The sequence below is a fragment of the Juglans regia genome, chromosome 8, assembly GCF_001411555.2.
Source record: "Juglans regia cultivar Chandler chromosome 8, Walnut 2.0, whole genome shotgun sequence".
Taxonomy (NCBI): domain Eukaryota; kingdom Viridiplantae; phylum Streptophyta; class Magnoliopsida; order Fagales; family Juglandaceae; genus Juglans; species Juglans regia.
Window position 1 is genome coordinate 6,251,749 of NC_049908.1, and position 118,820 is coordinate 6,370,568.

Below are 118,820 nucleotides of genomic sequence, written 5' to 3' on the forward strand. Positions count from 1 at the left end.
TAGCCAGAGGGGTGGTGACATCTTTGGCACCATCCATTCCTGTTTTATGCAGAAGATCTCACACATATTTGTGTTGTGTAAGAAACAAATCATCTGAGGTAGGAATGACTTCAATCCCCAAGAAAAAGTGAACACGCCCGAGGTCTTTTAGAGAGAATTGTGCACCAAGTTCTTTGATGATGATGGAGATGAAGGTAGGGTCATTTCCTGTGAGGATTAGATCATCAACATAAACAAGGAAATGTGCCACAATGTTGTGATGCTGATAGATAAATAGAGAAGGAACGGAAGCAGACTTCACAAAGCCAATGCCACAAAGGCAATCATGTAGTGCACGATACCAGGCCCTTGGCGCCTGTTTTAGTCCTTAGATGGACTTTTGAAGATGGCAAATATGGTGAGTATAGGAGGCATCAATAAAACCAACTACTTGTGCCATGAACACATCCTCAGTTAGTGTACCGTGAAGGAAGGCGTTATTCACATCCAGTTGACGGAGAGACCAGCATTTCATCATGGTAAGAGATAAAATAACACATATGGTGGTAGGCTTCACAACTGGGGAGAAGGTTTCTGTGAAGTCAAGTCCAGGTCGCTGATGAAACCCCTTGGCAATGAGATGCACTTTATAGCGATCAATGGATCCATTAGGTTTGCATTTAATTCAGAACACCCATTTTGAGCCAACTAAATTTTGCTTTGGTGTGGCAGGAACCAACTTCCAGGTGCCATGTCGAACAAGGGCTGTAAACTCCTCACTCATGCCTTTATGCCAATGGGGATTTTTGAGAGCTTGATGAATACCAGTGGGCTCCAATGTTGGGGGTATTGGATGATTTGTAGCCAAGAAGAGCCGCTTGGGTTTATAGATACTATTCATGGATCGGGTGACCATGCAAGTTGGCTGAGGAGGCATGGTGTCAACAACCTGTTCAGCAACTGAGAGTGTAGGACCCGTGGTTGGGAGTACTACCAGAAGAGGATGTCGCAAGGGAGACACTAGTGCAAGGCTGTGACAGCATCTGTTGGCCAACATTATCGAACAATGGACCCGAGGAAGTTGAACCATTTGATGGTGTCTGGGATAGAGATGGCACAAGAAGAGCAAGTGTCAAGAGTTGAGGAGAGGTGATGACACACTGAGGTGGGGAAGAAGTTGTTGATTTTTTGAGTATGAGGAAAAACATATTCATCAAAGTGAACATGACGTGAAAAGTATATCCGATTGGTGTTGGGATCAAGACACTTGTATGCACTTTGTGAAGTGGAATAGCCAACAAAAAAAATACATGGTTGTGACTTTGGGTCCAGTTTATGTTGGGAATAATGTTTGAGACATGGAAAACATTGACATCCAAAAATCCGAAGTTTGAGATAATTAGGAGGAGACTGAAACAGGATTTCAAAAGGAGATTTAAGAGAATGTAAGGGTGTGGGCATTCTATTAATTAAGTACACCGCAGCCTAAAATGCCAAATTCTAGTAGGAGAATGGAAGTTGTGCTTGATGGAGTAAAGTCATGCCCGTTTCCACGATATGCCGATGATGGCGTTCAACCACTCCATTTTGTTCGGGAGTGTGTGGAGCAGTTGTGAGATGACTAAATCCATGTTGGTTAAGATAGCCTTTAAGAGCAACAAACTCACCTCCATTATCAGAGTAAAGGTGTTTGATTGGCAATGAAAATTATTTTTCAAGTATGGCCTTGAGTGTGGAAAAATTTTAGAGACCTCAGATTTTAATTTCATAGGGATGTACCAACAATATATTGTATAATGATCAATAAATAATACATAGTAATGATAACCCTCAAGAGAAAGGTGAGGGGTAGGACCCCAAATATCAGTGAACAGATACTCAAGAGGTGCTGAACTTGAAATGCTAGAAGCATGAAAGGGAAGTTTATGACTGTTATTAATAGAGCATGAAGAACATAGAGAAGTAAAGATGCGATTATTGCCTAGCAATTGAAAAACTTTTATTAAATGAGTAACAAGTTGCCGAGAGGGATGACCCAAACGGTTATGCCAAATTTTAGAAGAGACACATTCAGTGGTAAAAGCTGCATTTGGATGTCCAACATTGCGTGATGTTGCTGGCAATGTGTAGATGCCTTTGTCACATGGTCCTTGCATTAGTGTCACCCCCAACGTCGGATCTTTCACAAAGAAGTGAAAAGGGTGAAATTCAAGTACAAGCTTATTTGTCTTGGTGAATTCATGAACAAAGATCAAGTTTTTTTGAATTTCAAGTACACAAAGAGTATTGGTTAGAGCAACACTGTGAGTAGGTAACTGAAATTTGACAATGCCAACATGAGAGATTTTCAAACTTGATCCATCACCTATTATAACCTCATCGGTTCCATCATATAATAGAATGGATGGCAAGCTTGGACATATCAAAGGTGATATGGTGTGAGGTGCCAGAGTCAACCACCCAGGATTTTTTTGCAGCAAATCCAGTGGCAACACAATTAGTAGTTGGAGAAGGTGGAGTCAAGAATTTTTTGCATTGATGAGCTGTGTGACCAGGTGCTGAACAGAATTGACAAACCACATTGGATCTATTGGAGGATTGATTTGTATTCTGTGACTGGGAGGACCTCCGTGAGTTATTGTTGGTTCTTTTGGATTTACCTCGATGGGAGGAAGACACATGAGCCTTCTTTTGGTGATAATTAGCAGTAGCAATGATGGTTTGCTACAACGTCTCAAGGCGATGGAGATAGGTTTCATGACTAACAAGCAAGTCGTGGAGCTCTTCAAACGTGAGAGGATTTTCACGAGTGTGAATAGAGCTTGCAATATCACGAAATTCTAATCTCAAGCCATTGAGAATGTAAAGCGTGAGATCATCATTGGTGGGGGGTGAATCAACTAGTGCCAATTCATCGGCAGTGGATTTCACTTGCTGGAGGTAATCTGTGATGCTCTTGGAGCCACGACGCAAGGAAGTGAGTGTGTCCTTGAGTTGCATGACCCTCGTTCGAGAACGATTTGCATAAAGATGGGTCAATTTGAGCCAAGCTTCTCTTGAAGTGCTTGAGGTAGCAATTAAAGGCATGATACTTTCAGAAACGGAAGCAAAAATGCCATTGAGAAGAAGTTTGTCTTGGCGAATCCAGCGGTTGTGGCAGCAATGGCCACAGCAGTGGGGTTACTCCCGAGCATAGGACACAGGTTGGAACCATTGATGAAACCCTGGAGATCATACCCAATGACAAGACTATCAAGTCGAGCACACCATGCAGGGAAATTAGGGGAGGTCAGCTTGTAGGGAAGCTGAGCATTTGCACTGATGGAGATGATATTGGGTTCGGAAGGATGAACGAAACTTGTGGACCAAAACTTCATATAACCAAATTTGAACTCTCCAAGATTCCTACCCGCAATTCTATATATATAACCAAGCTAGCTGAAGACTCAAGTAAGCAGGCGTGTAATCCTGATCGATCAGTTTCGATCAATTCCCAATGCCTACTGATCAGTAGGCCAGAGACCTAAACATACAATGCAATATTGCATGCATGGTAATCCAACCCCTCGATTTTTTTTTTTGAATTTGTGTTATTTTATTTATTCAGTAGATTTTTCTAACTCTTTTATGTAATTTACACCCCCGTAGACATGGAAAGATTAATTATATAGAAAGAATGGAATTAGATGAAAAGGAGAAAAAAGATCGGGGATAAATATTATTATTTGTAATAGAGTAGCTAGCTAGAATGATTTTGAAGAAAATTAGAATATCATTTAAAGTATTCTTTTAAGTAGTGATTCTACGTAAATAAATATTTTAATCAACCATAAGTGAATTATACAAAATAACGTAGTTTGATCATGTGGTATGTCAGATTATAAAATTACTAAATTTATCTTGAAGTATATCTAACAAATCATACAAAGTTATTATGTCAATTTGTGAGTAATTTACAGCTTGCATATTGTGTAATCTCTTTGTTTTTGTAACATTATTCATAAGAGAAAAAATGGGAGATTGCTCACGACTTGAAGAAACATGCAATTCATGAAGAATGGGATCAATGTTGGTGATCAAAACTAATTAAATTAGAATCGAACAGTTGTATGCTTTGGCTCAAGTAGAATTGGGAAATGATCATGTGTTATTTGTGATCATGTGAATGTCGAACGGCATGCATGCATGGGATGTTGTACATGCAGTTCACGTAAAGCGGCCAACCCGCGTATTAATTAAGTGATCTGTAGTATTATCACATATATATATGTATGTATGTATGTATGTATGTTCGTATATATACACTATAAGAAATAAGGTTTTTTGCGGCGATTTTATGTCTATTGGAAATAAAATTGCCGCAATAACCTTTAATTGCAGCGATTTTTTACATCGTTACTATTTTTTTACATCAAGTTGGAAAATGGTCTTTTGCGGCGATTTTTATACTTTTTACAACAAATAAATTTGCAGCGAATACTAAATTGGTCTTTTGCAGCGAATTGTCAATTTTTGCGACGAAAAATTAGCCAGAAAAGGTAATATTATTTTTTATGACGGTTAGTTAATCGCTGCAATTACGAAAGTGGTTAGTTGCAGCGATTTTTGGTGTGCAAGAAATCGCCAAAAAAAGAGTATTTCCAGCAATTTTAGAATCGCCGCAAAAGTAATCCTTGCAACACTACTTATTTGCAACGAATTTAAATTTCGCCGCTGAATTCATTTGAAACTGTCAATCGAATTCACTGTAAGTGTTTTTCCAGCGACTTTTATTCGCCGCAAAAGAGTATTTGGAGTGATATTGTTTTTCGTTGATAATGAATTTTTCCCGTTGAGGTTTCGGGTATTTGCGGCGAGATTAAGACGCTGCAAAGAGGTAATAAAATTAAATTGCCCGCTCGTTCTCCATTAATTTCCCTCCAGCCGTTCCCCCGCCCCCCTTCCCTCCCCTTTTCTCTCCCCAACTCATCCTTTCTCGAGCACAACCCACGCCGGAAAGCACAGTCCGGTGCCAGCAACCCCACCACGCCACCACCACCTCAGCTCGACGACGACCTCCTCCTTCTCCCCCAGCCCCCCGCCGATCTCTTTCCTCCCTGAATCTGGCCTCACCTCTCTCTCTCTCTCTCTCTCTCTCTCGAATTTCTCTATATCACCACCACTAGGGGCGCCGTTCGCCACCACCACACGTCGACGCCGTCGCCAGTCCAGCAGCTGGAGGCCCTCCCTCTCTCCCTTGCTCTGTTCGCAACCCAAGAGTTTGGTATGCATTTTGTAGATTTGCTTAATCTAGATTAGGATTTTGATTTCAGGGATGATTTTAAGGTTTTGATTTTCTATTTTTAATGGGTCCTCTGATTTTTGTAAACATGTATGAGCAAGAGGGTGGTATCAACTTTGTCCTATAGTTTTGCTTAATCTAGATTAAGGTTTGATTTCAGGGATGATTTTAGGGATGCTCATATGAATTTTGATTTACTATTTTTTTCAAATCAACAATAATTTTATTGTTGAGATTCAGATTGATCATTGATTGGATTATTTTTTTTAGAGCTGTAAATAATATCTTTGTTGTGAATTATTGTATTGTTCTTGCTTTTAAGGTGGCTGTAAAAAAATATGAATTATATGTATTGTTCTTAATAGTATTATTTAAATGAATGCTTGGGATACAAATGAATGTTTGTTCTAATGATTTTTGCTTCAACTTTGTGTTTTGCTTCAACTTAATCTAGGTGAATCTAGGGTTTGGACTTGTTGTTTTCATGCTTTATTTTATTTATTTATTTTTTCCTCCTTTAATTTGCTGATAATTGGATGGATCCTATTTACTTTTTTTTCTAAACCTTCTATTTCTCAGATTTAGGGATTATTTTTAATTGGCTGTTGTAATTTGCTATTTGTAATTGGTGAACTTGCTTGGAGTTTAATTGATAGTTTTAATTGGCTTGGACTTGCTGTGTTGCTATTTTTAATTGGCTGTTTGGATGGATCCTTTGTTAGAATTTTCTGGAGTAGCATTGGGTCCTTGATTTTAATGGGTTCTCTATTTTAGCCAAGATTTTGTTGCTATTTTTAATTTGTTGTTTGGAAGTTGTTTGGCTATTTTTAATTGGCTTAGACTTGCTGTGTTGCTAATGGAGTTGGTGATTGCTGGAGGAATTGCCGGTGGAGTTGCTGGTTGCTGCTTGGTTGCTGGTTGCTAGACGATGAAGGAGTTGTTGATTGCATGATAATGGTTTCTCAAGTAGATGATGGAGTTGCTTAGGATATGTATAAATCTTGTGAAGTATATGTATCTGGGCACAATAACTGGGGTTGAAGATAAATCTCCTCATTGGGCAGGTTCAAGATGGCGATCACTAAAAGTAATTTCTTTAATCCCTTCGTCCTCATTGTTTCAAACTAATATGGTGATCAAATTTCATTCCCTCTTTTTCTAGGTTCAATGGGATGAACCTGCAAAATCTTGGTATTGAATTAACACTTGGGTATAGAGTAAATGAAATGATTGTTCTTCTCGAAAGAATATCATCTCCATTAACTATTGAGAAATGGTTTATTGTTTTCTTACTATTAAATTTTTGAGAGTGACTTCCTTAAAAATCTTCAAATATTTATTTCCTTAATAAAATTTGGAACATCATGATGTTAGCTAATAAAACGGAGTTTTACACCGAGCTATACATCAACTTGTTAATATTTCAGTTATTGAGTTAGGCTAGGATCATATTGTGGAGATTAACATACGTGGAAAACAGAGCTTTTGTTAGGATAACTAGGATATTCATTACTAAATCTACTAAGTAAATTTTATGTAACTGCTGATGGGTGAACTCATTTTGCCTTCAAGGTGAACAAAATCTATGCTGATTATGGTTTTGTTTATGTGTTTCCTTCATTAAGTGAATATATATCAAGTTACTAATCACATGAGAATTTCGTGCAAATTTGATTAGTTATACATATAGAATTTCTCATACTTACATTCCAACTTCAACTTTATAATCCTCGCATTGTCAGTCTAAATTCTGAAGTAGTTGGCATTCCTTATTGATTCTATTAATTTTGATCTCTCCACGTCTGAATTTATTGTGTTGCTTTTTTGGTAGTCTGCCCCTTTTCTTCATCTTCATATTCTTCCTATTATATATATATTTTTTCAGATGTATGCCAAATTACTACAAGGGATCCAGTAAACAAAACAAGACTAAAGGAATATTTAATCCAGTTGTTGGGTGTAAGAACCAAAGAAGTCATGGCTATACTTTATGCATTCATTTTTTGTGTAGAGGGTGAGTTGCCTTCTCTCCCAGGCTATTCAACTCCACACTCTTCAAAGCCGAACAATGATCCATTTCCTGACCCTATCGAGAAAGTGAAGAAAGATGACACTGCTTTTTTTATTTATTCTGTTTTGTGACATTTTATTCGATTTTCATTCTCAAGCTTGGTTTATTTACTATTTTTTGGTTTTAATTTTTTTATTTTTAAGCATATATTATAGTCCTTTCATTTGAGTTAAGGAGATCATAATATATATGGTCATATTAGGGGCAGGGATCTTTCCAGAGAATGTCAAAAGAATTTTACCTTACAGATTTGTAAAGTAAAATTTTGCCGGCGTGCATTTTTTTTTTTAATTTTCTGAAACACCATTTCCGACAAGTACAGTTCACCGCAAATAAATTTTTTTTTATCAAAGAAGACTATTTGCGGCGACTAAATATCACCGCAAATAGCCTTTTTATTTAGTCGCCGCAAATAGCCTTTTTCAGCAACAATTACTCGCTGCAAAAGAGTCAATCTTATTTGAGGCGACTTTAACCGCTGCAAAAAATATTATTCAAGGCGATTTTTGAACACGCTGCAAATAATATGAAGATATTTGCGGCGATTTTTTGTGTATTAGCGACGATATAAAACGCTGCAAATACTTTTTTGCAGCGATAAAGAGCTAAAATATGAACGTTATTTGCAGCGTAATTTACAATATTAGCAACAAAAAAAATCGCTGCAAATAAACATTTTTCGCAACGATTTTTGTGTTTTGTTGGTTTAACTTTTAAAAGAGTCAACAATTGCGACGAATGTCTAGCACAGCATAAATTGCTGCTAATGGTTATTTGCAGCAATTTTGAGGGTTATTTGCGGCGATTTTTGGTGCCGCAAAAGGCCCTATTTCTTGTAGTGATATACATGACATGTCACCCAAACAAATGCATGCATGTCTCCTGTTTGCTCTTAATTATGATCATTTGGAAGCTACAAACAACTCGGCCTCCCTTTTCCCAGCACTAATCATGCGCACGTTTTTAATATGATCGGATCTGTGCTTCTTGAGGTAGGCATTTCTTAGGAAATGAATTTCTTTTCTTTCATTTTTAAAATTAAGGATAAATGAATTAATTATTTCCCAGCAACAATCGAGTTAAAAATGAGAAAAGTGGTTTGTCAACCTGCACTTGATCATCTGAAAGTTTCAAGCTCTACCTATTTTCTTATCTCCATGCAATATTCCCGGATTATAAGTTTCTGAGTTATCTACCTATAACATGACTATATCCATGGTTAATTTTGTAATTCATTAATGCATGAATTGCATCATCTTTGCGGATAACAGAAAAGACAAGGGATCAAATGATAAATAGCAGAGAATTAAGATTTAAGATCAATTAAAGTAGTAGCAACATCTTGCAATATTATTTAATAGTTAACAAATAGAAAAACATTAACAAACACGTACAGATCTAGGAAACAACTGCATGAAACTCTTGAAAGCTACAAACAATTCCTCCCTTTCCAATCGTTCGTACATTTTTAATGATCTCTGTGTATTCTTTAGGCATTTCTTAGCTAGGAAAGGAATTTCTTTCCATTTTCAAGTGGACAAATGAATTTCCTAGCAATGTCGAGCTAAAATGAGAGAAGGGGTTGGTCAGCCTGTCATAAAATGATGTGTTATATGCTATTGAGGGTATAACAAGTTACGGGGTCAAACCTAGCACCGTTTAAACATTTCCAATTTCCTCTCCACCGTACCCAACAAGAGCTACCACACACTGTCGTCAACGCCACCTTCAACCACCAATCTCAAACCCGCAATAGGTATGTCATATAGCCTTCTATTTGATGTTATTTTACATGTAAATAGGTTAATATTTCTGTATAAATGGGGTTGAAAATAGGTTTTGATTTTTTTTTCGAAACAACGTTTGGCCACCGTAGGTGGATGGGAAAACAAGGTCAGGATGCCTTTATGCTTATCCCGGCCTTGTATTGTTCTGGTTTGTGGAAGAACGAAAGGAATCCATCGATTCCTTTTGGTTTTAGCAATGGTTGCTGAGCTCGACCCGGTTACTGTTCGAACATATGTAAGTGAATTATTCGATCTGATTACTTTATCGTTCGAACCAAAATGTGTACATAGTTTGAATGGTAAATTTTAATTTCGAAGGGATAGCAATATTCGTTTGAACGTGTACTGACACGTTTGAGCAGTACACGTTCGAATGGTACACAATATATTTTAATTTTTTCCATAGAGGAAAATAGATAATGTAATATATAGTGTTTTAGTGAGATAAAATTATTTTATCTAAATTTCATTTATTATATTTTATAATCAATGTTGTTAATTTTATTTTTTAAATTTTAGCGCCATTACAATGGCTTCTCCGGGAAGGAGGGGCAAGTCAAGGCAACCCTCTAGTGAAGAAGTTCGAGAGATGACTATTTTGTTGGAGCATTATGTAAATATCGAGGACTTTAGGGATCTTCTATGGGAGATTCATTCTCTGGTATCTGTCTTTCTTGATCGTGGTTGCATACCGATCATTGACCAAAAGGACGAAGGGAGGGACATGATCATTGCCCACATCGACATCATATCTAAGTTCTATAGAGAACTAGGTGGTGCCGTCCAGGATGATGACACATACACCTTCTCCATTAGGGGCGTATCAGTTAGATTCTCAATGGATGAAGGTCGTCAATTTTCTTCGTATCCCTCAACTGCCCACTGTATATCTAAGCGTGGTGCCTAGGGAGTCTACACCTAGAAGCGATTAGGAGACTACTGAGGAAGAGGTTACTGATATAGTAGATGAGTTCGATGGCCTCGCTGATCATGAGGTTCGTTTATTGGTTGTAGGTCCAGAAGCTCCTCCCTATGATGGGACCAAGAGCATCAAATAGGTTGACGTATCCAGTTTTTTCAAGATCATGAACATAATAATAGCCAACAACATTGATCCGCAACTGCGCAAGACTGAGGTTAGCATGGATCAGGCACGATTTATGATATGAGTCGCTCGTGGGGTGCCTATCGACCTAGCGAGATATATCTTCGCTAAGATTTGATCAGAGACCACCTATATTACGACAGATATATTGACATTTGGGATTATGCTTAGTGATTTCTTTTAACGACGAGGCTCCAGCGAGATGCAGATGAGCGTGTTCGGGAGCCGATTGGACCGATCAACTCCTCGACCTTGTCACGCAGCACGGGAAACTCGAGATTTCGTATTCATGCACCCACTACAAAGGTGGTCGATATTCAAGGAGATACACACCCGAGAGATCATGGCATATTGGGTGAGGCATCTAAACGGGGTGCATCACGCACTGCTATTTGTGAGGAGATTGCAGATATCGTGATTGCAGAGATCCGCGCACAGACAACAGAGTTGATTGATGCAATGTGTATGGAAGTCTGGATTGCCATCGCAGAGATTGAGTTGAAGATCATCTCTCGATTAACAAATATGGAGACGCACCTTGGTGGAGTCGAGACAATGCTACAAGATTTGGGCCTGGTTTTATTTATGGAGACTAGCTCTTTGTGTTTTGTATGATTAATTTAAAAATGAATCTTCTTTTCATTTACTAAATTAGTTATTGAGTTTCTTTATGTATTTATATTATTTAAATGCTATATTTATTATATAAACTAAATATTTACCTATAACTAATTAATAAGGTATTTTTTTACAATTAAAATTTGTAACAATTCTGCCACTATTCGAACGTATTGTAGAAGCCTTCGAAAGTATTTTCTACTTCTGTCAAATATTTATTCATCTAACCCACCATAATTTCCTTTCAGACCATTCAATGGTCGTTCGAGCGTTAACTTTATTTGTTCGAATGGTAACTCCTTCGTGTTCAAACATCTAAATACACTGTTTGAACAATTACTCAAATTTTTGCTAAATTTGATAACTTAATCCACCAATTTAACATTCAACGGTTCCAAATAACCTTTTGAAGGTTTATTAAATTTAAGATCAAACGGTTAGGTTTACGTTTGAATGAAATTTTTATTAGGGACAAATTTTTTCGTCCCAATATATTTTGTTCAAACACAAAATTTTATGTTTGAACGGATACCGACATCAGTCAATTTTTTAGAACAAATTTTGAATTTCATCTTTAAAAATATATTTTGAGATGATTTTCATTTCGTCCCAAAACAAAAATTTGTTGTAGCGAATCCTGATCGATCAGTTTCAATTTCCAACGCGTGTACTGCATGTTAAATTTATTTCTTTATATCATGATCAGTAGGCCAGACACCTGAACAATGTAATGCATGCATGCATTGTAATCCAAGCCCTTGTTTTTTTTTTTTTTTTTTGAGTTTATGTTATTTTATTTATTCATTAGATTTTTCTTGCTCACTTATGTAATTTACACCTTGGTAGCCATGGAAAGATTAATTATATAGAAAGAATAGATTAATTAGATGAAAAAGAGGAAAAAAAGGCCAGGGATAAATATTATAATTTGTAATATTAGAGTAGCTAGAATGATTTTGAAGAAAATGAGAATATCATTTAAAGATCAGTAGAATGATTTGTAGTAGTAATTGTTTGAAGAGAAATACTTTAATTAGCTACGAATGGATTGCATAAACTAAATCCACAAAATAATGTGCCTCGATCATGTCTTACGTTAGATTGTAACATTATTAATTTTATCGTAAAGTATATTTAACAAATTATATGAAATTATGTCAATTTATAAATTTACAGTTTATATAATTTTTTTGTATCTGTAATACTTTTTTTTTAAAAAAAATGAGAGATTGCTCGCAACTTGAACAAAACATTTCATGAAAAATGAGATCATGAAGGCCGTGATAAACAGTACTAACTAGAATCGAACGTACGCTTTTATGCTTAATTTGGAACGAGTAGAATTTGGAAATGATGTGTTATTTCATGTGGATCATGCGAATGTCAAACGGCATGCATGATATATGCATGGCTGCTGTACATGCAGTTCACGTAAACCGGCCGGCCCTATTAATAAGTCTGTAGTATCAATATATATCATATATAGTATTATATACGACATGTCACCCGAACAAATGCATGTCTCCTGTTTGCAGTGACGGCACCAGCAGCTTTTATGATGGGGTAACTTTTCTATTGTGTGACACGTTTATATAAAATAAAATAATATTAAAAAAATCAAAAAATGTTGTACTGTACAAGAGACGAAGATGGTATGAAATATTTCTAAGTTTTTTGTGCACCGTATAAGAGACGAAGATGGATTGGGGAGAGAAGGGGAGAGCGGCTGGAGGGAAATAAAAAAGGACAAAATGCGGGTGAATTAAATTTTGGCATTTTTTGTGGCGCGTTATTGTCGCCGCAAAATATGTGAGACTCGTTCGACAATTTAGAAAATGTTGCAAATTCTCATTTGCGGCGACTAAACTTTGCTAGAAATAGTATAATAAATTTGGTAACATGCATTTTACGGTGACTTTTCCCCGCAAAAAAAAGGTATTGCAGCACTTTTTATTTCGACGAAGATAAAATTGCTGCTACAGTTAAAAATAGTTTATTGCGACAAAAAAAGTCGCCGCAAATAAATAAAAGTGATTTCAGTATCAGATTGTCTCATGAATTGCGTTGGAATTTAGTAGCGAATTAAAAATCGCCGCAAATGATGACTAGTTGCGACGATCTAAAAATCGCTGGAAAAAATCAAATTTGTTGTAGTGATAATTTGTTATATATACAATGTATATATATATGTTTCAAATTTCTAACAATAATATTTCATGTAATAATATTAATGATCCATTATTAATTAGTTTTGTAATGAAATATTTAGAATTTATTTTCTTCATAGAAATTATCAAGTGATCTTTCAGAAGGTCATCTTTCATTTTAGTATGTAAGCTAGCTAGTTCATCAAATTTCATGTAAAATCTAAATATTTTCGTGTCACATTAAGCATATAATGCTATAATTGATACCTTAAATAAACATTCTTTTACTCAATGAAGTCTAGAGGATAAAATCTCTCAACTATTTTTCTTGTAAATCATCGACCATAAATGATTTTTCTTGTATTTTTACTTTAGAATCTATATTAAGAAGTCTAATATTGTATAACAAAAAAAATTTGAGATCCGTATTAATAAATTTATTATTTTTCCTAGACCTAGTTTTATTTTAATCTTGGTGAAGTCACATCCTTGAAAAGAAATAATATATAGAAATTATACAAAATTTCGGAACTATAGGAACAAAATTGGAGAAAGACATTTCTAGGTATATTGAAATTTTAGAAGATTTTAGAGAACATATATATGGGGCATTTGCTATATGTATATAATTATAAATAAAATATAGGGTATATTGTGATTGATGTTTTAAAAATTTTGGATTCGGCCGCCCTTTTCCCTGCAGTACTAATCATGCGCACGTTTTTAATATGATCGATCTGTGCTTCTTTAGTCAGGCATTTCTTATGAAATGTATTTCTTTCCGGCCATTTTTAAAAGGACAAATGAGTTAATTTCCTAGCAACGAGTTCAAATGAGATCGAAGCAGTTTGTCAGGCTGCACTTCATCTAAAAGTCTCAAGCTGATCTACCTATATATTCTCTTATCACCATGCAATGTTCCCGGATTAGATTCTGAGTTATGATCTACCTAACATGAGTATATAACATGGTTAATTTTGTTCATTAATGCATGCAATCTCATCATATAATTTGCGGATAACAAAAAGGACAAGGGAAATCATGATAAATAGCTAGAGAATTAAGATTCAAAAATTAAACACATGATGAAGTAGCAGCAGTAGTAGCTTGCAGTATTATTTAATAGTTAACAAACACAGAGTAAACAGCCGGGCGCATGCAACTTTTGAAAGTGCGTCGACACGGATATAAGACTTATAATTAAGTTCACAGTACTGCTTGCATGCAGCATGCAGTAGCACGACCGTTTTATGAAACTTGAAGCTGATCAAGACAGACCATGACTTGAGTACTAAAGCATGCTTGATACGCCCACATCAACAGTTGAAGTAGCAGAAGCAAGCAAATTCTGGGAAGTCGGCATAACAAGCCCCAAACACTGCACGCTAGCTCCACGTTAATGCACTGATCCTTGCAGTGATCGGAATTTCCACAAACTCCGAACCAAGTTAATTCGCTGCGCCTCTTACACAGTTTTGCTTCCATCATAGCCATCTCTACATTTAGGAAGAGACGAATGCATGAATCAAATTATTATAAGATGATGATCAGGAGCTAACATGCAATACTTGAACACGCGTACAAATTTTTTATCAAGAGTTGCGTTAATATATACGAAAGATCGGTACCGAAGAATGTATTATGAAAAAGTAGATGATGATGATGATCCATATACCAGTGGAGAAAATTGTAAGGAAAATGAAGAGGAAGATCAGGAGGGCATATGAGAGTTGACGGAGTAATTGCTTAGCCATCTGATCCGTTTGTACGGTCGACGTGTTCTTCCGGAGGATTGAAGGTACGTTGCAGTTCTTTTATATACATATATATATATATATATGTATATATATGTATCTTGGGCATATATGCAAGTGGTTTCTGTTATTTATAGCGGGAATGATGCTAATTATAATATCGAACTTTATTCCGTTCTATGTTTTAAGCGATCGATGCATTTCATGATTAATGCGGGAAAAGTTGGCAGCAAGTACCATGTATCTATCTCCGCGTATTTTGGTTTTGTTGAATTGGCGGGTGGTGTTTCAACTTTCATTGTCCAATAAGTTACGACGCGGCCATCCAAATAATTCCATCTTTCAACGATAAATCACATCAACATGCAGCATTGTGTCCGGCCAGGCGGAAAAAAAGAAGAAGCATGTCGTTAATTTTTTTAAAGGGACATCATGACGGGGTGGCAACGTGTTTACGGGTGGTATTAGTGTCACGTCAAGCCAAATATCTGATATTTGATTATATAAGTCAATTCAAACTTGATCTGTTAAGTTAAATTTGTCAAATTTTCAAACCTTAATTCAACACATTTAAGTAATGGGTCATATAACTCGTTTTGATCTGTTTAATAATTAATTATTAGAATTATGTCAACACGGCACAACTCATTTCATGTAAATGAGTTGAACTAACACACATAACTCATTTGACCTGACTAACATAATTTCACATAAAAGTTAAAATCTATATTTATTGATAATCACAATAGCTAAAAATAATAATAAGACTACCTACTAACAAACAATATCAATATTTTCCAAATTTTAACCTATAATAAAACCAATATTACAAATCCTACGGTAACAAATATGAACATAGGTCTATAATACAATTTTCAACAATAAAAAAATGACAATATTGAGAAATACCAATATTACTACTCAATAATAATAAAATTGTAATTTTGAAATAAATTTAAACAGGTTATTACGGGGTGCTCTCGGGTTAGGGAGGCTAACTTGTTATTGACCCGTTTATTAATCGTGTCCTAAAAGTTTAACCCGTTTTTACCCAAACTCATTTATATCAAACTCAAACTCGCAAATTTCGCATCATGTTTGTATTGGATTCACGAATCATGGCACATATTGTCACCCATACATGATGAGATACGGTTTTTTTTCTTTTTTAAATTTTCCTTGACAAACGATTATTTTTTTGTTGGAAAAATATAATAACTAATGCAGAGAAAACTATATCAAGAGGGATTGGGGGACCTCAACAAATACTCTGAAATAAAAAATAGAGTAAAAAAAATCATAGTAACAAATCAGGAAATGAACCTAAATATATAAATGCTTCTGTCCCATAAATGGCCATTGTAAGGGGATTTTTTCCCAACTAAGCCCAAGAAGCATGTGGATGAAAGAGAAGTAAGACCAAAGGCCCAACCCAGGGCAAATAGTCCTCAACCCAGCCCACGAGAAAAGTTTTTTGGACGCAACTTGCAGGAGGGATGGTGCTACAGGGGATGAGACTCGTCAATCTGAAGGCCCCTCGAGTAGTGTCCAACCCTCAAGTGCCCCGCCAGCATAACAGGCGTAATATGCGGAGAGTCTTTGATCTACTAATTAACAGGAAAGATATGACCGGACCATCAAGAAAACAGTCTGAGAGAAGGAGGTCGGAAAACTACGTCGCATTAATAGCTCCACTATCTAGGCAACACGCCACATGATAAGTGACATCTTCACAAAGCCATGCAGCATTTAAAGATTCTGGCACAGAGAACAGTATGAAGGATGTAGACTTCTTGGGGGCATGCACTATCTATCCCCCAGACTTATAATATAAATAGCAGATCTCAGGTACAAGGATAACTCTATCTGCTTCTTAGACTCCTTTACTTATTTACAAACTTCTAAAAATATTTACTAACTTTAGCATCGGAGGTTACCCGACCACAAGGCCGCCCTCTCCAAGCTACACTACTCCCCGTTTTTTGTAGGCTCCTTCCCAAAGACCTAAGTTGCCGGAGCCTGGCGCAAAAGTGTGCAAAACACGACTTTAACAGTGGTACCGTCTGTGGGATCGTAATAGATTTTGCGTGTCTTTCTCATGCCTGCGACAACCCGTTCCGAGCAACTCAGAAGAAACATGGGAGACGCCATGGAAGTAAGGTTGAAAACTATGGAGGAATGGGTAACAAAGTTAACTGGCGAAGTGCAAACACTTCACAAAGAAAACGAGAAACTCAGAAAACCTCAGCAGGAGCAAGAAGACAGAGCAGGATCCGGTGACAATGAACATGTGGGGTCCAGGAACACGCAAGTTGGACCAAATAAATAAGAGGAGCAAAAGAACATGCAAGACGAGCTTTACAACCTTAAAGGAAAATATAAGGAGATAGCGAGGAAGGTGGGTACATCGTCAACGGTGGACAAGTTGCTCACAAGCACTGGTTTACCCTATACAGAAGAGGTGATGGCTGTTCCTTTACTACCAAAGTTTAGGGTCCCTAATATGGAGATATATGATGAAGGAAGGTACCATCTTGAGCACTTGGGAAACTTTCAGGGCTCACATGACTTTGCATGGCTTCCCAAGGGAAGTAGCATGTGTATGGTTTGGGTCACTGGCACTTGGATCGGTGGACGGATTTGGCGAGCTAGTCAGACTGTTCCTGACCCAGTTCATGTTCAGTTGAAGGAGGCGGCGTCCGCCAGCATACCTCCTCACCATCAAACAAATAGAGGATGAAAGCCTGAAGTCCTACTTACTTCGGTTCAATAAGGAGCGCATGACCACCGACGACCTAGATGAGAGGATAACTTTGGCGGTGCTTCTAGGAGAAGTTTGGCCACGATCCTAGTTTATGACCGAGCTGGCCAGAAGGACTCCCGTGACGTTGCGAGAGTTTATGGGCCAGACTGACAACTTTATCAATGCAGAAGACACTCTTCGAGCATTGACAGAGCCATGAATGAAGGAATTGGAGTGGGCAGAGAAAAGGACGAAGGTCCCCAACCAAGGCTAAGCCCCACGAGAAACCAGAGAAGAGCTCCAGAGAAAAGAGACTGGAGGACGTCTCAGCAAGGGGATCGGGACCCATGGTACGACTGGCCCACGTCGCACAAAGGGAAGACGACTGGGGAGCAGCGCGCCGCTACTACACATACCATAGGTCCACCTCACACGAGGACTGCTTCTCCTAGCAAGGGAGGAGGGAGTATGCGGATCAGGAGAGGCGACGTCGCTCCCCGGCCCAGAGATTGGAACAGGATAGAAGGGAAAGGTCGAGAGAGAAAAGTCAGAATCGAGGCAACCAGCACAGGCGGGCAAACAATCCTCAGTGCCAGCTGTCGGTATGGGAACTGCAGCCAGATCATCCTCGTTCTTCGTCGAGGCAGGAGCCCCTACTCGGGAAAATTCGAACCATAACAAGAGGATTCACGAGCGGGTGTGTTACCTCCTCAAGCAGGAAAGCACACGCCAGGCAAGCCCAGTATCACGAGGTGTACTCGGCTGAGTATCATCGCACCAAACATCGAATGGGTGACCCTACCCCTGCCATCTCTTTCACAGAGGCCGACAATGAGGGGGTTATGTACCCCTTCGACGACGCACTAGTGGTCACTATGCTTGTTGCCAACTTCATCTCATGTAGAATCCTCATCCATAACGGGAGTTTCGTGGACATCCTATTATGGGGAGCCTTCACCAGAATGGGCATAGATGCCGCTCTGCTGCGACTGGCCCCTAAGACTCTGTTGTCATACAACCCCATTATTGGGAAGCCCACCCTCAACAACTTGTTAGCCATCACATCAACCTATCACCTCAAAATGAAGTTCCCAACTCTCCAAGGAGTGGGGGAGATCCAAGGCAAACAGGTCTTAACAAGAGAATGTTACGTCCAAGAGCTAAAGCAGAAGGATGGTGGGGCCGCCTTGGACAACACTACCATGAAAGATTAGGCCGGACACTGCAGAAAGAGCCATGGCAGGCCTCTACTGAGACTTGCCCTGTCAGGCTCGAGGGGGAGCATGGGGCGGTGCACGAACCAAGATGGAAGAATGGGCAACAACCTCCCCGGCAGAAAACTCAGTCTCATGTGGTCTTGTAATATCTCTTTATCCAGCATGTAATTTCTTTATACTTAATGAGAAAGTGATTTTACAGGACAATACAAAACGTCTACTTCAAACTTTCATATTACCAGCAAAGCACCAACAAGACAATCTGCAACTAATAAAATTTGAGACAACAAGGTCATCGACAACTTAATTATTACCTCCCCGCTAGGCACCATAGGGAAAGGTAGGCCTAAAGGTTGCCTTATCCCTCCTGCGGCGGAGTGAGGGTCAACCTTCGGGCAGGCCGAAGATGAAGGCTTACCTTCCTTACCGATGTTAATAGGCGAGTGCGGGTCTAGTCACAAACGACCCGAATAACATACCTTTATGCGGGATACCACGGGAAAAGGTAGGCCTAAGGGTTGCCTTATTTCTCCCTCAAACGAGAGTGGGATCAGCCTCATGGCTCCTCGAATGAATTACCCCAGCCTCCGGCCTAACCCAACACTTTCCTTCCCTATGATACCCATGAGCGGGAGCTGGTCCAGTCTCAAACTGCCATAACAATGTACCTCTCGCGGGACCAAAGGGGTGAGCTAGGCTGAAGGCAGCTCTAACCCTCTCACGATGGAGAGTGGGCCATGCCCCCCGGTGACCCGTATAGCTTACGCTGACTCTTATCGTGGCGAAGAGCGGCCATCTATATTGCTACCCTAATTTACCTCCTCGCGGGATACCACAGGGAAATGTAGGCCTTAAGCTGGTTGCCTTGTCCCTCCCATGGTGGAGTGCGGGTTAGTCATCAGCTACCTGAAGTCAGAAACTTTACCTTCCTCATAAGCATCAACAGGTGGGAGCGGGTTCAGTAACAGATTACCAGAAAAACTTACCTCCTTGTGGAATACTGTAGGGAAAGGTAGGTCTAAGGGTTGCCTTATCCCTCCCACTGAGAAGAGCGGGTTTAGCCCTTGTGGTACTCGAATACTTACCCCAACCTCCGTACATTTCCCTATGATTTCAACGAGTGGGAGCGGGTTCAATAACAAACTGCCCAAATAACTTAACTCACCGTGGATACTATAGAGAAAGGTAGGCCTAAGGGTTGTCTTGTCCCTCCAGCGGAGGAGAGTGGGTTTAGCCCTCGGGGCGGTCCGAATATTTACTCCGACTCCAATCACAGCAAAAGAGCGGATTGGCCCCGCTGCCATCTTAAGAAGTTACCTTCTTTCTTGGGGAACCAAAAGGGGCGGGCTGACTTGAGGCATCCCGACCTCTCCCAATGGAGTATGGGCTTATACGGGCTTAGTGTTTCGGCTACCCGAAGTAAAAAGAATCTCCAAAAAGGAAACGACATCACATAGAAAGCTACATAATGTCAACAAGCAGAAGTAGGTTGAGTTTGTGAACCTCCCAAAAACCAAAACAAAAGCCACAAGCATTAACTATAAGGACAATAGTGGCACAACAAGAAAAGTAGTGAGCATGACGTGATGCAGTCTGAAAAAAAAAAAAAAAAAAAAAGACTTTGCAATATTGACTACTGTCCTCAAAAGAGTAATGATAGCTCCCTATTTGACGAGCAGGAGATATATGAAAAGCCAAACAAAGAAGGGCGGATATGACTCCAGACTGACCAGGCAACTCCCCATCAATGCAGAAGAAGGAGGCTGATCTAGCCCAAGATTGTCTTGCCTCCTGGCGGTAGGTCAAGGGACTAGCCCCACTGGAAGATTATACAATGAAGGAATGTTGAAGCGAAAGAATAAAACAGCACGGAGGGGTAAAACACGACTGAAAGACTAAGGAAGGAAACCAGCGCAAAGAGAATCTAGAGAACTTAGGCTTCACAAGATGGAGTCATCAGGGCCCCAGGAGATTGGCCATGTAACAAAGGCCGGCGAAAATAGCATGAACAAGAGAGCTATCGGCTAGCGGGGTCGACAGGTTTAAATCAGGTGCTAGCGGGGTGGGTCACAAAGTCCTCAAACCTAGCCCCAAGTTACGGCCACATGAGAAGAAAAAAGGAAATGACGGAAAAGCCATGGTCGGGTATGGTCATCAAAACAATAAAATGCAGTCGACTAAATAACAAGTAGTTTGGGGTCCAAGTATATCTAAACTGGGAAGGCATAGACAGAAAAACCCAAGAGCCATGTCCCAAGGACGACTGTCTAGTAAAGACAAACAAACGCAGCAAGGGCAAAAGAACGGCCAGCTAGCAGGATGGGTAAGAGCCCTACGGATTCATACTTCAAATTTTCCCCAAGCCGGTCACCAAAACAAATAAAGGAGATGCTCGGAAAAGAAAAGGCATATAAAATAAGGTATTTTTACTAATTAATATATACAAGTCGCTGGACGAAAAATTGCAGGTACATGTGTACAGTCAAAAGAAAAAGAAAAAGGAAGAACAAAGCAATGAAATAGTCAAGTCTCAGCCCTGGAAACACCAGCCTCAATAGCAGCAGCAGGATTATCCGGCTCTACAACGACCGGTGCGAGAACAACTGGATCCGGGAAAGCGTTGGGCATCTTCTTCCTTCCCAGGTCGAGGTTGGCTTTAAGGGCCGTTGTGCTGGTTGGAATTTTGGCAAGCGCAAGTCCCTACAGGTAATTTGTGAAATACCACGAACGTAGCTCCGGACTCTCTAGGAGGATTGCCTACATCAACCTATGGCCCTCAACGACCCGAGTCCTCACGCTTCATCACGGATTCCCGAGAACAACTTCAGTTGTCTCTTTAAGGAGAGGGCGACATCCCGCACTTGGGATAAGTTGTCCCGAAGACTTTGGTTAAGCCACTCTAATTGTTCCTTCTCCTTCTTCGCCTTCCTCTTGTGCTTCTTCCTGTGGCACTGCAGCCTCCTCATCCTCTTGTGCTCGTCTGCCAGGTCAAGCCGCGTCCTCTCCAGCTCACGCACCAACAACTCCCTCTCTTCCCTTTTGCTGCGAGCACAGTCATGGGAAGTTATAGTCATCGAGCGAAGGCCTAGGTTCTCTTGCACAATGGCCTCTTGACTGTCCATGATAAAAGCTGCCAGTTGAGAAGTACTTTGGCAACAAACAAAAAAATCAACATCCAACGATCAGTAAGGGGAGACTCCAAGGCTAGAAGAAAGGAAAAGATAGGAAAGAAACTGTTGAACCTCGTGGAAGAAGCAAGACAAGCACTTAACTACCTGACTAATGGCTTGCTCATTACTCCCCTTCGTTGCCAGTTGGGACAAATGAGGGAGAACTTCTACAGAGCCCTCGGCTGCTTGAGGAGAACCAGTCTGACCTTTGCACAAACCCTCCTGGCCGAGGCCAATGGTAACATTCAGGAGGGGTTCGTCCTCTACTGGGCACTCGACCTGGAAGGACGATTTGTCATGCGGACCCTCGTCGGCTATAACGTCCAGAGGGGAATTGCCCCCCCCTTTGGGTGCTCTGCCTGGACAAGCAAGTCAGTGACCGGACTCCTCGAACCCTCGTGTACTATAACATCCATAAGGGATTTATCTCTCAAACAATCCATTATCTCCACACGGTTACTGGAAGTAATGGTCGCTGCCCCTTCGTTAGTGGCCTCGAGGGAGTGACTACCAACAGTAGAACGAGAAGAAGATTGAGGAGAGATACATGAAGAATAGTGCTACCCCTCTTCAGGAATAGTGGCTGTAAAAAGACTCTGGAGTAAGGCATCCATCTCAACCTCATCCACAGACGCCTCAGCAGTAGCAGCCGATAATGACGTTATGGGAGGATCACCGGCCGGTCCGCTTACCAGCACCTTCTTCAGAGTCACTGTGGCAACAGAGCGGCTGGCAGCCGGGATAGCCTACTTCTAGTGGAGGATATAGGGCTCCAAAAGAGGGTATGCTGTTAATCCGAGCACCCTCTTAATGAGGTTTCTTCCCTTTGTCCGACGAGAGAAGGTCTGAGGAGCACTTTCGAGCAAGAATAGCTTGAATTCGAGCCGCAGTCGCCCTATCATTGGAAGGAAGGTGACCAAGGGGAGGCAGAACTTCTTAAACTCTCCTCAGAAAGAAGGACTTCGGAGAAGACGCATTCGGGGTTAATCTGCACCCATTCTTGGAAAGCCGCAATACGCCGCACTTCATAAGAAGTAGCTGACGGACGCACAGCCTTGTCCTCCGAGACCTTTCCCCAGTTCCTTTGTATTGGGAACTCGCGGCAGTTCACTTGGCCTACCGAGAACTCATATCCACGATCAAAAGAAGAACTTGGGAAACCAATCTTTCACCTTGCAGTACCTTAACTCCAAGGTGACTAGGGCGTGTGTCGCCTTGAAACTGCAGACATTCCACTTTTGCCATAGCACCTAATGGGTAAGAAAGAACTCATGTCCAATAAGATCCGCATCAGCCGGATACGATTCCAGCAGAGCACACCGCTAGATAATGCTGCAGCATATCAATAGTCTCCAAGCATTCGGGTGCAGTTGGGAAGGGCCAGATTAATGGCAGTCCAAAAGGTTGTGAACAGAGTGAGGGAAAGGCAGCTCAGGCCGCATGTAAACATGGAAGGAACTAGGGTCACCTTTGTGGAATGACCCTCTGCATCGACGACACCCTCGTTGGGGCTAGGAACTTCAAAAAATACTGACTCTAGTACTTGGTAAGTGAGGGCCAAGGAAGCCAACATTGACTTTGTGGCACTTGAGCGCCATCTGTTGCCCCCAAACAACGACCCAGTATCACCAGAACCTCCACCATAAACATTGGGTTGAATAGATTTTTCGGAAACCATCACCACCAATGTTTCAGATAGTGGAGAAGATTGGACAGAGGAAAGGAAAGGAAAAAAAAAACTAAAAAAGCAAGACGGTTACTATGCAATAGATGGAAACCACACCCCACTCTAACTTTATATAAGGGGGAGATGACGGTTAGTCTCTCACACACCGAGGTAGAAGGGGAAATACGTGCCGCTTTGAATTTTGGGAGTGTGGTCTGTGAAGCGACGCGAACTCAAAGAGCTGCCTGACACCCCCACATTAATGAACTTGGAAAGACGTCATCAAAAGGTGAGCCAATCAAGGATGATGGGAAATGTTGCCAGGATTACCAACAGACAGGAGCCTCCCCATACTTCAGAGCAGTGCGTACATCAATAAAGGGATCCTGGCCTTAGTGACAAGGCGAGTTCAGATAATGATGAAATTTCCATCGTACTCATCCAGTGGGAATTAGCGGGGTAACTGTAAGGGAATTTCCCCCAAGCCTAAGAAGCCTGTGGATGGAAGAGAAGTAAGACCAAAGGCCTAGCTCAGGGCAAATAGTCCTAAACCCAGCCCACGGGAAAAGTCCTCTGGACGCAACCTGCATGACGGATGGTGCTGCAGGGGATGAGACTCATCGATCTGAAGGCCCCTCGAATAGTGTCCAACCCTCAAATGCCCAGCTCGCATAGCAGGCGTAATATTCGAAGATCCTTTGATCTGCTAACAGGAAAGATAACAACGAACCATCAAGAAGACAATCTGAGAGAAGGAGGTCGGAGAACCACGCCGTATTAATGGCTCCACTACCCGGGCAACACGCCACATTAATGACGCTGCATAGAGGCACACCGCATTTAAAGATTCTAATACAGGAACCAATATGAAGGACGCAGACTTCCTGGGGGCAGGCACGATCTGTCCCCCCAGACTTATAGTATAAATAGCAGATTTCAGGTACGAGGATAACTCTCTCAGATCCCTAGACTTCTTTACTTATTTACAAACTTCTAAGAATATTTACTAACTTTAGCATCGGTGGTTACTTGGCCGCAAGCCGCCCTCTCCATGTTGCACTACTCTCCGTGTTTTGCAGGCTCGTTCCCGAAGACTTGAGCTCCCGAAAACTTGAGTTGCCGGAGCCTGACCCAAAGGTGTGTGAAACACGACTTTAATAGCCATGATCACTAAGGTAAAATATTGTTGGAGCAATTCATTAGTTATATTGCTTTAAAACATCTATTGGAACATATGCGTTGAATTTAATTGCATTAGGGTGATGGTTGAAAATCTCCATCGAACTATTAATGCATAAATTCGTACAACAGGCCAGGATAGAGAAAATAATTACCTTCGACCCACAATGATGATTCAGGTGTCAATACGATATTCTTTGCATTCATCCATAAAATAAATAATAAATAAGAAAATATAAAATAAATAGAGAGACACATAGATTTGGCCTTTGTCTTCTTGGCATCTGTCAGAAATGCAGAATAATGATGATGAAGACATTCTTTATTATTTCACCCAAATAAGCAAAAATATTTCGCAGTCCATTAGCAACTGCCGAGTCAGACACATTGAAGAAGTGAAAGAATTGAACAAAATCATCAAAGATCTTAAACAGAACGGACCTGCTTCATCAACCTTTCGTTCAATTGTTAAGTATTGTTTCCCTCCAGATACTCAAAGTCTGCCTAGAATGGATTAGGATAGAGAAAGTCGCCCTGATGTACCTGCAAATGGAACAATGTTAACAAAAGTCACGATTTGAATAAAGGAAAGGAAGTTCACTGGGTTTGTCTTTTGCCTAGAGGTGTTTGTTCGAGTCCAGCTTGTGGCAAGGCTCGGGTCATATAATTAATAGAATGTCTCGACGCCTCTATTTTCTCGTTTCCAGATGATTGTCCCATTCCATTGTTGGCAAATAGGGAGTGAGACCCAACTGAACTTCTTTGTCCATTTCTGGAACTAATAAAGATGGATGGAACATGTGGAGAAAACATTTCTCAACCAGTCGATTGAACTGATAGAGCAATTGAGTGCGAAAAGTAAACTATAAGATTGCACTTGACGTCAATAGTCCTAGTTAGTAGGTATGGGCTCACTTTCGAGTGCAGCCAAGCAGGCTTGAGCGTTCCATATCGAACCCTAGGTAAGACAGATCTAGTAGTCAGCTAGGGCGCTTTGGTCATTCCTTCAATCATATTTGACGTGGTTCAGCATAAAAGCCTACGTCCATGGATTGTTTGGGGGCAAAATCTATATTAGGCGATTTTACAATATCTCATAGCCTCACATACCTTTCAATACAATAGAGGAATTTAGGATTTCGAGAGATTGAATATGATGCCTCCCTTGAGAGAGATCCTTTGGAGTCACTATGCGTGGCAGAGTCTATGCCTAGAGAAGTCGTAGAGAATCCCCATATTTACAGAGATCTCCCATTATATAGAGATCTATTTCCTTCATTGGAGTGATTGAGTCTTACTTACCTTATGAAACATTTTCCTTTTATGAGTCTGAGTTAACTTGTCTTATCACGAGAGAGAGCACTGAAGCAGCTAGCAGACATCGATCCAAAAAAGAATGGAAGAAAAACAATACAAGATAGAGAGCTGCAACCAAAGCAGTGAATTTCAAATCTCCACGAATCTTCTTTTACCATAAAACATACAACTTTCGCAGCTTTTCTTTATCCCTTTTGTTTTTTTTTAAACAATCATGTGTTGCTTCTTGTATCCTAAAGGACCTCAACCCCAGTTCTGAGATCCTTACACTAGGACTCACGGCCATGGAGCTCGATCTTGAAAACCCATTGACTAATTTCCACGAACCCAACTCCGACACAATCGCTTATCTCTTCCTTCTTGAATGTGATCACATGCCACTGGAAAACTACTTTCAGAGTCTCCAAACCAACGGTTTTTATATTTCTGTTCAACATGAAATCATTGCTGAAATTTCAAAGGTGTTCATTCTTTTGCTGAAATTTCAAAACGTATGATGAAGGATTCGTGGAGACCAGATCTGAGTGGAGAAGTGAAGGGGTTGCTCTAAGTTGAGATGATGAAGGGGGCTTCGATGGTGGCTTCTTGGAGACCAGGTCTAGAGTGGGGAAGACGAAGGGAATGGGTTGGCTTCGTGGAGAAGACGTGCATTTTGAGAATTCAAATGAAACAATGCGTTTCTTCACCACATGGGCACCAGTTCCCCATCGATTACCCAAGGGCGATTGCACACAGCATTTTATATATATATATAGAGAGAGAGAGAGAGAGAGAGATCCCATGCACTCTATTTTTCCACATTTAAGGTATATACGCACAATAAGACCTAAGTACTTTTATATATTCGTCCCCCCAAATGACTGGGGAAACAATATTAATGTATGTGTCACCAAATTAAATTAATTAAAGAGAAGTGTTTGGCTTACATATAAATCTTAGCTAAAAAGAAAATTAAATATTAGCATAATTTAATATGATCCATAAAATTATAAAAGTTTTATATTGTAAAATAAATCTTACCTCTTAATTAAATACCAATTTATTGATCTTGATATATTGTTTTTTGAACAATTTTTCTTCTCCATCCATTATACCCTACATGGGGGACATTAACTTTGCGAATGCGAAGAGTGAGTCTGCGATGGCTTGGTTGGGAATGTTATATATATATATATGCTGCACGTTTGCCACATCTGCCTAATTGAAAGAAAAAATAAAGTGTAATTCCAAATATTAAAAATAGTCTAATGCATAAGAGTAAAATTACTGTTCATTCATGTTCATCATTTATTATGGGATTTAAATTATGTTGAAAATTCAAATTAATTAGATAGTGTTATTCTCTTAAAAATGTTCAGCAAAATTTCATCATTTATTTAATGATGAAAAATTAGTATTTTATAAATTAAAGTTGATTTTAAGTGTATGATATAATATTTATATTTTAATTATCTATTTTATGTCAGTTTAAATCAATGTTTAAACCTCCACCGTTAGGTTAAATATGTGGATTCAAGATGAAGGGTTGAGATTTAAAACCCTAAACCTAACATTTTCCCCCTCACTTTCCCTTTCTCCCTCTCTCTCCTTCCCCTTCAGCCGTATGTCTTCCCTCTCTCTCACCCAATCTCCTCCCTCAAGCAACCCAACGTTGTCATGCGCCACCCTGTGGTGTAACCAACCATCTCACCGGCTTCCCCTCACGCCGGCAAGCAAACCCTACCGTCGAAGCCCCTTGGCAGATCCTCCCTCAGCCACATACGAGCAACCCGAAATGGGTCTCGACGTACGGGTTCTCCACCCTTGCGCCACCGCGGCTCAACCCCAGCTCCACCAAGCACCACCACCGAGGTTCCCCTCACGCCGTGGAGCACTTCCATCTAATCCACCACCTGTAGCTCCTCCCTAGCCCCACGCATGCAACCCCTCTACATGCATGGGTTTCTCCTCTTAGCGCCGTCATTAGCCACCCCTACAGCACTGCACCACCACCAGTAGTCTCATCCTTCGCCGACTATCCCTCCACTTCCTCATTTCCTCCAGCCGACGACCCCTGATTTGTGATTTGTGTGGTGATTTTGTGATTTGTGTGAAAACTTGTGCGGTGATTTTGTGATTTGTGTGGTGATTTTGCTGTGAGGATGTAGAGATAGATGTAAGGAGAAGAAAAAAAAGAATAAAACAAGTTTACTATTCATTACTGTTCATTCATGTTCATTGGGCTATAGGCTCTTTTAAGTATAAGGAGATATATATATATATATATATATATTAAATCTTCAGTTTTCTTTTTTTGTTGATCATTGGCAATTGGAAAGGACTACCAAATACTAAAGTTGGACCGCTAACCCAATCATACATGTGATCAGCTACAAAATAATTAAATTCTACTTACAAATTAACATAGGAAACATATATTCAACATAGTTGACATAATATAATTTGATTTATAAATAAAATAAAATATGATACAGATCAGAATATGTCATATCTCTAATATGAAAATGTGTTTTTCACATCAATTGGCAAACACACCCAGGGGTGACAAATCGTGTTATCGGGTTGTGTTCGTGTCATGTTCTGTCGAAGTATGAATATTATACTATATGGGTCAACATGAACACGACCTGTTAAACTTAACGTGTCAAGATCTCAAACCCTAATACGACCCAAACTTAACGTGTCAAGATCTCAAACCTTAACACGACCCGTTAACATAACAGGTTGACACGACATGATCCGTTATGACCCATTATTAATTAATAAAAAATAAGTCAATACGACATGACCCATTTCAACCCATTATATGTTAATGGGTTGAACTAACTTGTTTGAACCCGTTTTATTTTAACCTAATTCACATAATTTCACATTAAAATTAAAATCACAATATCATCTAAAAACATAAAACTAACTACTAATAAAAAATCATTACTATTATTCATATGTTAACATCTAATAAAGTTAAAACCAATATGACAATCAAATATCCTTCACAAAGAAAAGGCCAACTGCAAGTAAAACAAGCCCTATTCCATTGAATACGATTCCTATTAACAAAGACACAATACATTGAATACAACCAACCAATATCACAAAGACACAATCCAGTCAAGTTCCAGCCAATATGAAAAAGTCCAAACTTAAGTCCCAACAATACCAAATAAAGAAACAATACAACCAACCAATATAACAAAGTCTAAACTTAAGTCCCAACAATACCAAATACCAAAAATAAAATTCCAACAATACCAAATTATCGTTCTCACCTGCTGCCTTTGACATCTGACATAACAAAACAAAATTGAACATGAAAAATCAGCATGATTTTACAAGTGTATAACAATAAAATCAGCATTCCAGAACACTACCACAATCCATAACAAACAAGCATGGTTTACAAGTTTCAAATTGACTCCAGGAAGTTTTACTAACAAGTCGTCATAATGCACCCATTCATGCATATTCATGATCACTGTAAGCTAGGAGTGCATCTCCTATTTAGATACATAGATTTCAAAGATTAAGCTAATTAAGCTCACATGCATGAATGTTATGACAAGTAGTTTTCATCTACAGTAAAAACTCACATGCTAATTAAGCTCACATTTACTTCAATTTATATATATACCACATTGGACCCGCGAATTCAAATCAGAAATAGAAAATTATAATTCATTTTGCCAAAAGCTTAATGAGCAAAAAGAATAAAATAAGCCAAATTAAGCAAAATGAATGGTCACAGGACATATCTTCATAATTAAAATTAGCTAGCACGACTTAATGTTCATGAATGATCCCAGGCCATATAATTTTGTTAAAAAAGAAAGAAGGTGCCGACATCTTGAGTATGCTAAAATATTATATACAATGGTCAATGGGGCCCTACGTTTCTTTGAGTTTGTGCTTGAAATCTGGAAGATTTTGGACCTTTTTGAAATTGAGTAAGAATTTTATTTTTAAAGATGAAGAAACTTGATCGAAGTAGACGCTTCATAAAGTTATCTTGTATAACGGTAAGAAAAAAAAAAGGTATCAGCATTCGTTCGGTAGGAAATCCAAGAAATGGTAGGAAAAGAAAAACAAGAAAGACGTTAGATGGAGAGATATGAGATCAAAGAAACGGCAAGAGAACCAGGAAAAATGTTGGATCACCACAGTAGGAAATCTAAGAAATGGTAGGAGAACTAAGAAAGATTCTTTCTTTGGGTTGGCGATCATAGGAGAACCAAGAAAGGGTCACCACAGTCGGAGATCCAAGACGTTGTTTGCCTCCAAGAAAAGGGAGAGCCGAAACTGTGGAAATCTTTAGAGAGGGAGCTTGAAGAATAAAGAATGATGGGAAATCTCAAATCATCATCATCCACCAAATCAAATCAAATCAAAGTAATATGCCAATATTAGAGATCAAGATTCAAGTGCTAGGATTTGAGATGTTAACTTACCTTGTTGCTGGAGATCTGGAGAGAAGCTGGCGATTGAGGCTTGAGTGGCGAGACAGGGTTGAAAAGAAGGGGGAGGCCTTTTGCGAGTGAAGAATGAAGATGAATGTGAGGGAGTGAGTCGAGTGATTGAGAGTACGGCAGGAGTCTTTAGTCTTAGGATTTTTTTTTAGTTTTTAGGTATAAGGGTATTAATGTAATTTTAAATTTCTTAACGGGTTAACCCGTTATCGACCCATTAAGCAATCGTGTCTTAACGGACATTTTGACCCAAACCCGTTAAAGCTAAACCCAAATCCGCTATTATCATGTCATGTTCATGTTGGATTAACGGGTCGTGTCACGTATTGTCATATCTCAGTTACATACTGATGAGATCTAGATAGTTGATTTTCTTTAGGTTATGTGCATCCTCGAAAAAACTTAAATGAAGGCACAAGAAGGTTTTATGTTAGGAAAATGCTACTTAGTCCCCTCAAGTATACCGGTCAAAGTTACCGCTTGTGTATCTTGTTTTTGTTTTTGTTTTTAAATGTTTGCAAAAGTTACTATTAATGAATTTATGTGGTTTTCTAATTGTTTAAAAAAAGAAGAAGAATGAACTAGCTAGCGGTCACGTGCGCCCAACGGTAAGAAATGGGTGGCCGACTAGCAAACCCTGTATGTTAAACCCAAGATTTCATTCTCCCACAATAAAAAGTTCCACACGTTTATCAGAGTGTTTATGTGTGTGTATATATAAAGAAATGATATTTGCGGTTATAAAGTGTGTAAGAGCCACAAACTCATTTTGAAAAAAAAAATAAGTAAATATGAGACTCACATGAAAAAAATTAACTTTTTAATAGTAGACCCCACTCTTTTTCAAAAAGAGTATACGTCGCTTGCAGAACTCATAACTATATCTAACATTACTCCTTATCTAAATTGATTTGTACAATATTCATCTTCCAGTATCGCGGAAATCATTCAACCCCTGCATGCATGCCTTACATATACACACACATATATACAAGTCTTATTAACGTATGTAGTTAGAAAAGTCCTGACATGCATGATCTAGAGATGATACATAAGTTCTTAAATTAACGTCTTTCTTAGGTTTGAACTGAAACATCCTCAGTGATTCTCATCAATTGCACCGGACAGCCACTTTTTAATCTCGAGAAAAGCCCCCACTTCTCAGTGCTCGTGTCGGGGTCCATCACCTTCCACCTGATCAACAAATTTCCAATTCAAACAACCTTAATTATTATTAATACAGTATCATAGCTAGCTTTGTTTCTGATGATCATGAACTGATCTCAATATATAAACATTGAGGTTGATTTCGATCTAAAGTACTGTACGTATGCTGAAGCAATGCTCTTATATATTATGTTCTTTGAGATATATTCACTGGCCTGTATGTGGTGATCAGACGGTGGAGAAACACAAGCATCATGGCTTTGGCCATGTTCATCCCAAGGCAAGTCCTCCCTCCCATTCCGAATGCCAAGAAGCTGTATGGCTTTGTTTCTCCCTATATCAATGGGAGAGGGAAAATCACCTTATCAAATTATACTTCGAGGAATGAATTTCAACTTCTTTTTCCTTCCCGGAAAATAAGAACAAATAATTGAGATTTCCCGGAAGAGATAAGACTTACAGCAAATCTTGTTGGATTGAACTCTCTTGGATCCTTGTACACCATAGCATCCAGGTGTATTGATTTAGCATCAATATTAACGTTCCAACCTCTTTTGATCTTAAATCCTATAGCAGCAATTAATACATGACCTTAAATCAGATGAAATGTATACTTCCTTAAGCAGAGTATTTACTTTTTGAAGCCTTTAAGACAACAAACCTTCAATCTCACAGTCTTTGAGTGCTTGTCTTGGGAACCATGGTACTACTGATGCCATCCGTAGGGATTCTTTTACAACCTGTTTGTGACAACTATTTATCAACTTTTCGAATACATCCACAAAAAAGATGATCATACTGCAATAAGTACTACCTTAGAAGCATAAGGCATCTCAGTAAGATCTTCAACCGAAAGATATGGCTTCAGTGAAGTCTTTTTTGCCATGTGCTGTTGTTCATTCTGCTCCCATAGGCAAATTAGCATATAAGAAGAGTTAAGAAATTAATATACCATAATCTAATGGAAATCATCAACAAATGCACGATCCTGTGTGTTGTTGCCTGTTGGGCGTATATACTTGGTTTCACTTACCCTAAGTGTCTCAAGGACATCTTGGTTCTCATCCAAGAATTTAACCATCCATGTGATTGCACTTGCTGTTGTATCCTGACCTGCATTATCTTCCAAGATGTAAGTAAGAGTTTAGGAATATTATGCACTTTTGCAAAATTTTCAAGAATCAATCCCCACAAAATGATTTCAAAAACAAAATGAGATAGATCTGCTAATATACATTCGGGGTATTTCTTTAGCAATCTTTTGCTAACCTGCAATAATCATAGTTAAGATGTTGTCTTTAATCTCTGCATCTGTCAGCCTTGGAGCTTCATCATGAGTACTAGATGATTTTTCATCCTCCATCAACATCTGTTGCAGAAAATCTCCTTGATAAGCTTGTTTTATGCCTCCTCTTCTTTCACTAATCGCCTTGTCCAGTATGTTCATTATTCTTTTTCTGCCCTGAATTGTCATTAAACAAAGAAAAAACATGATCAAATGTGGCTAATTATAAACTTTTTAGGCGTTCTGATTATATTTACCTGGAGGCCTTTATGGAATCTTGTCCAAGGTAACCTCAAAGGGAATGCGAGCATTGCTTCACAAACTTGGGCGACTTCCTGCTGCAACATCTCTAGTTCTTCCCCGCTGTCTAGACTTATCAGCATTTTGCACATTGCTTTGCAAGTTATCTGCACCCGATCCAGTCGCCAACATCAGTACTCTATAGTAACTCTCGACCACTGTTAAAACGACAACAACGACAACAAAAAAAGAAAATGCTGGCTTTCTCAGCCAACTATGATGATAATTCAGTCAGTGTGATAAGAAGTGTTGCCACTTTTCTGATACTATTGTGAACTCGACATGTCTAGGACTGTTGATCTTCGACTTGGGTTTTCGAAGGGATTATAGTAGCTCTGGAGTTCGGCTCATTAGAGTCGGCTCTAGCTCATTTGTGAGATTCGTATTGGATGATAGAGCAGGTGACAGAAAGAAAGGATCCAATTGCTTGCAGGACTGAGGCCTCTGAGTCTGTGACTCGAGCCAGAGGTTCCGTTTTATGGTCGCTTAGTTTCCTTCTCATCCATTGATGGGCTCCATTTAGAAGGCCTTTAATTGGGCCAGAGACTGAAGCAAGCATGAGTCTAACAATTCAGATTTGGACCAGATTTTCCACTTGTGGGTCCCCATCTTTGTGATTAGCAACTATTTTATCAAGAGTTTTACCACTCTCACAAAATTCTTATATAAAAAAAAGTTACACGTTACTAAGGCCTAGTTTGGCTTTAGTTTCGACTAGCTCACTTTTATTTATTTTATTATTATTATTTTGTACATAATTTTTATTATTATTTAATATTCTATCATTAATTTTTTATTATTTTTTACAAAATACCTGAGAATACCTTACCATCTAAACGCAAGCTTAATATAGTACCATAAATTTACTTTAATTGGACCAATCATTTCTGTGTATTACACAATATTACCCTTTTATTTTAGATTTTTTTTTTTTTTTTTATCTGGAATCATACTTATTATTGATGTGTCACATTTAAAGAGAGGACCACTTAGAATATGATTTCAATATTTACCACTTAAATAAACAATTAATTAAAATATGTTTGCCTCAACAATCTGGGATTACAAAATATGATATCTTTTTATCTGTTTTTCTTATGGATTTTTCGGTCAAATGTACCTTGAGTGCCTCTTGGAGTACGACCACAGTGCTGCCATCATCCCAGCAGTTGAATGTTTCCACGATTGATTCATCAAACTGTTTGACAAGAACTGATATAGAAGTAGCTGAGAACAAATTGGAGAGACGGGTACGGATCAGTTTGTGGTGTTGGTCAGAAGCACAGAGAAGGCTTTGATCACCAACAAGCTCTGCGATCGACCTTATGTATCTTTTGGTGAATTTTCCCGAGTCATTGTTCAGGATTGCCTTGGCTGACTCTGTGCTCGAAACAAAGACATGCGTCTCCCCAAAGATGTTTGTCCTGAAGCAGTTCCCGTACCTGTTCCACTAATTCAGGATCCTTTTGTTTCGAAGAACAAAAATCTCATAACAAGGAGGAAAAAAAAAAAAGCATGTACTTTTAAATCCACATGAAGTTTTGGATAAAACCAGTTTTCATAATCTATGAAAACTTCTTTTTCCTGGGAGTACTAGAAACTGGTTTGGAGAGAAGCAGATGGCATTCATGTATAAAGAGCGTCGGAAAATTTATGAAAGAGATGTTACGTACCGGAGATGGCGAACCCGGACAAAGTGATAGAAGCCTTTGCCACTGTAGATGGAAGCCATGAACTGCAAGGTCTCTCCAATCAGCGGTAATCCTGGACTCCCTGGAGGAATCCCGGCGGTTGGTTCTTGAAAACGGCATCGAAACATCTTCGGTACTATTTGAGACATCAAAAACAGAGAGGCACTCAAAACAACAAGAGCGTAACAACAAATGCGAGGTTGCAGGAGATGAAGCAATAGCGGAAGCATTTTTCGATCTGCTATGCTGCTGGGTGGGCTGCTATATTCATTCTTTTGCTGCATAATCATATATATACATATATATGAATTCAAAACGGTTATCAGGGGAAAGAGCCACGCGTACGGTAGAGAAAATGATGTTGGAGTTTTGGCCGACAGTGGCTTTCCCTTTCAAAAATCAGGTTTCCACTCGAAAACCAGAGTGACAGTGGTGGGGATGTGAATGGAGGACGCACGTAGGCTCTCTTTTGAGATGGTTAGCTTCCATTTTTACGTTAGTTGAATTGTTCTGATTTAAAAAAGTAAAGATGAAAAATGAGTTTAAATGTATTTATAAGAAGTTGAAAAAATTATATCTCACATAAAAAAAATATTAAATTAAAAAAAAATTGAATCTCAGGTTTCAAAAAATTTTAAATTGTGATAAGTTTAATAAATTGAGAATTTAAATATTAAACTAAAAATGAAAATTAGATTAAAGTGAATTGTTGAGACTTCAGAGTCTTTGAACTTGAGTTGAGTGGCGAAAATATTTTCGTTGTGGTCGGATGACAGTACCTCTAAAGATGCTCCATTTTCGAGCTACAGAACAGAGAATCACCCAGTACTGATGTTATTTTGTACGTTTGTTTCTGACTTTTGCTCATTTCCCATTCGTGTTATAGATATCGAGACAGCGACAAATACGGTAGGGACAGGAATATTATTAAGCAAATACGATACACCTCAATCTATTCTCCAAGTGCAATCACAGATCAATAGATAAAGCATTACGCCAACAATCTCTTTGACCGTCCTGAGAATGGAGAATACTTTCCGGGGTGTTCTTGAACGGTTCTCTCAAATTTGGGGCCGTGGATAGAGGTGCCGTGCGGACTGTACTAATTTTGTGATTGGTGAAGCATTTGAAGATGCACTCGAGTCCTTCATTAGGTCAGAGAATGGCTTTGCGCAGAAAGAATATCCTCCGGCTTGTTCTTGAAATAATTTATAAAGTCAAGAGTACGGACCTACAGGATCGGGTTATTGAGGGAACAGAAGGCTTGATAAGTTTGACATAATAGAAGAAGCGATTCAAGCATGCTATGACATCATTTCTGGGTGGTCTTGTCCAGTAAGCAGAGAACTAAGTGGAGAGGGAGTATCACACATTGATACATACCTCTTTGCATTCCATTCCTCTGGTTGGAAGCTTGAAGATTGCAGAGGATTTTTTTATGATTGCAACTGCAAAAGAGACTGTAGTCTGATTATTGGTTTTGGACAAAAGTGAAGATGGGGGATTCAGTATTTTTTTATTTAATAAATTACATCTAGGGAGGGGATACAACCAAGGTTTTGATTACAAGGTACACAGCTATCTACATATTTCATTTGAATTTTGATATGCATGGTTGCCATTGATTTACCTTTTAGGATTTCTATACTTTATTATCAACGCTTTATCATCTTGACATTTGGAAAGCACATATTTTTTTCCCCAGGAAAAGTGGGATTGTGTAGATAATTCATATTATTGCCAAAAGTTTGGAATTACATAGTAAAACTTTTAGATAAAGGCAAATTGTTACTAATAATTAAGTAACTGACTAATTTTCCAGATTAAAAGTTGAATTTTGCTGCTGCAAGGTGTCGATTGTTATGCTTTGAGTTGCAATTTCTTAGGCATCTTTCATTGACCTAGATTTGAGACCCTTTGAAGAAAATGGAAGACTTATTACGAGTTACACAAGAAGATTGGGAGCTGTTACACTCGCATGGTGGAAGCCGATGAAGCCACAAGCATGAAGGCTAATTCTACTTACAGAGATTCAACACAATGCCTTGGATGATAATTATCTGACCGAAGATTATCACTGCTCATCTTTACTAATGTTTCATCACGTTGTTGAGGTAATTAGATTTGCCTTATAATATATTCTTTGTTTTCTTTTTTTTTTTTTTGGTGTTTCTTGGTAATTCAAACTAACTACTAGTAGCATTTTTTTGTGTTCTCTTTACTCTTCACTACCAGTCTTTTTTTTTTTTTTTTTTGGATTAGATTTCAGACCACGAGTCCATACTCTGGATTTGATGTTTGCAGATGGAGTTACTGTGTTAATTGTATCATTCCTACCAAATTTGTGATTTGCAAAGAAATGCTGTACCTGTAGAACTTCCAATATACATGTGTACTTCTGTTTCGTATTGCCAAAAAGGAGCTTACAACGTTGATCTAGCATAATCTTCAATAACAATCAAAGGCATTGAGTTCTGGACTTCATGATGCTGGGGATCTGTAAACAATGCTTGCCACTGGTTCTTAATCAGGAGGCATGCAATTGCATTCGGAAGATTGGTTTTGCACGTCACATCTACATGCATTGCCTACATTATGCAACTCTATTGACATACATGTGCATGCTGCTATGTACCTCATATGCATTGCGATTTCACATGGTATTTTCATTTTCTTCTCATTATATTTATGGGATTTTAATGAGAGAACAGGAGAAAGTGACAGATCACTTGTTTTTTGCGCTCAGTGGAGAAATTGATGCATCAACCACTTCAATGCCGTTTCATCCATGCCCACATGTGCTATAACTTCATACAGCTAGATATCATATTTACTATGGTGTCCAGAAACTTAGGACTTACTTACTGTTCCAGGTAGACTTCCCTTTGAAGCGTAATTACTAAACACAACTCTGCAAGCCGGACAATTAATATCAAAATTACTCAAATTAATTATGCTGTGTAAAATTAGTTTGGAGGACGAACTGCTTATTCATATCATATCTTGATGCTCATACAAGTGTTCTCAGATCCTAGCAAAACTGCTCATATTAACTAGGATGCCCTTGAATTTGACACATCGATGTTGCCACTATATATGCTGTTGTATAATGGAGCTTTGCCGCCATTCGAGCTATTGATCTCTCCTAAACAATCCCATCCCCCCCCCAAAAAATGGAGTGCAGTTTAGGATTTCTGTGGAGGTCTCAACTCTAATCATAATGCATCTTGAACATATAGTATTTCGTTTTAATCCTTTGTTTCAAATTGATCGAAGTTGGTTTAGTTTTTTAATACTCTTAAAACCAGATTTTGAGTCTCGGATTGGACATATGATATAGAAAATCCATGTTTCTAACTGCATTTTCAACTGCAGGCCGGCAGCCTTCCACAGAGCACATTGTACTGAAGAATCAGTTTGCCGACACTATAGAGCCTATTCTCGTAGCAGGGCCCAAAGTAAATATGGAAAAACAAAATTTTCAAACTCAGCCTGAGCAGTTTTGGTATCTTAATCAGCTTAGTGGAATGATTGTGCAGTCCAATTATGTTGGCTGCATCCGGGTGAGCAGTGAAAAGGTCTCTCTCTCTCTCTCTCTCACACACACACACACACACACAAAACAGTGTGTATTTAATTAAAACACATAGTTGAAGTTCTGAATACGACCAAAAAATGTGTTAAATAGACCGTATAAGTGGGCCAAGTTGTGCCCCCATTCAGCTGACTTGAGAAACTAAAGGGTGTTAAATGCCTTGTGCCCTACCCAGTTAAGACAAAAGGGTAATGTCATGTCACTATTAAACATCCTAGATTAACGCAGTGGATTATGTCTAGATAAGATCGTGGTTCCTTGAGAAAAGGATCAAGTTTTCACTTGGATGGTGTATCATGTAAGTAGCAAGTAGCCGCATTCATTTGGTTTTTCTGCATTCAGCCGTCCACTTATGCACTTGTTATCCAGGGGTGTGAAATTAGAAAAGAAACTGTCTAACCTCTCCCAAATAGTGAGGGAATTTTATTTGGATCAAGGGCAAACAGTGTATTCCAGAAAAGAAGGTTTTTGTTCAAGAGTTTCTGGACATTCTGCATTAAAAGCATATCTGATTAGATCAACAGCCTTCTGACTGGCATTTACTTCCAGTCACCAACTAACAGTGTCACTCTTATTATTCAGTACTGGACCACACTTATATCCAAGAACACAGAGAAAGGATATCCCAGCACCTTTAAAAAAACAAAACCTAATGAAACTGAGAGAGAGAGGGAGAGAGGGAGAGGGAGGGAGAGAATGATTTTTATATAGCAACTCTGGATCCATCCGTATTTTCTGTAGCATCTGTTTCAGTCCTCCTTTGCTTTGCTTATTGATATCCAATGATTTCAAAGGTTCCATTCAGTCTGTCCTCAGGCTTGCATACTTTCAAATGCAGCATGTTTACATGATGTTCTTTTTGCTTGTTTAATTTATCTGTGACCATTCTTTCTCCTTTCACTGACACTGCAGTATATGGCAGCCATATCATCCCCCCCCCCCCCCTTTCCCCGCCCTCTCTCTCTCTCTCTCTCTGTGCAGTTCTCAGTGGTACGTTCTGACCAAATTCTGTGTGTTGCAGAAAACTGTAGTGTCAGTGGAACTGCTCTGTTCAAAGTGCAGGCAGAAGGTGATGAAGTTAATTGCAACAATCGATGGGATAACTTCTATAGTCCTTGACCCCTCAAAGAATACGGTGACAGTAATCGGGGAAGCCGATCCAGTGAGGATCATCAAGAAGGTCCGAAAATTCAGAAAAACTGCCACTGTGGTCAGTGTAGGTCCCTCCAAAGACGAGAAAAAGGATGAGAAGAAAGATTCAGTTGTTCTTAATATTCCAAAGACATGTCAGAAATGTGATTTATGGTATGTGATTGGTGATGATTATTACAATCGTTGTAGCATTATGTAACTAAGCAACTCACATTTCAAGAACCCTTTCATTATCATTTCATGCTGCAAGATCTGGCTAGCTTTTTTATTATGGGGCCAAAATAATAAAACCATCTCTAATGGTTCGTCCCCCCCAAACAAAAGAAAAACAAGAAGCGTGAAGTTGTCGTGTAAATTTTAAACAATTTACTGAAATATTCATTGAAATCGACATTATTCTCGACTACATTGTCCAACATGAATAGAGGAAGGCGTGATTTAGGTGTTGTGGACGTTGGCATGCCGCTCTTGAAAGGTACGTACCAACCAGAGACAGAGAGAGAGACAGAGAAGGAGAGATTCTATGGTCATTTGAATGTCTATCTTTCTCGTATGAACCAACAGCAACTTCTCTGTTATCCATCTGTTCTTGTCATCGTAATTTAATCATTTTTAGAAATATAATTATACGAGATACCAATCAAAAGGATTAAATCCCTGGTCGAGAGCATTTGAACAACATAATGATCTCAATCAATCCCATTAAATAGTTGGTAATAGATTATATTTGGATAGTTAGTTGAGATGAAAATTAAAAATTAAATAAAATATTATTAGAATATTTATTTTTTAATATTATTATTATTTAAAAATTTAAAAAAATTAAATTATTTATTATATTTTATAGAAAAATTTATAATAATAAAATAAGATAAATTAAAATATTTCTCGATACAAACCCGGTCTTATACTGATCTAGGAATCATCGTCGATGGTTGGTGTAGCCATAAATCTATCCTACATTCATTGAGTACTGATGTCAGGCACTATTATATCGTGTGTTGCTATTCAGTCCTGTCCTGGCAAGTTGTCTCTCAAATATTTTAATTTTTTTAAATATTAAAAAATATATATAAATTCACTAGCAGGTATTTTGTTAAGGATAATATTATTCTTACCATTCTATTCTATCACTTTATTTTACTGTTTTGATTTTTTTAATCACTTTATTTTACTGTTTTGATTTTTTTAATTTTTTTTACTTAATGATTAAATAAGTATTTTTTAATAATATTATGATTTTTTAATTTTTTTAAAAATAATTAAAAGTTTTAAAAATTACATGTATGAAAAAGTAAAAAAAAAAAAATTCTTATAACTAACGATAGCTCTCAGCTACCGCTGGGAGCAATGACTATAGCATAGTCCCTTTTTTAAATATTTAAAAAAAAAATTAAAATGCAGGTACACTTGAGGTGATAACCTAATATTTTCTTACGAGTAATACTATGTATAGTCATGAAATCATAAGTGTAGTGAAGTCGTTTTAAAAAAGAGAGATACATTATTAAAAAATTAATTTTTTTCATGTGAGTTTCATATTTATTCACTTTTTTAAAAATAATTACGTGGTACTTATATACTCACGACTACAACTATCATTTTCATTTTCCTATTACCAATAAAAGGAACTTTTCTTAGATCTCGTTGTAGTCAGAAAATTATATATCAATGGAACAACAGAAATTGTTTACATTTCTATATTTCTCTATAGGATATGCTATAAATATTTGTTTATTTATTTATTTTTGGGCAACCTTCTCATCAACTGATCATCCTCATTGGTTTGGTTAAATTCATTTTCAAAATTTAGTAAACATCAAACTTTTTTACATTTACCTATTCTATTTAAATTCAATCATCAAATTAGATTATCCATTCACTATCTATAAAATAGTAAAATATTATTAATTTAATAATTTTTTATCACATTTTGTAGCTCTACCAATTAAATGTTAATAATAATTATAATCTAATTAAATTAATATTAAAAAATCATATTTTCAAAATTCATTTAATGCTAATAACAAAAAAATTTGATTAAACTCATCTAAATTTCTATGTAAATTTCTGAATTACAAACCAAATAGTATTTTTGCTTTGAGTGAAAAACTAATATTTTAATATTTATTTGGAGTGAGAAATTAATATTTTAATGTTTGCTGAATCAATTATAGTTCTCCATCTTTGGCCAACCACTGTAATAAAAATCTAAATTATTTTAGATTTGTCCAATTCAATGTGAGATGTTTTTTACATCAATTATGTAAATTTTAGCCAACCTTCTTATTTGACCAAGCCAATGAGGATGCTTTAAAAGATTCCCCGGATGCGAGCAACCTGCCTTGGAGAGAGGGTTCTCGTATATAAAAATTAAACAAAATTTTGTGATTATTGAAAAATAAAATAAAAAAGAATCATTTATATATATATATAGATTTTAAAAAAGTATATGGGGATTATAAATTTTTTTGAGAGCCATTTTCTATTTATATAAAATTAAAAAAAAAAAGCCTAGGAAATATGAATTAAAAAAATTGGGGGGATGGCTACCTAGCTCCCTTAAGCTATGTTTGGATATCAATATCAACTTAATCCATCTCAAATTAATAATTGATGAGACTTGTTACTTTTTCAAATTTTCATAAAAATTTAAACTCATATTAATCTATTTCATATATTTAAATACATCTTAACTTATTTACATTTAAATTTATAAAATATTACTATTTACAAATTAACTCAAATTATCTAAAATCATTTCAGCATTCAAACATGGTGTTAATGTAATTACACCGTGATTGATAGCCCGCTCCACCCACCACCCACTTTGGATAGATCCATTTAGAGTCTTGTTGCAGCCATCGAAAAAGTAGTCCGAATGAGTTTATCGAATAATGCATTTTATTTTTTATTTTTATATATTTATTTAATCATCATAAATACTTTAAAAAAAATAAAAAATTATAATATTATTAAAAAATACTTTATTAATTATTAAATAAAAAAATCATATATTATTTAAGAGCACTGCTACATCTCCCGAGAGATGTAGCCCGAAAGTGTCCCGAATAGGTAAAAAAAATTTTTTATTTTTTTATTTTTTATTTCATATATTTTTTTAATCATCATAAATATTTTTAAAAAAATTAAAAAATTCATAATATTATTAAAAATATTTTTTTAATCATTCTATAAAAATAAAAAAATAAAAAAATAAAAAAAAAGTCCCATTCGGGACATGTTTTGGGTCCCGAATTCGGGACCCAAAGCATTTCTCATTATTTAATCCCAATTCGAGACTCAAAGAATTTCTCATCCATTTACTTGACTGATGTGTACGGAGCTCCTAAGTAGCTGCTTAACTGCCTTTGTGTCCTGTCTTTCTTCCAGTTCCGTGCTCCTCTACCCAACAACGTGAGGTTGGTGTTCAATGGTAATCACATAAAACGAGATCTGACGGAGTGACGTGTCATAATTCTGACCGTTAGATTTAAAATTCAAAGTGTTATTTGACAGTTGGTGGTAGTGTCAAATTTTGATATTTAAAGATATAAATAAATAAATAAATAAGTTTATTTACAATCGATCCGGGAAACTGCCGGGACATTACATTCCACGTGGCCAAATTAAAGTATATTTATTATCTTTTCGTCTACTCCTTCAATTCCTCACAGAACTATTGAGAAAATAATGAAATTCTTTTCACTTTCTCACAAAGAACTTTCTGTGAGTTTTGTGAAAGTGAATTTCTTTTCAATTGTTTTAGAAAATAAAAGTCATCTTGAAAGATGGAAAAAAAAACTCATCGCACCTATATATAGGATTACTGATTCGGTGGATCTTCTTTGTTCTTTATTGTACGTGATGATAAAAAGTGATAAAGTTATCTAAGTTCATAGAGGTTATACTTGTGGAGAACAATGAATTCAAGAATTTTAAAACTTTGTTCTCATTCTATTCCAGCCATCTACCTCTTTATTTTTCCTACTTGTTTTACATTTATTTTTTATATGTCTTGTTTGGTTGTCGAGAAAATGGAAGAAAAGTATTTCGGAATTGGCATTTTATCTTTTTATTTTTTATTTTTCTGGGATAATGAAAAACTCTACTAAATTAGATCCATTGGTGAAAAATAAAACTTTGGTTAAAAAACTTTCATTTTCCTTAACGAAATAGCTTTCTTCACCTTGAAGGCTTAGAGCATTGGTAGTGGTTTATACATCTTCATATACAAAATTATCATTTTTAAAGAATGATTTTGCATATGAAAAAAAACTCCCACATTGGTTTATGCATCTTTGAACCAAATAATAATAAAATATTATTATTTTTTAATTTTTTATTTATTTCCTAAAATTATTTTTTTATATATATTTTACAATTAACATCCACTTTGTATTATCAACTTAATACAAATTTTATGTATCAAAATTATCTTAATATAAATTCTACAAAGTTGATTTTAAGGGTAGGAGAAAGAAAAAAATAGTAAACTAATGTTTCAAGAATGAATAGTGCTTCTTCAAGCACTATTTATAGCTATGCAAAAATTTAGAGATGCATAAGCCAATGTAGATAAATTTAAAGACATATTCTTTAAATTTGAAGATAAAGATGAAGATAGAGAAGCCACTACCAATGCCCTTAGACGTTTTTTCTCTTATTTTTTGTGTGCTTGCTCTTTTTTTTTTTTTAATATATTGGTTGACACATCAGCAGATTACCCAGCGGTTTCCCACCGCCGATTGTATGTTATAGAGCTGAAAAAGTATCTCTTACTATGGAGTACTTCTACTTGCAAAACTACGTCGTATAAATGCTACAACTTATCGTACTAGGACGACAACATTCGTAAAAGAAATTTCAAATTAAAAATATATTTTTTCTCACAGTTGACGTGACAAAGTAAGTTATCCATAGTGTGTGCTAACAAAAACAAGTTTGTAAATACAACATTTTAATTAATTGATACAACTTATAATGGTAGAAATTAACCCATTATAAGTTAAATTTTAAAATGATAATGATAGCAATAAAATGGCTGGGCCATGGTATTTAAATAGCAATATATATAATGACGTGACATGAGATATAAAGGCAACGTAATCTAAATCTTGACAACTTGTTGTGGACCAGTGGGACGTTATTTTTCCGGATTCCATGATCTTCTAATGTATAAACTTGGAGGGAGGGGGGATGTGTGCAGATTTCCGACAAGTGAGTAGTCACAATTTGGACATTTTGACCTATTAATAATGTATAGTCCATCTTAATCGATGAATCAATGTGATATCAACATGAAAAAAAACTTATTATGTCCGACGAAAGAGACTTTAAAAAAGAGATTCCGAATTAAAGCGATGGTCACACGTCAGAGTTAGTGCGATCATTTTTTTGGACAGCTATATAATACCTGTTTTTATTAAATAACACATCTCTTTCATATTTTTGGTGGGCCCTTCAACTAGTCTTAGGCCCAATAAGATCGCGAGCACAGGCCACACGAAGAGAGTTCTATCTTCATTGCCCACAGCCCAATTCCCTCTTTCTGGCCATAAGAAAAAACCCTTTCAAAACCCTCAAAGTTCTCTACCCCTAAAATAGCCAATGGAGCCCTCGTCCCAAACCGAAATGTTGCTGATAAACATTATATGATCCTATCAGTAGCTGCTGCCTCAAGGACCGGCAACCTTTTTTGACACAATGCAACCTACCTGGATGCGAACAAGGCTCTGATCGATGATACTGGATAGGTTTATGAGGAAACAATATATAGTAATGCAGGTAAGGCTTGGAAACGTGAATATTTGTTGCATGGACGGACCACCCGGCACGGGAAAGTCCAGCTTAGTGGTGAATTATCTCAAGCTATTTAAACAATGCTACTCTTCATCTCAAATTTTATCATCTTCAATCATACTAGTTAACACAACATGTGAGGGGAGTAGTCCCCAAGGCTAGGCCGGGATGAACAGGCCCAACCCACAAGGCCCGAGCAATTCTAAGCCCGAGGACAATAAGTGGGCCGGGTCAAGAAGGCCCAGGAGGCCAGGGAGGAGAAGCAGTCGGGACAATCTCTTTCCCAAGGATCACCCCCAACCAAGTATAAATACCCCCTCCCTTAGTAAGGGGAGGAGTTCAGACATTTTGACACTTCAATACTTGGATTTCATAATCCTCATAAGGAGATCACGTACTAACTTTGGTATTGGAGTTGTCCCCCACCACCTCGAAACTCTCATCTCTTCGTAGTTCTAGGTAGACGAACTGGGCCTCCATGGAGTCGCTCGGGCTGTGAAACACAACAGCAACACAACACACTTAGTTTAAGTGGCTATTAAGTCAGCCACTTAAATGAAAAATGTACTTAACATGAGATACAATAGTCGGTGGGATTGGGGACGACAAAACTCATGTTGAAAAACAGTAATTTTCTATTTGTATTATAAACAGTCTACATTACATACAGAGCACATAAGTTGAACAGATGAAAAAAGAAAAATCTCAAAGAGAATACAAAATAATAGCTTGGAATATATTAATTCATTTAAAAATCGCTCTGGTTCTGGAAGACCCAACTCTCGTTCAAATTATACAAAGCGCGTGAATGAAGTGGAGCTAACATACCACCACAGACTTCCCCCTGTACAGGAGCCTCCTTTTCACCAGCAAGACTTCTTCTGAGGGGCGCAGATATAAACGCAATCTTCAGAAAGCAGAAGAGGTATGGGGAAAAAAAATTATAGGGTACACAATTTAAAATCTTAAGCTTACCCTAAACTTGGCTTCTTCCTGTCTGTCTATGTATGCTAGAAGTTCTTCCTGCCTCATTAAAGCTTCATGCAAAGCCTAATCAGGAAGAAGCATATGAGATCCCAAGTAAAAATAACAAGTGACTGAAAAAGGCAAGCAATAAGATCAACCACGCGTTGAGGAACATTTTGCAGGAAGTCCCTGAAATGTACTCATTCCTAGGCTAATGCCAAACATTATCAATGCCATAAGCCATTTACACCAAAAAAACAACAAAAAAAAAACTTTAAAGAATTGGCTAGGAGATCCAAGAATGTTGAGCAACTATCAGCAGATAGGCAGCTTTAAAAGTTTTAACTGTTTAACCCAACTGGCAATCTACCACATGAAAGTACTTGTCACTATATGCAATTGCTGCAGAAATAAAAGCTTCAATCCAAACTAATTTAGACAGTCAACCGTTTAACCCAACTGGCAATCTACCACATGAAAGTACATGTCACTATATGCAATTGCTGCAGAAATAAACGCTTCAATCCAAACTAATTTAGACAGTCAACCATATATAGGAGTTATATTGTCATAGGGGTTGGAGGGGACTTATATACAGACTCAGGTCAAAACCAACTGATATCTTGCTTTACCTAAGGCTCACGAGAGCAGACCACAGGTCTTAAAAGACATGAACAAACATACAATATTATGCAGATGCGTGCCCACAGATACATAAATCAACTTACAAGATTTGGTACAGAGCTAGTTTTTTACAGTAAAGAGATGAAAACCACACTACTGTCATTTGGGTTGTGCCTTGAGATTATCAAACAAGGGAGGATATAGTCACCTTTTTTGTTGCAATAAGCTCAGCCTCCAATGCATCAACACGACAAACAGCAGAATTCAGCAACTCCTCTTTCTCATAAGGCATCTCAAATGGTTTTGCCTGCAGCCTATCTACTTTCTCCTCAAGCTTGCCCAGCCTTTCCAAAGCAGATGAGAGCAGGTCCGCTGCATCTGCAAAACCCGGAGCAGGAGAAGGGGGATGACACTTCTCCTACAGTAATTCAACTGTCAGGTCACGAATGTTGAGATAGAATCAGACACAGTTTTCTGAAGTTTCTTAGTCACCTGGAACACCACTGAGCGTAATAGGATAATGAGGGTAAGGAAGAAGGCCACCAGTGAAGCCCAGATCTGAGTAAAGATTCCTTCTGGAGCTTTTTTCATACTTGGAAAAGAAGGTGTCCCTGCAATTCATTTCCTAAGGTATAAAGACCCCTCTTTCGGACTCGATTTCAAGCATTTTTTTCCCAACAGTGTATGCAACATCCTTGCCTGCTAGAATCAGTGATCTTTGTATCTAAAAAATTCTAAGGAAGTAAAGCCTAAAGAAAGTTTGAAAACTGTGTCCAAATTATCTAAACAATCTAGCACCCTTTCACATTAGGAGGCATCAACAGGCAAAGACAAGAATGTATCTCTATAAAGTTTTCCAGTAGTATGATATATTATGCAACAGATACTACTGTTGCAATAGATACTACTGTTGTATCTGTTGCAACAGATGTGGAATCAACAATGATAACATATGAAGACCAGGCTACACAAGAAATAGTTCAATAAATGTGCAATTAAACTATCTAACCTCCAAACGCACGTGACTCTAGAAGTGATACTTGTTTCTTCCATCCCACATCCACAGCCTTGTCAATCATGGGAACGTGTTCATCATATTCCCAAATGCCACCACCACTGCTCCCCTTAACAGCAATTCTTGCCTGAATAAACACCAGAGCATACCAAATACGAGTTGAAGTTTCACCATCCAATACTAGCATTTCAATAAATTTCCCTCCTAATGATGTCATGCAAGTTAAAGCAAAATTTTACAGTAGCAACACAGTTTTCTCCCCTTCGTTTTTGTTTATTTTTGTTTAATTAAATAGACTGAAGTGCCCAACAATACTAAGAGGCCAAGCTGTCATTAATCTCTTCAAGATCGAGTTAGGCAGCATCGGCCTTTTAATGCAATTCAGCTAATAAAACCTATGTAAGCATGATATATTTTCAGACTTAGTCATGTATATCAATATTGTAATCACTCGTATATAGTTATCAACTTATTTCATCAGCAACACTTTATAAAACCAGATTAAGTGAGATATATATATATATATATATGTAATCATACATCGAATGACCTTTACAACGCACATTTTTCCAATTCATTCTGGTAGTATTCCTTGATTGTCACCATAAAGGTACAATTTCATAACCTATATTAACTCTAAATCAAATTAAAACAATATATGGAAAGGGCCATTTATATGCAGGGTACAATCAAACATCAGGACCCAATACTAAATACTTATAATAAGAAAAAGGAAAAAAAATGATAAATGAGTAAAATATGCCTAAGAAATGGACAAGGGAATGTAATAGGATGATAAATATGAAGTTTATTAAAGAGAAGGCTTGAATAGAAAATTCTTCGTTATCCTGATGTTAGGCTCTTACAACCTAAAGTGAATGATAACCAACTCTACAATTTGAGCCATACTCACTAGAACCTTTTATTTAAAAAAAAAAATGAGCCACTAGAAGCTTTTTAATTAAGAAACATATAAAAAAATTAAGAAAAGTTGAATAGAGGTATATAAATGTGATTTTCAAGTAAAGCAAGAATAATTGACTGTTTATATTATTCAGTTTTAAATACATCAAACTATCATCTCAAAAAAGATTAAAAAATAAGTGTTTATCCCCATAACAAACTGATCCAGATGTGCCTCCTTCCAATCATTCTTGACAAACACATTTTACAAACACTTACTTCTTCACGGACAGGAGTCAAGCTTGGTTGTGAATAGCTCCTACTTGCTTTAGGTGAAGTAATTTCTTCCATTTCAGATCCTGACTCTGCAGTAGATGCATCACTACTTCTTATCTGAGTTCCCAACATGATAAAACTAGGATTAGAGAACAAAGACTGAACTCTAATTGTATATACAAAACTCAACGTCGAGGGAGTAGACCATACCATGTTATAATGTGGCTTATCAGATGAAACTATCTTCCCCTCACAGTTTGTAACAGTTACTATTTGTCTAGAACATCGTGCTTCGCCGCGAAGAACCATCTACACATGCAATTACTTTTCTAAGCCATATATGAAGCACAGTTGCCACTAAGATAACTAGCAGATCTACTGAAACAAAAGCTAGCAACAGAACAGTTCAACAATATAGAGTGAGCACTAAACCTTCAATATGTTTGGATCATTCCACGGCCCTTTGTCTGACCTCATACATCCTCCTTGGTCGGCACATGTACAGCTACCACCCAGAAATTCTGGCAACTCACTATACAAGTCCCAAAATAAAAACTTTTTTATTTGTGATCATAAAACTGAAAAAGAAAATGCACCATATCCAAAACCAATAAATCTAATCACCTTGCCTCAATTATTTCAAGTAATTTGCTTTGGTACTTGTTGCCAAGAACCTGTGAGAAAATTCCACTCAGGTAATTTCTGATAATTCTAATAATGGTAAACAGTAAATACTTTAAGGGATATTAAAAAGGTACAAATTTAAATCCTTGAACGTACATGAATCTTTGTGGTTGTTCTGGGATCAAGAAAACTTTTCACAGTGCTCCAGAGCAGCTTAAAACCAGGGCCGGCATTAATTATAAACATTCGAAAAAGCGTCTGTCGAGATGTGGTTTACATGTTAAAAGAAAATGCAAGCCTGTCATAATTCATATCCTGTAAGTACCGGAAAGTATTTTAAATATATTGACAAATGAAACCACATACTTCAGGGTAGTTGTCATTGTCAATCTTCTGCAGCCGTGTGATGAGTTCTCTTGCAGACTTGGTTAGGTTTTTAAAACCCTGCAGTGAAAATAAATTAAACAAGAAACACAGGATTGCAACTACAATACTATAACACAAGGAAAAAAATGGTCCTAGGAAAACTTCAGATATTAATATAAATTAACAAACATACCACTCCTTGAACATCTAAAATTGTTGTACTTGAATCTATGTGTCTCTTTGCAGCAATGGAGCAGGCTGGAAACTTAAATGCAAAACTCCGTTCAAACCCCTGTACATGGTATCTCACATACCGATCCAAAGTTGTCACTTGCATAAGCTTGTTGGGATCAATTTTTCCTAGTCTCTCAATGTATATAGGTCTTCCTTCCTTGTCTACGCCATGATAACCCTGAGGGTAGTATTGTAGAACTTCATTCAACTCAGAAAACTCAAAATCCTGAAAAGATAAATTAAGTGAATAAAGCATCGTGTCAAACTTTTGTAGAAAGAACTATCTCAGTACTTGCCTCAAAATCCACAGTACGGGTCAGAAACATAGCCTTGAACTGAAGGAAAAACATTTACCTCCAAAATTGTGTCTGTACCAAAGTCTTTCCTCCAGTGAATCATGTTGGCCCACATGTGCTTTGCCTTCTCAATATCAAACTTTCTTGCTTTCAAGAATCTGCAACAATAAAGCTGGACAATCAATACCATACCGATGTACATTATAAGCTGGACCTGCAATATCTTATCTTCCATGAGGCAAAAAATATACAAATTGATAAAACACCAACATGCACAGACCCCCCCTTCCCCTTCTCTGGGTGAGTGACACCAAAGCATACTAGTTGAAGTCAAGTAGTATGAGTTATATGTAACAACATGAAGCATCTTTCATTCAATAAATCAATGTCTTCACATCTAAGATATTGAATTATAAGAGAATTAGAGAACAGGACATGATTACACACTAATTTATAGTGGTTGAAACCTGCATTCAGGAACTTTCGGCCAAAAGCCCACATCTAGGTAATACAGCCAGACTGAGAAATTAAAAACAGAGATCTTCAAAGTTTGAAGGCCGCCGTCATGTTTTGGAAACAAATCAACTAGCTTAAACTGGGGACATTGATACCACCTAGATTTATTCAGGTTCCAGTAGGATAAATAGATGGAAACTAAGGCCAAATTTTCAAATAGATCAGTCCATAGAGAAGCTTAAAGCAGACACAAACACTATTAAAACCCAAATCTGAACCAGGAGACAGCAGAACTTATACAAGAAAAGATCTTTCATTACGCATAACGCGAAACAAAGGGACGTCACCTCAACAACAGGTGGTAATCATCGTGTCTCGGAGGAAGCAATTCGTCCAAGATAAGTGCCTGCAGAAATGAATCTACGACCTGAAGCTCCTCAAGATCCCGCACATCCTCAATTGAAACAGAATTAGTTCGACTAGCACTCTTCTTCCGGCTCTTCCTCCTAAGAGAATGTCTGAATTTGCTTGACGCATTGATTGCTTTCTTCTTTAGACTACCGATTCTCGTCCGCTTGTCATCCTCCGAGTTTTCGAAGTCTGATTTCCGTTCTTTTCTTTCGTCGTGGCCAGAGAACCCTTCAAAGCCTGAAGGAACATCAATAAAGTCAAAACTCAGGTCCTATTCAATTTCAAATAGACTTGCTATATAAATTCATTACTCGTTCAAGATAAACCCTAATTTCTACTTTTTCGATTTCTTCATGCGATCACAAGGTCAAGCAGGCCAAGACCGACAACTGTAAGCCACAAAACTAGCCAATTTAAGTATTACAGGAGATTCAGATTTCAAGAGACAGATGGAAATCCCGGTAGATTTAGCCGAAACAAAGACAAGAATTTGGGAAAGAAACATCGGGAGAAAGTATATCGACTCACAAGGCCTCGCAAAGCGATCTAGCGGACCCGACATGTCAACGAAATGGGGTCAGGAATTCGAATTCTAAGTCGAAGCAGAAACAGAACAGAGCATGAAGAACAAGAATCCGATGAGACAAAACCCGGGATAGATGAGACCGAATCGTTATATTAATCGGTCAGAGCGAGGAAGGTCAAAGAACGGTGCCGATCTTTGAGGAATACTATTATTCAAAGAATTTTTAGGTCATCGATCTGCAGAAAATTCTCATCAGCCTAAAATGAGTCAGAGTAACACACGGTGACGCCGTAGGGCAATACATGCTATACAGACGTACGCGGGTAAATCTTCCTCAAGCGGTTTTTATACGTTAAGAAACTTTCCACGTGTCAATAAAGTGCGTCGGTCCACTTCAGCGGAAAAATTGTTGAGTGGAGAGTGGATATCCGCTCTATTTTTATCTTTTGATCGTAAATAACGTAAAAAAAACTACAAATAGAATTATTATTCTTAAATAATTTAGTTTTAAATATATCTTATAAAATTAAATTCACAAATTAATATAATTTTATGCGATACATTAAATTGTAAAATTATTTTTATTATAAAATAAATCTAATATATTATATAAAATTATATTAATTTATAAATTTATTTTTATAAAATCTTTTTATGAGCTTAGAACTATTTTTTTTTTATTAGTACTGAAATTTTGGAATAAAGGGTGAAAATGAAAAATGTCAAAATGCAAAATCCCAAATTCAGGATGTTCGATTTATACGTAAAAGATCACATTAAAATCGAGTTGAAATCATAATTAAAATACGGCATATTTTCGCTAATATTTAAATTAAAATGGTTAAAATATCTTCTAGTAACAACTAGATTAAACAATCCATCCAATCTATCCTCAAATTATAGGATCTCCTTGTAAAAATGTTGGATCCGAATCCCATAACCACGTCTTTGATTTGGAATAAAATTAATTGAGTTTTTTTACTCACCAATTCTACGTCACACAGCTGCTGACATGGATTTTTATTTGTTATCTTTTGATTTATATTTTTCCCTCAACAAGTGTATGGTATAAAGCTAGAGTTTTGAATATCATACTGATACAGGTTGTACGGACCGATATGTATCGTACCAGATAGTAATTGATATGGATGAGATGAGAGTTTCGTACCGGGTCAAATACTGGCCATTCGATGTGTTTTGGTCAATATCGACTGATTTTCAGTGTATCGGCTGAAATTTTATATTTTTAATGTATTTTTATAATTTTTACTCTAATTCTCACATCTAAATATCATTTTCTTAACTTTTTTTAATTCCCTTTTCTTGAGAACTAAAAATCAAATCTCTATTCTCATTTTCGTGATGAAGATGATTAATTATTTCTTTTTAATAGTTGGATTGAAAACTTATAAATATTATTGAGTTTTATAAATATGTATTTTAATTTTTTAAGACTTACATTGATATTATTTTAAAATATAATTTATACATATATAATTAATTTATCTATATATAGACTATTTCGATAAGCTACCGATATCGATATATCTTAACCAAAACGATATTCAAAACTTACAATAAATCAATTAAATAGAATTTTTAAAATTAATAATATCTATTCACTGTAAAATTTAATTATTTCAATCAGTGTTTCTAAAGGTTTATAAGTAAAATTATAGAAATCTTCAATATTTTTCACTTTAAATTGTTACCCAACTGCACCTCTCATTCCTCCAGTATAATCTTCATTGTTTTTACTTCCCCAAGTTTCTATCTCCTCTCTTCTCTCTATAAATATGCACGAACAATCAAACCAACAGAAGGTAAAAAAAGAAAAGAAATAATGTAAACGAAATGATTCATCAAATCAATGAACAATGTACAGCTAAACATCCCATACAAGCTGCTTTTGCTCAACATCAAAGCACAGCCCAGCAATACGCTGGTGACAAGAAACTGTGCATCCTCATAACAGCTCCATTAGCTTCGAAACCACCAGAAGAAATAATAAGCAGAGTCAACGAGTCCCACATGTTCAACAAGTACTACATTTGCATTTCAAGTTTGTATTTACATATATATATATTCACAAGCTTCCTGTAGACAGAAGGGATGAGAGGTATCATTTTCGTGTTGAGGACCTCAACAACTTTGGAGAACAATGCTTTTATGTGCAGATTATACAGTCCAAGAGCTGAAAAAAATAGGTAATGACTTGTCAGTTCAACATCGTAGTTGCAACGATACGGCAATCAGCAAGTAATTTTCCAACTGAAGTGATGTAATGGCGAGCTACATACCTGTTGTTTAAGTTCCTTTTAGCCCGAAATTGACTGAGTTTGTCGCGCCACTGAGCTGTAAATAAGAGTATAAAAAACATGAGAATTTGAATCCTCTTAACACTAATAAGGAAGTTCAACAGTTTTCTTCTGTGGGAAAAGGGAGGGGGGAATGAATATGGGGATTCTATCATTTCATTATAATTCACAAATGATGCTCGAGAAATTTTGAAAGACCAAACCGCCAGACTGCCCATGGCTGGGATCAGGGTAAGTATAGCATCATTCTTACCTGACAAAGAACATCTTACTAGGATTAAATTTTCCACGATGATTCAGTCCTTGAACTGCCCTAGAAGCAATTCACTATCTTCTGTTTGATAAAATTAATATATTGTTTAATTGAAAATTACTGTACACAATATGACCGGTTACCTTCCAAATGATGGCACCTAATTGTCACAGATTAAAGTTCTTAAAAATAAGACCCACAACTTGATCCCCCTCACTAGCATAGAGCACAATGTTGTATTTAATATCACAGGCTATGATTCAAAACCTGCTGTGAGTTTGAGCGCATGACTTCAATTAAACACGATAAATAAGTTTTTTTTTTTTATCTAAAAGAGTTAATCAATTCGCATTTCTCAAGTCGACACCATCCACATCACTTAAATGGTAAGATTTGATTTGTAAGATTCGAGTTTTAAATTTATCTTCCAAATCAAATTATGTTATGTAAGTATTTTACTAAGTGTAATCTACACACCGGCTTGATAATATAATTTTTCTATTTAAAAAGGGACCAAACTCCAAGCAGAGGAAAAAAATACCAGCATCTCTATAGCGTTCTTCAACAACAGCAATCAGCATGTTGCGCACAAGATCAAACTCCTTTGTTTCAATGCATGGTTGACCACTTGCCCTGAAACCATATCATCTTCGATTCTCATTTATCAACTTTCAGAATTTATGACAAAAGAGTGGATCAATGTAAAAAATCATCTTATAGATAACGGCCGTCAGGTTAGATAAAAGAAAACTCACCCAAATCCACAAAAAGAAAAACACATTTTAACAGTATAGCTAGAACCGTCCAAACAAAACACCCAGAACACAACTTGTCTAGACATCCAGCACATCAATTCACTCCCAATCAAAGAAAATAAGGAAAAAGCCTTAGTAATCATAAGATTACCGATCCATTTCAGTAAATAATAAACCATCTGAGGCTAGGGTTTGCATTAACAGCTTGCCAGATTCAATGACTTTCATTCCGTCACTATATGCCAAGTACTTGTTAACCTGAATTGGCACCTGCACATGAAAAGCAAAAAGGTAGCCAATCATCAATCCATTACTAGGCATTTAGACCCTTCATATCTCAACATGGCCATTCTAAAGCTTGCAGAAGTACACCTCAGAAAATCATGAAGCCACAATGACCTGCATCAGCAATAGGCCTCTAACCACAATTTCAATATTTACTTATAAAAGATATTGTGACATCAAAATGAGTTCTCATACTAGGAGGTCAATCAGGCATTATAAAATAATGTATTAGGCCCAAGCCACCAGATATATAGGTAAATACACAAACATCCAAGTAATGAACCATCTAAATCTTGGCTTATCATATATCAGGACTTCACAAACTTTTGGGGTCCAAAAATCTCTCACACAGCACATTTGAGGGCAAAACACTATCCACACAAGAACATATGCCCTATCCAGCAATCCTCAGTATGAAGCAGTTTGTGAGCTAAGTGCTAAAACTCGCCACAAATTCCAAAATTATAACTCATATCTCCAGATTCATGCATATAACGCACTGTATTGCACCATCATGTTATTATATTAGCCAGATTTTAATGCAGAAGCAGACAGTCACAGGCACACTTGGTTGAACTGTTGCATTCTTATGTTCCTAGGACTAATTAAATTGACCATCCTTATCATCCCTCTTCCTGGCTCTTGCCACGTTGGAAAATGAAAATTCGTAATTCAGAGCAGCAACTTGCGGTAAATGAAACTTTCCCTGCCGTAACAAACCTTCACTTATGTACATTCTAATTTCTGTTGACGTATTGTTCATAATGTTTCAAGAAGCACTTTATGCAATTGTAAATCACTTACTAAAATAATACTAAGTTCCAATACTGACAAAACCATACAGAGAAAAAAGTTAATGAATAACAAAATGCGAGTACCTTGCATCTGACTGCAATGTTGATGGCATCTGAAGGCCGAAGGTCAAAACTCACACACTCTGTTCCATCATCTACCTGTTACAACATTGAATGGTGTAACCAGACATTTTCTAAAAATCAATGGTTGTATAATTTAGCACATCCTCCCTCCCCCTATTTTTTCTCCAAATGAAGAGAATAAGAAAAGGGCAACCGGAGTACAAGGGTATAGTTGACATTGCCTTGGTAAGATATAACTGAGCAAAATATGCCTCATGCACTCTTCGAGTAACTCTAACAAGTCTGACCTGCAGAAATCAATACATATACACTCTCTTAGTAAATAAGAATATTAAGAAAGTACGTTTGAAATGGTATAATCTGATTGAAAGAGGAGTATAAACAAACACACACGTACTTCATAGCCCATCTTATCAATCATCTCCTTAACCACTTGATACAGTGTGGGTCTAGCCTGACAAACATAACCACATGTTAGACACAAAACCAAAAGATTCTGCTTAATTCAGTATTTGACAGTTCAACACATCAGGGAATGAAAAACAAATAGGTAAGAAAGTATAAGTGAGGGGGTTTGAATTGAAACATACTACTGGAACATTGCGTACGGCTGCCATGAGTAACACACTAGGCATCTCCACTGCAATTAAAGGCAAATCAAACTTTCAAAATGAAAAACTAAGGGAGCATCTGATATAATTTAAGTGAAAAAAATTATTCTAGAACGAATCAGAAGTACGATGAACATACAAACAATTATCGGAAGAAGAAGACCGGTCCCATCTTCCATTTTCAACACAATTGCAGGATGTGGAGCATAATCTGGCAGATGCCCACCCTGAGGGTTGTTGTGGACACATCTTAGATGCCTTCCATCCCTCATTTTGATCATGAAACCATCTGCTCCACTCTTCACCTCAACTGTATAGAACACCCAAAAACCGATACTAAAAAAATGGAGCATTAACCATCAAATGATAGGAAAATCCTTGTGATACTCTATTATTTATTACCAGTTCTGACGCAGATAGTTGTTTTCCAACAACAGAATTTAGAAACAAAATCGTATCTTTTTAATTTTTTTTTTCATAAAAAAAAACCCAACATATACCAGCAATAAGAAACAAATTGAGTTCTGAAAATCCATAAGCGTTAAAGACATGAACTAACCACTGGCTCAGCTTACCAGCTTCAATCACGCTAGAGTTTATGTAGTCTTCGTCGTTTTCATTGAAGTTCTCCGAGGTGCTTCCATTCCCATTGGAGGATGAACCGTAACAACAATGCACCGTCTTGCCCTTTTGCACGTGTAATTGGTGAGAAAGATTCCCCAATTTAGTCTTTCTACAACTGATCCCTTTGAATCCCCAGAATTCACTCCTAAACAGCCTAGCCTTCGCGAAAGGACCAATCATTGGCAGAGCGTAAGACCCAACTTGCTTTGCTCGAACAGTGGGGCAAACAATTGGTCCTTGCAGAGACCCCATATTCCCTCCTTTGGCCTACTAAAATGAATCCAATAAATGGAATTAAGATCTTACGACTTTATCGTATATAAGGCCTAAGGGGAAAACAGAGAGCAAGATTTTGTTAAGCATAGCTCGATTAAAAATAAAAATTAAAAAAAGAGAGAGAGAGAGAGAGAGAGAGAGAAGGAGAAGAAGGTGGTTTCAAAACAAATGTATTCATACTCGGTCTCGCTGCGCGCGCGCGCACACATTAAAAAAAAAAAACGCTTTTTCATGATTTTTTACATTCCTCGTATGTCGGGTTTTCCTTGCTTAGAAATACTAAAAGCCACCAATCGGCAATCACAGAAGAATCCATATGTCGTCGTCTTTTTTCCTTTTCCTCTTTCTTGGAAACCAACAGACACAAAACTTTCGGAGTGGCACCTCTCTCTCTCTCTCTCTCTCTCTCTCTCTCTCTGTGTGGAATCTTTTGAGTTCTCGATTAGTATCGTTAGAAGTTCTAGAGAATCATCCAGATAGAACAAATAAATCAAAACCAGTAACCACAACTAAAAGCCTCCAAAAGCTTTGGAAGTTAAACAGAGATCAGCGATCAATAGCTCTTACTCACCGATCACAGACAGAAGCAGAAAGTTTCACCTCAGTTTCTGGACCTCTCCCACGAGATTCCCAAGATCAAGGATTCCGGAACTCAATTCCGACCAGGTAAATTCCTGAACGAGAAATCGTCGGGCGATCGGTCTGGGAATTATATAAAAGTCTTAAAGATCCGAATCCAGGAAGCTCTTGAATCGGAAAAATCAGACAGAAAAAAAAGGTGGGATTGTTGCTGCCGAAGAAATAGCTTGTGGGTAAAGCAACTGGAGGGATTGGAAGTGACCGTCAACCGACAACGAAATTTGGATAAAAGGAATGAGAGAAGGCGAGAAGATAAGAGATTCTTTTTTTCGTCGATCCAGAGAAGAGAGAGAGAGAGAGAGGATATTAAAGACTGAACGAGCTCTCAGTCTCAAGTTATTGTGTTTCCTTGAATTACGATTATGGCCCCTGCCTGCTTAATTTTGTTGATGAATGGAATATTATTAATTTGCAGAATTTTTTCCAATAAATTAGTCCCATTTGGATTGAAAATTCATTCCAATTTATTTCATCATTATAATTTTTTTTAAATTTTTACATAAAATATAATAAATAATTCAATTTTTTTAAATTTTAAAATAATAATAATATTAAAAAATAATATTTTATTCAATTTATCTAAAAAATTAAAACTATCTTAACTCATCTTTAAATCCAAACAGGACTATGTCATATAAATGTAATGTTATTAGGTGACTATTAGAATCTTTTGTTCTTTTCATATAAATTGTGGCATATTTTTGTCTTGATGTATTAATAATTTTCAAGTGGTTGGCTATTAAATTCTTCTTCTTTTGAATAATGATACACCTATAACTTTTTGAAAAGTCTATTTGTACACAGGAGGAGTAACCCCCATGTACACAGGGCTCTATGTGGACATGAAACGCTGCTTTATTAAAAAGCTAAAAAACTTTGTTCATCTACCAAAACGTGGAGGAATAACTGAGTTATTTTAGAGTTTTGCATCTGCCAAAATAGCTAACACTTCTCGATCCTTACGAAAAATATTAAAAAAGTTCCAACTCCTTATCCGCTATGGCCTTCAATGTCTTTATCGATCCCATCCTTCAAAACCTCGATGGGGTCCTCCAAATCAGACATTTTTCAGATCGGGCTCTTTCTGCAACAACCAACTTTTGTTGGGTTTCTTGTAAAATCTCGTTCTTTGGCAGTTAACACCAGAGCGGCTATGGATAAGACTATCTACGATTTCACTGTCAAAGTAAGTGTTTCAGGGAAGAATTCCTTAATTTTCGTCTTGTTTAAATGTAAATTTTTTTTAGAATTGTGGGAGCCTTGCAGATTCTAGTTTTGTAAGAATGGAAGTAACCCATTTCGTTTTGAACAGCAAGTCCTTGTACCCGTAATTTTTTTCTGATCTTTTTAGACTTTACCCAAATAGTATTGTAAAAATGAAAGAACAAGACAATCACTCCTACAACAACTATCCAAAAAATCATTTTCAAAACAACAGCTTTTATCTAGGATGGGTTTGATTTGCTTCTGAGACTGATTTGGGTGCTGGATGGGACGAAGAGAGTTGCTGACTCTGTTTCACAAGAGGTTGGATCTCCTCCTAGTAACAGGTTAGACAATTCATCAAAGTTCTTTCTTTCTGTATCTCTCAATCTCCTCGTGTTTGTTAGCAAATAAAAGTTAGAGAAAAAAGTTAAAATCATCTTATTTGGTTTCGCTCTCCAATTCCAAAAAATAAAGAACTTGCAATCAGTCAGACGAGTTAGACCATCTTTATCTGCGATATCTATTTGGTTTTTTTTTAATTATTTATTTAAATAATATCGGCTGACGCGGCAATTAACCACGACAACCGATTCCGCAACAGGTACCACGCCGGGTACCTGTAGCAGAATTGTAACTTTTTTACAACTACTTTATAACTCATTTTATAATCAATTAATACAATTGTGCCAATTCATTAAAAAAATTCAAATTTATAAAACTACCTTCAATTTCATCACATGGAATTATAAAATAGATGTAAGAGAGTTATAAGAGAATGATTTTCTCGAAAAGAAAGCACGCAAGACACGAGATTTATATACTCTAAATTTATACAAATTATTTCATAATTTCATTTTGGACACATCCAAACAATTGATCCCCTTTATCAGACTTATGAGTTTTGAAAGTACGGAAATTTAAGGAAGCTCTTAAGTGATATGTAATTCATAGTTTTGTAAGATACATATTTATGCCTAGTTTATTTTTATATATGAGATAAGATGAGATGAGTTGAGATTAAAGTTAAAAGTTAAATAAAATATTTTTATATTATTTTTTTTTTTTGAAATTTAAAAAATTTGAATTGTTTAATTTATTTTACGTGAGAATTTAAAAAAATTGTAATAATTAGATAAGATAAATTGAAAAAAATTATGAAAACAAGCGAAGCCTTAATAATTATACATGAAAGATCCAACTCATAATACATTATATATTACCACTGCATGTTATTATTGGAGTGACAACCAATCAAGTCAATTATTTTGTTTAATGATTGGTATTGTAGATATTTACACATCAATAATGTTATAAGAGTGTTGCACACTACATTTTGAATATTACAAGAGTGTGATTTTTTTTAAAAAAATTATATTTACAATTATATAGTGCACAACTATCGATAAATTTATTTTAAAAAAATGAATAAATATAAGATCATATAAAAAAATTAATTTTTTAATAATAAATTTTATTTTATTTTTTTAAAAAAAATATACGACGATTGTACAATGTATAACGATATTTAGAATTATTACTCTTTTATAATTTCAAGAGAGATGCGTCTGAAAAAAAAAAAAAGGACCAAAATTAGATATTGTAATTTGTGTATTGTTAATAAAAAAATATCTTCTTATAAGTGATTTGGTGAAACAATATTAAATGTAAGATATTCGTTTAATAAAATAATATAAATTAAAAATAAAAATAATTTTTATAAAACAGAAAATTTTATTTTATTTTTCTTAAAATAAAATTTTTATTTTTTATAAAAAAATTATATTAGTATTGATATACAATTTGGTGCGTTAAATGGATTGTCCTGGACAAGTTCATGTTAACAAAGACGAATAAAATAAAAACAAACACATGGGTAAAGTAGTCTTTGTAATAAGGGTAAATATGACTTTTCATTCGAAACGGACAGCAAAGCATTGCACGCTCAAAGTGTGATGACGACATCCTCGGGGCTTTATAGTCGGATCTGATTCTGAATCTGACGACTGACAACAGAGCCGGCGCACGACGATATCGAGAACGCCACGTGTATAGTTGTGAAGTGGAAGAGTCTGGATAAGGCTCAGCTTTCCAAACTATCAATTAAAATATCAGAGTTTTTATAGGTTGAATACTTTTTTGGATTTCACTTCCATTCTCCCAAACACACATTGCAACAAAACATGGCATCCTTGAAATTTTTAAACATATTTTTTTATTTTTTAAAAAAATATATTTATAATATATCAACATACAAATAAACAATCAAATGAGATGTAATATAAAGTTATATAGTTATAATAAAATAAACCTTATTAAAAGTTAGTTCTTTTAAAAATTTATAAAATAGTTTTATTTATTATTGTTTTAGTCTTGCTTATTTTCAAAAAAATTTATTAACTTATCTCATTTCATTTCATCTAATCATTACATATTTTTTAAATTTATATATAAAATAAAATAAATAACTTAAATTTTTTAAATCTCAAAATAAAAATAATATTAAAAATATATATTATAACAATATTTTATTCAACTTTTAATTTTAATATAAAAAAAATCTCATTTCATTTTTAAAAATAAACGAGACAGATAGAGTTGACTCTTAACTTGGTTAGATAAAATATACAAATATTGCAAACTCTTTTTTTTTTTAAAAAATAGGAGCAAACCTACCTAAAATCTTTTTTTTTTTTTAATTATGAATCCTAGTGATTTTTTAAAATAAATATGCAGCATTTGCACACACAAATATTGTATATAAAATTACTATAGTATTTATTATGATTCATGTAAATTTTTTAAAAAAATATTAAATGTTCAACAAATATTAAAACGACTATTAATCTAGCAACCATAATAATTTAAATTATGATAATTGTTACAAGATATATATAGAGACATGTATATTTATGAAGCAAAAAATCTTCACAACCTACTAACACTCCACACTCCACATTATTTTTAATTTTTATTATTTTTTTCTTTTATTAAATATTTATTATATAAATAATGAATAAATAATTTGAAATAATTTAAAAAGAATAAACTCAAAAAAAAATTTAAAAAAAATATTAAAAATTTAAAAAATTTAAAAAAGTGTGGAGTGTGGTGGAGGTTGTGTAGTAATGCTCTTTATGAAGAGACGGTAGAAGAGGCTCACTTGTCCGTCTTACCATTCACATCACATCACATCACATCGTGTAAAGAGATCAAATAGTACATTTCTTGCTCTCTCTTTCTATATATGTATATATTTATATTCAATAGGATCAACTTCAGAGGATAGAGGTTGCAACGGTCTTTAGAAATAGATTTGAATAATTGGGGGTATTTCGCATCTCACAAGTTATATTACATGGTGTTAATAATGCTTCTTGGCTTTGCTTGCTTCCAAATCAAATATGGTTACAAAACCACTTTGATCATTCCCCTAACCTTTTTTTTTTTTTTTTTGCTTCCTTTTAGACTATATTTAAATTTTGAAATGAGTTGAGTTGATGAGTTGTGAATAATATTATGTAAGTCTCATTGAAATGAGTTTACTTTTTTTTATAATATGTCTCATCAATGATTGGTTTGAGATGAGATGAGTTGAGTTTTGTTTAACAACTAAATACAAATTTAATTAATCAATAATTTTGACTCATGCTTTTAATTTTAAATTCAAAATTGAGAATGTATGTAAGTCCATTTGTGTGACCTTTCAATTTTAGTATCTAAAATGTTATTCAAGCAAAAATAATATTTATTTATTTTTTATTGTTATTCTCTCAAAATTTTTTGACGTCGCATCTAATAATTGGTTGAAATATATTATCTTAAAATATCGTGTAAAAATTATAAAATGGCTATATATATGTATTATATTTTATTAATGAAATATTTTCTTATTATCAACATTGATATCCAACCAACAACATGCATTTGAAAAACTTAATGGTTTTTTGCTCAATTGTATACGTTTTAAAACATTAGATCACTATGTACCATTTATTAAGGCTGTGTAAATATTTCACCAGCTTCAACTCTGTCTGACCTCCATTCCAATTCCGAAGTGTCAGAGTATTCAAAATTTAGAGTCGGAGTCGAACTCGCAGTTAGGAGGTGCAGGAGCCTCCGAACTCCAACTTAAAAAAAAAAAAAAAAAAAAGATGTCGTTCCATTTCAAGTAAAATAATGTCGTTTTCTTCTCCCCCCCTCACTTTTCCGCTGTTCTCTCTACGTTCTCTTTGTTTCTCCCATCATTTTCTTCACACGTCCTGTCATCGTCATGAGCCCAGGGCCACCGTAGAATACTTCATGTCAACATCAATTAGTATATTACCACATCTTCTGTTCCTCATTTGATTTGGAATTGGTGTTTATTTTTTATGATTTTCAAATTTTAGAGTTTTCAATTTTGGGGATTTTGTTGCCATGGAATATTCAACAAGCATATATACTATTATGGTTCTTGATTTTTGAGTGTGTAGAAATATGTGGATTGAGAAAATAGTTGTAATCAAGTTTTTCTCACGGAAACATAAATAAGACAGTGAACGAAAGGTATTTGGGGAAATGTCACTAAGAATTTCTAAACATTCCCTCGAGAAATTTTGAACATTCACTCGAGCTATGTGTTGAGCATGTGTCGAGCGCACAATATACTTCTGAAGTCACTTGAACTCCATGTCGAGTGAGTGTTGAGCGAACTCTCTATCTAGATTACCGCTCTAGCTCCATATCGAGCGAGAGTTGAGCAAACTCTCTGCACGAATTCCGCTCGAGCGTCTGTCGTGTGAACTCTCTGTATGAGTTATGTTCGAGCCATATTGAGCTCACTTCAACCCTTTTTCACTTTAACACATTTCAATACTTGTTACAACACAATTTAACAAAAGTTTTCACAAGAATTGGCCAACACACTCATTTTTATATAAACAAATACTACTAGAAATATTTATATGGGCTATAATATATGTTTAGGACTTATTTAATGTGTCTATTTTCTTACATGAAGTTTTTGAGTTTAAGCAAGAACTTAAAACTCTCGAGTTCGCATAAAAATTTAAATAGACCTTGATACATGTAGTGCATCATACACATATACATAACATGTTGTAATTCTTTTTTCCTAATTTGTTTGCTTTTAATTTATTTTTCAGAGATATAGATGCTACACCAAGTGGGGACGCTTGTCCACAAGGGGATGTCATAGTTCCTACACCTACAGGTACTTCCACCCTTAGTCTCACATCTAGAGCAGCTACTTCATGTATAAGTAGTCGAGTCTTATTAGATGTAGAAGATAAGGATATATTTAATGAGAATGAGAATATACATATTGAACACGATCGACCACTACGACCTACTAAAAAAAGGTCATGGACATAAGAACATTGTACCAAAATTCCTAGTGATTGTGCGAACTCGTAGGCGAGATGCCACCATTGTGGGCAACTTTATGGATGTCATTTAAAGAAACAATATACCTTTGTATTAATAGCACATCTTAATTATTTCCAACGGTATGAGATATACAAGGGATTAGTAGCCACTGATCAGACCAAGCACAGTTACAAAACTTCTACAACCACTGATGATATGCAAATTAAGAAAATGTCAATTTCTCAATACAGTGAGAAGATGTTGAGGGAATTACTTGCAAAGACGATCATTTGTGATGAAATGTCTTTTACCACAGTTGAAAAAAAGACTTCTGTAAGTTTGTCCACACTCTTAAGCCACGATTTTTCATACCATCACGGTATACGGTAATGCAAGATTACAGTGAAAGGATATTGCAGAAACGGATTATTGGTTTCAAACAAATTGTTGATCACAATAGCTCATCCTTTGGGATAGAGATAGATGATGTTGTGCTCATATTATCAACATTATAGTTGCTGATGGGTTAAAAAAGGTTAATGATTTCATTACTAAAGTCTACAACCTTGTTAGATATGTGAGAGCTTCCCCCCAAAGGCTTGACAAGTTTAAGGCAATAGTCGAATATCTTGAGATTGTATATTCTAATATGTTATGTTTAGATGTTCCGACTGGATGAAACTCTACATACATCATGTTGGATGTGATACAAAAGTACCAAAAATAGTTCAAGCGATTGGAGGTCGAAGATAGGGGCTTAAGGTATGCTTTGCTGGAGTTAGTATGAGTAAGAAGGGGGTTTGGTGTGCCGGATACAATTGATTAGGCCAATGTGAAGTATTTTGTTTAATTTTTAAAATTTTTTTCTAACATAACTCTGCATATATATAGATCCAAATATACAACTGCTAACAATGTGGGATTGTTATTTGGTATGGCTACGAGGATGAAATCCAAATATGATAAATATTGGGAGAATATTGAGAAGATAAATAGATTATTATTTATGGCTGCGATCCTTGACCTCTGATATAAGTTGGACATTATAGAATTTTGGATTAGGGACGTCCTCAGGGGAAGAAAAGGCTGGAGAGTTTATTAGACAATTGAAAAGTGATATTGATGGCATATATAGCCACTATAGCAACAATAGTTAGTCTTTTACTGCAGGTGGTAGCTCCTCACACCCAACCAGCTCCACATCTTCTTTAGATGACACACATGTACAGAGTTCATCTGTTTTGATACAGAGTTATCATCAAATCCTTACATCAAGGAATACTATACAGTGTAGGTCTAAGGTTGAGCGATATTTTCTGGAAGATGTCGAGGCAACTAGTGATCCATTTAATTTATTAACTTGGTGGAAGGTTAATTCCACTAACTATCTAGAATAGTCCGAGATGTGCTAGCCATTCATGTCACTATAATTGCTTCTGAGTCGGCGTTTAACACCGGAGGTCGCATGTTGGATGCTTATCGAAGTTCATTGCCACCGTCAATTGTGAAGACCCTCGTTTGCACACACTCATAGAACTGGCTAAGTGAAACATCTATTGGATTAGATACCGTTGATGCTGAGAGATATAGGTTTGAATCAGGTAATTTTATATGCTTTTAAATGATTATTTAAATATTTTTAATGTTTAATATTTAACTTCTAATTTTTATGATTTTCCTAATTGTGAACCCTAGCATAGTAGCGGATAATTGAGATGTACACACTGTGCATGTGGGATGAAGAACCCCTTTTATTGGTGAGAAATGAATTATACTACTTATAGTCTTGTTTTACATTTGAATTAGATAACATTCTTAAGGTTTACTATAACGCAAAATCACTTGCTTTTCTCCACTCCATGAACACAGGATGAAAAGTGTATAGTTACTGACTGGCCCATGACCACAACAATGGTGGTTTTCAGATTGAGTTGCTGAAAGAGATTGGATTCTTGGAGGCTAAAAGACTGCTAGTGATGAATCATGAAAGATTGAAAATTATTGCCAAATTATAATTACTAACTTGTAGTTTTTGTTTTATTATGATACATTATTACATTGTACAATGTAAATTGGTTAAGAACTTTGGTTGTTTAGTTAATGTTTGGTTGTGATTGTAGTGGTTGTTTGGGAGCTGCTTTACATTTTTTATTTATATTGTGTTTATCATTGTGCATTTACTTCTCTTTAGTTTTGTAAAGTATGTAATTTAGTCATTATATTTAAGTTTTTTAATTGATTTTTTCTGCATTTTTTGGAAAACCATTAGGGTGTGTAGATATATCTTTTTTACAATATTTCAGAAGTCTAAATATCATAATGGGCTTTCGGAAGTGGTCTAGGGATTCAGAAGTGAGCCTAGAGATTCAGAATTGGGCCTCAGCCCAAGGACACTTTGGTCGGAGTCGGAATACACGACTACCTCCGACTCCAATCGGAGTCAGAGGACGAAGTTGGGCACTCTGACTCCGTTAGAGTCGGAGCCCACCCATACAATTTACAATTTTGTTGAAAATTGATCGAAATATCAAACTCACCTATGTTTTGAATACGATTTTATCAATATTCAAGAGAAATGGGTTTCATCCTATTTCCATTTAAATAGAAAGTGCACTCCACCCATGCTAAAGTGAGATGAATGTTAAGGCCTGTTTGGGTTTGTGGTATAAGTATTAAAAAGTGCTTAAATAACCTTAAAAACTCTTTAATAAAAAAAATTAGATTGTTTGAGTGATACATATTAAAGCACTTTTAATATCAAATAAGCTAAAAAATATATTTAAAGAAAAACATCATTTTGATACATTTCCTCAAATGTACTTTTTCAGATAATGCGGATCGTAATTCGAATTTTAAAGACTGTTAATAGACAAAAATACGTATACAACTTTAAGATTATTACAACTTTCAAAATTTTAAGGATATGGTCATAATATTTAAAAATTTAAATAATCATCAATTCTACGTTAGAAATCATTTTTTTAATTTGTTTAAAAACAAACATAACATATTTGAAAGTGGTTCAAACATATGGTTATCAAACAGTAAATAACTATTCAAGAAAACAAAAAGCCCTAATTTGATGAGAAATATACCATATGCATATAATAAATTATTAGAGCCTCTTCATGGATTGAAAAGAGAAAATGTGTTTTTAAAAATCTCTCCGTTTGTTCAATTAGTGACTGAATCGCCAAAGATCAATAGTTGGGATTTTAGTTAAATATCTATGTCAAAGTTTAATCAATAATGACACGAACGTTAATTTATTAGTAAAAGAGAAATGTTGTGTGAATGATAAATGGAACAATGCTATCTAGCATATTAAGTTTTATTATTTTTAATCATATTCAGCATGCTTCAAATAGGTAGCCATTTAAATGATAAATATAAAAAATTACTTAAAGCGATTCATATCAGCAAATATAATTGTTGAAAATAAGAATTTAGAACTTGATTGTTTTAGCTTCTATTTTACCAATAGTCATAATTTTTTTTTTCTAAACAAATAAATATATCATTCAGATAAGGAAAACAAGATACACGAGGAGGGGGTGTGGTTGCCCAACAAACACCTTATTACAACAACCACAGCGTAAAAGTCTAAAAGAAAAAATAAGGTTTTATGACCAAATACTTGGTCCCCACCCATACCCTGCAAAGAGGACGTCATCTTAAATGACAGTTTTTATAGTTCGCAAAACTGTGTGAACTATTGAGCCACTGTTGGAGGTGGTGGATGCTGAAGGTGCACTGTGATTTGTTGTTTTAAAATGTTTCTTGAAGAGACTCGTATTTCCTTCCATTTGATCATCGGTTAGGAAAAGTAAAAACATAGTAGGAAGATCGAAATTGGATGGATTGGACTGCGGTGGGCCAAGTTTCTTCACGCGTGGAGACCTGTGGTGGCGGATGGAGATCTGTGGTGGCGGCGAGATGGGGTGGGGTAGATTTGAAAGAACTTGAGGAAGAAAATCTACTAATACAGCGTGTGTATCCGACGAAAGCATTATGGCGCGGCGGCACGTGATGGCCACGTGCGGAACAATCCATGCATGAGCGTCACGAGCTGAGATTTTTGTTGCGATTCCGCTTCATCCTGATAGATTGGCGGATGGAGAGTTGTGTGGTGGGATGTGTGTCGAGAGTCGATCGCTAGAGTGCGGTAAATCTAGCCAAAACCGAACCGGTGGAAATGAGAGATAAATATATATATATATATAAATATATATATATATATATATAGCATGAAAATATATATAGATCGGTACTGAAAAAGGGACGAAGAGAATGCTACAGTGGAAACATTCGAAAAGGATAAGTAGGCTTTCTAGAGAAAATGAACTATGGTAACTAATTTTTTCGTTCTTCTGAGACAAATGTGAGTGTAATTATTTGGTTTTGTTATTATTCTAAATTTCTTTATTGACTCATCCAAACTATTATTGTTTATTGGAGTAATAACTTGAACACCTAATTTTTGTAGCTTATAATTAATTCCTCTTTAGGGCATTGCATCTACGTCAACCAATGAATGAGCCTCTTGAAACATAGAGAATCACCATGATTAACGTTGCAAATGGATACAAGATGGTTTCAATTGTTCTTCTAGATGGTTCACTTCTTTAATTTGTCCAATTGCTTCCTTGTTTTGTGGTCCGGTTCCTTCTTTCGTGTACTTCGAATACAATTCAACCCTTTACGTGGATAAAAAATTATATTTTCAAGATGGTGTGTAAAACATACTTAGTAAACTATTTATATAAAAGAATTTAATTTGAAAGATAAATTTTAAATTTTAAATTTTACAAATCAAATATTACCATTTAAATAATATTGAGAGTGTGTTCTATACATCTATTTGAAAATAAATTAACTCTATGCACATATGTACGAAAGGATCCAAAAATCTCGTTGACTTTTATAAAACTTTTCATTTTATTTAATCATTACAATTTTTTCAAATTTTTATATAAAATAAAACAAATAATTTAGTTATTTTAAATCACAAAACAAAAAATAATATTAAAAAAATATATTCTAACAATATTTTATTCAACTTTCAATTTTTATGTTAATTCATCTCATCTCATTTTTTCAAATAAATAAGGCCTTAGTTAGGAGAAAAACTTCGCAAATAATTTTTTTAGGAGGACTAGTCACAAAATTAGTTTTTATAAATTCGACATATATATATATATATATTAATAAATTTTTGGGGCCACCAACCCAAAGGGTGATTCAAGAGCTTTCCCCGTGTATATAGGGGTGAACATCAATTTAGTCGAAAGTTAGAATCTCCTAAATTTGATTTTGACTCTGATTTTGTTGGAGTTCAAATCCAAACTCCAACTTGTGTTTTGAGTTGGAATCAAAGCGGAGTTGGATTTGGCTTTCAGTTTTGAGTTTTTTTTTTTTAGTTTCATATTTAGCCTATTTTAAAAAAGATTTTTTTGTGACATTTCAAATTTTAATTTTTCCAAAATGTTCAACACTAAAACTAAATCATTAACTGCTAATTTACTTTTATACTAATATTTAACTTATTTTTATACTAGACTTATATTATAGTGTCTAATTACATGTTATCACTATAGTATTACATATTATTTTTAATGTCTAATTACATGTTATTATACATTAGTATTACATGTTATTATACTAATATCTAACTTATTTCTAGTTTAATTATATACTAGACCTTCTAGTGCCTAAGTACATGTTATTATACTTTAATAAATTAGTTTGTGTTATTAATTCATTATACTAGACTTATTTAAATATTAGAGTCTAATTTATTTCTATACTTGATTATGCTTGGTAGTAATACTATAATGTTTACATATATTGAATTATTATTATTCTATTTATATTATAGTATAAATATATTATTTTATAACAATTAGTTCATACTAGTATATTATTGAATTTAGCTATATAAGTTCTAACTATATAACTATACTAGTATATATGATAAATATATAGATAAATAAACATATGTACAATGTCAGAGTCGGATTCGAAGTTAAAGCATAAGGTCAGAGTTGGTCCAGCGACATCTCCGACTCCGACTCTAACTGAAAAATTAAAAAAAAAAATCCGATTCCAATTCTGTTTTATCGGAGCCGGATTCAGAGTTGAATTTTTGCTCAATCCTACTTGTACAGATGAAATAGTTGTGCTTAATTTGTATTTTTCTTTCTTTTTTAAGAAAAAATGGAATTAAAGTGGAGATCAGTTGCTACTTCCACCTCGATGTGATTATTTTAAATCCTCGTCACGAAGCTTCAAGGCCGGGAGTCACGCTAATAAAGGCATACTTGACTACATTCGCTCCAAGTTATGGGACCCGTGACACCCGTCTCGCACTTAAATCATGTGGAGGTATATCATAATTTATATATATATATATATATATATTATCGATGATTACTCTTTTAAGGGAAGTGTGGGCAGACTCTTGGAAGCCAGAAGATGAAACTTTTATGGGAATTCAAGCATTTCAAGACCAAGGTGGAGAAAGAAACCGAAAGGTGCATGAATGCGGGTGCTAGTAAAGAGCTTTGGGTGGCAGTTATAAACTCGGCTTGTTTTCTTGTGAACAGGTCAGATTCGGCGGCATTGAGAGAGTCAGAGAACCCATAAAAGTGAGATCAATAAAATACGAAGAGAATTATAGGCATTCCCTCAAGACTGAACTTTACGATTACCTAAACCACAGGTACTTAATTTGGTAAAAAGTGTATTTGTCTACTCTGGACTTGAACCATCCAAGAGTTCAAAACCAAACAAGAGACAGAATCTCAACATCTAGAGTTTTTGGGCAGTTCAAGAATGATAGAACCACTGCCAGGAACATGAAATGCAATCAAAAACCCTATCCGAGACTGTTTGATTGTATCTGAAACCCCATCTAATATACAACATAATCCCCCGCAACCCTGTCATCTTTATATGTCTGCTGCAAGGAAGTTCCCAGATAGTGATACCTGCATAAAGAGACAAGTTGTATATAATGCTTGTTTCTCAATTGTTAAATACATCCCTAAAATTGAGAGGGGAGGGGGCTTATGAATTTCTTGGAGTACCTTTTCGCCCAGTTTGAATGGCGGAAGACCCTTGTAAGGGCATGTACTGCACCGAAAAGCATCCCCTAGTCCACACTGCAGGTTGCAGAAAACTTTCAGAATATTGTAACATTTATGAAAGAAAAGTGATTGAGATATGTTCAAGCAGCAAGCAATTGAATGCATTACAAAGTAGATAACTTTGACATTTCTTTAGCTCCTAAGATCTACTGAGAGTACATTTTGATCTTTGACCATCGTGTACTTTTATAGGACAACAATTACATAAGCAACACTACTTTTAACCCTTAGCTCGGAAACACACTACCACAAGTCTATAACCATTTTTTTAATAAGTGAAAAACCAATAAAACCGACTACAAATAAAAAACAATTCCAATATGATCAGTATCTAAAATTTCACCTCTGATCATCCTGGACTTTTAACATACCTAAAAGCAACACCACCATAACCTTTTATGACAGCATACGGTAGGCCTGTTCATCCGGGCCGGCCCGGTCCAGAAACTAACCGGGTTCCGGTTACGGGTTCCAGGCCGGTACCCGCATAGAAAAAACCGGGTACACCCGGTACAATTACAACCCGGTCCCCGGGTTTTTTATGGTTTTGATTTAAAATGCATATTATATCCAATGAATCATCCATTTTATGATTTTTTTTTTTTTTTACGCTCTTCTCCATGTGGCTTTTTTTTTTGTGGTTAAGGAACATCTAAGCTTTGATTTAAAAAATTAAATAAATAGAGTTTGAATGCAACATCAATATTTTTTTCATGAAAACTTATTCATAACATGTAGGTTTTGATTTAAATTTTTTTTTTTAAAAAAGGTGCAAACCGGAACCCGAGTTTCGGGTTTTTAAAAACTGGCCCGGTTTGACCCAGTCTGGGTTCCAGCTTGGTTTTGAAACCAATGTTCCTGTTCGGGTATACCCGGATCCCCGGGCTGGAACCCGGATGAACAGTACTAAGCATACCGGCTACATGTATGGGTAATGCCACTTCAATCATTCCAAAAAAGTTGAAAGAAAAATCAACATATGTAGCCAAAAAAGTTACTCCATTCAGCAAATAATACTCATAAGAAACAATATAAGACATACACTGCCACAAGCTGATTGAGGATTATTGATCTGCTCCACAGTCGGTTCTATCTGTACTTTTTCCTCTATTTCAGCCCTCCCACACGTGCAGTTTTTGCAAGCTTTCCTCGTGCTTCCAACTTCACAATCATCAACTGCACAAGCATATTGTTGCATAACATATGAAAATACAAAGTTCAGAGAAAAAAGAGAGGACAAGAGGCAGCAGGACTCCCAAAAATAAACAAGATAATTGTTTAAGTTGTATTTGTCTAATCCAGTTTTTTTTAATCCTTTTTTTTTTTTTAATACATAACTCCAGTTTTTATCTTACCCAGTGGTATTTGTGGTTTCTTCAAGTCTTCTTCACTTAATAGGCTATCTTCATCTATCAGGTCCAAATCATCATCGATCTGGACTTTAGGTGAACTTTGTGTGGCCTTCTTGATGGCAAATGAGGAACCAATCTTCCACGAAGGCTTCTTAGCCTTGACCTGGGCAAAGAGGACACCAAAATTCAACTGACTAGCAAAACAGGCATTGCAGACATAAACCTTCCTATTTAGGTTACTCTTCACACCCAAAAAATCATAGCAAGCCTCTAAATCAAGGAGGAAGCATGAGAAAGTACCATTGATTTTTCTTCAAGAAATTCTACTTCTAAGAACCCCACCAAAAGTAACTTGCGCTGAAGAGTAGAGGTTGTCTGCAAGAAAACCCTAGTGAGTCTCACTGCAAAATAATTTCATGCAGTCATAAAACTCCAAAAAAATTACCTTGTCTATTTCACCTGTCACAGACTGAGAAGTGCCATGAATTAAGATTGAGCCAGCAGGCTTCAACACTCTAGAGACTTCCTCAAACAACCGATCGCTGGGAAATTCGGCTGATCCACAGATACAAATAACATAATCTAGAGAGGAAGTCTCCATAGGTAGCTGATCTATTGCAAGTCAAGACCAAAATTTGAAGTCAGTCGTGAACAGAATATTTATATAAGAACATACGTAAGACAATATAATCAACAGATTTCTGCATGAAAAAGCTGCTAGAATACGGAAATCATGATTCTGCTTCATATAAGAGCTTGTCAAACCAAATATGAACAGTCATAATCCAATAAAAGATCACAAAGATTTTCCCATAAAAAGAAACACAAAAAAAGGATGGGTAGTACTACTATGCCGCCCAAGTTTGACCACTGGCTGTGCCCCTAGTGCAAATTGCACTTTGTTTTTTGATTTTTCTTTCAAATATTTTTTAAACATCTTTACATATTTTTAAAAAATAAAAAAAAAATCAATACATTAATTATTACTTCCTTAATCATTAAGTAAAAAAAATTAAAAAAATAAAATAAAATACATGAGCGCTCAAATTGAGGAGGCAAACCTAGGCGGGGCATAATATCATTTTCCAAAAAGAATATAAATGATAACTGACATCCAACAATTTTTATACTTGAGTTAAAATAGAGAAATAAGTTGTGTACCGATGCTACAGACAAGTAACAGGCAACGAGAAAAAAAAAATCACACGACACAAGGTCTACGTGGTTCGACAACGTATCTATGTCCATGGAACTGTAGAGGATTTTATTCAGAAGAAAGTAGGAACATTGTGGAACCATACAATGTCTCTCCCTCACTCTCTCTCTCTCTCTCTCTCTGGGGTTGTCTCTCTTTGTTTCTGCAGTTCAACTCTACTCATAATATCTCTAAAAAAACATATATAACACATATATATGGGCAAGTGGCAAAAACCCTAGAAAAACAAATTATGGGTTCTTCACTTGAGCAACTCTCTACCCGCTTTGCTCGAGCGACCTATCGCGTGACTGTCAAGTAAACTTTCTATCTAGCATTTTCTTAACTCACAAATCAAGGTCCACAAACACAACAATCTCCCACTTGGAGACTGATTTAACCACAATCGTCAACCACTATCTCCATCACAAGCCCTTCACACTTTGCAACTCACAACTCCTGTCTTCAAGCCAGAAGACCATCTGAAGTCGTGCATGATTTCAATTCCTCAAGCATAGTTCCCTCGATTAACACATTTGCAGGATAACTCACAACTCCCACTATACTAGGAATACCTGGTCTTGTATTGACCTTGGCACACATCAAAGAACCTATAGCTAAAGCCCCCTCCTCTGATTTGGATGACTCATCCCACCTCCTATTGCCATCTTGTTTAGTCTTCAGCCAATGTGCCCATCTTCTATGTAGTACCTGCTTCCTTTGGAAGTCCAATCAACTTATTGGCAGTTGACTCCCACTTGCTCAAATTCCCATCTCGCAAGATTTTATCGTAATTTCACCTTCACCAAAAGGATAGGGTTTAAGGTGAGTGAATACCACTATGAAGGTCCGATCATCCTGGAAGCCCTGCGAGCAGCAATTGTAGGTGTAGACGACCTTGGATCACCATACGCGCTCTCCCCATCTCTCAAACCTTTGCTTTGTGGTCTTAGGAAATTTAACCAACCTTACAGATTTAAATTCGTAAGGAACTACAAAACTAACCCCCTTTTGCTTCCCCAACCTCACATTCAAAAGTGTCTTCCCCTTCTGATTCATGTGACCAAGCATGATGTGCTGCAACTCTATATTATTCTTTACTTCTATGACAACAATCACATCACTCGGTCCAAATGTCATATATAGAGTATCTGTTCTCTAACCATATGTGATACCCCATATGATAAGGAAGAAGATAAGTGGCATATGAGATCTCAAATTGCTTGAGAATGAGAAATTATTGTTCTTTATAATGTTTCAATAGGACTCCAATTGTATCATTGACTAGTCCTTTTGGAGTATAGACCATGTGATTTAGGTCTTCTATTGAGGCGTTACAAATGATATCAGAGTCTATCCGAACAAAAAAAGTGAGATTTGAGTCGTGCCAGCTAAGATGGACTAGCTCAATGAGGATATCAGGAATTTAATGGGGAGAGATTGTGATACTCCGTATGATAAAGATAATTATAGATTGTGTATGAAATCTCACATTGTTTGGGAATGAAAAATTATTGCTATTGGTCTTCCAATAGGCCTCCAATTGTATCACTGACTAGTCATTTTGGAGTATAAACTATGGGTGTAAATCAAGCCGGTTTGGTGAAATTTTTGGTCCATCATTTTTCTTGGACTGAACATTCATAGGGACTGGACCAGACAAGTAGCTATTGATCCAGCCTAATTATTTCACTATTTCTTTCATCTTTTTTTTTTTTCAAATAAATTAATAAAAATATTATTTAAATTACTAAATTAAAATTAAGTAAATTATTAATGTAAATTATGTAACTAACTCGTTAAAAAAATATTTTAATATAATTATATTTCTGATGTTGATAGTTACTACTTACCAACTTAGACTTTACTCTTTAGTATGCATAATTATTTTTTATAGATATAGTATGCATAATTTTTAATAATGTCATACATTTTATATATGGTTAATGAACATCAAATAATTTTCATTGTACGTAGATTATTCATGTTTGCTTGCAACTTAGACATTAAAAAACAATTACCTAATTATTTTAATTAAGTGTAAATAGTAGAGTATGTATGAATTTATGATGTATTAACTATTTACATATAATGACATAAATTATCACATGATTTATGATTTATTATTAATTATAGCATATATAATTTTATATAGTCAATGATAATAAATTAGATGAAAATTACATCAACTTATATAATTACTATATAAAAAGAATATATTAAATAATTAAAAATATTTTAAAAAAATATATATAGGGGTTCGGTCTGATTTGATTCGGTCCAAAATTTGTAGACCCCGGGACCAGACCGAATTTCATCGGTCCACATATTTTGAGACCGAGACCAACCAATCCAAAATTCGGTCTGGTCAGGTCGGTTTTGCCGGTCCGAACCAAATTATTTACAACCTTAGTATAGATCATGTAGTTTTGGCCTTCCATTGGGGTATTACACCACAAGCCAAGATCATCGATCCTTTTGTGACCTTCCATGTACCTCTCGAAAAGACTCCGGAATGATTGTTATCGCCAACCTGTCCCAAAGAGATAAGGTTTTCTTCAACTTGGGAGTATGTCTAACTTTTTGCAAAGTCCACAAATTCCTATTTGAGAGTATGATGCGCATATCTTTCACTCCCACTACATCCAATACTTCTCCATCAGCCATGTGCACCTTACCAAAATTACCAACAACATAGTTCTACATAATTTCTCGGTGTAAAGTGGTATGGAACGAAACCCCTGAATCAAACACCCAATCGTCAAGCAGACTGCGAACTACAAGAAATAGAGCATCTTTTATTTCCTCAGTCATCACATTCACAGCATCATCCTCAGTCTTCTTTGGATTCTGGTAGTCTCTTTCGATGAGGCCCAGCTGGTCACAATTCCAGCAAGTGATCTACTGCCCAGATCTTAACTTGTTCTTATCTCTATTTCTGGACTTTGACCTTTCATAACTACTGCCATAAGTGTCGTTCAAGGCAGAACCTGAACTCGAGATCTCTCCAAAATCTCTTCTTTGTACTTCCTCAGTAGGAATCAAATCTCGGATGTCTTTGTATTTCAACTTCATCTTACATGCAAAAATGCTCATAGTCATTGTCATGGTCTTCCCAACTATTTGACAATGACGCCAACAAGATCAATGCCCGAGTCTCATCATCTAACTTAATTTCGACAAATGACAATTAGTTTGTAATAGCGTTAAACTCATTAGATGTTGGGCAACAAACATACTTTCTGCAATCTTGAGGTTCAACAGTTTCTTCATCAGATGTACCTTGTTATTTGCCGACAGATTTTCATATATACCAAGCAAAGTTGCCATGTGATCCGCCATGGTCTTCTCCTTGATAACGTTATAACCCCTAGGATCTGTCGATCTAACAAGTTCCAATCATCATCCTCCATGTTATTTGGCTTCTTTTCCAACAGAGAATGATGGAGCCTCTTCCCATTGAAATAATCATCAATCTGCATCCTCCAATACCTGAAGTATGTGACATCAAACTTCTCGATTCCAACCTTCACTTCGTCTCCTACCACCATTCTCCCTTCGGACCCGAACCCTGGATCTTGATACCAGTTGTCGTGAAATGATGCTATAGACAAGTAACAAGCAACGAGAAAAAATAAACAATCACACGACACGAGGTTTCCAAGGTTTGGCAACGTGCCTACGACCACAAAGCTGCAGAGGATTTTATTCAGAAAAAGGTAGGAACATTGTGGCACAATACAATGTCTCACCCTGTCACTCTCTCTCTCTCTCTGTTGGAAAAATCTTCTTGCAAGCGAGTTCGCACACCAAGCCACGCACCAATGTTGACATGTAATGCACTTGTTTAATGAAACGGTGCAAATTGAAGACAAAAATGATTTTTGTGAGACAGAGGACATTCTTCTTCTCTCAAAACTTTTCTTCTTTTATTTTTCTTTTCAATAAAAAAAGTTATGTCGGCGTTGGTACGCAGTTTGGTGCTCCAAACCACTTGTACCTATCAAGGCTCTTCTTTGTTTGTCATTCAACTCACCTCAAGATACCTCTAAAAAACATACATAACACATATATATAGGCAAACGATAGAAACCCTAGAAAAACAGATTTTGGGCTATTTGCTCTAGCGACCTGTTGAGTAAGTCTCAAGCAAATTCTTTGCCTGAATTTTGCTCGAACGACCTATTGCGCGACTATCGAGTGAATTTTCTGTCTAGCGCTACACAAAAAAAATCAACTATAAAATCAAACTCTATCTTCAAAATCAGTCATGTACAATGCAGTATTGCATTCATGAGTTAAAGGCATATATTCTTCTTTGTGGATAAATAGAAGAGTCAGGAGATGTACTCAAAGAAGACGCTTGAGTGATAATTTGAGGATCACGGCATTGTTCAGCCCCTATAATACCAAGCTCAGCAAATGCAGTATAACTAGCAGTGATTGACAAGCGTGCATCATCCGTAAATGCGAGCATACAACCTTGCATTGTGGTGTTATCCTGCAAAAGATGATTTCAGATGTAAAAAAATGTGAACAGCTGCTCAATGGACTTTCAATCTTTATTCACCAGTCAAATAACATAACGCATACTTCACGCAAGACTTTGAGGGAACAGCCTGATGCCTAACACATTCAGACCCCATAATAATGACCAAACAACAAAAACAAAAAAATAAAATCGATAGCCTAATACACCAACTGCCACAGATACACCTAAAAGTTTTGTCACAAAGCAGTCTAGAGCCTCGGGCACCAAGTGCTAAAATATTCTCTCTCAACGTGCTAATTCTAGAAAACCTTTATTCGTCAATACATTACGCAGGTTTAATCCATCCATCCACCGATTCCTAGACAAGGCTAGAATATTTAATATTTATTTTCATTTTAACTCTCTTGCTAAGGTTTCTGGGCAACCAAAACTCGGTTTAGCGAAACCAACATAAGAAAACAAAAAGGTCACAGATGAAGAAGAAGACATCGAGAAATATAGCAATAAAATAAAAAGTTAAAAGGCAATGAGAGAAATGCGTTTGGATCTGATAACAGTACGGTAAGAAGAAGAAGAAATCAGAAGGAAAAGAAACGGGACTCACCATGCGATCACAAGTAGGAGCTAACGAAAATTAGAAACCCTAAAGAAGCGAAAACCCTTTGGCTACTTTCTCGATTCCTCTAAAAATTTCCGCGTGATTTTGCGTAGAGCTGTCAATAGCGAATCACAGAGCGGGGTGGTTGGGTGGAGAGAGTGCGGTGCGTTTGTTTCTCTTTTAAATTAGAATGTGGACGGCGGATTACGTGTCTTACTCGTTTGAATGATTACTTCTTTTCAATTCATCATTATAATTTTTTTAAATTTCAACACAAAATATAATAAATAATTTAACTTTTTTAAATTTTAAAATAATAATATTATTAAAAAGTAATATTCTAACAATATTTTATTATCTCAACTCAACTCACTTCAACATCCAAACACAATCTTAATTTGTGTTTGGTTAAATCACTTTCAATGGATCCTTCTTTCTATGTTTTAAAATATATTATCTAAATTTATTTTTTTTATTTTACATATTAGTTTTTACAATTTATAATACATCAATTTATCTATTTTTTTCATATTATTTAAATATTATATTTTTTAATCTTTTTTATTCATTTCAAATATTTTCTCTAACTATCAATGATAGTATCATATATTTTAATATTTGCAATATCTCCTCATATACAATGTTATATAATTATGTTCTATTTTAAATTAATCTAAATTTATAAGATAAATCAAAATATAAATCAATTAAAAAAATGTTATATAATGAAAATATTCTCAAGATATATTATGAGAATATATATTTTTAATAATTGTAAATGAATATTCTTAATAAAATTGAGTCACTAATTTAAAATAAAAACTGAATCAAAATCTGGCAAATAACTTTTCTTTAATTTATGTCAAACCTCTTGTACAAATTTATGAACATTGAAGCTTAAATATGAACATAGAAGATAGGAGGGTCAGACAGGAAATCAGGAGGTTGATAGAGGCATTCAGAAGGAAAGAGAAATTAATTAAAAATGTTTATTATGTGAACAAAGTCCTCTACATCTAGCGGTTTCCTGTAAATGAATGTAAAAGTCTCTTTAAAATATAAGATCCAATAGAGGGCATTTTTTAGAGCATTTCTTTATATTTTAAAAAAATATGTATCATAGAGGATTTATTGGGAGTGCTCTTAGTGAGGTATTTTTAAGTATTATGTAATTAGTAATAAAAAAGTAATAATAAAATATTAAATAATAGTAAAAAGTATGTGAAAAATAAAAATAAAATAATGAATATTAGTGAGATATTTAGGATGACTGTTGTCGCCACTGGAAAAGGCCAAATCAGATGATGATGTTGGGCTCAATGCGTGGGGGTTGTGGGAGGTATTTGGGGTCAATATAGAATATTTCAGATATTTTTAGAATATATTACTGTTATTCATTATTTTATTATTACTTTTACATACTTTTCATTATTATTCAATATTTTATTATTACTTTATCATTATTATTCACATAATATCTGAAAATATCTCACTACCCAAACACAACTAGGAGCGGAACGAGCTTGGGGGGCTTGGCCCTCCAAAATTTTCAAAAATTGATGAAATTTAAATTTTGAAAAGTATTTTTATAAAATAAACTATATAAAAATTAGTATTTACCCTCCAAACCTTTTTTTTTTTTTTTTTGGTAACTTGGCCGCCAAACCAGATTTTCTAGTTCCACCCCTAAATGCAACTAAGCCTAGTCAACAAACTACGTATTTGTAAAAGTCTATTGATAAATTTTGTAGATTTTGTTTTTTAAATAATAGACTCTATATTGAAAAGTGTAAAAAAATATTTTTAGTGGGATTCATATTTACAAAAGACCTACGCATAAATTATTTATTTGAAACTTATACCTAATATTATTCAATTAATAATAGGTAGACATATATAATAATTTTTACATTATTTATAATTGTTCAAATAAATTTTTTTGAGAATATTAAATGTTCATATTTATATTATATATTTATCTCTTCGTCATTCTAACCAAAGTATTTTTTTTAATATTAGATAAATTGGCATTTTTATATTAATTATTATTTAAGCATGAAATTCTAGAGATAAACGATATGCCCTCTCTTCATAATTCCATTTCATATTTGAAAGTAGAAGTCTCTGTCCTCTCTACCCTTTCCTTTTTTTCGTTAACTCTCATTTTCATTAGCTTTTTAAACTCATTTTGATATCTTCCTCCTCCTTTTGTCTTCATTTTTAATCTCATTTTTCTTGTTTTTTTTAATATTCCTTCAAATTCTGAAAGTTACATGTATGGCCCCTCCATCCATCTTCATCAAACACACTTCTCATATTGGACCGTGACCCTACGATCGAACTTACCAATCCAACAATTTTTTTAATCTAAAAACTTTCTACAACTCAAATAAGGACTCGTTTGGATTCAAAAAATATTTCATCTCTTCTCGTTTCATCTTATTATTATAATTTTTTTAAATTCTCACACAAAATATAATAAACAATTCAATTTTTTTTAAATTTCAAAACAATAATAATATTAAAAAATAATATTTTATTTAACTTTCATTTAAAACTATCTCTATCTTGTCTCAGTATCCAAACCAGCCCTAAATATAAACATATCATATCAACTCCACTTTATATTTAACGTAAGAATATATAAATTATGTCTGTCTCAGTCTGTTTTACGTCAACTCAATAAATTTACCGTCTGTCTATTGGTTATTTTGTATCTTATGCCAATTTTGCTTATTTTAGAATTGTGATCCAAGTGAAATAAAACATTTTTAGAGGCTTTAGTCAATTACTCGTAAATGTGATTCTGAGAGCTTTCTGTCTTCTTTACTCGTACTCGAAGCTTGGGAATCTTCTCATATGTGCAAACTGTGACCTAGTCCCCTTTGATCTCAACAGAGAGGAAGATTTAGGGGAAGATATGATAAGGAAGATGATATGTGACTCCATTACCATTCCAAAGCTGCTACACAGCTACAGCTAATATGGAGGTCTGTAATTTCTAGTCTTTTCTTGCTTGGTATTGCAGAGAGGCCTGGGATGGTTTTTCCTTTCGGATGATGATGTTTTTGCTGCTAATGCACCGTATGACTCTTTGGTGAAGTCAATAGATGCCCTGAAATTATAAGCAAACATTAATTCTTATTGGGCCTTGGATCTTATCATCCACAAATGTTATGGGCATTGGGCACTAGGATTCAGGCTAGCCTGGTAAATTAAAAAACATCAGGATTTTCGATAATTTTTATATTTAGGCCTTGTCTGGATGTTGATATGAGATGATAAATTTATAAATAGTAGTGAAATAATTTATAAATAGTAATCAAATAGTTTGAGTTAAGATATATTTTTGGGTTTTAAGAAATGAGAGAGAAAAAGTTGAAAAAATTAAAGTATTCTTAAAATATAATTTTTTAATTTTATTTTTAATTTTAGAATTTAAAAAAATTGAATTTTTTGTGTTTTGTTTAGAAGTTTTGGGAGAGTTGTAATTATTAAGTAATGATTAGATGAAAAAGTTAAAAATTTAAAATTAAAAAATATTTATGTTTGAATGATGTTTGGATGTTAAAATAAGATGACGAGTCCTAAGACACTTTCTACAATTATGGGGAGAGAAATAAATACGATATATCCATGATATCAAATGTTGGATTTGCATTGTCTATGAGCAATATTTAATATAGTAAGATTCACAAACTGTCTCTCTCTCTCTTTAAATCCAAATGACATCATAATAGAGACTGTAGAGCGCAGAGATTTGAGTTTATAGAAAGGAAAATGATTTTCTTATTATGCTGAAGTAAAGGCGATGACCGGTGCGGTGCGGTGCGGTGCAGTGCGGTTTGAAGTTTATGGTAGACACTCGACAAAGTGAAAGGTTATTGTGCATGAAATAGGTGAGATCATGAGACCACCACGCATAGTGACTCCGAGTGATTTCTTTCAATGGAGACATTATCTTTAATTTCCTGAAAACTAAAATTTATCCATTGAGCGATAGGTTTGGTCATGAGAGATATATAAAATCATCTATCTTAGTGAAATTTGTCTCCATATAACTTATGAACATAAATATTATGTTAAACCATATAAATTTATATATTTCTTTTTATTTATTTATTTATTATTTATCGTCATAAATAAACTTAAAAAAATATTATATCAATGTCAAAATCATTACCGTGAGCCGAAAATAGTTGTTTTCTCCGACGATGGTGGGCTGTGGTGCAGAAAACACCGTGGTAATCGTGGGCCTGTTATGAAATTTATGCATTAACATGCGCAATTAAAATTAAGTAATCAGTGCTGAAGTAGCAAAAGTAACGTGGGTTTGGACGTCCTTTTGCTTTTGAGAAAAAGCGAGTTGGAGTAGTAGTTGGGTAGTTTGGTTTCGCTTTCCAGGTCTTTGATTGTTTCTTCATTTGATAGTTGACATGTCATAATTAAGCAATCTATGAATGGAATCTACGATCACCACCCCCAACTACGCCCAAATCTTTTTTTTTTCTTTTTTCTTTTTTAAATCTTGTTTTCCTAGGCGAAGCTGCGAATATGTTCACTTTTGAAATTTGAATTGAATTAAGATTAATTTAATTTAGTTTAATTTTAATAGAATAAATTTGGGACATGAAATAAAACATAAAATTCTCTTTTAATATCATTTTATCTCATCTCATCTCATTCTCAAACATAATTTAAATACAAAAATTTTAAATTAATCATTACAACTTTTTCAAATCTCAAATAAAAATAATATTATAAAACTATATTCTTACGATATTTTAACTTTATAATATTTTTTATTTAACTTTTTCTCTCTCATTTTCCAAAACTCAAAAAATATTAAACTCAAATTATCTCACTACTATTTATTAATTATTTTACTATTATTCACAAAATTTTCATCTCATCTCACTTCCCAAACATGCTCTTAAGGTTGTGTTTGGATGTTGAAATGAGTTGAGTTGAGTTGAGTTGAGATGATAAAATATTGTTAGAATATTATTTTTTAATATTATTATTATTTTAGGATTTGAAAAAGTTGAATTGTTTATTATATTTTGTGTTGGAATTTGAAAAAATTGTAATGATGAGTTGAGATGAGTTGAGAGTATTTAACTAACCAAACGAAGCCTTAGTCTAATATCCAAACACTCAAATCTCAAATCACTAAATTCATTTCAATTCAAAAATTCTTTACACGCGAAACTCACAACCTTTTTCAATTTTCTATAAATACATATAAACATATATTAACATTCAAACATATCTAAACTCATATTAAGTGAATCTCACAAAATTTATTTCATCATTTCAATTCTTTACTATTCATAAAGAGTTCAATTTATCTCAACTCAACCCAACGTTGAAACCGTTTTCTTAATTTTTTTTAAGGAATAATGATTTTGTACAAAAACTTGTATATACTCTTTATTAAAAAAGATTGTGGTGTAAAATAATTTACTGTTCTTAGTACATTTTATTTTATTTTTATAAAGAATGTGTACGAAATTTGTAGGCCTAAACCTTCACCTATTATTACTCTTTTTTAGATAACTATGACATTGACAGAGACATTTTACAAATTAAGAACACGAAAAGATAAGACTTCGTTTGGTTTCTCAAATACTCTCAATTCATCTCAACTCATCATTACAACTTTTTCAAATTTTAATACAAAATATAATAAACAATTCAATTTTTTCAAATCTCAAAATAATAATAATATTAAAAAATAATATTCTAACAATATTTTATCATCTCAACTCAACTCAACTCAACTCAACTCACTTCAACATCCAAACACAACCAAAATATATTTATGTGAACCATTTTTTGCTTTTTTTTACAAATATTTTAAATATAATATTCTATGTTGTTTTTGTAAAAGAGACGAACCCATTAAAGATATATTTTGAGAAAATTTCTTAGACATTTGTTATTTTATTGTATTTGAAGTTTGTTTACTCAAATTTTGGTTTTTGGATTATTTCGAGGATCCATTAAAGTGGGAGGCATCAGATCATTTATCAGTAATCCGAGTAGTTGCAGGCATAGTCAATTATATACAGTCTTACATAATTAAACAATTCACGCTTATTTTCCATGTTCTTATCAAACGAAGGGACTGGATTTTCTGCTTTAACGTAGGCCATCTAATCCCTTCTAGATAGATATATCTCAACAAACAAAGTAGGAAAAGCCACCGAAGCCAGTAAAGATGAGAGAGTAAAACGTGCAAACGAAAGGACATGATTTTGGGACACCCATTGCGAAAAAAGCAGGTAAAGACTCTCAGTCTCTGCAGCATGGCCCTACAAACCGACCACTACGTACTACTACAAACATTTTCCTCTGCCCTTTCTCTGTCAACTTTGATTCAGGTTCCAGAAGATGGTAGTTGTAGAAGAGACTAGCAGTAAGGAAGATTAAAGACTGATGGCAGACTACTGGTCGTAAGGGCCGGTGCATTTCCTTTTTTCACGAACACAATTGTACTCGTGCACAAGTTGTTGGATACAGACATGTATTCAGGGTGTGCATTACAAGTACTAAGGTTGTGATGTTGAATTGAGTTAAGATGTGTTGAGTTTTTTTATGAATAATAATGAGTTAATAAGATATTAGAGTGAGTTTTGTGGGGTCTATCTATATGAGTTTTGAAGTATTTGGATGTTAAAATGAGTTTAGATGTATTTATGCGAAGTTGAAAAAAATTGTAAATCTTACGTATAAAGAAGTCTTAAATTGAAAAAAGTTATGGGCCACACGTGTAAATATGTGATCTTAAGTTGAATGATGTTTAGTAATTTAAGAGTTTTGTGTTTAAATGTTGGGCTAGACTTAAATATAAACTTAACTCAGATTAGCTGAGCTACTTCCATGTTCCAAACGTAGATGTTTTATTTTGTTTGAACTTTGAAGAATTTTGGGGCAAATAATGGCTTGGAAACTACCTCTATTACCTTTTGATTATGCTCTATGAAAACTAAAATTATCTAGAAATTAAAAGGAGTGAAGTAAATCAAAGACTGTTGCTAAAAGAAGAAAACATAAAGAAAATGAAACAAATGTGTCAGCATATATAAAAATTATTGTATTTATGTATTTTAATGCAATATAAGTTGAGCTTAAAATTGGATAAAAGGTTGAAGAACTAGAGACTTTGCTCAACTCCATTGATCAGATGCATGGTCGAACAAGGTTTACAAAGAGATCTCACTATACAACTCATGAGATATTGTTCGGTTAAATAAGAGCTATATTTTATTGTTCGTTGCATATATCGTACTCGTTGCATATAAGTAGGATATATGAGCAACGAGTAATACTAGATACAAAATATACAGTCATGGATATATGCACAATCAAGCAAGGTTTCATTAGGTACCTCGCTAGAAATCTTGTGTCATGCGTGTTCGTGTAGTGCAAAATTTTTAAAATTCATGAAAATGGAATTTTTATTTCAGTTTTGATATAACTTGACTTTAACAGGTTTAGTCCACCAGTTAGAGCACTTTCAATAGATTAGTTAAAATTAAAATGAATTTAACTTTTAACTATTCCATTTATATAAATCTCCACATTAGAATAATTATTTTTTATTATATAACAATAAAATAAAATAATATAAAATGAATTTGACTTTGGATATTTACATCAAATTTTCACATTGGATTATCCATTTATTCATTATATAGCAATGAGTAATTAATAATTAAAAAAATATTTAAAATTTAAAATTTTTAATTTTTAATTTATTTTATTTGATCATATTTTACTAATTTCTATCATTCCCATCTAACTATATTTTTTTTTTATCAAATTTAGATAGAGTATCCATAAACCCGTACACTTGAAGAGAGTATCCATTCAACAAACATTTCTAAAATTGGACATGTTGGTTTGCTGGAGAGATAAATAATTTATAAAATAAGAATTTGGCCTATAAACAGGAACATTCAAATTTAGAAATTATTTTAAATGTAACTGTAGCTAAATTTTAATTATTTAAAATTTGGTTAATTTATTGTGATATTTTTTGTTCTTTAATGATTAAATATTCAATAAATTAATACAAGAGTCATCATGATGATCACCAATGACCATGACCCTGCAACAATAACTACTATTAAACAATGGTATTCTATATTAAAGTCCCAAATTAATTAATCACATTGACAATAAATGTATTAAAAAACACACGAAAAACTTATTTGAAGCTCTGTTAGACATAGATGAACCGCACCTGATGCGACTTCCGAATGCCCCTAAAGGGTTCTCTATGGCCAATTAAATTGGATGCCAACAGCTATAAGTTGGAAGTAGCTTTCAGGCAATAGCTTCGTATTAACCTAGGTAGTGTACATTTGTGCAAAGAAATAGATAAATTTTACACAAGTTATAAAAAAATGGTTCATACCTTAAAAAGTGTAAAAAAATTATTTTTTATTAATAAGACTCATTTTTTTATAAAAGATTTGTACAAGATTTGTCTATTTAAAATTTGTACATAACATTACTTGCATATTGTAATTTCTTTACATTATAAAATAAATCTAATATATTATATTAAATTACGTTACATAAAATTTGTATATAGACCTAACACGTCTAATCTATTTTAACATCTTTCATACCATTATAAACATCTTACCATTTATATAAATAAGGATGATTAATCAATTATTGATGTGACAGTCTTCTATAGTTCACATGTGCATGCATGCCCGTGCCTAAAAACAAGAAGATATATTATGTGAGAGAGCAAGTTTACCAACCTTCTCTAGAACAAGACAATATTTTTTTTGTTGAAATATTGTCAAAATTGATATAAGAAAAAAAAGACCCATTTGCTTTTATGCATAGTGGATAAAAAGGACACATTGTTCCCTAAAATGCATAAACAAAGAGTAGGGGTCGTATTGAAAAGTTAGGCTAAAATGTGGGTGTGAAAGCAATGGTACCAGTAATTCATGATACTCTTAACTTAGCATAATGGTGACTTGTGAGGGGGACTTTTATCAGTGCCTCAAAGACAGACTAACCTATCAAACTCAATCCATGTGTGCTCTCTTTGGCTCTATAAGATCAATCAAGGAAAATTGCTTGAAATGGGAACTTAAAGGCGTATTTCTTGCATGCACTTATTTTGTAATGTCGCCATCTTTGAAGGACCACATTACTTGGTCTTTTACAAATCACCAAAGAATGCAATCTTGCTAGCTAGTGCATGAAAATCTATGCTTTTGGTAACCCATTGTGGTCGCTAAGGATTTGTTTGAGTTTTTTCACCGAATTTTAGAGTCTAGAGTGAGAGAGATAGATACATGAAATGCGTCCCAGAGCATCTATAGTTGTTCGAATAAATTTCTCAAGTACTAGCAAATGCTCAATAATTGATATGAAATCTATTTGATATGTCAATCATCTTTCCACTCTAGACTCTAGAGTTTGGTCAATAACTATAGAGGATTTCTTTCAATTTAATGCGGGTGTAGCATAAAATAGAACCAAGATAATTATCTATCTTATATTTCTCTATTTTTGTTTTTTTTTTTTTTGTGGGGTTAATTAATTGACACAAGCATTCAAGACATTTAACATTAAAATCTTGGAAAATCGGGGTCATTACAATAGCAATTTGAGGATGATTAAGATGTCCACTATCGATGAAAGTTGTGTATGTAGGGCTAAATGTACGTAGTTTAATGCCCATAAGGAAAGAAAAAAACAAAGAAGAATCACAGAGTAAAAAGAAGAAGAAATTGACAATATCATAATTTTATAATGTCTATATATTAATCTCCCTTGGTACTTTATGACTGAGGACTATATATATATATATGTACACCTCACATGAACAAACTTTACTTAAGTTGAAAGGGAAGGAAGAAATATGCAATAAATTAAAAAGTTGTGTCCTCTAATTACCCCCTCGATCTCAATAAAAAACCACATAAGATGTTAACATTAGCCAATAAACTTATAATTTCGTCCTCTCTTTTCTTTCAAAAGCTAGAATTTATCTATCATTTAAAATATTTCACTTTTTGTATTTTTGGACGTCCTTTTGATTTAAATATAAGAAATGCTACAAGTCCCGAATTCGGGATCGAAAAAGTATCTTGAATGTTATTTTTTTTAGTGATTAAAAAAGTATTTTTTAATGATATTGTGAATTTTTTTTTTATTTTTTTAAAAATGCTTATGATAATTAAAAAAATATATAAAATAATAATAATAAAAAACAGAAATGTGATGTTCGGAAAGTGTACTCAGGAGCTTTTTTCGAGAAATGTAAAATCACTCTTTAAATATATTTTTTATATTTTATATTTTTATTTTTAATAAATCATGTGGCACTATATGATAGTGCTACGTCAAAAGAATTATCTGAATAGTAAATTTCAGATGACTCGGTAGCAATTTTCATATCTTTATAGCTTTCATTGTTGTCTAAGCTATCACATATAAATATGATCGGGACTGTCTCTAATTTAACTCGTGTTGAAGAGTAACCGACCTAAAATGAGAAAAAATAGAAGAAATTATACCTCACCAACAGACCCAATGGATCACTAAGTCAATTAACCAAAATTAATTAAATTTCCAATTTGGTTTATATTGAACGTTGTTGAAGAAAGTATCAGTTTTTGGGAATTTGGAACGACAAATTGCACTTGTGTTTATAGAGTTGTGGCGTACACTATATATCGCATTATTATAGTGACTAGTGAGATAAAAGAACGTCAATAACGTAACTTTTTATTTTTTTAATATGCATCCGCTTACCTTTTGTGAAAATTGAGGGTGTAAATTGGTTCCGTCCGGTTTGGAAGGTGATGAATTATCCATTATTTTTTCCGGATCGGTAGCAATCGGTCCGGTCTAATTATTTATTTATTTATTTTTAAATAAATTAATAAAAAAATTTAAAATTAAGTAAATTATTAATATAGATTATGTAACTAATTTAATAAAAAATTATTTTATATAGTCAATGATAATAAATTAAATGAAAATTATATTATTAACTTATATAATTACTATATAATTAATTAATTGATATTAAACATTAGTTAATTGATAGAATATTAATTTATTAGTAACATATTTAGAACTTTATATTTTTAATAGTAATAGGTTAGACGAAAATTAGATAATTAATTAGATAATTATTATATAAATAATATATATTATTTTAAATTCGGCCAGTCTAATCTGATTCCAGATGGAAACCTCTCAAATCGAAAAGTCTCGATCTTCTATTTTAGAGACCGTCTCAAGTCGGTCTGGCTAGTTTCATTGGTCTGAACTAATTAACTTTGACCCCTAGTAAAAACAAAGTAATGGATGAAATTTAAATTGATCGGATTAAAATTTATTTCTATATAATTACACGACGCTTAAGCATAGAATAAAAAATTAAAGTCATATAATATTTATTAATATTAATATTTATTTTTCAAGGTTTCGGATAAAAAACTATAAAGTATGATGCATTTTAATACCTTTTTGTGAAACATGCAAGACACGTACGAGGAAAAAGATTGGCTCGTGTGACTGGCAATTATGACTGGGACCAGGACCAAGGAGAGTTTTATCATGACAAGTTGCCAAGTACTAATTTCAGTTGTTAAAGCTTCCTTGTTTTTTATTTGACTTTGCAAAGGAGTGGAGCCTAGCTATTAGTAAATGTTTGAAAAAGACTATAAATTTTGAAATTATAATCTTTTAATTTCTGTCCAAATTCTATGATTACAAAATAATAGACACGATGGGTAGGCACTACATCAATAGATTTCTACGCACAAAACTACGTTAAATATTATGAATAGAAATGATATATACAAATTTCAAATATATTAATATAATATAAGCACTTCAAAAAAAAGTAAATCCCACAATATAAAAGTGTGAAAAATTCTTATTTTCTTGACCAAATCTACATGTTTATAAAAGATTTGTATATTTATAGGTTGTATTTAGTATTATTCTATTATTATTATTATTATTATTTTAAATAGACTTTATTTCATTTATTGAATTGAAATTACAGCTGTGATTTATAAATACAAGAAAAACTTAAATTACAAGTCAAACTACGTATCTCTTCTGAGATATCCTGCACATAAATTCATTTGTGACAGACATTGTCTTAATTTTTAAAAACTTTCTCTTAACAGAAAAAACGTTTTGTAAAAATAAAATTAAATTATTATTCTTCTAATGAAGAGAAGCACTTGCCCCCTCTGTTTATTCAAAGAAAGCGTTTTGTAAAAAAGTAGAACTGAACTACATCTTTTTTTTTTTTTTTTATATAATTTTATATCCTAAAGTTCAAACAGAAATGCTAACGTATGAATACGTAAATCATATGAAAAAGGTTGCTTTTTTTTTATTTTATGAAAACTAACACATTATATTTTTAAAGAATAGAAACAGAAACTTATAATTTTAGAAGATTTCAAAATATACTTTTCCCATTAATCAATTTACTTGGGATTTCTTTTCATGCCTATGGGTGGAACTGGAAGAACAAGATGCAGGAATCTTACGAAAGGACGATATCACCCTTCATCCAGTTCCATTATACCACCTCCATCCCTTAGATTCCTTTGTGACGTTCAGGTGTCATTTGTCAGAGAAAAACAGAACGTTCCCTCAAATCTCTGCTAATCTGGTGGTGGCGGTGAAAGAGAGGGTAACGTACAAAAAAGGGTAAGAGCGACATAGTTGGAATTTCTTGAGATTGTAGTACAGATTAAGGTTTAGGTTGTGTTTGGATGTTGAAGTGAGTTGAGTTGAATTGAGTTGAGATGATAAAATATTGTTAGAATATTATTTTTTAATATTATTATTATTTTAAAATTTGAAAAAGTTGAATTGTTTATTATATTTTGTATTGGGATTTAAAAAAGTTGTAATGATGAGTTGAGATGAGTTGAGATGAGTTGAGTAACCAAACTCACCCTTAGTTTGGATCTTTAACTCTTTTTAATTTATTATTATAATTTTTTTAAATTTTAACATAAAATATAATAAATAATTTAATTTTTTTAAATTATAAAATAATAATATTAAAAAATAATATTCTAATAAGGAAAAATATTTGCATCAGCCCCACACCAGCACACACTCAACCTATTGAGAGTAAAAAAAAAAAAAAAGTGATGTGAAGTGTGTGCTGGTGTGGGGCTGATGCATAGCATTTCCCTTCTAATAATATTTTATCATCTAAACTCAATTCAACTCAATTCATTTTAACATCTAAATACATTTTAAGTAATAGTTTCTTAGTTTGTATGATGATGACCAGACAAAATTAAAAATTAAATAAAATATTATTTTTAATTTAAATTTAAAAAATTAAAATTTTATTATATTTTATTTAAAAATTTTAAAAAATTATAATAATTAAATAAACGAGAGAGATATCCAAACAATGCCTAGGGTACGTTTGGGTGTTGAAAAGTGTTGAGAAGTGTTGAGAATGTTTGTGAATAGTTATGAGTAGAGATTGAAATGAGTTTGTGGGTCCCATTGAGAGTATTTTGAGTTGTTTGGATGTGTGAAGTATGTTGAGTTGTTGACTTTTGAGTAGGTAGTTGAAAAATGTGTGGGTCCCATAAATATTATAGTGATTTTATTTTTAGTAATAAATATTATAATGATTTTATTATAGTGATTTTTTAATATTAATAAATATTGTAGTGATTTTATTTTACTTTATATATAATAATAATAAATATTATAATGATTTTATTTTTAATTTATATATAATTGTGATAAATATTATAATGATTTTATTTATAAATATATAATAGTTATAAATATTATAGTAATGTTATTTTTTATTTATATATTATAGTGATTTTATTTTTTATTTATATTATTAGTTATAAATATTTTTTATTTATATATTATAGTGATTTTATTTTTTATTTATATATAATAATGATAAATATTTTTTATTTATATATTATAGTGATTTTATTTTTTATTTATATATTATAGTGATTTTATTTTTTATTTATATATAATAGTGATAAATATTTTTTATTTATATATTATAGTGATTTTTTATTATTTATATATTATAATGATTTTATTTTTTATTTATATATAATAGTGATAAATATTTTTTATTTATATATTATAGTGATTTTTTATTATTTATATATTATAATGATTTTTTTATTAATATTTAATAGTGATAAATATTATAGTGATTTTATTTTTTATTTATATATTATAGTGATTTTATTTTTTATTTATATATTATAGTGATTTTATTTTTTATTTATATATTATAGCGATTTTATTTTTTATTTATATATAATAGTGATAAATATTTTTTATTTATATATTATAGTGATTTATTTTTTATTTATATATTATAGTGATTTTATTTTTTATTTATATATTATAGTGATTTTATTTTTTATTTATATATTATAGAGATTTTATTTTTTATTTATATATAATAGTGATAAATATTTTTTATTTATATATTATAATGATTTTATTTATTATTTATATATTATAGTGATTTTATTTATTATTTATATATTATAGTGATTTTATTTTTTATTTATATATTATAGAGATTTTATTTTTTATTTATATATAATAGTGATAAATATTTTTTATTTATATATTATAGTGATTTTTTATAATTTATATATTATAATAATTTTATTATTTATATTTAATAGTGATAAATATTATAGTGATTTTATTTTTTATTTATATATTATAGTGATTTTATTGTTTATTTATATATTATAGTGATTTTTTTTATTTATATATTATAATGATTTTTTTTATATATTTAATAGTGATAAATATTATAGTGATTTTATTTTTTATGTATATATAATAATGATAAGTATTATAAAATGTTTGTGAATAGTTATGAGTAGAGATTGAAGTGAGTTTGTGGGTCCCATTGAAAATATTTTAAATTGTTTGGCATGTGAAGTATTTTCAAAAGTACGAAAATACTTGGAAAGTATTGAGGTACCTCCGTTACCCAAACACAGCCTTAAATAACCTCGTGCCGGTGTTCTGCTCTCCAGCTAGTCTTGGACCGTTATTGAAATTACGTCTCCACCCTCACATCCCTTTTGGGGGAGGTTCCAATTCACCCTTTAAAAAAAAAATTAATTAATTTTCTTGCACCCATTTCTCCCTCCTTTTTTTTATTCTATAAATTGCCTCCACAACACTCTCAATCACCTCTTCCCCCTCTCTCTCTTCTCTCCTCTCCCTCTGTTGTTAGATTTCAGGCTTTCCGGTTTCCTCTTGTAAGCTCTGAGGTTCTGTTGTTTGGGTCGAGGAATTCTGCCTCTTTTGCTCTGTTCTCGTTCTTTTTCTTTCTTTTCTCTTCATGTACTCGCTCGTGGGTTTTGCTCTTTTCCAGGTTTGGATTTCTGCGCTTTTGCTGCCAAATTTTGGGTTTTCCTCTTGTAAAACCTCCCATTCCTGACGGCTAAAGAGTCGTACTTTTGCCGAGATCTGCCAAACAAACTCTGTCCCTCATTTTGAATTTTGATGCTGAATATAGTGTTCTTAATGTTTGAGATTCATGTCTCCAGTTCTCAGTGAAATCCTCCGTTCCGGGTTTATGATCAATTCCTCACTCAGACGCCGGACCCACTTAGTTCAATCTTTCTCCGTCGTGTTCCTCTACTGGTTCTATGTTTTTTCATAAATAATCTTTCATCCCTGCCTGAGTTAATATATAACTACGTATTTCCTAACATACATATTTTATATATATATATATATATATATTATATAATCGTATGAATTAGCTAGATATTATCACGATTTTTGTTATCTGAATCCTGGGTTTTTTAAGTCCCTAAGTTTTCTTGAGTTTTAAAACGAAAGGTTAAAAAAAAAAAAAAAAAAAACAGAGGAACAGTTTGATGGCTTCCACCAGTGGAAACTCCTCAGCGTCTGCGCCAACCCAGAACTCTGGATCTGAAGGGGACGTGCAGCTTTTGATGGACCAGAGAAAAAGGAAAAGAATGCAATCGAATCGGGAATCTGCGAGGCGGTCTCGGATGAGAAAACAGAAGCAGTTGAATGATCTGACGGGCCAAGTGGCACAGCTCAGTAAAGACAACAACCAAATCCTCGCGAGCATCACCATCACCACCCAGCTCTACATAAATATCGAGGCCCAGAATTCAATCCTGAGGGCTCAGGTGGTGGAGCTGAGCCAAAGACTAGATTCTCTGAATGAGATCCTTAATTTCATCAACACCAGCGGCAGCGTGTACGAGCCAGATCAGACCCTTCACGCAAGCCTTGATAACAGCTTCATGAACCCCATGAACTTGCTCTATCTCAACCAATCCATCAGGGCTGCTTCTGCAGACATTTTTCAATACGAATATTAATCAGGACCTAAAAAGGGTTGAAACTTGATCAATCTATGGTTGGTTGTGTTGTACTAATCTTTTCTGGTGAAGGTTGTTCATGTTCTGTTGGTCTTAAGTGAGTGGGGAGGGAAAAAGAGAGTGTTGTTGTACTGTTGTAAAAGAACAGTAAAAAGGGTAAAAAGAAAGAGTTGAGTAAGCAGCAGCTATCTTCTTTGTAAAGCTCCTAGAAGTAGCGACTGACTTTCAGAGAACGGTGATGGTCCAGAAAGGAGAGGCCGAGGGGACCTGGAAGTTGGGTTCTTGCCTTGTCAATGGGTCCAATATAAATATGGTGTTAGGGCTTCTAATGTATGTTGTCTCTCTGGTTATATTAATATTAGTATTAATCTTCATGACTTGTGTACCAATTTTCTTCTCTCTGTCTCTCTGTCTCCTCTCTATTATATTAATGTTGATATAATGTTGGCCACTCATTTTTTAAAAAAAATTCTTTAATTAAAAGTGAAAATAATTAAAAAAAGAAACTAAAAAAAAAAAAAGAATAAATAGAGTACTGATCAAATGGTTAGCTGAATAGAACTGTACTCCATATAATATCGAGGTTAAGATCTCATTGCCCATTTTCTTAAATATGCTTTGAAATCCATTCCTTATATTTTCTCTGCTTTGGTGGTAATAGAATCTTTGATTTTGTCATTCTATATTTAATAAGAGTAGCGCTACTCTGCCGCTTGTTTGTCTACTTGGTGTACCATCTACTGTAAATTATATTTTTTTTTCAAATATCTTTTAAACATATTTAAATATTTTTAAAAAATAAAAAAAATACCAATACATTAATAGTCACTTCCTTACCTATTAAGAAAAAAATTAAATAAAATTAAATATATAAACAGTTAAAATATGAGAGAACAAAATAAAGAGGCATACTAATATTATTCTATTTAATAATTGACCATTATAAGGTACTTCAAATGAGAACAGAATATGATACTTTTCCTTCCATTCTTTTTATATTCGAATTTGCTTAAGTTAAGCTTTGATCAACTTTTAAAACAACAAAAATCAGTGTTTTTAACAGGTATTCCATGGCCATAAAGCTCTTTATGTTGCTCCCTGTCATTATCTTTTCTTGTATCTATGGAGGATATGCTCTGGGTAAGCAAATATGGAGGATATCTGGCCAAACTTTTGTTAAAAAAAAAGAAAAGAAAAAAATCATCCAGAATATGTTTTCGGTGGTGCTTACTGGCTGAGAATTACAAGAAAGAAACAGCATCAACTGCTTGAGAATTAATATTGGGTGAGCCTTCTTGCAGTCAAGCTCCCTTCTGCATCAGTAATTGTGGATAGGATGCTCAGAAAAAAAGAAAAGAAAAAAAGAGGGTATGCCTATTGGCACAATTACTTCATATCCACAGCCAAAAAATCTCCATCAAATTAATTGCTGCTAAATAAAGACACCCACCATTATCTTTATCATAATAAGTTAAATAATAATATCATTCAATTAAGACAAATTTTTTAGTAATGTTATATATAATTATGGAGTCCGCAAACGCTATGCAGTCGCTTTAACAAATAGTAGAATTTACTATTAAAAAATTAATTTATTTTTATATAAATATTATATTTATTCATATTTTTTAAAATAATTATACGTCGCTTACACACTCACGACTGTATTTATTATTTCTCCATTAATATGTGCCAAGTTTGTGTGTGCAATAAAGTATACTCCCTATATATAATGTCTAGAGTGCGTGATACAGCCTTTAGGTTGATTAAGGGTGAGTTTGGTTTTTAAACTCATCTCAACTCATCATTACAATTTTTTCAAATTCCAATACAAAATATAATAAATAATTTAACTTTTTCAAATCTCAAAATAATAATAATATTAAAAAATAATATTCTAATAATATTTTATCATCTCAACTCAACTTAACTCAACTCACTTCAACATCCAAACACAACCTAAGAAAACAAAAAATGAACATACCATTTTGTTTTTCCATTATTTCTTTTTTAAAAGTGTTATAGTTATAAGTAGATTGTATAAAATTAAATTTATAAATTTTACTTTATAATAAAAATAATTTTATAATTTAATGTATGTTATGATAATTTATAAATTTATTTTTATAAAATTCTTTTATGATTAAAGGCTTAAAGCGTCTCTCTTTTTTTAATCTGTATTAGCAACACTTGTATCCGCAATTAAGGTAGCTTACTTCTGCATTCATTTTATATTTTACTATAAACAAAGAATAAATGCAATCTAAAGTAATTGTAAACTATCTATTAAAATAAGAGAAAGGTAAAAGATGATCTGCGTGTCAACTTTCTGTACCAAAGTCATCGGAAAAAGGGAAGCTCGTGGTTTGCTGTTAAAACACAATGCGCGGGTGTGGCACTATCAACCAATCAAATCAAGTTAATGGGATGAGATAAGATAAATTGAGATAAAAATTAAATAAAATATTAATAAAATATTTTTTTAATATTATTATTTTAAAATTTAAAAAAATTAAATTATTTATTATATTTTATATAAAAATTTATTTTATTTTAAATATATATATTTAATAAATTACGTGATACCAAATGGTGATGCTACGAGACAAAATGAGCGGTATAACTGAATAGAAGCAATTCTCAAATTAAAATAAGCCAAAACATCAAATTTTTCGTGCACAATTTTTTAAAAGAGAATTTGCAATATCTATACGTAAACTTTATAATAATAAACTTGAAATGATAAGTTATATTTATTTTATAATAAAAAAGTATTTTATAATTTAACACAACATTATATCAAATCATATAAATTTATAAGTTTAATTTTATAAGATTCTTACGTAGATGAACTATTTCTATTTTAAAAAAATAATGTCAAGTGCACGTCGAGAGGAGGGAATGCATAAAAAAGTAACCAAAACCAATGATAATATTAAAAAAAAAAAAAAAAAGGAATTCAAGAAAGTGGGTAAATTTAGGTACACAATATATATATATGTGCTCATTTTTATTGAGAAATTTTATTTATAGTTTTTAAAAGAAGATTGTATGTACAAACTATTCATTAAATGAAAAAAAATATCATTTTATTAAGAATATTATTATAATTTTAAAAAATTTAAAAATAAAATTAACTAGACTTACAATACAGTTCTCATCTAAAAATTATAGATAACATTGCTCATTTTCATTTTTCTCACCGAGAGGATACCGACAAGGGGGAAACGAAGGATCATTAATGAAAAGGTAAGCATTAATTACTAAAGGTAAATGGTGCCAATTTTAAAAACTCAGTCTCTGAGTTTAGTTGGCAGTCACTACTAGACAGTGGTTTAGGGCAAAAAAAAATAAAAATAATAAATTAAAATGCCTCAATGTTATGCTTAAAGGTCGTGGGAAATGATATATATATATATATATATATATATATATATATATATATTAGCAAGACAGCCAGTTTGGGTCATTGTCGGTGTGTAATATAAATTCAGTATGGTCGGCGATGGTTTCTTGTAACGTGCAATTAAATATTGTAGGCATCGTATTAGAGAAAGATTGACTTCCTTAAAGATTGAATTGGGAAGCACAGCTAATCTAGCATTAAATTTCCACCTGAACCCAATTAATCATCCTTTTAGATGCTAATTAAGATTCATTTCTAATTTTTTAATCCAATGGTTTAAGCCAATATATATATATATATATATATATATATATCTTCCTATTACTTAAAAGCGTGTATAAGATGAACAGTAGTGAATAGTGCCGTCCAAAACCAAAACCACGCAAAACCAAAACCACGGCAAAATCACATAACGCGAATCGCATCCTCTCAAAAATATACCGAAGTAAATCGAAATAAAACCGCAAATCGCATCCTCGAAGCAAAACCACAGATGCAAAATCGAAGTAAAATCACAACAAAACCATCACAAAATTACACGATAAAAGCACAAAATCATCATAAAATCTTCACCAAACAGTAATAACACGGTAAAATCTTCAGCAAATCGCATCTCGTCCCTCTCGGCATCCTCGAAGCAAATCCACAGATGCAAAATCACAGCAAAACCATCACAAAAATACACGGTAAAACCACAAAATCATCATAAAATCTTCACAAAAATACCGCAAATTAACAAAATCACCACAAAATCACAAAAAAAAATACCATAAAATAAAAAAAATCACCACAAATTACGGTGGAGGTGGCCGAAGGGGAAGTGGGCGTCCGTGAGGGAAGGTGAGCATCCATGGTGGCTCGGCTGGGCATGAGGACGGCTACGAGAGATGGTCGGTGGCAAAAGGAGGTCCCGGTGGTGGTGCGGTGGCCAGAGGAGGTGGATCTCCGTCGTGGGTGTGGAGAACCCGTGCAAGAGAGAGGTAGATTTCGTGGGAGCAAACGGCACGGAGATGGAGGCCGAGCTCGCTGGAGGGGGATGGCCGGTGGGAGAGGAGGCTACCGTGGAGGTGGTGGCGCCGGAGGATGGCGTACGGCGGCGCACCAACATCAAACCCATTCGGGGCTGCGCACAACCGAGAGAGACGAAGAGAGAGCGTGAGAGAGGGAGACCGGTGTGGGGGGACTCGCCGGAGTGAGGTGGTGCCGGTGGAAGAGGCGGTGAGGCTCACCGACGTACGGCGGCGTCGGGCTGGGCAGAGGAAGATTCGGCTGGGAGTCACGCGTACGGGGCGAGAGAGAGAGGGGGGGGAAAGTGAGGAAACTGAAAGCGTGAAAAGAAATTAAAACGTATTAATGGCCGGAGTATTTCGTCCAAAAAAAAAAATATAGTGTGTGAAAATGATGAAGAGAACTGCTATATATATACACAAAAATAAATCTAAAAATGGATGTGCATGGTTTTATTGGATCTGTTATATTTACTTTATAATAAAAGTAATTTTACAATCTAGCCTACCTAATTAAATCATATCAACTTGTGAGTTTACTTTTATCTAATTTATTTGTATCTAATTAATTAAGTATTTCCCTATTATATTATATGCAAAAGTTACTTTTTAACTTATATACAGCGACACATTAATAACCATTAAAATCCTAATTATTGTTTTGAGATTTTCAAAATGATTTAACAATAAAAGATTAAAATACTGATTTATATATAAATAAATATTAATTTAATTAAAAATATTGAAATAAATTAAATAAATGATAAAATTTTATTAAATATTTTTAAAAAATTAATCTCAATCATTCATTTTAAATTCTTAGATTTGATCTAATAATAGAAATTTAAACATTAATTTAAATATTGATTTAAACTAATATAAAACAAATAATTAAAATATAAATATTCTACCATAAACTTAAAATTAACTTTAATTTATAAAATATTAATTTTTTATTATTAAGTAAAAGATAAAGTTTTACTGAATATTTTTAAGATAATAATATTATATCATACACTTAAAATCAACTTTAATTTATAAAATATTATTTTATCATCATTAAATAAAGAGCATTGCTATTCATAAGCCCATACACCACACACCAAGATTTTTTTATTTTTTTTAAATTTTTTTAAAGTTTTTTTTTTGTTTTATTATTCTTAAAATAATTGAATTATTCTACTCATAATCTACATATCACATATTTGATAAGAGAATAAAATTAAAAAAATCATAAAAATGATGGTGTGTGGTGTATGAGGCTTAGGAATAGAATTTTTCTTAAATAAATGATGAAGTTTTACTGAATATTTTTAATAGAAAAAAACTATCTAACTAATTTAAATTTTGAATATAATTTAAATTCTATAATAAATAATAAATATGAATAAATAATAATTTTAATTATTTTAATATTAAAAATTATTATTTATTTATTTTTTCAATTAAGCGGACATGGCAAACGTGCTTTGCACGTTAGTCACCGCTAGTATATATATATATATATAAGATCCAACATTAAATATTTATGTAAGATCTACTCTGTCTGAAAATCTTATGAGAATAATATTAACTATAACAAGATTTGGTGAAACAATTGAGAAGAGTCTATATTGGTTGCCAATACTTCAATTTGAATGCATGATGCTTCACTCCAATTTGAGTGTAAAACATAAGGTATTTTGATGGTAGAGTGGTTAAGAAAAATTAAATTTACTAGCAAAACAATCCAAACGTTTAATATTTTATACTAGACGTTTGGATAGTGAGATGAGATGATATGAGATAAAATTATTTTATATGAGTTGAATAAAATATTGTTATAATATTATTTTTTAATATTATTATTGTTTTACGATTTGAAAAAGTTAACTTATTTATTATATTTTATATGAAAATTTGAAAAAATTGTAATGATGAGATGAGATGAAATCGTTTCTCTATCCAAACAAATCCATTGATATCATCTTTGTTTACGTGTGCAACGTCCATTTTCATCCATAGATTATTACAATCGTTCGAGAATTTTGATTGAGGAATTTGCCTATTTAACTCTTTGTACATAAAATTTTGCTAAGCATTCAAAATTTAGAATTAAGATCCATAGAACTCATATTCTACCATATAGAACTCATATTATGACTCATATTGGCACAATAAGATCTCCACCATTGGTTTCAAATCAATCAATCATCCGACATCAAATAAATTTTACATAATAGAATACTAAATTTTATAATGTAGCTTAGATGTGCAATAATCTCATGCTTTAACAGCTATAACAAGTCATACATCTTTTCTCAATGTTAAGATGACGTAATTTTCTCAAATTCTTTTTTTTTGGCATTTATACGGTTTTGTACAGTTTTGTACGATTTTTGGAGGTAGAGGCTTCGTTTAGATGTTGAGTTGAGTTCTTTATGAATAATAGTGAATTGAGATGGTGGAATGAATTTTGTAGGATCCACCTAATATGATTTTAGATGTTAAGATAAATTTAAATGTATTTATAAAAAGTTAAAAAAAGTTATAGATCCCAAATATAAAGATGTGTTGAGTTGAAAAAAATTATAAGTTTTACGTGGACTTTAGTTGAATGATATTTAATAATTTATGATTTCTGTCTTTAGATGTTAAGCTAGGCTTAAATTTAAACTCAATTCCGATGAGATGAGATGAGTCAATATTCCAAACGAGGTCTGAGGTCTTCAGTTTACCGCCGACCGTTTAATTGGATTTAAAGCCGAAGAAAAGCCCATGCATGATCTTAAGAACATGGAATTACAACCCAAACAACTAAACAAGATGGTCGAAAAGAAGAAGAGAGAATTCTGTGTCATCAGAGCCCTATTTGTTTTATGTGATGAGATGGGATAAATATTAAAAATTTGAATAAAATATTATTAAAATATATTTTTTAATATTATTTTTATTTTGAAATTTGAAAAAGTTGAATTGTTTATTTTATTTTGTATGAGAATTTGAGAAAGTTATAATGATGATATGAGAGGTTTTTAAGGTTTTCAAAGTTTTGAGTTTTAATCTTGAAAGCAAACTAGGCCTAAGGGAAATTAAATTATTAATTATCCATTCTTCTGTTATGTTCCGACTTTGACTACTAAATTTATCATTTCAAAATTGATAACCTTCAAGCCTCATCCAAACTCACTCTCCTTTTAACCACCTGAACGTCTCAGGTGCCAACTTCTGCTAGTTTTGAGAAACCAGACCTTCAACTTGATCAAAACTCAAGACATCAATCAGGTAGGACCCTGAGCTTGCCTGTGCTTAACTAGATTTCAGAGTTGAACAATACTTGATTACATAAAAGGGTTGCCACAGCCCTCGATCCCCGATGAGAATGCTGCAAGAAAGTTCCTTGTAGCTTAAAAGTCATGGATTCGATATTTCATATGAAAACCGTTTATCCGAGTTGGTAGGCCTACTACAAATTGGTACTAATGTCTTATCCAGTGAACTTGCTTGTAAAATGAGCAAGGGTAGAGAGTGGAGACCAATTGGGTCAGTGGAGGACAGAACACAGAGTATGGTTCAGCTACAAGCAACATACTAATTAGGTCTGGGTGGAGGTCAAAACCAATGCGTGCATACATATAAAAGACAATGTGGTCGACCTATACACCCCATTATCCTGGAAAGCACTTGGAATAAGATGATAATTAGAATGGAGAATCAGAGATGTAAAGGCATGAAGTGTTCAAGTATCTACTATTCAGCTATCAGAACCCAGCTCTGAATTCACAAGTAGAGAGTTCAACAGGACTGGAACCACTTGACAACATAGCAAGATATTAACACGTAAAAACTATCACAACAAACGTAGCTAATTAACAATTAAAAGAGGATCCTGCCATGGCACAAGTATAACTTATCCATAAAAAGAAGTTCCATCTTTTGCTCACAAAGTAGGTTGTACAATAAAGTTAACTTAATGGAAACACAACAGAATTTGATCTTATGCTTTCCCTCCTTTAATCATATGGAATTTGAATATATGCAGCATCACATACAAAAGGGATGTCAGCATACATACCGGCAAGAGCACAACGAATGCATTCCAATACAGTGAAAAGGTACGCAAATGCCACAGCTGTCCAGAAGTGCATCCCCACTTTACCCCAGTAGACAGCAAGCGGCATCCAACGGCTTACAGTTCCTATCACCTGAAGGGCAATCTCCAACAACATGCCCATTACCACATGAAATCGAAAGAAGTGAGGCCATTCCTTTCTTCTCACCACTCCAAGATATGCTACAAAAAAATATGCCATCAAGAACCAGCTCGGCAGACTCCCAATGGCTCCAAGAAATGGGTATGTTAAGAATTCAAAGTCTTCCAGGAAGGGGTGCAGGTGATATGCCGTCTCAGCATACATCCATGTCTCATGAAGTGGCATTAAATAGGGGAGGCATGCCAATGCCCTCCACCACCATCTTGGCTTCTTGGTCATTGGAGGGTAGCGGAAACTGTATGGAACATCCTTGGATGCTCGAGGAGTCATATGATGTTTGAGTCGCCTTGGTAACAAGGGGAGTGCACGTAGAAGGCTACCCTGATCCCCACTTAAAAGTGGGATTGAGGCAGCCGAAAGGTGAAAGAGTGGCTTACCTATAATTAAGAACTAACATATCAGAAGTCATTTGAGCTGCTCTAAAGAATTAGATCATCATCAGAACGATAAATAATATAGGCTACAAAGAATACAAGACAAGACGTTCATGTGTCTATAGCCAACCAAGACTTACCCTCCTGGCGAGATCCCCGTGAACTCAAGCTTGGCAATGTGGCCATAGCAGGCAGACAAGGAATGCATGTGGAAAATGAGCCACGGGCTATGGTGGGTTTACACACCCTGGAATTCATAAAATCACGCCCACAGGGCATAGTGCATCCATTTACCATCATAACGAATTACCTGTTAAAACAAATATCATAAGGAAAAAAAAAAAAGATCAACAAGCAAACTAGAAGTACATCGATTCTCTTTCTATATATACACCAGAAAAAAGTTCGACGAAACTAAAAAGTCCATGCAGTTGAATTTGAATGCAATCGCTGGGATTCAACGAAATTCCACTGGCGGATTCCCCTCACCTTATTGAACCCAAATTTTGCAAGAATGAAATAAGTTATCGATCTACAAGCTTTCAAAACTAAAACAGTTTCAAAGGTCCAAACTTTGGACCAATACCTTCTATTCACCATCGCATCCCAAGTTCTCTCCCTGTCTACCTTCCCAAACCGTAATCGAGAAAATATATACACATTCCGGTAAAAGAAAAGAACAAAAGAAGTAACTCAATACATCAACAATGACTGTACGGGGGAAAAAAAAAATACAAAACCCCATTTTCATTTCTGATCATAAAAGTAGAGAAATTACCTCGAACAAGGACTCGACGAACCAAAGTCCTCGCAACGGTACTCTCTTCTGAAGTTACTATTACGGTTCTCCACTAATCTTCTCTATGTTTCATCGTTTGCGTCTCTGTCGTTGAGGCCGGAATTGTGTGCCATCGAGTGAGCCCTTCCTCCCTCTCTGTTTCTGTACGTTGGACTAATCCGAAACAGCGTTATCCGTCTCGGCGTCTCCTATGTTTGTGGTATAGGGTCGATGTATTTTTTTTATCTCGATCCATTCACATGGAGCCCATTGGGCTATTGGGGCCCAAATGTGCCTTCGTCGTCTTCTGCAGAAAAAGCGGTACAGAGTCGAACGCGTCGTGCGCACTGCACGAGGTGGAGAAGAAAGCAGCCATGACTTCCTGCTTTTTCATTTTTTTGCTGCCAAAGAAAATAAAAGGACTAAGAGAGAGAAAGAGATAGAAGTTAAACAGAGAAACGTCGCACAATTCCCCATGGCGTTTCCCTCACATTCACACAAACACATCGCTACAGCCTCCATAACTCCGTCGTGACCATCGGCGCCTCCTCTATGCCGCCAAAACAAATCCGCAGGCCGCCGTCATATTCTCACACCGTTTGAATCTCTCTCTCTCTCTGGCCTCGCTTGGTCCTTCGCTCTTGCGAGAACGGAAAAGCTCTCTCTCCAATCGTTCTCCGAATCCCTAGCTTCAGACGGTACGTTTCACTTCAAGCATTGTTCCTGGTGTTTGTGCTACTTGGTGTTCGCAAAAAACCTGATTCTTAGACAGTTTGAAAGCACTACGTTCCCCCCCTCCCTCTTTATGCTTTCTTTCTTCAGATTGATGGAGGAATTTTGTTTATAAGTTGCGATTTATTGGGGGTTTCTACAGGAACTTCCTGCAATTACGTAATGCTTTTTCGTTTTGTTCCGTGTATTTATCTATTTGCTTACAAAAAAAAAAAAAAAAAAAACTATTTGCTTACATATTTATTTTATGACAGTATCGATGTGCTCTTGACTTTTATTTATTCCCTTTGAGTTCGGAGATCTTGCAATCAATTTATCTCCGAAAATAAGGGATTTCCCATGTCTTCCCAATTACTTCAAAACAACTAGGCTTGACATTTTGGTTACGAGTTTCGAACGGAAGAACTGGATAGGAGGTTTATGGACTTTAAGCTTCTTACTAATTGATAGTGACGTAAATCTTACTCTAAACATAGATGGCAAATGCTTTACCATGACTTTTCTATAAGATCAATTTTATTAATGATCAGAAAGGTACAATGCAAGTTCACAGGGAGTATACTTCCTGTAAACCCAAGTAGAAAGTGAAAAGATCAAGAAGTCCTGAAAAGTGAAGTTAGAGAAACATAAACGGGGAACCATCCCTAAGTATAGCATATTAAAGAATAAATCTTTGAGATACTCCATTGTCCTTGTGCTGTGAACATGAATGTTGATATGCTTCTTGTGAATGCTGAGGGCGAGAAAATAGTTCGACCCTATACTTTGTTGAGTCCTTTGTAGTTTATTTTGGTTTACCTCCTTCCATTAGATATCAGTTTCTGAAAGGGCTTACCTTGCCCATCATTAAATTTTCTTGACCCGTTTTTTTTTCGGTCTTAATTCTAGCTTGATGTTGACATTTTTGGGCAAATCAGGATAAACTAGTAGTAGTCCATTCTACACTTTGTGCCGTCTCTTGCAATCTGAAGCTGTTGCCGTAGGTTTTCATCATGGGTTCAGCTTGTTGTGTTGCCGCAAGGGATCAAACTATACCCCACAGAGCTGGAGGTGAAGCTCTGCATAGGAATCCCATAGATTCACCATCATGGAGCTTCCGGTGGGATAGAGGGCATGTGGCTGGCAAAATTGAGAATCCGTCATATCAGGTGTCCCATGGAATCAGCAGGAATGTAAGCATGGAGCTAAAGGGATCTTTAGGTTCTGAAAGAGGTAATTTGTCTGATGGGGGAAGCCTTATGGAGAATTTTGGAACACCCACCTCTCTGAAGTCTCCTGTCCATGAGGGAGTGGATGTGAATCTGATGACTCCACATTCAGGTAAATCCCTGGAATGCATAGTTTGCCTGCAAGGCATTGTTTGAAGGCATCAAAGTGAATCACTTCAGTTGTTCTATCTTTTTTTAAAATCATACTCCAAACTTTTTTTTGCTTTATTCACTCCTTGTCTACGCCATTTGAGCCATTTTGTCCTAGGAAACTAGTTATTTGCAGTAGGGGCATCGTGTTGAATTTCCACTAGCCTTTGACAATGCAATTTAGCTGAAATTATGTTTTCCCTGACACTAGATGATGAAAAAGACACAACAACATTGCAGTATATAGGGAATATTATACATTTTATTTAAAATGGAAGTTACAGTTGATAATTTCTTAATAACCATCTAAGATGCTTTGTTTAGACAGAAGAACATGTGCTAAGATAAGTAAAAAAATTTATTGTAGAAACTACAAATACAAAATTATAGTCTATCTGTACAAAATGTGACATTTGCCCCTGCATACATAAAATTTTTTATATGTTATAAGTTTCCATCTGCCTTCACCTTTTCCCTTTGCGTCATAATCATTTCTTCGTTTTTTTTTTTCCTTTTTCTTTCAAGCAAGGGGCTAATGAGATTTTACTTCTCTTCATAATTTTTGAGATCATATAAGCTCGAAACCAACATACGATATGTCTGAATGGATCTTTTTGTTTTCATGAACTTTGCACACTTCTGTTTATCCTGTTATGGGAAAAGCAAGAAATATTTTTGATAAGTATATTTGATAAGATATATCATGTGCACCTTACACAACGCATGTGTCCAATTATTTTGCTATGGAACAAATTTAAAACAATTGTGTAGCATAGTACATACTATGGCATACTTTTTCTAATGTTAGTATATCCACAAATCAACAATGAATATCCATTTCAGTAGCCATGGATTTCAAACGAAGCGAATTCTCACTCAATCAGGTATCACATAGGAAATAAAGTGCATGAGTACGAATGATCTTATTGATATTTTTGATAGGTAAAGAATGATCGTATTATCAGATTCACCAAACCAAATGCAATGGCTCAAATGGTATAAATTATAGGTTTTTTTTTTTCAAAAAAACAAATTATACTACTAAAACCTGAGACAAATATTGCTTTCCCAGAATTAGTTCTGATATGTAGGCCTTTCTCTATGTGTAAAGACTAATGTTCCGAGTGCACTTTTAATTTATTTCTGATAAATTTTTGTCATTCAAGTTTTCATTACTGACAGACAACAGAAGAAAAATTGAGTGGTCTGTAAAGCTGTTCATCATTTGAAATCTATAATGGTGCCATGACTCGTAATAATCTGGATCTAATGGTGCATAATCCGTTGGTTTGACTTCACACGTCCATCTCATTTAACACTACAATCAGGCTTCCCCATTTTTATTTCATAATACACTGTCAGATAGTGATTTCGTTTGTGGATTGATGTCCTTTTGTGCGTGCATCCTCTGTCCACTGATGTTCTGGTTCTTGGTGCAGATCTGTCCGCAGCAAGCATTTTTTCTGCAGAGGTACGTTTGAAACAAATGTGATCATGTTTAGTGAGCTTTGCAGTTGGATTCCTAGTGCTCAAACATTTTCTTTCCTCATTCTTGGATTATTCCTAATTTTTTTTATTCTCTCTTAGGTGAAGAGCATAGCAGAATCACCAGAAATTGCAGATTCAGCTGCGCCAAATCTTTCTATTTTATCCATGATTTCAGCTTTTTCAGCACCGTCTGTTGATTACCTGCCTACCCAGTCTTATCCAGTTCTTCCTAACGCAACCCCATCAAGACGAGCCCGTCGTTCGCCAGGATACCAGCTGTTGAGACAGGTCTCTGATAGTCGGATCTTGCGATCGAAATCACCAAATAACAACTCAATATCTGAAGGAAGACCATCTTTTGTACTCTCCACTGGCAGCAATGACTTAGCCACAGGATCTCAATTTGGATCTTCTGATGGTTGGTCTATCCGCACCTTTTCTGAACTTGTGGCCTCTTCACAAAGAGAAAGGTGGTCTTTTGACAGTGAACACTTTGGCTCTGGCCGTTGCAAGATAAGTGGATCTAGCAGCAGGTTCTCATATTCGCCCTCTGTAGAATTACATTATTGTGGGGTCTGCTCAAAGCTCCTAACAGAGAGATCTTCATGGAGTAGCCGTTGCAATGAGGTCCCAGTGGCTTCTGTGTTGGTCTGCGGGCATGCTTACCATGCCGAGTGCCTGGAGACTATAACAGTAGAGGCTGACCGGTATGACCCATCTTGCCCAATTTGTATGGTTGGAGAGAAGGAAGTCTCAAAGATGTCCAAAGCAGAGTCAAAGTCCAAGAACCATAAGAAATCCAAAAACCGGGTCGTGGATAGTTACCTCGATGGTGATTTTGATGTTTTTGATCGCCAAAAAGATTCTGAACATAAAGGAAAAGTTCCCACGATGGGATCCAGTTCCAGCACTAGGAGCTCCTTTGCCAAGCCATTCTTGAGGAGGCACTTCTCTATTGGGTCCAAATGGAGTAGGTCCCTGTCAGAGAGCGACTCTGCCAGGAAGAAGGGTTTTTGGGCAAGGTATCGCAAAGATTAAGCTCCTAAACAGGAAAGTGGTGAGAATCTCTCTCATTTAAAGACCAGCATTTTAGGAGTTTTCTTCTTCAACGTAGTGTGTTAGCTTCGCCACTTACAAAAAAAAAAGAATTTGTAGTATAGCTTGGCTAATACATATAGTTTTTAGCTATTATTCCCTTGGAGGCTGTTAGCAGTGGAGCAATCACCGTATCCTGCGTACCGGAAGAAGCCGGCCACTTGGGAGGGTTTATAATTCGTTTTATGATCATATTTATAGCCCTCCTTTTGTGCACTTTGTCGTGGTTCGGTTGAGTTCCATGTAGATGTTTTGTTGAATTTTTCAAGCCACTAGCCACCCACCCCCACCCCATATCTTCTATTTCTGTAGTTAATCCATGTTGTAACTGTTGCACTTAAAAGAATGCGGTACAAATTAATAGGAAAATTGACTAAAATATCTCATGTTCTACAATTTGGGATATTAATAATTTTATTTTATACTTGATAGATAGTGTAAATAGCCATTTAATCGAAATGAAGACTCAACAATTTTTTAGAAAAATTAATTTAGATAATCATTTCGGCAATAATTCAATTATATTTTCTTTGAATCAATTTATTTATCATTAAATTTATTTATGAATCAATTTATTTATCATTATAATCAATCTTATGCGTTCATTTATCTAATAGGATAAATTAGTTGATTTTTTTTTTTTTGTCCATCAAAGGTAAGTCAAGATGGTAGTCCTTATGATAAACTTGAGAAAAATTCTTTTCATCAGTCACTATTATACTAAATTCTATGAAAAATATTTACATATCTAATGAAAAACACCCTAATACCCTATGGAAAAGCTATAGGTGTGGAATGTGAGAATGAATAGTGGCTTATGAATAGTAAATTCCTTTATTATGCCTCAAAAGTTTGTCTTCTTTTTCTTAGAAATCAAACAAGTGTAGCGCGACATTTTTTACCATTCTTTATACAATTCTTATACATTTTTTTTTTACAATTTTTTGTACAATCATGTTTTAAGATAAGAGAATTAATATAAAATGATGTTATTTTTATAAGTTAGTTTACAAAAATGTTCTTAATTGAATAATGTTACTCATCATCTCAACTTCTGTCAACCTTTCATCATCTTATGATGTGCCATTATGTGATGAAAAATTATTTATTACATTTTACTTGTGAACCTATCATCTAACACCACATTATGAGATGATGGGAGTTGGGGATGATAAATAGATTTTTTCCAGACATTAACCCATGAAGAGATCTACAACCAATTAACCAGCTAAATTGGTAGAGAGCAAGATCTTTCTGAACCACGGTTTATAATCACAAGGCATGTTCATTATAAATTACTGTACAACAATATTGGCAAGTTAGCATTAACTCTGGGCAAAGTGAATAAGAAGATTGCAGGATGGAAGATGAAGATTCTCTCTGCTGGTGGAAGAACTATTCTGTTGCGTCATGTTTTATCTAGCATGGCCACCCACCTGCTAGCTGTTTTAGATGTCCCCAAAATGGTGATACGTAGCCTGAATAAGCTTCTAAGCTCTTTCTTTTGGGGTGAATCGGGAGGCAAGAGCAGGAGGAAATGGATTTCTTGGAAGCACATATGTACACCTACGGATGAAGGTGGTTTGGGTATTAGGGACTTTGGGGATGTTCAGGGAGCCTTACACATGAAACTTGCCTGGAATCTTATTAAGGGCAACTCTCTTTGGGCGGAATTTTTTAGAGGTAAATATGTTAAAGGAAATCACTTATCCCTCCTAGAGCCTACTAAAGGGACCTGCTTTTGGAAAGCTATTGTCCGTAGTATTCCAGAGGTGATAAATAGCTCCAAATGGATTGTGAAGGAAGGTAATATCTCCTTCTGGTATGACAATTGGGACAACGAAGGTCCTCTCTATGCTCAATTTCCTGTGACTGAGCACCCATTGATTAAGATAAATGAGTGCCGCATTGAGAATGAGTGAGATATTTCTCTTCTGAACAGTTTAGTGGGCCATCAGAAAGCCAATAAACTTTATGAGTTTTTGGCTAGACGGAAGGAGGGTGAAGATGCGCTTGTTTGGCTGAAGGATAAGGAGGGCAATTTTACTACTAAGAGCGCCTGGGACTGTATAAGGGTTCGGGCGCCCCCTTTACCCTGGGCTCAGTGGATATGGCATACTAATCTTCCCAAGAAGATTTCCATCATGATGTGGAAGGCTACTAATAATTGTCTCAGTGTTGACGAGAATATTAGTATGGTGGGTGTTTCAATGGCCTCTAAATGTAATTGTTGTCAAAAGGGTCATACTGAGGACTTGAACCATGTGCTCTGCACGGGGGATTTTGCTAGACACATTTGGCGTCTAGCGGCCTCTCATCTAGGGGTTCATATGGCCCCTTTCTGCACTTGGAAGGATCAAATTAATTTTTAGTTTTGTCGTGCGGGTAAGTCTTCACAGGTTAGAACCATCTTTGGCCTTCTGCCCTCCATTATTTCTTGGAAACTTTGGGAGAGGCGCTGTAAAGCTCTGTATGAAGATAAGGCTCACTCAACAGAGTCGGTTTGGCACGCTATTAAACTTTGGCTCCGGCGCATCATAGACCAGATCATGAAAGTGAGTTCTCTTTCCACCCAGGACATGAATATTTTGCATAGACTGGATATCACAGTCTTGTTCCCTAAGCCCAAGAGGGTCCGAGTGGTAAAATGGCACTGGCCCCCTCAGGGCTGGGTAAAACTCAATACCGATGGTAGTAGTTTCGGGAACCCTGGAACCTCTGGCGCTGGGGGTGTTATTCGGGATGAGGATGAGAGATTACTTCTGGCTTACTCTGTGCCCTTGGGTTTACGAGAACATTTTAATAGTCTGGAGTATACAGTAACTCACATTTTTCGTGAAGGCAATGTTGTGGCTGACTTTCTAGCTAAGTGTGGGGCTGAAGGTTTGAACTCTGATTGGTCTGATATTCACATGCTGCCTAGCCTATTGAGGAGTCTTCTCCGCATGGACAAATTGGGTATGCCCTACCTGAGGATATCATAAGTCTCTTGCCAAGTTTGTTTTGCGTTATTTGCTTGTCTAATTTTGCTATCTTGGTATTTGCGTCTCTTTGTTCTTGTGTACTTGGCTTTTTGCAGGTTCCCCTCTTCGGCTTTATCGGAAGTAGGTTATATATCTTTCTTAAGGCTTGTACTCTTTATAGTTACACTGGTTTTGATGCCTGGGTGCTCTTTTTCTAGATTTAGTTTTTTGTACCTCCCAGGTGTCTTGATTGTAACTACGGTTTTCCTCCGCCAAAAGTGAGGGCAATCAATAAAATTGGGGTTCCGTCCTCTTTAAAATATATATATATATATATATATATATATATATAGATAAGAGCATGTGGTTCATGACCTCCTGCCTCCAGCTTAGCATTGTGCAGAATACTCCTATTCGATTAATTAATAATGATTAGACTGTGATCAAACATTCTCAATGGCATGTCAAGGAAAAAGATCAGCACTACTTCTAGACACGAGATTGGAACATTTTGATAAACCGACACACAAATTAAGGTTGTCATGCGAGTCCCAGTTTTGGGTTACCCCGCATCTGTGTTTTCTACCACACTTATAACAAATTTACCCAGAGCTTCGATTTCTGGCCTCCATGATCGATGAATTCCTTGATCATCTTCATGATCTTCATGTTTTTACGATGAATATCATAATTTCTTACCTAAGCAACCCCAAGCGAGATTGAAGGCAATGAATCTCGCTCTCAAGCTTGTCCATACTTTGGGCTGGAGATGATAAAGAGGCTAAGACCGGATTTTCGACCTCAACTGCATCGTTTTCAAGCTGTCGAGCAGTTTCGGCCGTCGCATATGGTTCGACAGTAGTCTCTGCTTGCTGAGGAGGCAACTGACTTGCTGGAAACCATGGATGATATGCTTGGGTAGGGATCAAGGCCAAGGTGGCCAAGACAAAAGCAACTAGGGCAAACACGTACGTGGATCCATGTCCCCTATAAACAAAATCCAGAACAGCAACTCCGAAGTGGGCATATGACAAAGACAGAGGAGCAAAATTAGTCGCATACAATGTCGGGCGCCCAACTTGGTTGCCCATTTTCATGTATAAGCCAGAAATAGCAGTACCCACTGCGGCCAAATGCCAAGTTTCTGTCTTTAAATTTGATGTACGTGGACATCCCATAAGGTGAAGAAGCAACTGTCCATGGTTAGAAAAGATGGCAGAAAATTTGTCAAAACGACCAGTATTATCACCAAGAAGCTCCATGGTCAGTGTGATCAACTCGAACACCCAGGCCAACACTGCAGTAGCCCTAAAGCTTTTGCGGATCATGATCAGTAAACGTTGGATGATATTCTGGGGTGCCATCTAGTACTACCCAATTACACCAGAAAGTAAAAGTTGGATTAAAAATTGAGGTTGAAGAGCAATAAGAAATGGAAGAGCAGTAAGAGCACATTATAATTTTTTAATGGGGATGGTTTGAACTTTGAAGGTACGTAGAGGATTAATGATGGAGAAATTGGGATTATTCCGCTGAGATTCATGTTGTCCGTCCGTCCATTATATATTCATTATCACAAACCATACGTTTAGCGCATGCACTGAAAAGACTGAGAGCCCTTCTTTCCTATATATGCCATGTCTCAGCTTTTAGCTGTCCAAAGCATGTTGGAGGAAAAAGAGTAGATATTGTTATTGATATAACACTAATTTGGTATATATAATTGTCTAGGAAAGGATGTAAACTCGATCGATCTTCTTACATACATTTAATTCTACATGAATATTTGGACTGTGCAAAGTTAGTGAAATTAATGGAAGAAGCCTTATATAAATAACACTTTGATTCATGCTTTCCCAAAACATTTCATTAATTACGCATTTCATTAAGTGTACATGTGGGTTTACAACTAGTTCTTATAAAATAAAAATTATGGGTTCGGAACTATATATCTGATCTTTTTCTTATATGGACCAAATTACCCATCCATAAACCTTTTATATCTTATATATAATAAGTGTTAATAAGCAGGCATCTCTTGGTTTATTTATTTTTTCAATCTACCCCTATTTTTATATTTGTTTTTCCCTCTATGTTCTTTTGTTTAATTTTTTTTATCTTATTTCAAAAAAAAAAAAAAAAAATTACCTTTTTTGCCCATACTTTTGTTTCATTTCCCTTTCCTGATTTGTTTTTCTGTTTTACATTTTTTAACTTGCTTTTATATATAATAAGTGCCAATATGCAAGTAGGTCTTGGTTTATTTTTTTTTTTCTTTTTGTCCCTACTTTTCTATTCTTTTTCCGTTGCTATCGTTCAATTTTTTGTCGTATAATATTTTTTTGTCAGGATTGCCCTTACTTTTATATTTATTTTCCCTTTCTATCATTTTGTTTTCATTTCTACAATTTTACCCTTTTTTTTTTTTTGGGATGTCTATGTTTTTCTTTCCATTTTTACCCCTGCTTTATTTTTTTCCCTTAAGCCTTATTGTCGTTCTTCATCTATTTATGCTTTTGAGCTAGCTTCTATAAGATTTTGGTTTTTTTTTTCCTGTTGTGCTAGCTTCTATAAGATTCTGGATTTTCATTTCTTCCTGTTTCCCACCGCTTCCATTGCTTCGTATAAGAATAAATTTTTTTACTCTAATTTCAACTGTTTTGCTGTTATCAGATTCTGATTTTTGTTTTTAGTGTTCTCCACCGCTTTCTGCTACGTATAGAAATTATATCAAAAAATATAAATATCAGCCTACTGTGCATATCAGCCGCCGCACACTCTCTCTATTGAGTGAAAAAAAAAAAAAAAAAAATTTACCTGTGGTGTGCTGCGGCTTCCGGCTGATGCACAGCACAACCCAAATTATATTCATCTTCTTTATATCCTACAGTTTAGCACTTATCAGATTCTGGTTTTGTTTTTCCTGTTCACCGCTTGCCGCTTCGTACAAGAGTGGGTTTCATCTCTTCGTTCCCTACTATAAATAGAGTGCTCTTATTTCAACTTTCACAAATTTGTTTCTTAGCTCTGGGTTCTAAATTTGCCTCTCAGCTCTACAGTTTTACAGATATGTCTTTTTATGTTCGTTATTCCGTTTTTTTATGTTCATTATTCTGGACTAAATATTTCTGACTGTTTCTTTAGTTATTTATTTATATGCAATAATTGATTGTTAGAAATAAATAAATAAATAAAAAGAAAGACCAACAATAAAAAGTTACATTAATATTTGGAATAAGAAATCTAAATTTAGTTCTGAATTTCGGAATCAACTCGGTATGCTTCCGTTTGTATTTGTGCTCAGTTAAATATTAACTTTTCTATGCTTTAATAAAATAGTACACATACATGTTAAAAAAAAGGAAAATGCTACATGCCCCGCTGGGGGCTCCCGCTGGGCATGTAACATTTTTTTATCTATTTATTTTAGTTTTTTTAATATAAATATTATTAATAATTTTAAATATTTTAAAAAATAAAATAAAAATTATAATATTATTAAAAATATTTTTTTAATCAAGAAATAGAATAAAAAATAATATTTATTTTACTTCGTGATTAAGGAAGTATTTTTTAATAATTTTTTTTTACTTTCTGATTAAGAAAGTGTTTTTTAATGATATTTTAAATTTATTTTATTTTTTAAAAGTGTAAAAAAAATTTATATAAAAAATAAATTAAAAAAATACACATAAAAAAGTACATATTGAGCCCAACAGGAACCCCAGCGAAACTGTAGCATGTCCATTTTAAATATTTAAAAAAATCATAATATTATTAAAAATACTTTCTTAATCATGAAGTAAAATAAAAAATTATAAAAAAATATTTTTTATTTTACTTCGTAATTAAGAAAATATATATTTTTTTACTTTCTGATTAAAAAAATATTTTCTTAATAATATTTTAAATTTATTATTTTTTTAAAATATTAAAAAATGTTAAAAAATTTATATAAAAATTATTTAAATAAAAAATATATAAAATAATCCTACAGCCCCCAGCGGGAGCCCCCAGCGGGGGCTGTAGCATCACCCTAAAAAAAATAAATCACAAACTAAAAACAAATTGTACCTTAACAGAATTAAAAAATTTTAGTTTGAATAATTTCAGACCCAATACTTACAATCTAAAATTAAAACGTAAATTCATAACATAATAAACATATACGTGACAAAGAAAGTAGACATTACAACTAAAAAAAAGTACAACTACAAATAATAACGTAAAAACTAGAAATTATAGCTACAAAAAAGAATAAATAAATCTGCACATCTGACTAGCAAATAATATTACCATCTCAGACAAAAACATCTCATATTTCAGATTTGAGATAATAACAAGTCTAATAAATAAATAACGGATCCAGAGATGTACAAAAAATTCCAGCTTTTACAAACACATGTTCTAAAATAAAAGAACAAACAAAATCATTCAGATGTAGAGAATACTTGTTGAGATCCATGAACATCTGTTAAATTCTCTAGGAAACAAAATAAATGGAGGAAAAGAACTATATGATCAATAACAACAAAAAGAGTTAAATAATAATAAAAAAATAAGATAGGAAATTTGTAGCCCAACAGACCTGAATCAGAACTTCTCAGATTTAGAGTTAAAAGTATAAATATTTTGAAATTTATAATGATAAAAAAATTAAACGGAGGGATCTGAGGTAAAACCTCTTGGATCTGGAATTAAATGTAAAAATATTTCGAAGTCCAAAACAAAATATCAAAATTATAGATATGCACAATAGAAAAAA

General features: G+C 34.6%; 8 protein-coding genes across 15 annotated transcripts; 3 read left to right on the forward strand and 5 right to left on the reverse strand.

Moving 5' to 3' along the window:
• Positions 1-31,360: 31,360 nt before the first annotated feature.
• Positions 31,361-35,199, reverse strand: LOC109003267 (abscisic acid 8'-hydroxylase 3). Its single transcript, XM_018981346.2, has 10 exons — positions 34,923-35,199; positions 34,370-34,691; positions 33,207-33,356; positions 32,934-33,126; positions 32,698-32,777; positions 32,479-32,565; positions 32,326-32,404; positions 32,125-32,231; positions 31,880-31,998; positions 31,361-31,691 (listed from the first exon to the last, which is right to left on the reverse strand). The coding sequence occupies exons 1-10, from the start codon at positions 35,168-35,170 to the stop codon at positions 31,574-31,576; spliced, it is 1,503 nt and encodes a 500-aa protein (XP_018836891.2). The 5' UTR covers positions 35,171-35,199; the 3' UTR covers positions 31,361-31,573.
• A 682-nt stretch (positions 35,200-35,881) lies between these two features.
• LOC109003266 (heavy metal-associated isoprenylated plant protein 2-like) lies at positions 35,882-40,073 on the forward strand. 3 transcript variants are annotated; one of them, XR_004802247.1, is made up of 4 exons: positions 35,882-36,510; positions 36,846-37,054; positions 38,316-38,518; positions 39,557-40,073. XR_004802247.1 is itself a non-coding variant. In XM_018981345.2 (3 exons), exons 2-3 carry the CDS (start codon positions 38,405-38,407, stop codon positions 39,884-39,886), a joined length of 444 nt encoding a protein of 147 aa, XP_018836890.1. In that variant the 5' UTR covers positions 36,791-37,054; positions 38,316-38,404; the 3' UTR covers positions 39,887-40,073. The 3 variants fall into 3 exon arrangements, 2 of the variants coding, with proteins under 2 accessions (XP_018836890.1, XP_035549105.1); XM_018981345.2 differs by lacking the exon at positions 35,882-36,510 and having other exon boundaries at positions 36,791-37,054; XM_035693212.1 differs by lacking the exons at positions 35,882-36,510; positions 36,846-37,054 and adding an exon at positions 37,251-37,813.
• A 5,509-nt stretch (positions 40,074-45,582) lies between these two features.
• LOC109003265 (phosphatidylinositol/phosphatidylcholine transfer protein SFH8-like) lies at positions 45,583-52,503 on the reverse strand. Of its 3 annotated transcripts, XM_035693211.1 has the most exons (16): positions 52,189-52,503; positions 51,597-51,897; positions 50,852-50,951; positions 50,457-50,723; positions 50,264-50,341; positions 50,054-50,155; positions 49,898-49,947; positions 49,706-49,805; positions 49,484-49,582; positions 49,277-49,390; positions 48,089-48,221; positions 47,572-47,690; positions 47,288-47,497; positions 46,465-46,539; positions 46,318-46,370; positions 45,583-45,982 (listed from the first exon to the last, which is right to left on the reverse strand). In XM_035693211.1, the coding sequence occupies exons 1-15, from the start codon at positions 52,220-52,222 to the stop codon at positions 46,353-46,355; spliced, it is 1,800 nt and encodes a 599-aa protein (XP_035549104.1). In that variant the 5' UTR covers positions 52,223-52,503; the 3' UTR covers positions 45,583-45,982; positions 46,318-46,352. The 3 variants fall into 3 exon arrangements, with proteins under 3 accessions (XP_035549104.1, XP_018836888.1, XP_018836889.1); XM_018981343.2 differs by lacking the exon at positions 45,583-45,982 and having other exon boundaries at positions 46,107-46,370; XM_018981344.2 differs by lacking the exons at positions 45,583-45,982; positions 46,318-46,370; positions 46,465-46,539; positions 47,288-47,497 and having other exon boundaries at positions 47,662-47,778.
• A 1,529-nt stretch (positions 52,504-54,032) lies between these two features.
• LOC109003264 (bifunctional nuclease 2-like) lies at positions 54,033-59,133 on the reverse strand. 2 transcript variants are annotated; one of them, XM_018981339.2, is made up of 11 exons: positions 58,758-59,128; positions 57,862-58,180; positions 57,426-57,596; positions 57,266-57,315; positions 57,073-57,129; positions 56,897-56,962; positions 56,676-56,750; positions 55,664-55,782; positions 55,299-55,390; positions 54,487-54,541; positions 54,033-54,380 (listed from the first exon to the last, which is right to left on the reverse strand). In XM_018981339.2, exons 2-11 carry the CDS (start codon positions 58,160-58,162, stop codon positions 54,365-54,367), a joined length of 1,002 nt encoding a protein of 333 aa, XP_018836884.2. In that variant the 5' UTR covers positions 58,163-58,180; positions 58,758-59,128; the 3' UTR covers positions 54,033-54,364. The 2 variants fall into 2 exon arrangements, with proteins under 2 accessions (XP_018836884.2, XP_018836885.2); XM_018981340.2 differs by having other exon boundaries at positions 54,035-54,380; positions 57,862-58,177; positions 58,758-59,133.
• Positions 59,134-72,055: 12,922 nt separating this feature from the next.
• LOC109003257 (anamorsin homolog) lies at positions 72,056-80,340 on the reverse strand. The gene is made up of 8 exons (XM_018981332.2): positions 80,190-80,340; positions 79,444-79,594; positions 74,344-74,510; positions 74,199-74,273; positions 73,902-74,061; positions 73,589-73,722; positions 72,487-72,561; positions 72,056-72,387 (listed from the first exon to the last, which is right to left on the reverse strand). Exons 1-8 carry the CDS (start codon positions 80,190-80,192, stop codon positions 72,349-72,351), a joined length of 804 nt encoding a protein of 267 aa, XP_018836877.2. The 5' UTR covers positions 80,193-80,340; the 3' UTR covers positions 72,056-72,348.
• A 15,638-nt stretch (positions 80,341-95,978) lies between these two features.
• Positions 95,979-96,980, forward strand: LOC118349267 (bZIP transcription factor 44-like). Its single transcript, XM_035693250.1, has one exon. It carries the CDS (start codon positions 96,125-96,127, stop codon positions 96,599-96,601), a length of 477 nt encoding a protein of 158 aa, XP_035549143.1. The 5' UTR covers positions 95,979-96,124; the 3' UTR covers positions 96,602-96,980.
• A 7,861-nt stretch (positions 96,981-104,841) lies between these two features.
• On the reverse strand, positions 104,842-106,636 carry LOC118349268 (protein TIC 20-I, chloroplastic-like). The gene is made up of 3 exons (XM_035693254.1): positions 106,420-106,636; positions 105,782-105,951; positions 104,842-105,644 (listed from the first exon to the last, which is right to left on the reverse strand). Exons 2-3 carry the CDS (start codon positions 105,939-105,941, stop codon positions 105,007-105,009), a joined length of 798 nt encoding a protein of 265 aa, XP_035549147.1. The 5' UTR covers positions 105,942-105,951; positions 106,420-106,636; the 3' UTR covers positions 104,842-105,006.
• A 78-nt stretch (positions 106,637-106,714) lies between these two features.
• Positions 106,715-111,051, forward strand: LOC109015934. 3 transcript variants are annotated; one of them, XM_035693252.1, is made up of 4 exons: positions 106,715-107,117; positions 108,040-108,471; positions 109,949-109,980; positions 110,097-111,051. In XM_035693252.1, the coding sequence occupies exons 2-4, from the start codon at positions 108,144-108,146 to the stop codon at positions 111,033-111,035; spliced, it is 1,299 nt and encodes a 432-aa protein (XP_035549145.1). In that variant the 5' UTR covers positions 106,715-107,117; positions 108,040-108,143; the 3' UTR covers positions 111,036-111,051. The 3 variants fall into 3 exon arrangements, with proteins under 3 accessions (XP_035549145.1, XP_035549144.1, XP_035549146.1); XM_035693251.1 differs by having other exon boundaries at positions 108,069-108,471; XM_035693253.1 differs by having other exon boundaries at positions 108,135-108,471.
• Positions 111,052-118,820: the final 7,769 nt, after the last annotated feature.

Coding starts and splice junctions, on each gene's coding strand:
- LOC109003257 (XM_018981332.2), bottom strand. Junction 74,274..74,343: donor TGACAGGTGAAATAGACAAG/GTAATTTTTTTG, acceptor GTTTTCTTGCAG/ACAACCTCTACTCTTCAGCG. Junction 73,723..73,901: donor GAAACCACAAATACCACTGG/GTAAGATAAAAA, acceptor ATGCTTGTGCAG/TTGATGATTGTGAAGTTGGA.
- LOC109003264 (XM_018981339.2), bottom strand. CDS start 58,162: ATGGGGTCTCTGCAAGGACCAATTGTTTGCCCCACTGTTCGAGCAAAG. Junction 57,597..57,861: donor CTCTAGCGTGATTGAAGCTG/GTAAGCTGAGCC, acceptor TGTTCTATACAG/TTGAGGTGAAGAGTGGAGCA. Junction 57,130..57,265: donor CCGTACGCAATGTTCCAGTA/GTATGTTTCAAT, acceptor TATGTTTGTCAG/GCTAGACCCACACTGTATCA.
- LOC109003265 (XM_035693211.1), bottom strand. CDS start 52,222: ATGTCGGGTCCGCTAGATCGCTTTGCGAGGCCTT. Junction 50,952..51,596: donor GATTACCACCTGTTGTTGAG/GTGACGTCCCTT, acceptor TTATTGTTGCAG/ATTCTTGAAAGCAAGAAAGT. Junction 50,724..50,851: donor GTACAGACACAATTTTGGAG/GTAAATGTTTTT, acceptor TTATCTTTTCAG/GATTTTGAGTTTTCTGAGTT.
- LOC109015934 (XM_035693252.1), top strand. CDS start 108,144: ATGGGTTCAGCTTGTTGTGTTGCCGCAAGGGATCAAACTATACCCCAC. Junction 108,472..109,948: donor TCTGATGACTCCACATTCAG/GTAAATCCCTGG, acceptor TTCTTGGTGCAG/ATCTGTCCGCAGCAAGCATT. Junction 109,981..110,096: donor CAAGCATTTTTTCTGCAGAG/GTACGTTTGAAA, acceptor ATTCTCTCTTAG/GTGAAGAGCATAGCAGAATC.
- LOC118349267 (XM_035693250.1), top strand. CDS start 96,125: ATGGCTTCCACCAGTGGAAACTCCTCAGCGTCTGCGCCAACCCAGAAC.
- LOC118349268 (XM_035693254.1), bottom strand. CDS start 105,941: ATGATGGTAAATGGATGCACTATGCCCTGTGGGCGTGATTTTATGAAT. Junction 105,645..105,781: donor ACGGGGATCTCGCCAGGAGG/GTAAGTCTTGGT, acceptor TCTTAATTATAG/GTAAGCCACTCTTTCACCTT.
- LOC109003267 (XM_018981346.2), bottom strand. CDS start 35,170: ATGCTTCCGCTATTGCTTCATCTCCTGCAACCTCGCATTTGTTGTTAC. Junction 32,405..32,478: donor AGATGCCTTATGCTTCTAAG/GTAGTACTTATT, acceptor TGTCACAAACAG/GTTGTAAAAGAATCCCTACG. Junction 31,999..32,124: donor TCAATCCAACAAGATTTGCT/GTAAGTCTTATC, acceptor CCATTGATATAG/GGAGAAACAAAGCCATACAG.
- LOC109003266 (XM_018981345.2), top strand. CDS start 38,405: ATGGAAAAACAAAATTTTCAAACTCAGCCTGAGCAGTTTTGGTATCTT. Junction 38,519..39,556: donor TCCGGGTGAGCAGTGAAAAG/GTCTCTCTCTCT, acceptor TGTGTGTTGCAG/AAAACTGTAGTGTCAGTGGA.